The sequence below is a fragment of the Taudactylus pleione genome, unplaced genomic scaffold (genome assembly GCF_031769625.1).
Source record: "Taudactylus pleione unplaced genomic scaffold, aTauple2 ptg001422l, whole genome shotgun sequence".
NCBI classification, from domain to species: domain Eukaryota; kingdom Metazoa; phylum Chordata; class Amphibia; order Anura; family Myobatrachidae; genus Taudactylus; species Taudactylus pleione.
In genome coordinates, this window is record NW_028285821.1 from 228,781 (window position 1) to 372,959 (window position 144,179).

The following is a 144,179-nucleotide window of genomic DNA, read 5'->3' on the forward strand; positions in this document are numbered from 1 at the left end:
ATAATCACAGTAGTGTCTCTGTGTCAGTGCCTCAGTGGTATTTATATAATCACAGTAGTGTCTCTGTGTCAGTGCCTCAGTGGTATTTATATAATCACAGTAGTGTCTCTCTGTCAGTGCCACAGTGGTATTTATTTAATAACAGTAGTGTATCTTTGTCAGTGCCTCTGTGGTATTTATATAATAACAGTAGTGTTTCTGTATCAGTGCCTCAGTGGTATTTATATAATCACAGTGGTGTATCTTTGTCAGTGCCTCAGTGGTATATTTATAATTACAGTAGTGTCTCTGTGTCAGTACCTCAGTGGTATTTATATAATCACAGTAGTGTCTCTGTGTCAGTGTCTCAGTGGTATTTATATAATCACAGTAGTGTATCTTTGTCAGTGCCTCAGTGGTATTTATATAATTACAGTAGTGTCTCTGTGTCTGTGCCTCAGTGGTATTTATATAATCACAGTAATGTATCTTTGTCAGTGCCTCAGTGGTGTTTATATAATTACAGTAGTGTCTCTGTGTCAGTGCCTCAGTGGTATTTATATAATTTCAGTAGTGTCTCTGTGTCAGTCCCTCAGTGGTATTTACATAATCACAGTAGTGTCAGAGACTCAGTGGTATTTATATAATCACAGAAGTGTCAGTGCCTCAGTGGTATTTATATAATCACAGCAGTGTATCATTGTCAGTGCCTCAGTGGTATTTATATAATCACAGTAGTGTCTCTGTGTCAGTGCCTCAGTGGTATTTATATAATCACAGTAGTGTCAGTGCCTCAGTGGTATTTATATAATTACAGTAGTGTCTCTGTGTCTGTGCCTCAGTGGTATTTATATAATCACAGTAGTGTCTCTGTGTCAGTGCCTCATTGGTATTTATATAATCACAGTAATGTCTCTGTGTCAGTGTCTCAGTGGAATTTATATAATCACAGTAGTTTATCTTTGTCAGTGCCTCAGTGGTATTTATATAATTACAGTAGTGTCAGTGCCTCAGTGGATTTTATATGATTACAGTAGTGTCTCTGTGTCAGTGCCTCAGTGGTATTTATATAATCACAGTAGTGTATCTTTGTCAGTGCCTCAGTGGTATTTATATAATTACAGTAGTGTCTCTGTGTCAGTGCCTCAGTGGTATTTATAAAATTACAGTAGTGTCTTTGTGTCAGTGCCTCAGTGGTATTTCTATAATTACAGTTGTGCCTCTGTGTCAGTGCCTCAGTGGTATTTATATAATCACAGTAGTGTATCTGTGTCAGTGTCTCAGTGGTATTTATATAATTACAGTAGTGTCTCTGTGTCAGTGCCTCAGTGGTATTTATATAATTACAGTAGTGTCTCTGTGTCAGTGCCTCAGTGGTATTTATATAATCACAGTAGTGTATCTTTGTCAGTGCCTCAGTGGTATTTTTATAATTACAGTAGTGTCTCTGTGTCAGTGCCTCGGTGGTAGTTATATAATCACAGTAGTGTCTCTGTGTCAGTGTCTCAGTGGTATTTATATAATCACAGTAGTGTATCTTTGTCAGTGCCTCAGTGGTATTTATATAATCACAGTAGTGTATCTGTGTCAGTGTCTCAGTGGTATTTATATAATTAAAGTAGTGTCTCTGTGTCAGTGCCTCAGTGGTATTTATATAATTACAGTAGTGTCTCTGTGTCAGTGCCTCAGTGGTATTTATATAATCACAGTAGTGTATCTTTGTCAGTGCCTCAGTGGTATTTTTATAATTACAGTAGTGTCTCTGTGTCAGTGCCTCAGTGGTAGTTATATAATCACAGTAGTGTCTCTGTGTCAGTGTCTCAGTGGTACTTATATAATCACAGTAGTGTATCTGTGTCAGTGCCTCAGTGGTATTTATATAATCACAGTAGTGTATCTGTGTCAGTGCCTCAGTGGTATTTATATAATTACAGTAGTGTCTCTGTGTCAGTGCCTCAGTGGTATTTATATAATTACAGTAGTGTCTCTGTGTCTGTGCCTCAGTGGTATTTATATAATCACAGTAATGTATCTTTGTCAGTGCCTCAGTGGTATTTATATAATTACAGTAGTGTCTCTGTGTCAGTGCCTCAGTGGTATTTATATAATTACAGTAGTGTCTCTGTGTCAGTGCCTCAGTGGTATTTATATAATCACAGTAGTGTATCATTGTCAGTGCCTCAGTGGTATTTATATAATCACAGTAGTGTCTCTGTGTCAGTGCCTCAGTGGTATTTATATAATCACAGTAGTGTCAGTGCCTCAGTGGTATTTATATAATCACAGTAGTGTATCATTGTCAGTGCCTCAGTGGTATTTATATAATCACAGTAGTGTCTCTGTGTCAGTGCCTCAGTGGTATTTATATAATCACAGTAGTGTATCTGTGTCAGTGCCTCAGTGGTATTTATATAATCACAGTAGTGTCTCTTTGTCAGTGCCACAGTGGTATTTATTTTATCACAGTAGTGTATCTTTGTCAGTGCCTCAGTGGTATTTATACAATAACAGTAGTCTTTCTGTGTCAGTGCCTCAGCGGTATTTATATAATCACAGTAGTGTCTCTGTGTCAGTGCCTCAGTGGTATTTATTTAATCACAGTAGTGTATCTTTGTCAGTGCCTCAGTGGTATTTATATAATAACAGTAGTGTTTCTGTGTCAGTGCCTCAGTGGTATTTATATAATCACAGTAGTGTATCATTGTCAGTGCCTCAGTGGTATTTATATAATCACAGTAGTGTCTCTGTGTCAGTGCCTCAGTGGTATTTATATAATCACAGTAGTGTCTCTGTGTCAGTGCCTCAGTGGTATTTATATAATCACAGTAGTGTCTCTGTGTCAGTGCCACAGTGGTATTTATTTAATCACAGTATTGTATCTTTGTCAGTGCCTCAGTGGTATTTATATAATAACAGTAGTGTTTCTGTGTCAGTGCCTCAGTGGTATTTATATAATCACAGTAATGTATCTTTGTCAGTGCCTCAGAGGTATTTATATAATTACAGTAGTGTCTCTGTGTCAGTGCCTCAGTGGTATTTATATAATTTCAGTAGTGTCTCTGTGTCAGTGCCTCAGTGTTATTTATATAATCACAGTAGTGTCAGTGACTCAGTGGTATTTATATAATCACAGAAGTGTCAGTGCCTCAGTGGTATTTATATAATCACAGCAGTGTATCATTTTCAGTGCCTCAGTGGTATTTATATAATCACAGTAGTGTCTCTGTGTCAGTGCCTCAGTGGTATTTATATAATCACAGTAGTGTCAGTGCCTCAGTGGTTTTTATATGATTTCAGTAGTGTCTCTGTGTCAGTGCCTCTGTGATATTTATATAATCACAGTAGTTTCTCTGTGTCAGTGCCTCAGTGGTATTTATATAATCACAGTAGTGTCAGTGCCTCAGTTGTATTTATATAATCACAGTAGTGTCAGTGCCTCAGTGGTATTTATATAATCACAGTAGTGTATCATTGTCAGTGCCTCAGTGGTATTTATATAATCACAGTAGTGTCTCTCTGTCAGTGCCACAGTGGTATTTATTTAATAACAGTAGTGTATCTTTGTCAGTGCCTCTGTGGTATTTATATAATAACAGTAGTGTTTCTGTATCAGTGCCTCATTTGTATTTATATAATCACAGTGGTGTATCTTTGTCAGTGCCTCAGTGGTATATTTATAATTACAGTAGTGTCTCTGTGTCAGTGCCTCAGTGGTATTTATATAATCACAGTAGTGTCTCTGTGTCAGTGTCTCAGTGGTATTTATATAATCACAGTAGTGTATCTTTGTCAGTGCCTCAGTGGTATTTATATAATTACAGTAGTGTCTCTGTGTCTGTGCCTCAGTGGTATTTATATAATCACAGTAATGTATCTTTGTCAGTGCCTCAGTGGTGTTTATATAATTACAGTAGTGTCTCTGTGTCAGTGCCTCAGTGGTATTTATATAATTTCAGTAGTGTCTCTGTGTCAGTCCCTCAGTGGTATTTACATAATCACAGTAGTGTCAGAGACTCAGTGGTATTTATATAATCACAGAAGTGTCAGTGCCTCAGTGGTATTTATATAATCACAGCAGTGTATCATTGTCAGTGCCTCAGTGGTATTTATATAATCACAGTAGTGTCTCTGTGTCAGTGCCTCAGTGGTATTTATATAATCACAGTAGTGTCAGTGCCTCAGTGGTTTTTATATGACTTCAGTAGTGTCTCTGTGTCAGTGCCTCTGTGATATTTATATAATCACAGTAATGTATCTTTGTCAGTGCCTCAGTGGTATTTATATAATTACAGTAGTGTCTCTGTGTCTGTGCCTCAGTGGTATTTATATAATCACAGTAGTGTCTCTGTGTCAGTGCCTCATTGGTATTTATATAATCACAGTAATGTCTCTGTGTCAGTGTCTCAGTGGAATTTATATAATCACAGTAGTTTATCTTTGTCAGTGCCTCAGTGGTATTTATATAATTACAGTAGTGTCAGTGCCTCAGTGGATTTTATATGATTACAGTAGTGTCTCTGTGTCAGTGCCTCAGTGGTATTTATATAATCACAGTAGTGTATCTTTGTCAGTGCCTCAGTGGTATTTATATAATTACAGTAGTGTCTCTGTGTCAGTGCCTCAGTGGTATTTATAAAATTACAGTAGTGTCTCTGTGTCAGTGCCTCAGTGGTATTTCTATAATTACAGTTGTGTCTCTGTGTCAGTGCCTCAGTGGTATTTATATAATCACAGTAGTGTATCTGTGTCAGTGTCTCAGTGGTATTTATATAATTACAGTAGTGTCTCTGTGTCAGTGCCTCAGTGGTATTTATATAATTACAGTAGTGTCTCTGTGTCAGTGCCTCAGTGGTATTTATATAATCACAGTAGTGTATCTTTGTCAGTGCCTCAGTGGTATTTTTATAATTACAGTAGTGTCTCTGTGTCAGTGCCTCAGTGGTAGTTATATAATCACAGTAGTGTCTCTGTGTCAGTGTCTCAGTGGTATTTATATAATCACAGTAGTGTATCTTTGTCAGTGCCTCAGTGCTATTTATATAATCACAGTAGTGTATCTGTGTCAGTGCCTCAGTGGTATTTATATAATTACAGTAGTGTCTCTGTGTCAGTGCCTCAGTGGTATTTATATAATTACAGTAGTGTCTCTGTGTCTGTGCCTCAGTGGTATTTATATAATCACAGTAATGTATCTTTGTCAGTGCCTCAGTGGTATTTATATAATTACAGTAGTGTCTCTGTGTCAGTGCCTCAGTGGTATTTATCTAATTACAGTAGTGTCTCTGTGTCAGTGCCTCAGTGGTATTTATATAATCACAGTAGTGTCAGTGCCTCAGTGGTATTTATATAATCACAGTAGTGTCAGTGCCTCAGTGGTATTTATATAATCACAGTAGTGTATCATTGTCAGTGTCTCAGTGGTATTTATATAATCACAGTAGTGTCTCTGTGTCAGTGCCTCAGTGGTATTTATATAATCACAGTAGTGTCAGTGCCTCAGTGGTATTTATATAATCACAGTAGTGTATCATTGTCAGTGCCTCAGTGGTATTTATATAATCACAGTAGTGTCTCTGTGTCAGTGCCTCAGTGGTATTTATATAATCACAGTAGTGTCTCTGTGTCAGTGCCTCAGTGGTATTTATATAATCACAGTAGTGTCTCTTTGTCAGTGCCACAGTGGTATTTATTTAATCACAGTAGTGTATCTTTGTCAGTGCCTCAGTGGTATTTATACAATAACAGTAGTCTTTCTGTGTCAGTGCCTCAGCGGTATTTATATAATCACAGTAGTGTATCTTTGTCAGTGCCTCAGTGGCATTTATATAATTACAGTAGTGTCTCTGTGTCTGTGACTCAGTGGTATTTATATAAATACGGTAGTGTCTCTGTGTCAGTGCCTCAGTGGTATTTAATATAATCACAGTAGTATCAGTGCCTCAGTGGTATTTATATAATCACAGTAGTGTCAGAGCCTCAGTGTTATTTATATAATCACAGTAGTGTATCATTGTCAGTGCCTCAGTGGTATTTATATAATCACAGTAGTGTCTCTGTGTCAGTGCCTCAGTGGTATTTATATAATCACAGTAGTGTCTCTGTGTTAGTGCCACAGTGGTATTTATTTAATCACAGTATTGTATCTTTGTCAGTGCCTCAGTGGTATTTATATAATAACAGTAGTGTTTCTGTGTCAGTGCCTCAGTGGTATTTATATAATCACAGTAGTGTCTCTGTGTCAGTGTCTCAGTGGTATTTATATAATCACAGTAGTGTATCTTTGTCAGTGCCTCAGTGGTATTTATATAATTACAGTAGTGTCTCTGTGTCAGTGCCTCAGTGGTATTTATATAATCACAGTAGTGTCTCTGTGTTAGTGCCTCAGTGGTATTTATATAATCACAGTAGTGTATCTGTGTCAATGCCTCAGTTGTATTTATATAATCACAGTAGTGTATCTGTGTCATTGCCTCAGTGGTATTTATATAATTACAGTAGTGTCTCTGGGTCAGTGCCTCAGTGGTATTTATATAATCACAGTAGTGTATCTATGTCAGTGCCTCAGTGGTATTTAATATAATCACAGTAGTGTCAGTGCCTCAGTGGTATTTATATAATCACAGTAGTGTCAGAGCCTCAGTGTTATTTATATAATCACAGTAGTGTATCATTGTCAGTGCCTCAGTGGTATTTATATAATCACAGTAGTGTCTCTGTGTCAGTGCCTCAATGGTAATTATTTAATCACAGTAGTGTCTCTGTGTCAGTGCCTCAGTGGTATTTATATAATCACAGTAGTGTATCTGTGTTAGTGCAACAGTGGTATTTATTTAATCACAGTATTGTATCTTTGTCAGTGCCTCAGTGGTATTTATATAATAACAGTAGTGTTTCTGTGTCAGTGCCTCAGTGGTATTTATATAATCACAGTAGTGTCTCTGTGTCAGTGTCTCAGTGGTATTTATATAATCACAGTAGTGTATCTTTGTCAGTGCCTCAGTGGTATTTATATAATTACAGTAGTGTCTCTGTGTCAGTGCCTCAGTGGTATTTATATAATTACAGTAGTGTCTCTGTGTCAGTGCCTCAGTGGTATTTATATAATCACAGTAGTGTCAGTGCCTCAGTGGTATTTATATAATCACAGTATTGTCAGTGCCTCAGTGGTATTTATATAATCACAGTAGTGTATCTTTGTCAGTGCCTCAGTGGTATTTATATAATCACAGTAGTGTCTCTGTGTCAGTGCCTCAGTGGTATTTATATAATCACAGTAGTGTCTCTGTGTCAGTGCCTCAGTGGTATTTATATAATCACAGTAGTGTCTCTCTGTCAGTGCCACAGTGGTATTTATTTAATAACAGTAGTGTATCTTTGTCAGTGCCTCTGTGGTATTTATATAATAACAGTAGTGTTTCTGTATCAGTGCCTCAGTGGCATTTATATAATCACAGTGGTGTATCTTTGTCAGTGCCTCAGTGGTATTTTTATAATTACAGTAGTGTCTCTGTGTCAGTGCCTCAGTGGTATTTATATAATCACAGTAGTGACTCTGTGTCAGTGTCTCAGTGGTATTTATATAATCACAGTAGTGTATCTCTGTCAGTGCCTCAGTGGTATTTATATAATTACAGTAGTGTCTCTGTGTCTGTGCCTCAGTGGTATTTAAATAATCACAGTAATGTATCTTTGTCAGTGCCTCAGTGGTGTTTATATAATTACAGTAGTGTCTCTGTGTCAGTGCCTCAGTGGTATTTATATAATTTCAGTAGTGTCTCTGTGTCAGTCCCTCAGTGGTATTTACATAATCACAGTAGTGTCAGAGACTCAGTGGTATTTATATAATCACAGAAGTGTCAGTGCCTCAGTGGTATTTATATAATCACAGCAGTGTATCATTGTCAGTGCCTCAGTGGTATTTATATAATCACAGTAGTGTCTCTGTGTCAGTGCCTCAGTGGTATTTATATAATCACAGTAGTGTCAGTGCCTCAGTGGTTTTTATATGATTTCAGTAGTGTCTCTGTGTCAGTGCCTCTGTGATATTTATATAATCACAGTAATGTATCTTTGTCAGTGCCTCAGTGGTATTTATATAATTACAGTTGTGTCTCTGTGTCTGTGCCTCAATGGTATTTATATAATCACAGTAGTGTCTCTGTGTCAGTGCCTCATTGGTATTTATATAATCACAGTAATGTCTCTGTGTCAGTGTCTCAGTGGAATTTATATAATCACAGTAGTTTATCTTTGTCAGTGCCTCAGTGGTATTTATATAATTACAGTAGTGTCCGTGCCTCAGTGGATTTTATGTGATTACAGTAGTGTCTCTGTGTCAGTGCCTCAGTGGTATTTATATAATCACAGTAGTGTATCTTTGTCAGTGCCTCAGTGGTATTTATATAATTACAGTAGTGTCTCTGTGTCAGTGCCTCAGTGGTATTTATAAAATTACAGTAGTGTCTCTGTGTCAGTGCCTCAGTGGTATTTCTATAATTACAGTTGTGCCTCTGTGTCAGTGCCTCAGTGGTATTTATATAATCACAGTAGTGTATCTGTGTCAGTGTCTCAGTGGTATTTATATAATTACAGTAGTGTCTCTGTGTCAGTGCCTCAGTGGTATTTATATAATTACAGTAGTGTCTCTGTGTCAGTGCCTCAGTGGTATTTATATAATCACAGTAGTGTATCTTTGTCAGTGCCTCAGTGGTATTTTTATAATTACAGTAGTGTCTCTGTGTCAGTGCCTCGGTGGTAGTTATATAATCACAGTAGTGTCTCTGTGTCAGTGTCTCAGTGGTATTTATATAATCACAGTAGTGTATCTTTGTCAGTGCCTCAGTGGTATTTATATAATCACAGTAGTGTATCTGTGTCAGTGTCTCAGTGGTATTTATATAATTACAGTAGTGTCTCTGTGTCAGTGCCTCAGTGGTATTTATATAATTACAGTAGTGTCTCTGTGTCAGTGCCTCAGTGGTATTTATATAATCACAGTAGTGTATCTTTGTCAGTGCCTCAGTGGTATTTTTATAATTACAGTAGTGTCTCTGTGTCAGTGCCTCAGTGGTAGTTATATAATCACAGTAGTGTCTCTGTGTCAGTGTCTCAGTGGTATTTATATAATCACAGTAGTGTATCTGTGTCAGTGCCTCAGTGGTATTTATATAATCACAGTAGTGTATCTGTGTCAGTGCCTCAGTGGTATTTATATAATTACAGTAGTGTCTCTGTGTCAGTGCCTCAGTGGTATTTATATAATTACAGTAGTGTCTCTGTGTCTGTGCCTCAGTGGTATTTATATAATCACAGTAATGTATCTTTGTCAGTGCCTCAGTGGTATTTATATAATTACAGTAGTGTCTCTGTGTCAGTGCCTCAGTGGTATTTATATAATTACAGTAGTGTCTCTGTGTCAGTGCCTCAGTGGTATTTATATAATCACAGTAGTGTCAGTGCCTCAGTGGTATTTATATAACCACAGTAGTGTCAGAGCCTCAGTGGTATTTATATAATCACAGTAGTGTATCATTGTCAGTGCCTCAGTGGTATTTATATAATCACAGTAGTGTCTCTGTGTCAGTGCCTCAGTGGCATTTATATAATCACAGTAGTGTCAGTGCCTCAGTGGTATTTATATAATCACAGTAGTGTATCATTGTCAGTGCCTCAGTGGTATTTATATAATCACAGTAGTGTCTCTGTGTCAGTGCCTCAGTGGTATTTATATAATCACAGTAGTGTCTCTGTGTCAGTGCCTCAGTGGTATTTATATAATCACAGTAGTGTCTCTTTGTCAGTGCCACAGTGGTATTTATTTTATCACAGTAGTGTATCTTTGTCAGTGCCTCAGTGGTATTTATACAATAACAGTAGTCTTTCTGTGTCAGTGCCTCAGCGGTATTTATATAATCACAGTAGTGTCTCTGTGTCAGTGCCTCAGTGGTATTTATTTAATCACAGTAGTGTATCTTTGTCAGTGCCTCAGTGGTATTTATATAATAACAGTAGTGTTTCTGTGTCAGTGCCTCAGTGGTATTTATATAATCACAGTAGTGTATCATTGTCAGTGCCTCAGTGGTATTTATATAATCACAGTAGTGTCTCTGTGTCAGTGCCTCAGTGGTATTTATATAATCACAGTAGTGTCTCTGTGTCAGTGCCTCAGTGGTATTTATATAATCACAGTAGTGTCTCTGTGTCAGTGCCACAGTGGTATTTATTTAATCACAGTATTGTATCTTTGTCAGTGCCTCAGTGGTATTTATATAATAACAGTAGTGTTTCTGTGTCAGTGCCTCAGTGGTATTTATATAATCACAGTAATGTATCTTTGTCAGTGCCTCAGAGGTATTTATATAATTACAGTAGTGTCTCTGTGTCAGTGCCTCAGTGGTATTTATATAATTTCAGTAGTGTCTCTGTGTCAGTGCCTCAGTGTTATTTATATAATCACAGTAGTGTCAGTGACTCAGTGGTATTTATATAATCACAGAAGTGTCAGTGCCTCAGTGGTATTTATATAATCACAGCAGTGTATCATTTTCAGTGCCTCAGTGATATTTATATAATCACAGTAGTGTCTCTGTGTCAGTGCCTCAGTGGTATTTATATAATCACAGTAGTGTCAGTGCCTCAGTGGTTTTTATATGATTTCAGTAGTGTCTCTGTGTCAGTGCCTCTGTGATATTTATATAATCACAGTAGTTTCTCTGTGTCAGTGCCTCAGTGGTATTTATATAATCACAGTAGTGTCAGTGCCTCAGTTGTATTTATATAATCACAGTAGTGTCAGTGCCTCAGTGGTATTTATATAATCACAGTAGTGTATCATTGTCAGTGCCTCAGTGGTATTTATATAATCACAGTAGTGTCTCTGTGTCAGTGCCTCAGTGGTATTTATATAATCACAGTAGTGTCTCTGTGTCAGTGCCTCAGTGGTATTTATATAATCACAGTAGTGTCTCTGTGTCAGTGCCTCAGTGGTATTTATATAAGCACAGTAGTGTCTCTCTGTCAGTGCCACAGTGGTATTTATTTAATAACAGTAGTGTATCTTTGTCAGTGCCTCTGTGGTATTTATATAATAACAGTAGTGTTTCTGTATCAGTGCCTCAGTGGTATTTATATAATCACAGTGGTGTATCTTTGTCAGTGCCTCAGTGGTATATTTATAATTACAGTAGTGTCTCTGTGTCAGTGCCTCAGTGGTATTTATATAATCACAGTAGTGTCTCTGTGTCAGTGTCTCAGTGGTATTTATATAATCACAGTAGTGTATCTTTGTCAGTGCCTCAGTGGTATTTATATAATTACAGTAGTGTCTCTGTGTCTGTGCCTCAGTGGTATTTATATAATCACAGTAATGTATCTTTGTCAGTGCCTCAGTGGTGTTTATATAATTACAGTAGTGTCTCTGTGTCAGTGCCTCAGTGGTATTTATATAATTTCAGTAGTGTCTCTGTGTCAGTCCCTCAGTGGTATTTACATAATCACAGTAGTGTCAGAGACTCAGTGGTATTTATATAATCACAGAAGTGTCAGTGCCTCAGTGGTATTTATATAATCACAGCAGTGTATCATTGTCAGTGCCTCAGTGGTATTTATATAATCACAGTAGTGTCTCTGTGTCAGTGCCTCAGTGGTATTTATATAATCACAGTAGTGTCAGTGCCTCAGTGGTTTTTATATGATTTCAGTAGTGTCTCTGTGTCAGTGCCTCTGTGATATTTATATAATCACAGTAATGTATCTTTGTCAGTGCCTCAGTGGTATTTATATAATTACAGTAGTGTCTCTGTGTCTGTGCCTCAGTGGTATTTATATAATCACAGTAGTGTCTCTGTGTCAGTGCCTCATTGGTATTTATATAATCACAGTAATGTCTCTGTGTCAGTGTCTCAGTGGAATTTATATAATCACAGTAGTTTATCTTTGTCAGTGCCTCAGTGGTATTTATATAATTACAGTAGTGTCAGTGCCTCAGTGGATTTTATATGATTACAGTAGTGTCTCTGTGTCAGTGCCTCAGTGGTATTTATATAATCACAGTAGTGTATCTTTGTCAGTGCCTCAGTGGTATTTATATAATTACAGTAGTGTCTCTGTGTCAGTGCCTCAGTGGTATTTATAAAATTACAGTAGTGTCTCTGGGTCAGTGCCTCAGTGGTATTTCTATAATTACAGTTGTGTCTCTGTGTCAGTGCCTCAGTGGTATTTATATAATCACAGTAGTGTATCTGTGTCAGTGTCTCAGTGGTATTTATATAATTACAGTAGTGTCTCTGTGTCAGTGCCTCAGTGGTATTTATATAATCACAGTAGTGTATCTTTGTCAGTGCCTCAGTGGTATTTTTATAATTACAGTAGTGTCTCTGTGTCAGTGCCTCAGTGGTAGTTATATAATCACAGTAGTGTCTCTGTGTCAGTGTCTCAGTGGTATTTATATAATCACAGTAGTGTATCTTTGTCAGTGCCTCAGTGCTATTTATATAATCACAGTAGTGTATCTGTGTCAGTGCCTCAGTGGTATTTATATAATTACAGTAGTGTCTCTGTGTCAGTGCCTCAGTGGTATTTATATAATTACAGTAGTGTCTCTGTGTCTGTGCCTCAGTGGTATTTATATAATCACAGTAATGTATCTTTGTCAGTGCCTCAGTGGTATTTATATAATTACAGTAGTGTCTCTGTGTCAGTGCCTCAGTGGTATTTATCTAATTACAGTAGTGTCTCTGTGTCAGTGCCTCAGTGGTATTTATATAATCACAGTAGTGTCAGTGCCTCAGTGGTATTTATATAATCACAGTAGTGTCAGTGCCTCAGTGGTATTTATATAATCACAGTAGTGTATCATTGTCAGTGTCTCAGTGGTATTTATATAATCACAGTAGTGTCTCTGTGTCAGTGCCTCAGTGGTATTTATATAATCACAGTAGTGTCAGTGCCTCAGTGGTATTTATATAATCACAGTAGTGTATCATTGTCAGTGCCTCAGTGGTATTTATATAATCACAGTAGTGTCTCTGTGTCAGTGCCTCAGTGGTATTTATATAATCACAGTAGTGTCTCTGTGTCAGTGCCTCAGTGGTATTTATATAATCACAGTAGTGTCTCTTTGTCAGTGCCACAGTGGTATTTATTTAATCACAGTAGTGTATCTTTGTCAGTGCCTCAGTGGTATTTATACAATAACAGTAGTCTTTCTGTGTCAGTGCCTCAGCGGTATTTATATAATCACAGTAGTGTATCTTTGTCAGTGCCTCAGTGGTATTTTTATAATTACAGTAGTGTCTCTGTGTCAATGCCTCAGTGGTATTTATATAATCACAGTAGTGTCTCTGTGTCAGTGCCTCAGTGGTATTTATATAATCACAGTAGTGTCTCTGTGTCAGTGCCACAGTGGTATTTATTTAATCACAGTATTGTATCTTTGTCAGTGCCTCAGTGGTATTTATATAATTACAGTAGTGTCTCTGTGTCAGTGCCTCAGTGGTATTTATATAATTACAGTAGTGTCTCTGTGTCAGTGCCTCAGTGGTATTTATATAATCACAGAAGTGTATCTTTGTCAGTGCCTCAGTGGTATTTTTATAATTACAGTAGTGTCTCTGTGTCAGTGCCTCAGTGGTAGTTATATAATCACAGTAGTGTCTCTGTGTCAGTGTCTCAGTGGTATTTATATAATCACAGTAGTGTATCTTTGTCAGTGCCTCAGTGGTATTTATATAATCACAGTAGTGTATCTGTGTCAGTGCCTCAGTGGTATTTATATAATTACAGTAGTGTCTCTGTGTCAGTGCCTCAGTGGTATTTATATAATTACAGTAGTGTCTCTGTGTCTGTGCCTCAGTGGTATTTATATAATCACAGTAATGTATCTTTGTCAGTGCCACAGTGGTATTTATATAATTACAGTAGTGTCTCTGTGTCAGTGCCTCAGTGGTATTTATATAATTACAGTAGTGTCTCTGTGTCAGTGCCTCAGTGGTATTTATATAATCACAGTAGTGTCAGTGCCTCAGTGGTATTTATATAATCACAGTAGTGTCAGTGCCTCAGTGGTATTTATATAATCACAGTAGTGTATCATTGTCAGTGCCTCAGTGGTATTTATATAATCACAGTAGTGTCTCTGTGTCAGTGCCTCAGTGGTATTTATATAATCACAGTAGTGTCAGTGCCTCAGTGGTATTTATATAATCACAGTAGTGTATCATTGTCAGTGCCTCAGTGGTATTTATATAATCACAGTAGTGTCTCTGTGTCAGTGCCTCAGTGGTATTTATATAATCACAGTAGTGTCTCTGTGTCAGTGCCTCAGTGGTATTTATATAATCACAGTAGTGTCTCTTTGTCAGTGCCACAGTGGTATTTATTTAATCACAGTAGTGTATCTTTGTCAGTGCCTCAGTGGTATTTATACAATAACAGTAGTCTTTCTGTGTCAGTGCCTCAGCGGTATTTATATAATCACAGTAATGTATCTTTGTCAGTGCCTCAGTGGTATTTATATAATTACAGTAGTGTCTCTGTGTCAGTGCCTCAGTGGTATTTATATAATTTCAGTAGTGTCTCTGTGTCAGTGCCTCAGTGGTATTTATATAATCACAGTAGTGTCAGTGACTCAGTGGTATTTATATAATCACAGAAGTGTCAGTGCCTCAGTGGTATTTATATAATCACAGCAGTGTATCATTGTCAGTGCCTCAGTGGTATTTATATAATCACAGTAGTGTCTCTGTGTCAGTGCCTCAGTGGTATTTATATAATCACAGTAGTGTCAGTGCCTCAGTTGTATTTATATAATCACAGTAGTGTCAGTGCCTCAGTGGTATTTATATAATCACAGTAGTGTATCATTGTCAGTGCCTCAGTGGTATTTATATAATCACAGTAGTGTCTCTGTGTCAGTGCCTCAGTGGTATTTATATAATCACAGTAGTGTATCTGTGTCAGTGCCTCAGTGGTATTTATATAATCACAGTAGTGTATCTTTGTCAGTGCCTCAGTGGTATTTATATAATCACAGTAGTGTATCTTTGTCAGTGCCTCAGTGGTATTTATATAATCACAGTAGTGAATCTTTGTCAGTGCCTCAGTGGTATTTATATAATTACAGTAGTGTCTCTGTGTCAGTGCCTCAGTGGTATTTATATAATCACAGTAGTGTCTCTGTGTCAGTGCCTCAGTGGTATTTATATAATCACAGTAGTGTCTCTGTGTCAATGCCTCAGTTGTATTTATATAATCACAGTAGTGTATCTGTGTCATTGCCTCAGTTGTATTTATATAATTACAGTAGTGTCTCTGGGTCAGTGCCTCAGTGGTATTTATATAATCACAGTAGTGTATCTATGTCAGTGCCTCAGTGGCATTTATATAATTACAGTAGTGTCTCTGTGTCTGTGCCTCAGTGGTATTTATATAAATATGGTAGTGTCTCTGTGTCAGTGCCTCAGTGGTATTTAATATAATCACAGTAGTGTCAATGCCTCAGTGGTATTTATATAATCACAGTAGTGTCTCTGTGTTAGTGCCACAGTGGTATTTATTTAATCACAGTATTGTATCTTTGTCAGTGCCTCAGTGGTATTTATATAATAACAGTAGTGTTTCTGTGTCAGTGCCTCAGTGGTATTTATATAATCACAGTAGTGTCTCTGTGTCAGTGTCTCAGTGGTATTTATATAATCACAGTAGTGTATCTTTGTCAGTGCCTCAGTGATATTTATATAATTACAGTAGTGTCTCTGTGTCAGTGCCTCCGTGGTATTTATATAATCACAGTAGTGTCTCTGTGTCAGTGCCTCAGTGGTATTTATATAATCACAGTAGTGTCTCTGTGTCAATGCCTCAGTTGTATTTATATAATCACAGTAGTGTATCTGCGTCATTGCCTCAGTGGTATTTATATAATTACAGTAGTGTCTCTGGGTCAGTGCCTCAGTGGTATTTATATAATCACAGTAGTGTATCTATGTCAGTGCCTCAGTGGTATTTAATATAATCACAGTAGTGTCAGTGCCTCAGTGGTATTTATATAATCACAGTAGTGTCAGAGCCTCAGTGTTATTTATATAATCACAGAAGTGTATCATTGTCATTGCCTCAGTGGTATTTATATAATCACAGTAGTGTCTCTGTGTCAGTGCCTCAGTGGTATTTATATAATCACAGTAGTGTCTCTGTGTTAGTGCCACAGTGGTATTTATTTAATCACAGTATTGTATCTTTGTCAGTGCCTCAGTGGTATTTATATAATAACAGTAGTGTTTCTGTGTCAGTGCCTCAGTGGTATTTATATAATCACAGTAGTGTCTCTGTGTCAGTGTCTCAGTGGTATTTATATAATCACAGTAGTGTATCTTTGTCAGTGCCTCAGTGATATTTATATAATTACAGTAGTGTCTCTGTGTCAGTGCCTCCGTGGTATTTATATAATCACAGTAGTGTCTCTGTGTCAGTGCCTCAGTGGTATTTATATAATCACAGTAGTGTCTCTGTGTCAATGCCTCAGTTGTATTTATATAATCACAGTAGTGTATCTGCGTCATTGCCTCAGTGGTATTTATATAATTACAGTAGTGTCTCTGGGTCAGTGCCTCAGTGGTATTTATATAATCACAGTAGTGTATCTATGTCAGTGCCTCAGTGGTATTTAATATAATCACAGTAGTGTCAGTGCCTCAGTGGTATTTATATAATCACAGTAGTGTCAGAGCCTCAGTGTTATTTATATAATCACAGTAGTGTATCATTGTCAGTGCCTCAGTGGTATTTATATAATCACAGTAGTGTCTCTGTGTCAGTGCCTCAATGGTAATTATTTAATCACAGTAGTGTCTCTGTGTTAGTGCCACAGTGGTATTTATTTAATCACAGTATTGTATCTTTGTCAGTGCCTCAGTGGTATTTATATAATAACAGTAGTGTTTCTGTGTCAGTGCCTCAGTGGTATTTATATAATCACAGTAGTGTCTCTGTGTCAGTGTCTCAGTGGTATTTATATAATCACAGTAGTGTATCTTTGTCAGTGCCTCAGTGGTATTTATATAATTACAGTAGTGTCTCTGTGTCAGTGCCTCAGTGGTATTTATATAATTACAGTAGTGTCTCTGTGTCAGTGCCTCAGTGGTATTTATATAATCACAGTAGTGTCAGTGCCTCAGTGGTATTTATATAATCACAGTATTGTCAGTGCCTCAGTGGTATTTATATAATCACAGTAGTGTATCTTTGTCAGTGCCTCAGTGGTATTTATATAATCACAGTAGTGTCTCTGTGTCAGTGCCTCAGTGGTATTTATATAATCACAGTAGTGTCTCTGTGTCAGTGCCTCAGTGGTATTTATATAATCACAGTAGTGTCTCTCTGTCAGTGCCACAGTGGTATTTATTTAATAACAGTAGTGTATCTTTGTCAGTGCCTCTGTGGTATTTATATAATAACAGTAGTGTTTCTGTATCAGTGCCTCAGTGGTATTTATATAATCACAGTGGTGTATCTTTGTCAGTGCCTCAGTGGTATTTTTATAATTACAGTAGTGTCTCTGTGTCAGTGCCTCAGTGGTATTTATATAATCACAGTAGTGTCTCTGTGTCAGTGACTCAGTGGTATTTATATAATCACAGTAGTGTATCTTTGTCAGTGCCTCAGTGGTATTTATATAATTACAGTAGTGTCTCTGTGTCTGTGCCTCAGTGGTATTTATATAATCACAGTAATGTATCTTTGTCAGTGCCTCAGTGGTGTTTATATAATTACAGTAGTGTCTCTGTGTCAGTGCCTCAGTGGTATTTATATAATTTCAGTAGTGTCTCTGTGTCAGTCCCTCAGTGGTATTTACATAATCACAGTAGTGTCAGAGACTCAGTGGTATTTATATAATCACAGAAGTGTCAGTGCCTCAGTGGTATTTATATAATCACAGCAGTGTATCATTGTCAGTGCCTCAGTGGTATTTATATAATCACAGTAGTGTCTCTGTGTCAGTGCCTCAGTTGTATTTATATAATCACAGTAGTGTATCTGTGTCATTGCCTCAGTTGTATTTATATAATTACAGTAGTGTCTCTGGGTCAGTGCCTCAGTGGAATTTATATAATCACAGTAGTGTATCTATGTCAGTGCCTCAGTGGCATTTATATAATTACAGTAGTGTCTCTGTGTCTGTGCCTCAGTGGTATTTATATAAATATGGTAGTGTCTCTGTGTCAGTGCCTCAGTGGTATTTAATATAATCACAGTAGTGTCAATGCCTCAGTGGTATTTATATAATCACAGTAGTGTCTCTGTGTTAGTGCCTCAGTGGTATTTATATAATCACAGTAGTGTCAGTGCCTCAGTGGTTTTTATATGATTTCAGTAGTGTCTCTGTGTCAGTGCCTCTGTGATATTTATATAATCACAGTAATGTATCTTTGTCAGTGCCTCAGTGTTATTTATATAATTACAGTAGTGTCTCTGTGTCTGTGCCTCAGTGGTATTTATATAATCACAGTAGTGTCTCTGTGTCAGTGCCTCATTGGTATTTATATAATCACAGTAATGTCTCTGTGTCAGTGTCTCAGTGGAATTTATATAATCACAGTAGTTTATCTTTGTCAGTGCCTCAGTGGTATTTATATAATTACAGTAGTGTCCGTGCCTCAGTGGATTTTATGTGATTACAGTAGTGTCTCTGTGTCAGTGCCTCAGTGGTATTTATATAATCACAGTAGTGTATCTTTGTCAGTGCCTCAGTGGTATTTATATAATTACAGTAGTGTCTCTGGGTCAGTGCCTCAGTGGTATTTATATAATCACAGTAGTGTATCTATGTCAGTGCCTCAGTGGCATTTATATAATTACAGTAGTGTCTCTGTGTCTGTGCCTCAGTGGTATTTATATAAATACGGTAGTGTCTCTGTGTCAGTGCCTCAGTGGTATTTAATATAATCACAGTAGTGTCAGTGCCTCAGTGGTATTTATATAATCACAGTAGTGTCAGAGCCTCAGTGTTATTTATATAATCACAGTAGTGTATCATTGTCAGTGCCTCAGTGGTATTTATATAATCACAGTAGTGTCTCTGTGTCAGTGCCTCAGTGGTATTTATATAATCACAGTAGTGTCTCTGTGTTAGTGCCACAGTGGTATTTATTTAATCACAGTATTGTATCTTTGTCAGTGCCTCAGTGGTATTTATATAATAACAGTAATGTATCTTTGTCAGTGCCTCAGTGGTGTTTATATAATTACAGTAGTGTCTCTGTGTCAGTGCCTCAGTGGTATTTATATAATTTCAGTAGTGTCTCTGTGTCAGTCCCTCAGTGGTATTTACATAATCACAGTAGTGTCAGAGACTCAGTGGTATTTATATAATCACAGAAGTGTCAGTGCCTCAGTGGTATTTATATAATCACAGCAGTGTATCATTGTCAGTGCCTCAGTGGTATTTATATAATCACAGTAGTGTCTCTGTGTCAGTGCCTCAGTTGTATTTATATAATCACAGTAGTGTATCTGTGTCATTGCCTCAGTTGTATTTATATAATTACAGTAGTGTCTCTGGGTCAGTGCCTCAGTGGTATTTATATAATCACAGTAGTGTATCTATGTCAGTGCCTCAGTGGCATTTATATAATTACAGTAGTGTCTCTGTGTCTGTGCCTCAGTGGTATTTATATAAATATGGTAGTGTCTCTGTGTCAGTGCCTCAGTGGTATTTAATATAATCACAGTAGTGTCAATGCCTCAGTGGTATTTATATAATCACAGTAGTGTCTCTGTGTTAGTGCCACAGTGGTATTTATTTAATCACAGTATTGTATCTTTGTCAGTGCCTCAGTGGTATTTATATAATAACAGTAGTGTTTCTGTGTCAGTGCCTCAGTGGTATTTATATAATCACAGTAGTGTCTCTGTGTCAGTGTCTCAGTGGTATTTATATAATCACAGTAGTGTATCTTTGTCAGTGCCTCAGTGGTATTTATATAATCACAGTAGTGTCAGAGCCTCAGTGTTATTTATATAATCACAGTAGTGTATCATTGTCAGTGCCTCAGTGGTATTTATATAATCACAGTAGTGTCTCTGTGTCAGTGCCTCAGTGGTATTTATATAATCACAGTAGTGTCTCTGTGTTAGTGCCACAGTGGTATTTATTTAATCACAGTATTGTATCTTTGTCAGTGCCTCAGTGGTATTTATATAATAACAGTAGTGTTTCTGTGTCAGTGCCTCAGTGGTATTTATATAATCACAGTAGTGTCTCTGTGTCAGTGCCTCAGTGGTATTTATATAATCACAGTAGTGTCTCTGTGTCAGTGCCTCAGTGGTATTTATATAATCACAGTAGTGTCTCTGTGTCAATGCCTCAGTTGTATTTATATAATCACAGTAGTGTATCTGTGTCATTGCCTCAGTTGTATTTATATAATTACAGTAGTGTCTCTGGGTCAGTGCCTCAGTGGTATTTATATAATCACAGTAGTGTATCTATGTCAGTGCCTCAGTGGCATTTATATAATTACAGTAGTGTCTCTGTGTCTGTGCCTCAGTGGTATTTATATAAATATGGTAGTGTCTCTGTGTCAGTGCCTCAGTGGTATTTAATATAATCACAGTAGTGTCAATGCCTCAGTGGTATTTATATAATCACAGTAGTGTCTCTGTGTTAGTGCCACAGTGGTATTTATTTAATCACAGTATTGTATCTTTGTCAGTGCCTCAGTGGTATTTATATAATAACAGTAGTGTTTCTGTGTCAGTGCCTCAGTGGTATTTATATAATCACAGTAGTGTCTCTGTGTCAGTGTCTCAGTGGTATTTATATAATCACAGTAGTGTATCTTTGTCAGTGCCTCAGTGGTATTTGTATAATCACAGTAGTGTCAGAGCCTCAGTGTTATTTATATAATCACAGAAGTGTATCATTGTCATTGCCTCAGTGGTATTTATATAATCACAGTAGTGTCTCTGTGTCAGTGCCTCAGTGGTATTTATATAATCACAGTAGTGTCTCTGTGTTAGTGCCACAGTGGTATTTATTTAATCACAGTATTGTATCTTTGTCAGTGCCTCAGTGGTATTTATATAATAACAGTAGTGTTTCTGTGTCAGTGCCTCAGTGGTATTTATATAATCACAGTAGTGTCTCTGTGTCAGTGTCTCAGTGGTATTTATATAATCACAGTAGTGTATCTTTGTCAGTGCCTCAGTGGTATTTATATAATTACAGTAGTGTCTCTGTGTCAGTGCCTCCGTGGTATTTATATAATCACAGTAGTGTCTCTGTGTCAGTGCCTCAGTGGTATTTATATAATCACAGTAGTGTCTCTGTGTCAATGCCTCAGTTGTATTTATATAATCACAGTAGTGTATCTGCGTCATTGCCTCAGTGGTATTTATATAATTACAGTAGTGTCTCTGGGTCAGTGCCTCAGTGGTATTTATATAATCACAGTAGTGTATCTATGTCAGTGCCTCAGTGGTATTTAATATAATCACAGTAGTGTCAGTGCCTCAGTGGTATTTATATAATCACAGTAGTGTCAGAGCCTCAGTGTTATTTATATAATCACAGTAGTGTATCATTGTCAGTGCCTCAGTGGTATTTATATAATCACAGTAGTGTCTCTGTGTCAGTGCCTCAATGGTAATTATTTAATCACAGTAGTGTCTCTGTGTTAGTGCCACAGTGGTATTTATTTAATCACAGTATTGTATCTTTGTCAGTGCCTCAGTGGTATTTATATAATAACAGTAGTGTTTCTGTGTCAGTGCCTCAGTGGTATTTATATAATCACAGTAGTGTCTCTGTGTCAGTGTCTCAGTGGTATTTATATAATCACAGTAGTGTATCTTTGTCAGTGCCTCAGTGGTATTTATATAATTACAGTAGTGTCTCTGTGTCAGTGCCTCAGTGGTATTTATATAATTACAGTATTGTCTCTGTGTCAGTGCCTCAGTGGTATTTATATAATCACAGTAGTGTCAGTGCCTCAGTGGTATTTATATAATCACAGTATTGTCAGTGCCTCAGTGGTATTTATATAATCACAGTAGTGTATCTTTGTCAGTGCCTCAGTGGTATTTATATAATCACAGTAGTGTCTCTGTGTCAGTGCCTCAGTGGTATTTATATAATCACAGTAGTGTCTCTGTGTCAGTGCCTCAGTGGTATTTATATAATCACAGTAGTGTCTCTCTGTCAGTGCCACAGTGGTATTTATTTAATAACAGTAGTGTATCTTTGTCAGTGCCTCTGTGGTATTTATATAATAACAGTAGTGTTTCTGTATCAGTGCCTCAGTGGTATTTATATAATCACAGTGGTGTATCTTTGTCAGTGCCTCAGTGGTATTTTTATAATTACAGTAGTGTCTCTGTGTCAGTGCCTCAGTGGTATTTATATAATCACAGTAGTGTCTCTGTGTCAGTGACTCAGAGGTATTTATATAATCACAGTAGTGTATCTTTGTCAGTGCCTCAGTGGTATTTATATAATTACAGTAGTGTCTCTGTGTCTGTGCCTCAGTGGTATTTATATAATCACAGTAATGTATCTTTGTCAGTGCCTCAGTGGTGTTTATATAATTACAGTAGTGTCTCTGTGTCAGTGCCTCAGTGGTATTTATATAATTTCAGTAGTGTCTCTGTGTCAGTCCCTCAGTGGTATTTACATAATCACAGTAGTGTCAGAGACTCAGTGGTATTTATATAATCACAGAAGTGTCAGTGCCTCAGTGGTATTTATATAATCACAGCAGTGTATCATTGTCAGTGCCTCAGTGGTATTTATATAATCACAGTAGTGTCTCTGTGTCAGTGCCTCAGTTGTATTTATATAATCACAGTAGTGTATCTGTGTCATTGCCTCAGTTGTATTTATATAATTACAGTAGTGTCTCTGGGTCAGTGCCTCAGTGGTATTTATATAATCACAGTAGTGTATCTATGTCAGTGCCTCAGTGGCATTTATATAATTACAGTAGTGTCTCTGTGTCTGTGCCTCAGTGGTATTTATATAAATATGGTAGTGTCTCTGTGTCAGTGCCTCAGTGGTATTTAATATAATCACAGTAGTGTCAATGCCTCAGTGGTATTTATATAATCACAGTAGTGTCTCTGTGTTAGTGCCTCAGTGGTATTTATATAATCACAGTAGTGTCAGTGCCTCAGTGGTTTTTATATGATTTCAGTAGTGTCTCTGTGTCAGTGCCTCTGTGATATTTATATAATCACAGTAATGTATCTTTGTCAGTGCCTCAGTGGTATTTATATAATTACAGTAGTGTCTCTGTGTCTGTGCCTCAGTGGTATTTATATAATCACAGTAGTGTCTCTGTGTCAGTGCCTCATTGGTATTTATATAATCACAGTAATGTCTCTGTGTCAGTGTCTCAGTGGAATTTATATAATCACAGTAGTTTATCTTTGTCAGTGCCTCAGTGGTATTTATATAATTACAGTAGTGTCCGTGCCTCAGTGGATTTTATGTGATTACAGTAGTGTCTCTGTGTCAGTGCCTCAGTGGTATTTATATAATCACAGTAGTGTATCTTTGTCAGTGCCTCAGTGGTATTTATATAATTACAGTAGTGTCTCTGGGTCAGTGCCTCAGTGGTATTTATATAATCACAGTAGTGTATCTATGTCAGTGCCTCAGTGGCATTTATATAATTACAGTAGTGTCTCTGTGTCTGTGGCTCAGTGGTATTTATATAAATACGGTAGTGTCTCTGTGTCAGTGCCTCAGTGGTATTTAATATAATCACAGTAGTGTCAGTGCCTCAGTGGTATTTATATAATCACAGTAGTGTCAGAGCCTCAGTGTTATTTATATAATCACAGTAGTGTATCATTGTCAGTGCCTCAGTGGTATTTATATAATCACAGTAGTGTCTCTGTGTCAGTGCCTCAGTGGTATTTATATAATCACAGTAGTGTCTCTGTGTTAGTGCCACAGTGGTATTTATTTAATCACAGTATTGTATCTTTGTCAGTGCCTCAGTGGTATTTATATAATAACAGTAATGTATCTTTGTCAGTGCCTCAGTGGTGTTTATATAATTACAGTAGTGTCTCTGTGTCAGTGCCTCAGTGGTATTTATATAATTTCAGTAGTGTCTCTGTGTCAGTCCCTCAGTGGTATTTACATAATCACAGTAGTGTCAGAGACTCAGTGGTATTTATATAATCACAGAAGTGTCAGTGCCTCAGTGGTATTTATATAATCACAGCAGTGTATCATTGTCAGTGCCTCAGTGGTATTTATATAATCACAGTAGTGTCTCTGTGTCAGTGCCTCAGTTGTATTTATATAATCACAGTAGTGTATCTGTGTCATTGCCTCAGTTGTATTTATATAATTACAGTAGTGTCTCTGGGTCAGTGCCTCAGTGGTATTTATATAATCACAGTAGTGTATCTATGTCAGTGCCTCAGTGGCATTTATATAATTACAGTAGTGTCTCTGTGTCTGTGCCTCAGTGGTATTTATATAAATATGGTAGTGTCTCTGTGTCAGTGCCTCAGTGGTATTTAATATAATCACAGTAGTGTCAATGCCTCAGTGGTATTTATATAATCACAGTAGTGTCTCTGTGTTAGTGCCTCAGTGGTATTTATATAATCACAGTAGTGTCAGTGCCTCAGTGGTTTTTATATGATTTCAGTAGTGTCTCTGTGTCAGTGCCTCTGTGATATTTATATAATCACAGTAATGTATCTTTGTCAGTGCCTCAGTGGTATTTATATAATTACAGTAGTGTCTCTGTGTCTGTGCCTCAGTGGTATTTATATAATCACAGTAGTGTCTCTGTGTCAGTGCCTCATTGGTATTTATATAATCACAGTAATGTCTCTGTGTCAGTGTCTCAGTGGAATTTATATAATCACAGTAGTTTATCTTTGTCAGTGCCTCAGTGGTATTTATATAATTACAGTAGTGTCCGTGCCTCAGTGGATTTTATGTGATTACAGTAGTGTCTCTGTGTCAGTGCCTCAGTGGTATTTATATAATCACAGTAGTGTATCTTTGTCAGTGCCTCAGTGGTATTTATATAATTACAGTAGTGTCTCTGGGTCAGTGCCTCAGTGGTATTTATATAATCACAGTAGTGTATCTATGTCAGTGCCTCAGTGGCATTTATATAATTACAGTAGTGTCTCTGTGTCTGTGCCTCAGTGGTATTTATATAAATACGGTAGTGTCTCTGTGTCAGTGCCTCAGTGGTATTTAATATAATCACAGTAGTGTCAGTGCCTCAGTGGTATTTATATAATCACAGTAGTGTCAGAGCCTCAGTGTTATTTATATAATCACAGTAGTGTATCATTGTCAGTGCCTCAGTGGTATTTATATAATCACAGTAGTGTCTCTGTGTCAGTGCCTCAGTGGTATTTATATAATCACAGTAGTGTCTCTGTGTTAGTGCCACAGTGGTATTTATTTAATCACAGTATTGTATCTTTGTCAGTGCCTCAGTGGTATTTATATAATAACAGTAGTGTTTCTGTGTCAGTGCCTCAGTGGTATTTATATAATCACAGTAGTGTCTCTGTGTCAGTGTCTCAGTGGTATTTATATAATCACAGTAGTGTATCTTTGTCAGTGCCTCAGTGGTATTTATATAATTACAGTAGTGTCTCTGTGTCAGTGCCTCAGTGGTATTTATATAATCACAGTAGTGTCTCTGTGTCAGTGCCTCAGTGGTATTTATATAATCACAGTAGTGTCTCTGTGTCAATGCCTCAGTTGTATTTATATAATCACAGTAGTGTATCTGTGTCATTGCCTCAGTGGTATTTATATAATTACAGTAGTGTCTCTGGGTCAGTGCCTCAGTGGTATTTATATAATCACAGTAGTGTATCTATGTCAGTGCCTCAGTGGTATTTGATATAATCACAGTAGTGTCAGTGCCTCAGTGGTATTTATATAATCACAGTAGTGTCAGAGCCTCAGTGTTATTTATATAATCACAGTAGTGTATCATTGTCAGTGCCTCAGTGGTATTTCTATAATCACAGTAGTGTCTCTGTGTCAGTGCCTCAATGGTAATTATTTAATCACAGTAGTGTCTCTGTGTCAGTGCCTCAGTGGTATTTATATAATCACAGTAGTGTCTCTGTGTCAGTGCCTCAATGGTAATTATTTAATCACAGTAGTGTCTCTGTGTCAGTGCCTCAGTGGTATTTATATAATCACAGTAGTGTCTCTGTGTTAGTGCCACAGTGGTATTTATTTAATCACAGTATTGTATCTTTGTCAGTGCCTCAGTGGTATTTATATAATAACAGTAGTGTTTCTGTGTCAGTGCCTCAGTGGTATTTATATAATCACAGTAGTGTCTCTGTGTCAGTGTCTCAGTGGTATTTATATAATCACAGTAGTGTATCTTTGTCAGTGCCTCAGTGGTATTTATATAATTACAGTAGTGTCTCTGTGTCAGTGCCTCAGTGGTATTTATATAATCAAAGTAGTGTCAGTGCCTCAATGGTATTTATATAATCACAGTATTGTCAGTGCCTCAGTGGTATTTATATAATCACAGTAGTGTATCTTTGTCAGTGCCTCAGTGGTATTTATATAATCACAGTAGTGTCTCTGTGTCAGTGCCTCAGTGGTATTTATATAATCACAGTAGTGTCTCTGTGTCAGTGCCTCAGTGGTATTTATATAATCACAGTAGTGTCTCTCTGTCAGTGCCACAGTGGTATTTATTTAATAACAGTAGTGTATCTTTGTCAGTGCCTCTGTGGTATTTATATAATAACAGTAGTGTTTCTGTATCAGTGCCTCAGTGGTATTTATATAATCACAGTGGTGTATCTTTGTCAGTGCCTCAGTGGTATTTTTATAATTACAGTAGTGTCTCTGTGTCAGTGCCTCAGTGGTATTTATATAATCACAGTAGTGTCAGTGCCTCAGTGGTTTTTATATGATTTCAGTAGTGTCTCTGTGTCAGTGCCTCTGTGATATTTATATAATCACAGTAATGTATCTTTGTCAGTGCCTCAGTGGTATTTATATAATTACAGTAGTGTCTCTGTGTCTGTGCCTCAGTGGTATTTATATAATCACAGTAGTGTCTCTGTGTCAGTGCCTCATTGGTATTTATATAATCACAGTAATGTCTCTGTGTCAGTGTCTCAGTGGAATTTATATAATCACAGTAGTGTATCTTTGTCAGTGCCTCAGTGGTATTTATATAATTACAGTAGTGTCTCTGTGTCTGTGCCTCAGTGGTATTTATATAAATATGGTAGTGTCTCTGTGTCAGTGCCTCAGTGGTATTTAATATAATCACAGTAGTGTCAGTGCCTCAGTGGTATTTATATAATCACAGTAGTGTCTCTGTGTCTGTGCCTCAGTGGTATTTATATAATCACAGTAATGTATATTTGTCAGTGCCTCAGTGGTGTTTATATAATTACAGTAGTGTCTCTGTGTCAGTGCCTCAGTGGTATTTATATAATTTCAGTAGTGTCTCTGTGTCAGTCCCTCAGTGGTATTTACATAATCACAGTAGTGTCAGAGACTCAGTGGTATTTATATAATCACAGAAGTGTCAGTGCCTCAGTGGTATTTATATAATCACAGCAGTGTATCATTGTCAGTGCCTCAGTGGTATTTATATAATCACAGTAGTGTCTCTGTGTCAGTGCCTCAGTGGTATTTATATAATCACAGTAGTGTCAGTGCCTCAGTGGTTTTTATATGATTTCAGTAGTGTCTCTGTGTCAGTGCCTCTGTGATATTTATATAATCACAGTAATGTATCTTTGTCAGTGCCTCAATGGTATTTATATAATTACAGTAGTGTCTCTGTGTCTGTGCCTCAGTGGTATTTATATAATCACAGTAGTGTCTCTGTGTCAGTGCCTCATTGGTATTTATATAATCACAGTAATGTCTCTGTGTCAGTGTCTCAGTGGAATTTATATAATCACAGTAGTTTATCTTTGTCAGTGCCTCAGTGGTATTTATATAATTACAGTAGTGTCAGTGCCTCAGTGTATTTTATATGATTACAGTAGTGTCTCTGTGTCAGTGCCTCAGTGGTATTTATATAATCACAGTAGTGTATCTTTGTCAGTGCCTCAGTGGTATTTATATAATTACAGTAGTGTCTCTGTGTCAGTGCCTCAGTGGTATTTATAAAATTACAGTAGTGTCTCTGTGTCAGTGCCTCAGTGGTATTTCTATAATTACAGTAGTGTCTCTGTGTCAGTGTCTCAGTGGTATTTATATAATCACAGTAGTGTATCTTTGTCAGTGCCTCAGTGGTATTTATATAATCACAGTAGTGTATCTGTGTCAGTGCCTCAGTGGTATTTATATAATTACAGTAGTGTCTCTGTGTCAGTGCCTCAGTGGTATTTATATAATTACAGTAGTGTCTCTGTGTCTGTGCCTCAGTGGTATTTATATAATCACAGTAATGTATCTTTGTCAGTGCCTCAGTGGTATTTATATAATTACAGTAGTGTCTCTGTGTCAGTGCCTCAGTGGTATTTATCTAATTACAGTAGTGTCTCTGTGTCAGTGCCTCAGTGGTATTTATATAATCACAGTAGTGTCAGTGCCTCAGTGGTATTTATATAATCACAGTAGTGTCAGTGCCTCAGTGGTATTTATATAATCACAGTAGTGTATCATTGTCAGTGCCTCAGTGGTATTTATATAATCACAGTAGTGTCTCTGTGTCAGTGCCTCAGTGGTATTTATATAATCACAGTAGTGTCAGTGCCTCAGTGGTATTTATATAATCACAGTAGTGTATCATTGTCAGTGCCTCAGTGGTATTTATATAATCACAGTAGTGTCTCTGTGTCAGTGCCTCAGTGGTATTTATATAATCACAGTAGTGTCTCTGTGTCAGTGCCTCAGTGGTATTTATATAATCACAGTAGTGTCTCTTTGTCAGTGCCACAGTGGTATTTATATAATCACAGTAGTGTCAGTGCCTCAGTGGTATTTATATAATCACAGTAGTGTCAGTGCCTCAGTGGTATTTATATAATCACAGTAGTGTATCATTGTCAGTGCCTCAGTGGTATTTATATAATCACAGTAGTGTCTCTGTGTCAGTGCCTCAGTGGTATTTATATAATCACAGTAGTGTCAGTGCCTCAGTGGTATTTATATAATCACAGTAGTGTATCATTGTCAGTGCCTCAGTGGTATTTATATAATCACAGTAGTGTCTCTGTGTCAGTGCCTCAGTGGTATTTATATAATCACAGTAGTGTCTCTGTGTCAGTGCCTCAGTGGTATTTATATAATCACAGTAGTGTCTCTTTGTCAGTGCCACAGTGGTATTTATTTAATCACAGTAGTGTATCTTTGTCAGTGCCTCAGTGGTATTTATACAATAACAGTAGTCTTTCTGTGTCAGTGCCTCAGCGGTATTTATATAATCACAGTAGTGTATCTTTGTCAGTGCCTCAGTGGTATTTTTATAATTACAGTAGTGTCTCTGTGTCAATGCCTCAGTGGTATTTATATAATCACAGTAGTGTCTCTGTGTCAGTGCCTCAGTGGTATTTATATAATCACAGTAGTGTCTCTGTGTCAGTGCCACAGTGGTATTTATATAATCACAGTATTGTATCTTTGTCAGTGCCTCAGTGGTATTTATATAATTACAGTAGTGTCTCTGTGTCAGTGCCTCAGTGGTATTTATATAATTACAGTAGTGTCTCTGTGTCAGTGCCTCAGTGGTATTTATATAATCACAGTAGTGTATCTTTGTCAGTGCCTCAGTGGTATTTTTATAATTACAGTAGTGTCTCTGTGTCAGTGCCTCAGTGGTAGTTATATAATCACAGTAGTGTCTCTGTGTCAGTGTCTCAGTGGTATTTATATAATCACAGTAGTGTATCTTTGTCAGTGCCTCAGTGGTATTTATATAATCACAGTAGTGTATCTGTGTCAGTGCCTCAGTGGTATTTATATAATTACAGTAGTGTCTCTGTGTCAGTGCCTCAGTGGTATTTATATAATTACAGTAGTGTCTCTGTGTCTGTGCCTCAGTGGTATTTATATAATCACAGTAATGTATCTTTGTCAGTGCCTCAGTGGTATTTATATAATTACAGTAGTGTCTCTGTGTCAGTGCCTCAGTGGTATTTATATAATTACAGTAGTGTCTCTGTGTCAGTGCCTCAGTGGTATTTATAGAATCACAGTAGTGTCAGTGCCTCAGTGGTATTTATATAATCACAGTAGTGTCAGTGCCTCAGTGGTATTTATATAATCACAGTAGTGTATCATTGTCAGTGCCTCAGTGGTATTTATATAATCACAGTAGTGTCTCTGTGTCAGTGCCTCAGTGGTATTTATATAATCACAGTAGTGTCAGTGCCTCAGTGGTATTTATATAATCACAGTAGTGTATCATTGTCAGTGCCTCAGTGGTATTTATATAATCACACTAGTGTCTCTGTGTCAGTGCCTCAGTGGTATTTATATAATCACAGTAGTGTCTCTGTGTCAGTGCCTCAGTTGTATTTATATAATCACAGTAGTGTCTCTTTGTCAGTGCCACAGTGGTATTTATTTAATCACAGTAGTGTATCTTTGTCAGTGCCTCAGTGGTATTTATACAATAACAGTAGTCTTTCTGTGTCAGTGCCTCAGCGGTATTTATATAATCACAGTAATGTATCTTTGTCAGTGCCTCAGTGGTATTTATATAATTACAGTAGTGTCTCTGTGTCAGTGCCTCAGTGGTATTTATATAATTTCAGTAGTGTATCTGTGTCAGTGCCTCAGTGGTATTTATATAATCACAGTAGTGTCAGTGACTCAGTGGTATTTATATAATCACAGAAGTGTCAGTGCCTCAGTGGTATTTATATAATCACAGCAGTGTATCATTGTCAGTGCCTCAGTGGTATTTATATAATCACAGTAGTGTCTCTGTGTCAGTGCCTCAGTGGTATTTATATAATCACAGTAGTGTCAGTGCCTCAGTGGTTTTTATATGATTTCAGTAGTGTCTCTGTGTCAGTGCCTCTGTGATATTTATATAATCACAGTAGTGTCTCTGTGTCAGTGCCTCAGTGGTATTTATATAATCACAGTAGTGTCAGTGCCTCAGTTGTATTTATATAATCACAGTAGTGTCAGTGCCTCAGTGGTATTTATATAATCACAGTAGTTTATCTGTGTCAGTGCCTCAGTGGTATTTATATAATCACAGTAGTGTATCTTTGTCAGTGCCTCAGTGGTATTTATATAATCACAGTAGTGTATCTTTGTCAGTGCCTCAGTGGTATTTATATAATCACAGTAGTGAATCTTTGTCAGTGCCTCAGTGGTATTTATATAATTACAGTAGTGTCTCTGTGTCAGTGCCTCAGTGGTATTTATATAATCACAGTAGTGTCTCTCTGTCAGTGCCTCAGTGGTATTTATATAATCACAGTAGTGTCTCTGTGTCAATGCCTCAGTTGTATTTATATAATCACAGTAGTGTATCTGTGTCATTGCCTCAGTTGTATTTATATAATTACAGTAGTGTCTCTGGGTCAGTGCCTCAGTGGTATTTATATAATCACAGTAGTGTATCTATGTCAGTGCCTCAGTGGCATTTATATAATTACAGTAGTGTCTCTGTGTCTGTGCCTCAGTGGTATTTATATAAATACGGTAGTGTCTCTGTGTCAGTGCCTCAGTGGTATTTAATATAATCACAGTAGTGTCAGTGCCTCAGTGGTATTTATATAATCACAGTAGTGTCAGAGCCTCAGTGTTATTTATATAATCACAGTAGTGTATCATTGTCAGTGCCTCAGTGGTATTTATATAATCACAGTAGTGTCTCTGTGTCAGTGCCTCAGTGGTATTTATATAATCACAGTAGTGTCTCTGTGTTAGTGCCACAGAGGTATTTATTTAATCACAGTATTGTATCTTTGTCAGTGCCTCAGTGGTATTTATATAATAACAGTAGTGTTTCTGTGTCAGTGCCTCAGTGGTATTTATATAATCACAGTAGTGTCTCTGTGTCAGTGTCTCAGTGGTATTTATATAATCACAGTAGTGTATCTTTGTCAGTGCCTCAGTGGTATTTATATAATTACAGTAGTGTCTCTGTGTCAGTGCCTCAGTGGTATTTATATAATCACAGTAGTGTCTCTGTGTCAGTGCCTCAGTGGTATTTATATAATCACAGTAGTGTCTCTGTGTCAATGCCTCAGTTGTATTTATATAATCACAGTAGTGTATCTGCGTCATTGCCTCAGTGGTATTTATATAATTACAGTAGTGTCTCTGGGTCAGTGCCTCAGTGGTATTTATATAATCACAGTAGTGTATCTATGTCAGTGCCTCAGTGGTATTTAATATATTCACAGTAGTGTCAGTGCCTCAGTGGTATTTATATAATCACAGTAGTGTCAGAGCCTCAGTGTTATTTATATAATCACAGTAGTGTATCATTGTCAGTGCCTCAGTGGTATTTATATAATCACAGTAGTGTCTCTGTGTCAGTGCCTCAATGGTAATTATTTAATCACAGTAGTGTCTCTGTGTCAGTGCCTCAGTGGTATTTATATAATCACAGTAGTGTCTCTGTGTTAGTGCCACAGTGGTATTTATTTAATCACAGTATTGTATCTTTGTCAGTGCCTCAGTGGTATTTATATAATAACAGTAGTGTTTCTGTGTCAGTGCCTCAGTGGTATTTATATAATCACAGTAGTGTCTCTGTGTCAGTGTCTCAGTGGTATTTATATAATCACAGTAGTGTATCCTTGTCAGTGCCTCAGTGGTATTTATATAATTACAGTAGTGTCTCTGTGTCAGTGCCTCCGTGGTATTTATATAATTACAGTAGTGTCTCTGTGTCAGTGCCTCAGTGGTATTTATATAATCACAGTAGTGTCAGTGCCTCAGTGGTATTTATATAATCACAGTATTGTCAGTGCCTCAGTGGTATTTATATAATCACAGTAGTGTATCTTTGTCAGTGCCTCAGTGGTATTTATATAATCACAGTAGTGTCTCTGTGTCAGTGCCTCAGTGGTATTTATATAATCACAGTAGTGTCTCTGTGTCAGTGCCTCAGTGGTATTTATATAATCACAGTAGTGTCTCTCTGTCAGTGCCACAGTGGTATTTATTTAATAACAGTAGTGTATCTTTGTCAGTGCCTCTGTGGTATTTATATAATAACAGTAGTGTTTCTGTATCAGTGCCTCAGTGGTATTTATATAATCACAGTGGTGTATCTTTGTCAGTGCCTCAGTGGTATTTTTATAATTACAGTAGTGTCTCTGTGTCAGTGCCTCAGTGGTATTTATATAATCACAGTAGTGTCAGTGCCTCAGTGGTTTTTATATGATTTCAGTAGTGTCTCTGTGTCAGTGCCTCTGTGATATTTATATAATCACAGTAATGTATCTTTGTCAGTGCCTCAGTGGTATTTATATAATTACAGTAGTGTCTCTGTGTCTGTGCCTCAGTGGTATTTATATAATCACAGTAGTGTCTCTGTGTCAGTGCCTCATTGGTATTTATATAATCACAGTAATGTCTCTGTGTCAGTGTCTCAGTGGAATTTATATAATCACAGTAGTTTATCTTTGTCAGTGCCTCAGTGGTATTTATATAATTACAGTAGTGTCCGTGCCTCAGTGGATTTTATGTGATTACAGTAGTGTCTCTGTGTCAGTGCCTCAGTGGTATTTATATAATCACAGTAGTGTATCTTTGTCAGTGCCTCAGTGGTATTTATATAATTACAGTAGTGTCTCTGGGTCAGTGCCTCAGTGGTATTTATATAATCACAGTAGTGTATCTATGTCAGTGCCTCAGTGGCATTTATATAATTACAGTAGTGTCTCTGTGTCTGTGCCTCAGTGGTATTTATATAAATACGGTAGTGTCTCTGTGTCAGTGCCTCAGTGGTATTTAATATAATCACAGTAGTGTCAGTGCCTCAGTGGTATTTATATAATCACAGTAGTGTCAGAGCCTCAGTGTTATTTATATAATCACAGTAGTGTATCATTGTCAGTGCCTCAGTGGTATTTATATAATCACAGTAGTGTCTCTGTGTCAGTGCCTCAGTGGTATTTATATAATCACAGTAGTGTCTCTGTGTTAGTGCCACAGTGGTATTTATTTAATCACAGTATTGTATCTTTGTCAGTGCCTCAGTGGTATTTATATAATAACAGTAGTGTTTCTGTGTCAGTGCCTCAGTGGTATTTATATAATCACAGTAGTGTCTCTGTGTCAGTGTCTCAGTGGTATTTATATAATCACAGTAGTGTATCTTTGTCAGTGCCTCAGTGGTATTTATATAATTACAGTAGTGTTTCTGTGTCAGTGCCTCAGTGGTATTTATATAATCACAGTAGTGTCTCTGTGTCAGTGCCTCAGTGGTATTTATATAATCACAGTAGTGTCTCTGTGTCAATGCCTCAGTTGTATTTATATAATCACAGTAGTGTATCTGTGTCATTGCCTCAGTGGTATTTATATAATTACAGTAGTGTCTCTGGGTCAGTGCCTCAGTGGTATTTATATAATCACAGTAGTGTATCTATGTCAGTGCCTCAGTGGTATTTAATATAATCACAGTAGTGTCAGTGCCTCAGTGGTATTTATATAATCACAGTAGTGTCAGAGCCTCAGTGTTATTTATATAATCACAGTAGTGTATCATTGTCAGTGCCTCAGTGGTATTTATATAATCACAGTAGTGTCAGTGCCTCAGTGGTATTTATATAATCACAGTAGTGTCAGTGCCTCAGTGGTATTTATATAATCACAGTAGTGTCTACGTGTCAGTGCCTCAGTGGTATTTATATAATTACGGTACTGTCTCTGTGTCAGTGCCTCAGTGGTATTTATATAATCACAGTAGTGTCTCTGTGTCAGTGCCTCAGTGGTATTTATATAATCACAGTAGTGTATCTTTGTCAGTGCCTCAGTGGTATTTATATAATCACAGTAGTGTCTCTGTGTCATTGTTTAATTGGTATTTATATAATCACAGTAGTGTATCATTGTCAGTGTCTCAGTGGTATTTATATAATCACAGTAGTGTCTCTGTGTCAGTGCCTCAGTGGTAATTATTTAATCACAGTAGTGTCTCTGTGTCAGTGCCTCAGTGGTATTTATATAATCACAGTAGTGTCTCTGTGTCAGTGCCACAGTGGTTTTAATTTAATCACAGTATTGTATCTTTGTCAGTGCCTCAGTGGTATTTATATACTAACAGTAGTGTTTCTGTGTCAGTGCCTCAGTGGTATTTATATAATCACAGTAGTGTCTCTGTGTCAGTGTCTCAGTGGTATTTATATAATCACAGTAGTGTATCTTTGTCAGTGCCTCAGTGGTATTTATATAATTACAGTAGTGTCTCTGTGTCAGTGCCTCAGTGGTATTTATATAATTACAGTAGTGTCTCTGTGTCAGTGCCTCAGTGGTATTTATATAATTACAGTAGTGTCTCTGTGTCAGTGCCTCAGTGGTATTTATATAATTACAGTAATGTCTCTGTGTCTGTGCCTCAGTGGTATTTATATAATCACAGTAATGTATCTTTGTCAGTGCCTCAGTGGTATTTATATAATTACAGTAGTGTCTCTGTGTCAGTGCCTCAGTGGTATTTATATAATTACAGTAGTGTCTCTGTGTCAGTGCCTCAGTGGTATTTATATAATCACAGTAGTGTCAGTGCTTCAGTGGTATTTATATAATCACAGTAGTGTCAGTGCCTCAGTGGTATTTATATAATCACAGTAGTGTATCATTGTCAGTGCCTCAGTGGTATTTATATAATCACAGTAGTGTCTACGTGTCAGTGCCTCAGTGGTATTTATATAATTATGGTAGTGTCTCTGTGTCAGTGCCTCAGTGGTATTTATATAATCACAGTAGTGTCTCTGTGTCAGTGCCTCGGTGGTATTTACATAATCACAGTAGTGTATCTTTGTCAGTGCCTCAGTGGTATTTATATAATCACAGTAGTGTATCTTTGTCAGTGCCTCAGTGGTATTTATATAATTACAGTAGTGTCTCTGTGTCAGTGTCTCAGTGGTATTTATATAATCACAGTAGTGTCTCTGTGTCAGTGTCTCAGTGGTATTTATATAATCACAGTAGTGTATCTTTGTCAGTGCCTCAGTGGTATTTATATAATTACAGTAGTGTCAGTGCCTCTGTGGTTTTTATATAATTACAGTAGAGTCTCTGTGTCAGTGCCTCAGTGGTATTTATATAATCACAGTAGTGTATCTTTGTCAGTGCCTCAGTGGTATTTATATAATTACAGTAGTGTCTCTGTGTCAGTGCCTCAGTGGTATTTAAATAATCACAGTAGTGTCTCTTTGTCAGTGCCACAGTGGTATTTATTTAATCACAGTAGTGTATCTTTGTCAGTGCCTCAGTGGTATTTATATAATAACAGTAGTGTTTCTGTGTCAGTGCCTCAGTGGTATTTATATAATCACAGTAGTGTATCTTTGTCAGTGCCTCAGTGGTATTTTTTAAATTACAGTAGTGTCTCTGTGTCAGTGCCTCAGTGGTATTTATATAATCACAGTAGTGTCTCTGTGTCAGTGCCTCAGTGGTATTTATATAATCACAGTAGTGTATCTTTGTCAGTGCCTCAGTGGTATTTATATAATTACAGTAGTGTCTCTGTGTCAGTGCCTCAGTGGTATTTATATAATTACAGTAGTGTCTCTGTGTCAATGCCTCAGTTGTATTTATCTAATCACAGTAGTGTATCTGTGTCATTGCCTCAGTGGTATTTATATAATTACAGTAGTGTCTCTGTGTCAGTGCCTCAGTGGTATTTATATAATCACAGTAGTGTATCTATGTAAGTGCCTCCGTGGCATTTATATAATTACAGTAGTGTCTCTGTGTCAGTGCCTCAGTGGTATTTATATAATTACAGTAGTGTCTCTGTGTCAGTGCCTCAGTGGTATTTATATAATTACAGTAGTGTCTCTGTGTCAGTGCCACAGTGGTTTTAATTTAATCACAGTATTGTATCTTTGTCAGTGCCTCAGTGGTATTTATATACTAACAGTAGTGTTTCTGTGTCAGTGCCTCAGTGGTATTTATATAATCACAGTAGTGTCTCTGTGTCAGTGTCTCAGTGGTATTTATATAATCACAGTAGTGTATCTTTGTCAGTGCCTCAGTGGTATTTATATAATTACAGTAGTGTCTCTGTGTCAGTGCCTCAGTGGTATTTATATAATTACAGTAGTGTCTCTGTGTCAGTGCCTCAGTGGTATTTATATAATTACAGTAGTGTCTCTGTGTCAGTGCCTCAGTGGTATTTATATAATTACAGTAATGTCTCTGTGTCTGTGCCTCAGTGGTATTTATATAATCACAGTAATGTATCTTTGTCAGTGCCTCAGTGGTATTTATATAATTACAGTAGTGTCTCTGTGTCAGTGCCTCAGTGGTATTTATATAATTACAGTAGTGTCTCTGTGTCAGTGCCTCAGTGGTATTTATATAATCACAGTAGTGTCAGTGCTTCAGTGGTATTTATATAATCACAGTAGTGTCAGTGCCTCAGTGGTATTTATATAATCACAGTAGTGTATCATTGTCAGTGCCTCAGTGGTATTTATATAATCACAGTAGTGTCTACGTGTCAGTGCCTCAGTGGTATTTATATAATTATGGTAGTGTCTCTGTGTCAGTGCCTCAGTGGTATTTATATAATCACAGTAGTGTCTCTGTGTCAGTGCCTCAGTGGTATTTACATAATCACAGTAGTGTATCTTTGTCAGTGCCTCAGTGGTATTTATATAATCACAGTAGTGTATCTTTGTCAGTGCCTCAGTGGTATTTATATAATTACAGTAGTGTCTCTGTGTCAGTGTCTCAGTGGTATTTATATAATCACAGTAGTGTCTCTGTGTCAGTGTCTCAGTGGTATTTATATAATCACAGTAGTGTATCTTTGTCAGTGCCTCAGTGGTATTTATATAATTACAGTAGTGTCAGTGCCTCTGTGGTTTTTATATAATTACAGTAGAGTCTCTGTGTCAGTGCCTCAGTGGTATTTATATAATCACAGTAGTGTATCTTTGTCAGTGCCTCAGTGGTATTTATATAATTACAGTAGTGTCTCTGTGTCAGTGCCTCAGTGGTATTTAAATAATCACAGTAGTGTCTCTTTGTCAGTGCCACAGTGGTATTTATTTAATCACAGTAGTGTATCTTTGTCAGTGCCTCAGTGGTATTTATATAATAACAGTAGTGTTTCTGTGTCAGTGCCTCAGTGGTATTTATATAATCACAGTAGTGTATCTTTGTCAGTGCCTCAGTGGTATTTTTTAAATTACAGTAGTGTCTCTGTGTCAGTGCCTCAGTGGTATTTATATAATCACAGTAGTGTCTCTGTGTCAGTGCCTCAGTGGTATTTATATAATCACAGTAGTGTATCTTTGTCAGTGCCTCAGTGGTATTTATATAATTACAGTAGTGTCTCTGTGTCAGTGCCTCAGTGGTATTTATATAATTACAGTAGTGTCTCTGTGTCAATGCCTCAGTTGTATTTATCTAATCACAGTAGTGTATCTGTGTCATTGCCTCAGTGGTATTTATATAATTACAGTAGTGTCTCTGTGTCAGTGCCTCAGTGGTATTTATATAATCACAGTAGTGTCTCTGTGTCAGTGCCTCAGTGGTATTTATATAATCACAGTAGTGTATCTTTGTCAGTGCCTCAGTGGTATTTATATAATTACAGTAGTGTCTCTGTGTCAGTGCCTCAGTGGTATTTATATAATTACAGTAGTGTCTCTGTGTCAGTGCCTCAGTGGTATTTATATAATTACAGTAATGTCTCTGTGTCTGTGCCTCAGTGGTATTTATATAATCATTTAATGTATCTTTGTCAGTGCCTCAGTGGTATTTATATAATTACAGTAGTGTCTCTGTGTCAGTGCCTCAGTGGTATTTATATAATTACAGTAGTGTCTCTGTGTCAGTGCCTCAGTGGTATTTATATAATCACAGTAGTGTCAGTGCCTCAGTGGTATTTATATAATCACAGTAGTGTCAGTGCCTCAGTGGTATTTATATAATCACAGTAGTGTCTACGTGTCAGTGCCTCAGTGGTATTTATATAATTACGGTACTGTCTCTGTGTCAGTGCCTCAGTGGTATTTATATAATCACAGTAGTGTATCTTTGTCAGTGCCTCAGTGGTATTTATATAATTACAGTAGTGTCTCTGTGTCAGTGCCTCAGTGGTATTTATATAATCACAGTAGAGTCAGTGCCTCAGTGGTATTTATATAATCACAGTAGTGTCAGTGCCTCAGTGGTATTTATATAATCACAGTAGTGTATCATTGTCAGTGCCTCAGTGGTATTTATATAATCACAGTAGTGTCTCTGTGTCAGTGCCTCAGTGGTATTTATATAATCACAGTAGTGTCTCTGTGTCAGTGCCTCAGTGGTATTTATATAATCACAGTAGTGTCTCTGTGTCATTGTTTAATTGGTATTTATATAATCACAGTAGTGTATCATTGTCAGTGTCTCAGTGGTATTTATATAATCACAGTAGTGTCTCTGTGTCAGTGCCTCAGTGGTAATTATTTAATCACAGTAGTGTCTCTGTGTCAGTGCCTCAGTGGTATTTATATAATCACAGTAGTGTATCTTTGTCAGTGCCTCAGTGGTATTTATATAATTACAGTAGTGTCTCTGTGTCAGTGCCTCAGTGGTATTTATATAATTACAGTAGTGTCTCTGTGTCAATGCCTCAGTTGTATTTATCTAATCACAGTAGTGTATCTGTGTCATTGCCTCAGTGGTATTTATATAATTACAGTAGTGTCTCTGTGTCAGTGCCTCAGTGGTATTTATATAATCACAGTAGTGTATCTATGTAAGTGCCTCCGTGGCATTTATATAATTACAGTAGTGTCTCTGTGTCAGTGCCTCAGTGGTATTTATATAATTACAGTAGTGTCTCTGTGTCAGTGCCTCAGTGGTATTTATATAATTACAGTAGTGTCTCTGTGTCAGTGCCTCAGTGGTATTTATATAATTACAGTAATGTCTCTGTGTCTGTGCCTCAGTGGTATTTATATAATCACAGTAATGTATCTTTGTCAGTGCCTCAGTGGTATTTATATAATTACAGTAGTGTCTCTGTGTCAGTGCCTCAGTGGTATTTATATAATTACAGTAGTGTCTCTGTGTCAGTGCCTCAGTGGTATTTATATAATCACAGTAGTGTCAGTGCCTCAGTGGTATTTATATAATCACAGTAGTGTCAGTGCCTCAGTGGTATTTATATAATCACAGTAGTGTCTACGTGTCAGTGCCTCAGTGGTATTTATATAATTACGGTACTGTCTCTGTGTCAGTGCCTCAGTGGTATTTATATAATCACAGTAGTGTCTCTGTGTCAGTGCCTCAGTGGTATTTATATAATCACAGTAGTGTATCTTTGTCAGTGCCTCAGTGGTATTTATATAATCACAGTAGTGTCTCTGTGTCATTGTTTAATTGGTATTTATATAATCACAGTAGTGTATCATTGTCAGTGTCTCAGTGGTATTTATATAATCACAGTAGTGTCTCTGTGTCAGTGTCTCAGTGGTATTTATATAATCACAGTAGTGTCTCTGTGTCAGTGCCTCAGTGGTAATTATTTAATCACAGTAGTGTCTCTGTGTCAGTGCCTCAGTGGTATTTATATAATAATTTAATCACAGTATTGTATCTTTGTCAGTGCCTCAGTGGTATTTATATACTAACAGTAGTGTTTCTGTGTCAGTGCCTCAGTGGTATTTATATAATCACAGTAGTGTCTCTGTGTCAGTGTCTCAGTGGTATTTATATAATCACAGTAGTGTATCTTTGTCAGTGCCTCAGTGGTATTTATATAATTACAGTAGTGTCTCTGTGTCAGTGCCTCAGTGGTATTTATATAATTACAGTAGTGTCTCTGTGTCAGTGCCTCAGTGGTATTTATATAATTACAGTAGTGTCTCTGTGTCAGTGCCTCAGTGGTATTTATATAATTACAGTAATGTCTCTGTGTCTGTGCCTCAGTGGTATTTATATAATCACAGTAATGTATCTTTGTCAGTGCCTCAGTGGTATTTATATAATTACAGTAGTGTCTCTGTGTCAGTGCCTCAGTGGTATTTATATAATTACAGTAGTGTCTCTGTGTCAGTGCCTCAGTGGTATTTATATAATCACAGTAGTGTCAGTGCTTCAGTGGTATTTATATAATCACAGTAGTGTCAGTGCCTCAGTGGTATTTATATAATCACAGTAGTGTATCATTGTCAGTGCCTCAGTGGTATTTATATAATCACAGTAGTGTCTACGTGTCAGTGCCTCAGTGGTATTTATATAATTATGGTAGTGTCTCTGTGTCAGTGCCTCAGTGGTATTTATATAATCACAGTAGTGTCTCTGTGTCAGTGCCTCAGTGGTATTTACATAATCACAGTAGTGTATCTTTGTCAGTGCCTCAGTGGTATTTATATAATCACAGTAGTGTATCTTTGTCAGTGCCTCAGTGGTATTTATATAATTACAGTAGTGTCTCTGTGTCAGTGTCTCAGTGGTATTTATATAATCACAGTAGTGTCTCTGTGTCAGTGTCTCAGTGGTATTTATATAATCACAGTAGTGTATCTTTGTCAGTGCCTCAGTGGTATTTATATAATTACAGTAGTGTCAGTGCCTCTGTGGTTTTTATATAATTACAGTAGAGTCTCTGTGTCAGTGCCTCAGTGGTATTTATATAATCACAGTAGTGTATCTTTGTCAGTGCCTCAGTGGTATTTATATAATTACAGTAGTGTCTCTGTGTCAGTGCCTCAGTGGTATTTAAATAATCACAGTAGTGTCTCTTTGTCAGTGCCACAGTGGTATTTATTTAATCACAGTAGTGTATCTTTGTCAGTGCCTCAGTGGTATTTATATAATAACAGTAGTGTTTCTGTGTCAGTGCCTCAGTGGTATTTATATAATCACAGTAGTGTATCTTTGTCAGTGCCTCAGTGGTATTTTTTAAATTACAGTAGTGTCTCTGTGTCAGTGCCTCAGTGGTATTTATATAATCACAGTAGTGTCTCTGTGTCAGTGCCTCAGTGGTATTTATATAATCACAGTAGTGTATCTTTGTCAGTGCCTCAGTGGTATTTATATAATTACAGTAGTGTCTCTGTGTCAGTGCCTCAGTGGTATTTATATAATTACAGTAGTGTCTCTGTGTCAATGCCTCAGTTGTATTTATCTAATCACAGTAGTGTATCTGTGTCATTGCCTCAGTGGTATTTATATAATTACAGTAGTGTCTCTGTGTCAGTGCCTCAGTGGTATTTATATAATCACAGTAGTGTATCTATGTAAGTGCCTCCGTGGCATTTATATAATTACAGTAGTGTCTCTGTGTCAGTGCCTCAGTGGTATTTATATAATTACAGTAGTGTCTCTGTGTCAGTGCCTCAGTGGTATTTATATAATTACAGTAGTGTCTCTGTGTCAGTGCCTCAGTGGTATTTATATAATTACAGTAGTGTCTCTGTGTCAGTGCCTCAGTGGTATTTATATAATCACAGTAGTGTCAGTGCCTCAGTGGTATTTATATAATCACAGTAGTGTCAGTGCCTCAGTGGTATTTATATAATCACAGTAGTGTCTACGTGTCAGTGCCTCAGTGGTATTTATATAATTACGGTACTGTCTCTGTGTCAGTTCCTCAGTGGTATTTATATAATCACAGTAGTGTCTCTGTGTCAGTGCCTCAGTGGTATTTATATAATCACAGTAGTGTATCTTTGTCAGTGCCTCAGTGGTATTTATATAATCACAGTAGTGTCTCTGTGTCATTGTTTAATTGGTATTTATATAATCACAGTAGTGTATCATTGTCAGTGTCTCAGTGGTATTTATATAATCACAGTAGTGTCTCTGTGTCAGTGCCTCAGTGGTAATTATTTAATCACAGTAGTGTCTCTGTGTCAGTGCCTCAGTGGTATTTATATAATCACAGTAGTGTCTCTGTGTCAGTGCCACAGTGGTTTTAATTTAATCACAGTATTGTATCTTTGTCAGTGCCTCAGTGGTATTTATATACTAACAGTAGTGTTTCTGTGTCAGTGCCTCAGTGGTATTTATATAATCACAGTAGTGTCTCTGTGTCAGTGTCTCAGTGGTATTTATATAATCACAGTAGTGTATCTTTGTCAGTGCCTCAGTGGTATTTATATAATTACAGTAGTGTCTCTGTGTCAGTGCCTCAGTGGTATTTATATAATTACAGTAGTGTCTCTGTGTCAGTGCCTCAGTGGTATTTATATAATTACAGTAGTGTCTCTGTGTCAGTGCCTCAGTGGTATTTATATAATTACAGTAATGTCTCTGTGTCTGTGCCTCAGTGGTATTTATATAATCACAGTAATGTATCTTTGTCAGTGCCTCAGTGGTATTTATATAATTACAGTAGTGTCTCTGTGTCAGTGCCTCAGTGGTATTTATATAATTACAGTAGTGTCTCTGTGTCAGTGCCTCAGTGGTATTTATATAATCACAGTAGTGTCAGTGCTTCAGTGGTATTTATATAATCACAGTAGTGTCAGTGCCTCAGTGGTATTTATATAATCACAGTAGTGTATCATTGTCAGTGCCTCAGTGGTATTTATATAATCACAGTAGTGTCTCTGTGTCAGTGTCTCAGTGGTATTTATATAATCACAGTAGTGTATCTTTGTCAGTGCCTCAGTGGTATTTATATAATTACAGTAGTGTCTCTGTGTCAGTGCCTCAGTGGTATTTATATAATTACAGTAGTGTCTCTGTGTCAGTGCCTCAGTGGTATTTATATAATTACAGTAGTGTCTCTGTGTCAGTGCCTCAGTGGTATTTATATAATTACAGTAATGTCTCTGTGTCTGTGCCTCAGTGGTATTTATATAATCACAGTAATGTATCTTTGTCAGTGCCTCAGTGGTATTTATATAATTACAGTAGTGTCTCTGTGTCAGTGCCTCAGTGGTATTTATATAATTACAGTAGTGTCTCTGTGTCAGTGCCTCAGTGGTATTTATATAATCACAGTAGTGTCAGTGCCTCAGTGGTATTTATATAATCACAGTAGTGTATCATTGTCAGTGCCTCAGTGGTATTTATATAATCACAGTAGTGTCTACGTGTCAGTGCCTCAGTGGTATTTATATAATTATGGTAGTGTCTCTGTGTCAGTGCCTCAGTGGTATTTATATAATCACAGTAGTGTCTCTGTGTCAGTGCCTCAGTGGTATTTACATAATCACAGTAGTGTATCTTTGTCAGTGCCTCAGTGGTATTTATATAATCACAGTAGTGTATCTTTGTCAGTGCCTCAGTGGTATTTATATAATTACAGTAGTGTCTCTGTGTCAGTGTCTCAGTGGTATTTATATAATCACAGTAGTGTCTCTGTGTCAGTGTCTCAGTGGTATTTATATAATCACAGTAGTGTATCTTTGTCAGTGCCTCAGTGGTATTTATATAATTACAGTAGTGTCAGTGCCTCTGTGGTTTTTATATAATTACAGTAGAGTCTCTGTGTCAGTGCCTCAGTGGTATTTATATAATCACAGTAGTGTATCTTTGTCAGTGCCTCAGTGGTATTTATATAATTACAGTAGTGTCTCTGTGTCAGTGCCTCAGTGGTATTTAAATAATCACAGTAGTGTCTCTTTGTCAGTGCCACAGTGGTATTTATTTAATCACAGTAGTGTATCTTTGTCAGTGCCTCAGTGGTATTTATATAATAACAGTAGTGTTTCTGTGTCAGTGCCTCAGTGGTATTTATATAATCACAGTAGTGTATCTTTGTCAGTGCCTCAGTGGTATTTTTTAAATTACAGTAGTGTCTCTGTGTCAGTGCCTCAGTGGTATTTATATAATCACAGTAGTGTCTCTGTGTCAGTGCCTCAGTGGTATTTATATAATCACAGTAGTGTATCTTTGTCAGTGCCTCAGTGGTATTTATATAATTACAGTAGTGTCTCTGTGTCAGTGCCTCAGTGGTATTTATATAATTACAGTAGTGTCTCTGTGTCAATGCCTCAGTTGTATTTATCTAATCACAGTAGTGTATCTGTGTCATTGCCTCAGTGGTATTTATATAATTACAGTAGTGTCTCTGTGTCAGTGCCTCAGTGGTATTTATATAATCACAGTAGTGTATCTATGTAAGTGCCTCCGTGGCATTTATATAATTACAGTAGTGTCTCTGTGTCAGTGCCTCAGTGGTATTTATATAATTACAGTAGTGTCTCTGTGTCAGTGCCTCAGTGGTATTTATATAATCACAGTAGTGTCAGTGCCTCAGTGGTATTTATATAATCACAGTAGTGTCAGTGCCTCAGTGGTATTTATATAATCACAGTAGTGTCTACGTGTCAGTGCCTCAGTGGTATTTATATAATTACGGTACTGTCTCTGTGTCAGTGCCTCAGTGGTATTTATATAATCACAGTAGTGTCTCTGTGTCAGTGCCTCAGTGGTATTTATATAATCACAGTAGTGTATCTTTGTCAGTGCCTCAGTGGTATTTATATAATCACAGTAGTGTCTCTGTGTCATTGTTTAATTGGTATTTATATAATCACAGTAGTGTATCATTGTCAGTGTCTCAGTGGTATTTATATAATCACAGTAGTGTCTCTGTGTCAGTGCCTCAGTGGTAATTATTTAATCACAGTAGTGTCTCTGTGTCAGTGCCTCAGTGGTATTTATATAATCACAGTAGTGTCTCTGTGTCAGTGCCACAGTGGTTTTAATTTAATCACAGTATTGTATCTTTGTCAGTGCCTCAGTGGTATTTATATACTAACAGTAGTGTTTCTGTGTCAGTGCCTCAGTGGTATTTATATAATCACAGTAGTGTCTCTGTGTCAGTGTCTCAGTGGTATTTATATAATCACAGTAGTGTATCTTTGTCAGTGCCTCAGTGGTATTTATATAATTACAGTAGTGTCTCTGTGTCAGTGCCTCAGTGGTATTTATATAATTACAGTAGTGTCTCTGTGTCAGTGCCTCAGTGGTATTTATATAATTACAGTAGTGTCTCTGTGTCAGTGCCTCAGTGGTATTTATATAATTACAGTAATGTCTCTGTGTCTGTGCCTCAGTGGTATTTATATAATCACAGTAATGTATCTTTGTCAGTGCCTCAGTGGTATTTATATAATTACAGTAGTGTCTCTGTGTCAGTGCCTCAGTGGTATTTATATAATTACAGTAGTGTCTCTGTGTCAGTGCCTCAGTGGTATTTATATAATCACAGTAGTGTCAGTGCTTCAGTGGTATTTATATAATCACAGTAGTGTCAGTGCCTCAGTGGTATTTATATAATCACAGTAGTGTATCATTGTCAGTGCCTCAGTGGTATTTATATAATCACAGTAGTGTCTACGTGTCAGTGCCTCAGTGGTATTTATATAATTATGGTAGTGTCTCTGTGTCAGTGCCTCAGTGGTATTTATATAATCACAGTAGTGTCTCTGTGTCAGTGCCTCAGTGGTATTTACATAATCACAGTAGTGTATCTTTGTCAGTGCCTCAGTGGTATTTATATAATCACAGTAGTGTATCTTTGTCAGTGCCTCAGTGGTATTTATATAATTACAGTAGTGTCTCTGTGTCAGTGTCTCAGTGGTATTTATATAATCACAGTAGTGTCTCTGTGTCAGTGTCTCAGTGGTATTTATATAATCACAGTAGTGTATCTTTGTCAGTGCCTCAGTGGTATTTATATAATTACAGTAGTGTCAGTGCCTCTGTGGTTTTTATATAATTACAGTAGAGTCTCTGTGTCAGTGCCTCAGTGGTATTTATATAATCACATTAGTGTATCTTTGTCAGTGCCTCAGTGGTATTTATATAATTACAGTAGTGTCTCTGTGTCAGTGCCTCAGTGGTATTTAAATAATCACAGTAGTGTCTCTTTGTCAGTGCCACAGTGGTATTTATTTAATCACAGTAGTGTATCTTTGTCAGTGCCTCAGTGGTATTTATATAATAACAGTAGTGTTTCTGTGTCAGTGCCTCAGTGGTATTTATATAATCACAGTAGTGTATCTTTGTCAGTGCCTCAGTGGTATTTTTTAAATTACAGTAGTGTCTCTGTGTCAGTGCCTCAGTGGTATTTATATAATTACAGTAGTGTCTCTGTGTCAGTGCCTCAGTGGTATTTATATAATCACAGTAGTGTCAGTGCCTCAGTGGTATTTATATAATCACAGTAGTGTCAGTGCCTCAGTGGTATTTATATAATCACAGTAGTGTCTACGTGTCAGTGCCTCAGTGGTATTTATATAATTACGGTACTGTCTCTGTGTCAGTGCCTCAGTGGTATTTATATAATCACAGTAGTGTCTCTGTGTCAGTGCCTCAGTGGAATTTATATAATCACAGTAGTGTATCTTTGTCAGTGCCTCAGTGGTATTTATATAATCACAGTAGTGTCTCTGTGTCATTGTTTAATTGGTATTTATATAATCACAGTAGTGTATCATTGTCAGTGTCTCAGTGGTATTTATATAATCACAGTAGTGTCTCTGTGTCAGTGCCTCAGTGGTAATTATTTAATCACAGTAGTGTCTCTGTGTCAGTGCCTCAGTGGTATTTATATAATCACAGTAGTGTCTCTGTGTCAGTGCCACAGTGGTTTTAATTTAATCACAGTATTGTATCTTTGTCAGTGCCTCAGTGGTATTTAAATACTAACAGTAGTGTTTCTGTGTCAGTGCCTCAGTGGTATTTATATAATCACAGTAGTGTCTCTGTGTCAGTGTCTCAGTGGTATTTATATAATCACAGTAGTGTATCTTTGTCAGTGCCTCAGTGGTATTTATATAATTACAGTAGTGTCTCTGTGTCAGTGCCTCAGTGGTATTTATATAATTACAGTAGTGTCTCTGTGTCAGTGCCTCAGTGGTATTTATATAATTACAGTAGTGTCTCTGTGTCAGTGCCTCAGTGGTATTTATATAATTACAGTAATGTCTCTGTGTCTGTGCCTCAGTGGTATTTATATAATCACAGTAATGTATCTTTGTCAGTGCCTCAGTGGTATTTATATAATTACAGTAGTGTCTCTGTGTCAGTGCCTCAGTGGTATTTATATAATTACAGTAGTGTCTCTGTGTCAGTGCCTCAGTGGTATTTATATAATCACAGTAGTGTCAGTGCTTCAGTGGTATTTATATAATCACAGTAGTGTCAGTGGTGTATCTGTGTCTGTGCCTCAGTGGTATTTATATAATCACAGTAATGTATCTTTGTCAGTGCCTCAGTGGTATTTATATAATTACAGTAGTGTCTCTGTGTCAGTGCCTCAGTGGTATTTATATAATTACAGTAGTGTCTCTGTGTCAGTGCCTCATTGGTATTATATAATCACAGTAGTGTCAGTGCCTCAGTGATATTTATATAATCACAGTAGTGTCAGTGCCTCAGTGGTATTTATATAATCACAGTAGTCTATCATTGTCAGTGCCTCAGTGGTATTTATATAATCACAGTAGTGTCTCTGTGTCAGTGTCTCAGTGGTATTTATATAATCACAGTAGTGTCTCTGTGTCAGTGTCTCAGTGGTATTTATATAATCACAGTAGTGTATCTTTGTCAGTGCCTCAGTGGTATTTATATAATTACAGTAGTGTCAGTGCCTCTGTGGTTTTTATATAATTACAGTAGAGTCTCTGTGTCAGTGCCTCAGTGGTATTTATATAATCACAGTAGTGTATCTTTGTCAGTGCCTCAGTGGTATTTATATAATTACAGTAGTGTCTCTGTGTCAGTGCCTCAGTGGTATTTAAATAATCACAGTAGTGTCTCTTTGTCAGTGCCACAGTGGTATTTATTTAATCACAGTAGTGTATCTTTGTCAGTGCCTCAGTGGTATTTATATAATAACAGTAGTGTTTCTGTGTCAGTGCCTCAGTGGTATTTATATAATCACAGTAGTGTATCTTTGTCAGTGCCTCAGTGGTATTTTTTAAATTACAGTAGTGTCTCTGTGTCAGTGCCTCAGTGGTATTTATATAATCACAGTAGTGTCTCTGTGTCAGTGCCTCAGTGGTATTTATATAATCACAGTAGTGTATCTTTGTCAGTGCCTCAGTGGTATTTATATAATTACAGTAGTGTCTCTGTGTCAGTGCCTCAGTGGTATTTATATAATTACAGTAGTGTCTCTGTGTCAATGCCTCAGTTGTATTTATCTAATCACAGTAGTGTATCTGTGTCATTGCCTCAGTGGTATTTATATAATTACAGTAGTGTCTCTGTGTCAGTGCCTCAGTGGTATTTATATAATCACAGTAGTGTATCTATGTAAGTGCCTCCGTGGCATTTATATAATTACAGTAGTGTCTCTGTGTCAGTGCCTCAGTGGTATTTATATAATTACAGTAGTGTCTCTGTGTCAGTGCCTCAGTGGTATTTATATAATTACAGTAGTGTCTCTGTGTCAGTGCCACAGTGGTTTTAATTTAATCACAGTATTGTATCTTTGTCAGTGCCTCAGTGGTATTTATATACTAACAGTAGTGTTTCTGTGTCAGTGCCTCAGTGGTATTTATATAATCACAGTAGTGTCTCTGTGTCAGTGTCTCAGTGGTATTTATATAATCACAGTAGTGTATCTTTGTCAGTGCCTCAGTGGTATTTATATAATTACAGTAGTGTCTCTGTGTCAGTGCCTCAGTGGTATTTATATAATTACAGTAGTGTCTCTGTGTCAGTGCCTCAGTGGTATTTATATAATTACAGTAGTGTCTCTGTGTCAGTGCCTCAGTGGTATTTATATAATTACAGTAATGTCTCTGTGTCTGTGCCTCAGTGGTATTTATATAATCACAGTAATGTATCTTTGTCAGTGCCTCAGTGGTATTTATATAATTACAGTAGTGTCTCTGTGTCAGTGCCTCAGTGGTATTTATATAATTACAGTAGTGTCTCTGTGTCAGTGCCTCAGTGGTATTTATATAATCACAGTAGTGTCAGTGCTTCAGTGGTATTTATATAATCACAGTAGTGTCAGTGCCTCAGTGGTATTTATATAATCACAGTAGTGTATCATTGTCAGTGCCTCAGTGGTATTTATATAATCACAGTAGTGTCTACGTGTCAGTGCCTCAGTGGTATTTATATAATTATGGTAGTGTCTCTGTGTCAGTGCCTCAGTGGTATTTATATAATCACAGTAGTGTCTCTGTGTCAGTGCCTCAGTGGTATTTACATAATCACAGTAGTGTATCTTTGTCAGTGCCTCAGTGGTATTTATATAATCACAGTAGTGTATCTTTGTCAGTGCCTCAGTGGTATTTATATAATTACAGTAGTGTCTCTGTGTCAGTGTCTCAGTGGTATTTATATAATCACAGTAGTGTCTCTGTGTCAGTGTCTCAGTGGTATTTATATAATCACAGTAGTGTATCTTTGTCAGTGCCTCAGTGGTATTTATATAATTACAGTAGTGTCAGTGCCTCTGTGGTTTTTATATAATTACAGTAGAGTCTCTGTGTCAGTGCCTCAGTGGTATTTATATAATCACAGTAGTGTATCTTTGTCAGTGCCTCAGTGGTATTTATATAATTACAGTAGTGTCTCTGTGTCAGTGCCTCAGTGGTATTTATATAATCACAGTAGTGTCTCTGTGTCAGTGTCTCAGTGGTATTTATATAATCACAGTAGTGTATCTTTGTCAGTGCCTCAGTGGTATTTATATAATTACAGTAGTGTCTCTGTGTCAGTGCCTCAGTGGTATTTATATAATCACAGTAGTGTCTCTGTGTCAGTGCCTCAGTGGTATTTATATAATCACAGTAGTGTCTCTGTGTCAATGCCTCAGTTGTATTTATATAATCACAGTAGTGTATCTGCGTCATTGCCTCAGTGGTATTTATATAATTACAGTAGTGTCTCTGGGTCAGTGCCTCAGTGGTATTTATATAATCACAGTAGTGTATCTATGTCAGTGCCTCAGTGGTATTTAATATAATCACAGTAGTGTCAGAGCCTCAGTGTTATTTATATAATCACAGTAGTGTATCATTGTCAGTGCCTCAGTGGTATTTATATAATCACAGTAGTGTCTCTGTGTCAGTGCCTCAATGGTAATTATTTAATCACAGTAGTGTCTCTGTGTCAGTGCCTCAGTGGTATTTATATAATCACAGTAGTGTCAGTGCTTCAGTGGTATTTATATAATCACAGTAGTGTCAGTGCCTCAGTGGTATTTATATAATCACAGTAGTGTATCATTGTCAGTGCCTCAGTGGTATTTATATAATTACAGTAGTGTCTCTGTGTCAGTGCCTCAGTGGTATTTATATAATCACAGTAGTGTCAGTGCTTCAGTGGTATTTATATAATCACAGTAGTGTCAGTGCCTCAGTGGTATTTATATAATCACAGTAGTGTATCATTGTCAGTGCCTCAGTGGTATTTATATAATCACAGTAGTGTCTACGTGTCAGTGCCTCAGTGGTATTTATATAATTATGGTAGTCTCTCTGTGTCAGTGCCTCAGTGGTATTTATATAATCACAGTAGTGTCTCTGTGTCAGTGCCTCAGTGGTATTTACATAATCACAGTAGTGTATCTTTGTCAGTGCCTCAGTGGTATTTATATAATCACAGTAGTGTATCTTTGTCAGTGCCTCAGTGGTATTTATATAATTACAGTAGTGTCTCTGTGTCAGTGTCTCAGTGGTATTTATATAATCACAGTAGTGTCTCTGTGTCAGTGTCTCAGTGGTATTTATATAATCACAGTAGTGTATCTTTGTCAGTGCCTCAGTGGTATTTATATAATTACAGTAGTGTCAGTGCCTCTGTGGTTTTTATATAATTACAGTAGAGTCTCTGTGTCAGTGCCTCAGTGGTATTTATATAATCACAGTAGTGTATCTTTGTCAGTGCCTCAGTGGTATTTATATAATTACAGTAGTGTCTCTGTGTCAGTGCCTCAGTGGTATTTAAATAATCACAGTAGTGTCTCTTTGTCAGTGCCACAGTGGTATTTATTTAATCACAGTAGTGTATCTTTGTCAGTGCCTCAGTGGTATTTATATAATAACAGTAGTGTTTCTGTGTCAGTGCCTCAGTGGTATTTATATAATCACAGTAGTGTATCTTTGTCAGTGCCTCAGTGGTATTTTTTAAATTACAGTAGTGTCTCTGTGTCAGTGCCTCAGTGGTATTTATATAATCACAGTAGTGTCTCTGTGTCAGTGCCTCAGTGGTATTTATATAATCACAGTAGTGTATCTTTGTCAGTGCCTCAGTGGTATTTATATAATTACAGTAGTGTCTCTGTGTCAGTGCCTCAGTGGTATTTATATAATTACAGTAGTGTCTCTGTGTCAATGCCTCAGTTGTATTTATCTAATCACAGTAGTGTATCTGTGTCATTGCCTCAGTGGTATTTATATAATTACAGTAGTGTCTCTGTGTCAGTGCCTCAGTGGTATTTATATAATCACAGTAGTGTATCTATGTAAGTGCCTCCGTGGCATTTATATAATTACAGTAGTGTCTCTGTGTCTGTGCCTCAGTGGTATTTATATAATTACGGTAGTGTCTCTGTGTCAGTGCCTCAGTGGTATTTATATAATCACAGTAGTGTCAGTGCCTCAGTGGTATTTATATAATCACAGTAGTGTCAGTGCCTCAGTGGTATTTATATAATCACAGTAGTGTATCATTGTCAGTGCCTCAGTGGTATTTATATAATCACAGTAGTGTCTCTGTGTCAGTGCCTCAGTGGTAATTATTTAATCACAGTAGTGTCTCTGTGTGAGTACCTCAGTGGTATTTATATAATCACAGTAGTGTCTCTGTGTCAGTGCCACAGTGGTATATATTTAATCACAGTATTGTATCTTTGTCAGTGCCTCAGTGGTATTTATATAATAACAGTAGTGTTTCTGTGTCAGTGCCTCAGTGGTATTTATATAATCACAGTAGTGTCTCTATGTCAGTGTCTCAGTGGTATTTATATAATCACAGTAGTGTATCTTTGTCAGTGCCACAGTGGTATTTATATAATTACAGTAGTGTCTCTGTGTCAGTGCCTCAGTGGTATTTATATAATTACAGTAGTGTCTCTGTGTCAGTGCTCAGTGGTATTTATATAATCACAGTAGTGTCAGTGCCTCAGTGGTATTTATATAATCACAGTATTGTCAGTGCCTCAGTGGTATTTATATAATCACAGTAGTGTATCTTTGTAAGTGCCTCAGTGGTATTTTTATAATTACAGTAGTGTCTCTGTGTCAGTGCCTCAGTGGTATTTATATAATCACAGTAGTGTCTCTGTGTCAGTGTCTCAGTGGTATTTATATAATCACAGTAATGTATCTTTGTCAGTGCCTCAGTGGTATTTATATAATTACAGTAGTGTCTCTGTTTCTGTGCCTCAGGGGTATTTATATAATTACAGTAGTGTCTCTGTGTCAGTGCCTCAGTGGTATTTCTATAATTACAGTAGTGTCTCTGTGTCAGTGCCTCAGTGGTATTTATATAATCACAGTAGTGTATCTGTGTCAGTGCCTCAGTGGTATTTATATAATTACAGTAGTGTCTCTGTGTCAGTGCCTCAGTGGTATTTATATAATCACAGTAGTGTCTCTGTGTCAGTGTCTCCATGGTATTTATATAATCACAGTAGTGTATCTTTGTCAGTGCCTCAGTGGTATTTACATAATTACAGTAGTGTCTCTGTGTCAGTGCCTCAGTGATATTTATATAATTACAGTAGTGTCTCTTTGTCAGTGCCTCAGTGGTATTTATATAATCACAGTAGTGTATATGTGTCTGTGCCTCAGTGGTATTTATATAATCACAGTAATGTATCTTTGTCAGTGCCTCAGTGGTATTTATATAATTACAGTAGTGTCTCTGTGTCAGTGCCTCAGTGGTATTTATATAATTACAGTAGTGTCTCTGTGTCAGTGCCTCATTGGTATTATATAATCACAGTAGTGTCAGTGCCTCAGTGATATTTATATAATCACAGTAGTGTCAGTGCCTCAGTGGTATTTATATAATCACAGTAGTCTATCATTGTCAGTGCCTCAGTGGTATTTATATAATCACAGTAGTGTCTCTGTGTCAGTGCCTCAGTGGTATTTATATAATCACAGTAGTGACTCTGTGTCAGTGCCTCAGTGGGATTTATATAATCACAGTAGTGTCTCTTTGTCAGTGCCACAGTGGTATTTATTTAATCACAGTAGTGTATCTTTGTCAGTGCCTCAGTGGTATTTATATAATAACAGTAGTATTTCTGTGTCAGTGCCTCAGTGGTATTTATATAATCACAGTAGTGTATCTTTGTCAGTGCCTCAGTGGTATTTTTATAATTACAGTAGTGTCTCTGTGTCAGTGCCTCAGTGGTATTTATATAATCACAGTAGTGTATCTGTGTCAGTGCCTCAGTGGTATTTATATAATTACAGTAGTGTCTCTGTGTCAGTGCCTCAGTGGTATTTATATAATCACAGTAGTGTCTCTGTGTCAGTGCCTCTGTGGTATTTATATAATCACAGTAGTGTATCTTTGTCAGTGCCTCAGTGGTATTTATATAATCACAGTAGTGTATCTTTGTCAGTGCCTCAGTGGTATTTATATAATTACAGTAGTGTCTCTGTGTCAGTGCCTCAGTGGTATTTATATAATCACAGTAGAGTCAGTGCCTCAGTGGTATTTATATAATCACAGTAGTGTCAGTGCCTCAGTGGTATTTATATAATCACAGTAGTGTATCATTGTCAGTGCCTCAGTGGTATTTATATAATCACAGTAGTGTCTCTGTGTCAGTGCCTCAGTGGTATTTATATAATCACAGTAGTGTCTCTGTGTCAGTGCCTCAGTGGTATTTATATAATCACAGTAGTGTCTCTGTGTCAGTGCCACAGTGGTATTTATTTAATCACAGTATTGTATCTTTGACAGTGCCTCAGTGGTATTTATATAATAACAGTAGTGTTTCTGTGTCAGTGCCTCAGTGGTATTTAAATAATCACAGAAGTGTCTCTGTGTCAGTGTCTCAGTGGTATTTATATAATCACAGTAGTGTATCTTTGTCAGTGCCTCAGTGGTATTTATATAATTACAGTAGTGTCTCTGTGTCAGTGCCTCAGTGGTATTTATATAATTACAGTAGTGTCTCTGTGTCAGTGCCTCAGTGGTATTTATATAATCACAGTAGTGTCAGTGCCTCAGTGGTATTTATATAATCACAGTAGTGTCAGTGCCTCAGTGGTATTTATATAATCACAGTAGTGTATCTTTGTCAGTGCCTCAGTGGTATTTATATTATCACAGTAGTGTCTCTGTGTCAGTGCCTCAGTGGTATTTATATAATTACAGTAGTGTCTCTGTGTCAGTGCCTCAGTGGTATTTATATAATTACAGTAGTGTCTCTGTGTCAGTGCCTCAGTGGTATTTATATAATCACAGTAGTGTATCTGTGTCAGTGCCTCAGTGGTATTTATATAATTACAGTAGTGTCTCTGTGTCAGTGCCTCAGTGGTATTTATATAATTACAGTAGTGTCTCTGTGTCTGTTTCTCAGTGGTATTTATATAATCACAGTAATGTATCTTTGTCAGTGCCTCAGTGGTATTTATATAATTACAGTAGTGTCTCTGTGTCAGTGCCTTAGTGGTATTTATATAATTACAGTAGTGTCTCTGTGTCAGTGCCTCAGTGGTATTTCTATAATCACAGTAGTGTCAGTGCGTCAGTGGTTTTTATATAATCACAGAAGTGTCAGTGCCTCAGTGGTATTTATATAATCACAGTAGTGTATCAGTGTCAGTGCCTCAGTGGTATTTATATAATCACAGTAGTGTCAGTGCCTCAGTGGTTTTTATATGATTACAGCAGTGTCTCTGTGTCAGTGTCTCAGTGGAATTTATATAATCACAGTATTGTATCTTTGTCAGTGCCTCAGTGGTATTTATATAATCACAGTAGTGTCAGTGCCTCAGTGGTTTTTATATGATTACAGTAGTGTCTCTGTGTCAGTGCCTCAGTGGTATTTATATAATCACAGTAGTGTATCTTTGTCAGTGCCTCAGTGGTATTTATATAATTACAGTAGTGTCTCTGTGTCAGTGCCTCAGTGGTATTTCTATAATTACAGTAGTGTCTCTGTGTCAGTGCCTCAGTGGTATTTATATAATCACAGTAGTGTATCTGTGTCAGTGCCTCAGTGGTATTTATATAATTACAGTAGTGTCTCTGTGTCAGTGCCTCAGTGGTATTTATATAATCACAGTAGTGTCTCTGTGTCAGTGCCTCAGTGGTATTTATATAATCACAGTAATATCTCTGTGTCAGTGTCTCAGTGGTATTTATATAATCACAGTAGTGTATCTGTGTCAGTGCCTCAGTGGTATTTATATAATTACAGTAGTGTCTCTGTGTCAGTGCCACAGTGGTATTTATATAATCACAGTAGTGTCTCTGTGTCAGTGCCTCAGTGGTATTTATATAATCACAGTAATGTATCTTTGTCAGTGCCTCAGTGGTATTTATATAATTACAGTAGTGTCTCTGTGTCAGTGCCTCAGTGGTATTTGTATAATCACAGTAGTGTCTCAGTGTCAGTGCCTCAGTGGTATTTATATAATCACAGTAATGTCTCTGTGTCAGTGTCTCAGTGGTATTTATATAATGACAGTAGTGTATCTTTGTCAGTGCCTCAGTGGTATTTATATAATTACAGTAGTGTCAGTGCCTCAGTGGTTTTTATATGATTACAGTAGTGTCTCTGTGTCAGTGCCTCAAGGGTATTTATATAATCACAGTAGTGTATCTTTGTCAGTGCCTCAGTGGTATTTATATAATTACAGCAGTGTCTCTGTGTCAGTTCCTCAGTGGTATTTATATAATCACAGTAGTGTCTCTGTGTCAGTGCCTCAGTGGTATTTATATAATCACAGTAGCGTATCTTTGTCAGTGCCTCAGTGGTATTTATATAATCACAGTAGTGTATCTATGTCAGTGCCTCAGTGGCATTTATATTATCACAGTAGTGTCTCTGTGTCAGTACGTCAGTGGTATTTATATAATTACAGTAGTGTCTCTGTGTCAGTGCCTCAGTGGTATTTATATAATCACAGAAGTGTATCTGTGTCAGTGCCTCAGTGGTATTTATATAATTACAGTAGTGTCTCTGTGTCAGTACCTCAGTGGTACTTATATAATTACAGTTGTGTCTCTGTGTCAGTGCCTCAGTGGTATTTCTATAATTACAGTAGTGTCTCTGTGTCAGTGCCTCAGTGGTATTTATATAATTACAGTACTGTCTCTGTGTCAGTGCCTCAGAGGTATTTCTATAATCACAGTAGTATCTCTGTGTCAGTGCCTCAGTGGTATTTATATAATCACAGTAGTGTCTGTGTCAGTGCCTCAGTGGTATTTATATAATTACAGTAGTGTCTCTGTGTCAGTGCCTCTGTGTTATTTATATAATCACAGTAGTTTATCTTTGTCAGTGCCTCAGTGGTATTTATATAATTACAGTAGTGTCTCCGTGTCAGTGCCTCAGTGGTATTTATATAATTACAGTAGTGTCTACGTGTCAGTGCCTTAGTGGTATTTATATAATTACGGTAGTGTCTCTGTGTCAGTGCCTCAGTGGTATTTATATAATCACAGTAGTGTCTTTGTGTCAGTGCCTCAGTGGTATTTATATAATCACAGTAGTGTATCTTTGTCAGTGCCTCAGTGGTATTTATATAATCACAGTAGTGTATCTTTGTCAGTGCCTCAGTGGTATTTATATAATTACAGTAGTGTCTCTGTGTCAGTGCCTCAGTGGTATTTATATAATCACAGTAGAGTCAGTGCCTCAGTGGTATTTATATAATCACAGTAGTGTCAGTGCCTCAGTGGTATTTATATAATCACAGTAGTGTATCATTGTCAGTGCCTCAGTGGTATTTATATAATCACAGTAGTGTCTCTGTGTCAGTGCCTCAGTGGTATTTATATAATCACATTAGTGTCTCTGTGTCAGTGCCTCAGTGGTATTTATATAATCACAGTAGTGTCTCTCTGTCAGTGCCACAGTAGTATTAATTTAATCACAGTAGTGTATCTTTGTCAGTGCCTCAGTGGTATTTATATAATAACAGTAGTGTTTCTGTATCAGTGCCTCAGTGGTATTTATATAATCACAGTAGTGTCTCTGTGTCAGTGCCTCAGTGGCATTTATGTAATCACAGTAGTGTATCTATGTCAGTGCCTCTGTGGAATTTATATACTTACAGTAGTGTCTCTGTGTCAGTGCCTCAGTGGTATTTATATAATCACAGTAGTGTCTCTGTGTCAGTGCCTCAGTGGTATTTATGTAATCACAGTAGTGTATCTATGTCAGTGCCTCTGTGGAATTTATATAATTACAGTAGTGTCTCTGTGTCAGTGCCTCAGTGGTATTTATATAATTACAGTAGTGTATCTTTGTCAGTGCCTCAGTGGTATTTATATAATAACAGTAGTGTTTCTGTATCAGTGCCTCAGTGGTATTTATATAATCACAGTAGTGTCTCTGTGTCAGTGCCTCAGTGGTATTTATGTAATCACAGTAGTGTATCTATGTCAGTGCCTCAGTGGTATTTATATAATCACAGTAGTGTATCATTGTCAGTGCCTCAGTGGTATTTATATAATCACAGTAGTGTCTCTCTGTCAGTGCCACAGTGGTATTTATTTAATAACAGTAGTGTATCTTTGTCAGTGCCTCTGTGGTATTTATATAATAACAGTAGTGTTTCTTTATCAGTGCCTCAGTGGTATTTATATAATCACAGTGGTGTATCTTTGTCAGTGCCTCAGTGGTATTTTTATAATTACAGTAGTGTCTCTGTGTCAGTGCCTCAGTGGTATTTATATAATCACAGTAGTGTCTCTGTGTCAGTGTCTCAGTGGTATTTATATAATCACAGTAGTGTATCTTTGTCAGTGCCTCAGTGGTATTTATATAATTACAGTAGTGTCTCTGTGTCTGTGCCTCAGTGGTATTTATATAATCACAGTAATGTATCTTTGTCAGTGCCTCAGTGGTGTTTATATAATTACAGTAGTGTCTCTGTGTCAGTGCCTCAGTGGTATTTATATAATTTCAGTAGTGTCTCTGTGTCAGTCCATCAGTGGTATTTACATAATCACAGTAGTGTCAGAGACTCAGTGGTATTTATATAATCACAGAAGTGTCAGTGCCTCAGTGGTATTTATATAATCACAGCAGTGTATCATTGTCAGTGCCTCAGTGGTATTTATATAATCACAGTAGTGTCTCTGTGTCAGTGCCTCAGTGGTATTTATATAATCACAGTAGTGTCAGTGCCTCAGTGGTTTTTATATGATTTCAGTAGTGTCTCTGTGTCAGTGCCTCTGTGATATTTATATAATCACAGTAATGTATCTTTGTCAGTGCCTCAGTGGTATTTATATAATTACAGTAGTGTCTCTGTGTCTGTGCCTCAGTGGTATTTATATAATCACAGTAGTGTCTCTGTGTCAGTGCCTCATTGGTATTTATATAATCACAGTAATGTCTCTGTGTCAGTGTCTCAGTGGAATTTATATAATCACAGTAGTTTATCTTTGTCAGTGCCTCAGTGGTATTTATATAATTACAGTAGTGTCAGTGCCTCAGTGGATTTTATATGATTACAGTAGTGTCTCTGTGTCAGTGTCTCAGTGGTATTTATATAATCACAGTAGTGTCTCTGTGTCAGTGCCTCAGTGGTATTTATATAATCACAGTAGTGTCTCTGTGTCAGTGCCACAGTGGTATTTATTTAATCACAGTAGTGTATCTTTGTCAGTGCCTCAGTGGTATTTATATAATAACAGTAGTGTTTCTGTGTCAGTGCCTCAGTGGTATTTATATAATCACAGTAGTGTATCTTTTTCCGTGCCTCAGTGGTATTTATATAATCACAGTAGTGTCTCTGTGTCAGTGCTTAATTGGTATTTATATAATCACAGTAGTGTATCATTGTCAGTGTCTCAGTGGTATTTATATAATCACAGTAGTGTCTCTGTGTCAGTGCCTCAGTGGTAATTATTTAATCACAGTAGTGTCTCTGTGTCAGTGCCTCAGTGGTATTTATATAATCACAGTAGTGTCTCTGTGTCAGTGCCACAGTGGTTTTAATTTAATCACAGTATTGTATCTTTGTCAGTGCCTCAGTGGTATTTATATACTAACAGTAGTGTTTCTGTGTCAGTGCCTCAGTGGTATTTATATAATCACAGTAGTGTCTCTGTGTCAGTGCCTCAGTGGTATTTATATAATCACAGTAGTGTCAGTGCCTCAGTGGTATTTATATAATCACAGTAGTGTCAGTGCCTCAGTGGTATTTATATAATCACAGTAGTGTATCATTGTCAGTGCCTCAGTGGTATTTATATAATCACAGTAGTGTCTACGTGTCAGTGCCTCAGTGGTATTTATATAATTACGGTAGTGTCTCTGTGTCAGTGCCTCAGTGGTATTTATATAATCACAGTAGTGTCTCTGTGTCAGTGCCTCAGTGGTATTTATATAATCACAGTAGTGTATCTTTGTCAGTGCCTCAGTGGTATTTATATAATCACAGTAGTGTATCTTTGTCAGTGCCTCAGTGGTATTTATATAATTACAGTAGTGTCTCTGTGTCAGTGCCTCAGTGGTATTTATATAATTACAGTAGTGTCTACGTGTCAGTGCCTCAGTGGTATTTATATAATTATGGTAGTGTCTCTGTGTCAGTGCCTCAGTGGTATTTATATAATCACAGTAGTGTCTCTGTGTCAGTGCCTCAGTGGTATTTATATAATCACAGTAGTGTATCTTTGTCAGTGCCTCAGTGGTATTTATATAATCACAGTAGTGTATCTTTGTCAGTGCCTCAGTGGTATTTATATAATTACAGTAGTGTTTCTGTGTCAGTGCCTCAGTGGTATTTATATAATCACAGTAGTGTCTCTGTGTCAGTGTCTCAGTGGTATTTATATAATCACAGTAGTGTATCTTTGTCAGTGCCTCAGTGGTATTTATATAATTACAGTAGTGTCAGTGCCTCAGTGGTTTTTATATAATCACAGTAGTGTATCTTTGTCAGTGCCTCAGTGGTATTTTTAAAATTACAGTAGTGTCTCTGTGTCAGTGCCTCAGTGGTATTTATATAATCACAGTAGTGTCTCTGTGTCAGTGCCTCAGTGGTATTTATATAATCACAGTAGTGTATCTTTGTCAGTGCCTCAGTGGTATTTATATAATTACAGTAGTGTCTCTGTGTCAGTGCCTCAGTGGTATTTATATAATTACAGTAGTGTCTCTGTGTCAATGCCTCAGTTGTATTTATCTAATCACAGTAGTGTATCTGTGTCATTGCCTCAGTGGTATTTATATAATTACAGTAGTGTCTCTGTGTCAGTGCCTCAGTGGTATTTATATAATCACAGTAGTGTCAGTGCCTCAGTGGTATTTATATAATCACAGTAGTGTCAGTGCCTCAGTGGTATTTATATAATCACAGTAGTGTATCTATGTAAGTGCCTCAGTGGCATTTATATAATTACAGTAGTGTCTCTGTGTCTGTGCCTCCGTGGTATTTATATAATTATGGTAGTGTCTCTGTGTCAGTGCCTCAGTGGTATTTATATAATCACAGTAGTGTCAGTGCCTCAGTGGTATTTATATAATCACAGTAGTGTCAGTGCCTCAGTGGTATTTATATAATCACAGTAGTGTATCATTGTCAGTGCCTCAGTGGTATTTATATAATCACAGTAGTGTCTCTGTGTCAGTGCCTCAGTGGTAATTATTTAATCACAGTAGTGTCTCTGTGTGAGTACCTCAGTGGTATTTATATAATCACAGTAGTGTCTCTGTGTCAGTGCCACAGTGGTATTTATTTAATCACAGTATTGTATCTTTGTCAGTGCCTCAGTGGTATTTATATAATAACAGTAGTGTTTCTGTGTCAGTGCCTCAGTGGTATTTATATAATCACAGTAGTGTCTCTGTGTCAGTGTCTCAGTGGTATTTATATAATCACAGTAGTGTATCTTTGTCAGTGCCACAGTGGTATTTATATATAATTACAGTAGTGTCTCTGTGTCAGTGCCTCAGTGGTATTTATATAATTACAGTAGTGTCTCTGTGTCAGTGCTCAGTGGTATTTATATAATCACAGTAGTGTCAGTGCCTCAGTGGTATTTATATAATCACAGTATTGTCAGTGCCTCAGTGGTATTTATATAATCACAGTAGTGTATCTTTGTCAGTGCCTCAGTGGTATTTTTATAATTACAGTAGTGTCTCTGTGTCAGTGCCTCAGTGGTATTTATATAATCACAGTAGTGTCTCTGTGTCAGTGTCTCAGTGGTATTTATATAATCACAGTAGTGTATCTTTGTCAGTGCCTCAGTGGTATTTATATAATTACAGTAGTGTCTCTGTGTCAGTGCCTCAGTGGTATTTATATAAATACAGTAGTGTCTCTGTGTCAGTGCCTCAGTGGTATTTATATAATCACAGTACTGTCAGTGCCTCAGTGTTATTTATATTATCACAGTAGTGTCAGTGCCTCAGTGGTATTTATATAATCACAGTAGTGTATCTTTGTCAGTGCCTCAGTGGTATTTATATAATCACAGTAGTGTCTCTGTGTCAGTGCTTAATTGGTATTTATATAATCACAGTAGTGTATCATTGTCAGTGTCTCAGTGGTATTTATATAATCACAGTAGTGTCTCTGTGTCAGTGCCTCAGTGGTAATTATTTAATCACAGTAGTGTCTCTGTGTCAGTGCCTCAGTGGTATTTATATAATCACAGTAGTGTCTCTGTGTCAGTGCCACAGTGGTTTTAATTTAATCACAGTATTGTATCTTTGTCAGTGCCTCAGTGGTATTTATATACTAACAGTAGTGTTTCTGTGTCAGTGCCTCAGTGGTATTTATATAATCACAGTAGTGTCTCTGTGTCAGTGTCTCAGTGGTATTTATATAATCACAGTAGTGTATCTTTGTCAGTGCCTCAGTGGTATTTATATAATTACAGTAGTGTCTCTGTGTCAGTGCCTCAGTGGTATTTATATAATTACAGTAGTGTCTCTGTGTCAGTGCCTCAGTGGTATTTATATAATTACAGTAGTGTCTCTGTGTCAGTGCCTCAGTGGTATTTATATAATTACAGTAGTGTCTCTGTGTCTGTGCCTCAGTGGTATTTATATAATCACAGTAATGTATCTTTGTCAGTGCCTCAGTGGTATTTATATAATTACAGTAGTGTCTCTGTGTCAGTGCCTCAGTGGTATTTATATAATTACAGTAGTGTCTCTGTGTCAGTGCCTCAGTGGTATTTATATAATCACAGTAGTGTCAGTGCCTCAGTGGTATTTATATAATCACAGTAGTGTCAGTGCCACAGTGGTATTTATATAATCACAGTAGTGTATCATTGTAAGTGCCTCAGTGGTATTTATATAATCACAGTAGTGTCTACGTGTCAGTGCCTCAGTGGTATTTATATAATTACGGTAGTGTCTCTGTGTCAGTGCCTCAGTGGTATTTATATAATCACAGTAGTGTCTCTGTGTCAGTGCCTCAGTGGTATTTATATAATCACAGTAGTGTATCTTTGTCAGTGCCTCAGTGGTATTTATATAATCACAGTAGTGTATCTTTGTCAGTGCCTCAGTGGTATTTATATAATTACAGTAGTGTCTCTGTGTCAGTGCCTCAGTGGTATTTATATAATTACAGTAGTGTCTACGTGTCAGTGCCTCAGTGGTATTTATATAATTATGGTAGTGTCTCTGTGTCAGTGCCTCAGTGGTATTTATATAATCACAGTAGTGTCTCTGTGTCAGTGCCTCAGTGGTATTTATATAATCACAGTAGTGTATCTTTGTCAGTGCCTCAGTGGTATTTATATAATCACAGTAGTGTATCTTTGTCAGTGCCTCAGTGGTATTTATATAATTACAGTAGTGTCTCTGTGTCAGTGTCTCAGTGGTATTTATATAATCACAGTAGTGTCTCTGTGTCAGTGTCTCAGTGGTATTTATATAATCACAGTAGTGTATCTTTGTCAGTGCCTCAGTGGTATTTATATAATTACAGTAGTGTCAGTGCCTCTGTGGTTTTTATATAATTACAGTAGTGTCTCTGTGTCAGTGCCTCAGTGGTATTTATATAATCACAGTAGTGTATCTTTGTCAGTGCCTCAGTGGTATTTATATAATTACAGTAGTGTCTCTGTGTCAGTGCCTCAGTGGTATTTAAATAATCACAGTAGTGTCTCTTTGTCAGTGTCACAGTGGTATTTATTTAATCACAGTAGTGTATCTTTGTCAGTGCCTCAGTGGTATTTATATAATAACAGTAGTGTTTCTGTGTCAGTGCCTCAGTGGTATTTATATAATCACAGTAGTGTATCTTTGTCAGTGCCTCAGTGGTATTTTTAAAATTACAGTAGTGTCTCTGTGTCAGTGCCTCAGTGGTATTTATATAATCACAGTAGTGTCTCTGTGTCAGTGCCTCAGTGGTATTTATATAATCACAGTAGTGTATCTTTGTCAGTGCCTCAGTGGTATTTATATAATTACAGTAGTGTCTCTGTGTCAGTGCCTCAGTGGTATTTATATAATTACAGTAGTGTCTCTGTGTCAATGCCTCAGTTGTATTTATCTAATCACAGTAGTGTATCTGTGTCATTGCCTCAGTGGTATTTATATAATTACAGTAGTGTCTCTGTGTCAGTGCCTCAGTGGTATTTATATAATCACAGTAGTGTATCTATGTAAGTGCCTCAGTGGCATTTATATAATTACAGTAGTGTCTCTGTGTCTGTGCCTCAGTGGTATTTATATAATTACGGTAGTGTCTCTGTGTCAGTGCCTCAGTGGTATTTATATAATCACAGTAGTGTCAGTGCCTCAGTGGTATTTATATAATCACAGTAGTGTCAGTGCCTCAGTGGTATTTATATAATCACAGTAGTGTAAGTGCCTCAGTGGTATTTATATAATCACAGTAGTGTCTCTGTGTGAGTACCTCAGTGGTATTTATATAATCACAGTAGTGTCTCTGTGTCAGTGCCACAGTGGTATTTATTTAATCACAGTATTGTATCTTTGTCAGTGCCTCAGTGGTATTTATATAATAACAGTAGTGTTTCTGTGTCAGTGCCTCAGTGGTATTTATATAATCACAGTAGTGTCTCTATGTCAGTGTCTCAGTGGTATTTATATAATCACAGTAGTGTATCTTTGTCAGTGCCACAGTGGTATTTATATAATTACAGTAGTGTCTCTGTGTCAGTGCCTCAGTGGTATTTATATAATTACAGTAGTGTCTCTGTGTCAGTGCTCAGTGGTATTTATATAATCACAGTAGTGTCAGTGCCTCAGTGGTATTTATATAATCACAGTATTGTCAGTGCCTCAGTGGTATTTATATAATCACAGTAGTGTATCTTTGTCAGTGCCTCAGTGGTATTTTTATAATTACAGTAGTGTCTCTGTGTCAGTGCCTCAGTGGTATTTATATAATCACAGTAGTGTCTCTGTGTCAGTGTCTCAGTGGTATTTATATAATCACAGTAATGTATCTTTGTCAGTGCCTCAGTGGTATTTATATAATTACAGTAGTGTCTCTGTGTCTGTGCCTCAGTGGTATTTATATAATTACAGTAGTGTCTCTGTGTCAGTGCCTCAGTGGTATTTCTATAATTACAGTAGTGTCTCTGTGTCAGTGCCTCAGTGGTATTTATATAATCACAGTAGTGTATCTGTGTCAGTGTCTCAGTGGTATTTATATAATTACAGTAGTGTCTCTGTGTCAGTGCCTCAGTGGTATTTATATAATCACAGTAGTGTCTCTGTGTCAGTGTCTCCATGGTATTTATATAATCACAGTAGTGTATCTTTGTCAGTGCCTCAGTGGTATTTACATAATTACAGTAGTGTCTCTGTGTCAGTGCCTCAGTGGTATTTATATAATTACAGTAGTGTCTCTGTGTCAGTGCCTCAGTGGTATTTATATAATCACAGTAGTGTATCTGTGTCTGTGCCTCAGTGGTATTTATATAATCACAGTAATGTATCTTTGTCAGTGCCTCAGTGGTATTTATATAATTACAGTAGTGTCTCTGTGTCAGTGCCTCAGTGGTATTTATATAATTACAGTAGTGTCTCTGTGTCAGTGCCTCATTGGTATTTATATAATCACAGTAGTGTCAGTGCCTCAGTGGTATTTATATAATCACAGTAGTGTCAGTGCCTCAGTGGTATTTATATAATCACAGTAGTCTATCATTGTCAGTGCCTCAGTGGTATTTATATAATCACAGTAGTGTCTCTGTGTCAGTGCCTCAGTGGGATTTATATAATCACAGTAGTGTCTCTTTGTCAGTGCCACAGTGGTATTTATTTAATCACAGTAGTGTATCTTTGTCAGTGCCTCAGTGGTATTTATATAATAACAGTAGTATTTCTGTGTCAGTGCCTCAGTGGTATTTATATAATCACAGTAGTGTATCTTTGTCAGTGCCTCAGTGGTATTTTTATAATTACAGTAGTGTCTCTGTGTCAGTGCCTCAGTGGTATTTATATAATTACAGTAGTGTATCTGTGTCAGTGCCTCAGTGGTATTTATATAATCACAGTAGTGTATCTGTGTCAGTGCCTCAGTGGTATTTATATAATTACGGTAGTGTCTCTGTGTCAGTGCCTCAGTGGTATTTATATAATCACAGTAGTGTCTCTGTGTCAGTGCCTGTGTGGTATTTATATAATCACAGTAGTGTATCTTTGTCAGTGCCTCAGTGGTATTTATATAATCACAGTAGTGTATCTTTGTCAGTGCCTCAGTGGTATTTATATAATTACAGTAGTGTCTCTGTGTCAGTGCCTCAGTGGTATTTATATAATCACAGTAGAGTCAGTGCCTCAGTGGTATTTATATAATCACAGTAGTGTCAGTGCCTCAGTGGTATTTATATAATCACAGTAGTGTATCATTGTCAGTGCCTCAGTGGTATTTATATAATCACAGTAGTGTCTCTGTGTCAGTGCCTCAGTGGTATTTATATAATCACAGTAGTGTCTCTGTGTCAGTGCCTCAGTGGTATTTATATAATCACAGTAGTGTCTCTGTGTCAGTGCCACAGTGGTATTTATTTAATCACAGTATTGTATCTTTGACAGTGCCTCAGTGGTATTTATATAATAACAGTAGTGTTTCTGTGTCAGTGCCTCAGTGGTATTTAAATAATCACAGAAGTGTCTCTGTGTCAGTGTCTCAGTGGTATTTATATAATCACAGTAGTGTATCTTTGTCAGTGCCTCAGTGGTATTTATATAATTACAGTAGTGTCTCTGTGTCAGTGCCTCAGTGGTATTTATATAATTACAGTAGTGTCTCTGTGTCAGTGCCTCAGTGGTATTTATATAATCACAGTAGTGTCAGTGCCTCAGTGGTATTTATATAAGCACAGTAGTGTCAGTGCCTCAGTGGTATTTATATAATCACAGTAGTGTATCTTTGTCAGTGCCTCAGTGGTATTAATATTATCACAGTAGTGTCTCTGTGTCAGTGCCTCAGTGGTATTTATATAATTACAGTAGTGTCTCTGTGTCAGTGCCTCAGTGGTATTTATATAATTACAGTAGTGTCTCTGTTTCAGTGCCTCAGTGGTATTTATATAATTACAGTAGTGTCTCTGTGTCAGTGCCTCAGTGGTATTTATATAATTACAGTAGTGTCTCTGTGTCTGTGCCTCAGTGGTATTTATATAATCACAGTAATGTATCTTTGTCAGTGCCTCAGTGGTATTTATATAATTACAGTAGTGTCTCTGTGTCAGTGCCTCAGTGGTATTTATATAATTACAGTAGTGTCTCTGTGTCAGTGCCTCAGTGGTATTTCTATAATCACAGTAGTGTCAGTGCGTCAGTGGTATTTATATAATCACAGAAGTGTCAGTGCCTCAGTGGTATTTATATAATCACAGCAGTGTATCATTGTCAGTGCCTCAGTGGTATTTATATAATCACAGTAGTGTCTCTGTGTCAGTGCCTCAGTGGTATTTATATAATCACAGTAGTGTCAGTGCCTCAGTGGTTTTTATATGATTTCAGTAGTGTCTCTGTGTCAGTGCCTCTGTGATATTTATATAATCACAGTAATGTATCTTTGTCAGTGCCTCAGTGGTATTTATATAATTACAGTAGTGTCTCTGTGTCTGTGCCTCAGTGGTATTTATATAATCACAGTAGTGTCTCTGTGTCAGTGCCTCATTGGTATTTATATAATCACAGTAATGTCTCTGTGTCAGTGTCTCAGTGGAATTTATATAATCACAGTAGTTTATCTTTGTCAGTGCCTCAGTGGTATTTATATAATTACATAAGTGTCAGTGCCTCAGTGGATTTTATATGATTACAGTAGTGTCTCTGTGTCAGTGTCTCAGTGGTATTTATATAATCACAGTAGTGTCTCTGTGTCAGTGCCTCAGTGGTATTTATATAATCACAGTAGTGTCTCTGTGTCAGTGCCACAGTGGTATTTATTTAATCACAGTAGTGTATCTTTGTCAGTGCCTCAGTGGTATTTATATAATAACAGTAGTGTTTCTGTGTCAGTGCCTCAGTGGTATTTATATAATCACAGTAGTGTATCTTTTTCCGTGCCTCAGTGGTATTTATATAATCACAGTAGTGTCTCTGTGTCAGTGCTTAATTGGTATTTATATAATCACAGTAGTGTATCATTGTCAGTGTCTCAGTGGTATTTATATAATCACAGTAGTGTCTCTGTGTCAGTGCCTCAGTGGTAATTATTTAATCACAGTAGTGTCTCTGTGTCAGTGCCTCAGTGGTATTTATATAATCACAGTAGTGTCTCTGTGTCAGTGCCACAGTGGTTTTAATTTAATCACAGTATTGTATCTTTGTCAGTGCCTCAGTGGTATTTATATACTAACAGTAGTGTTTCTGTGTCAGTGCCTCAGTGGTATTTATATAATCACAGTAGTGTCTCTGTGTCAGTGCCTCAGTGGTATTTATATAATCACAGTAGTGTCAGTGCCTCAGTGGTATTTATATAATCACAGTAGTGTCAGTGCCTCAGTGGTATTTATATAATCACAGTAGTGTATCATTGTCAGTGCCTCAGTGGTATTTATATAATCACAGTAGTGTCTACGTGTCAGTGCCTCAGTGGTATTTATATAATTACGGTAGTGTCTCTGTGTCAGTGCCTCAGTGGTATTTATATAATCACAGTAGTGTCTCTGTGTCAGTGCCTCAGTGGTATTTATATAATCACAGTAGTGTATCTTTGTCAGTGCCTCAGTGGTATTTATATAATCACAGTAGTGTATCTTTGTCAGTGCCTCAGTGGTATTTATATAATTACAGTAGTGTCTCTGTGTCAGTGCCTCAGTGGTATTTATATAATTACAGTAGTGTCTACGTGTCAGTGCCTCAGTGGTATTTATATAATTATGGTAGTGTCTCTGTGTCAGTGCCTCAGTGGTATTTATATAATCACAGTAGTGTCTCTGTGTCAGTGCCTCAGTGGTATTTATATAATCACAGTAGTGTATCTTTGTCAGTGCCTCAGTGGTATTTATATAATCACAGTAGTGTATCTTTGTCAGTGCCTCAGTGGTATTTATATAATTACAGTAGTGTTTCTGTGTCAGTGCCTCAGTGGTATTTATATAATCACAGTAGTGTCTCTGTGTCAGTGTCTCAGTGGTATTTATATAATCACAGTAGTGTATCTTTGTCAGTGCCTCAGTGGTATTTATATAATTACAGTAGTGTCAGTGCCTCAGTGGTTTTTATATAATCACAGTAGTGTATCTTTGTCAGTGCCTCAGTGGTATTTTTAAAATTACAGTAGTGTCTCTGTGTCAGTGCCTCAGTGGTATTTATATAATCACAGTAGTGTCTCTGTGTCAGTGCCTCAGTGGTATTTATATAATCACAGTAGTGTATCTTTGTCAGTGCCTCAGTGGTATTTATATAATTACAGTAGTGTCTCTGTGTCAGTGCCTCAGTGGTATTTATATAATTACAGTAGTGTCTCTGTGTCAATGCCTCAGTTGTATTTATCTAATCACAGTAGTGTATCTGTGTCATTGCCTCAGTGGTATTTATATAATTACAGTAGTGTCTCTGTGTCAGTGCCTCAGTGGTATTTATATAATCACAGTAGTGTCAGTGCCTCAGTGGTATTTATATAATCACAGTAGTGTCAGTGCCTCAGTGGTATTTATATAATCACAGTAGTGTATCTATGTAAGTGCCTCAGTGGCATTTATATAATTACAGTAGTGTCTCTGTGTCTGTGCCTCCGTGGTATTTATATAATTATGGTAGTGTCTCTGTGTCAGTGCCTCAGTGGTATTTATATAATCACAGTAGTGTCAGTGCCTCAGTGGTATTTATATAATCACAGTAGTGTCAGTGCCTCAGTGGTATTTATATAATCACAGTAGTGTATCATTGTCAGTGCCTCAGTGGTATTTATATAATCACAGTAGTGTCTCTGTGTCAGTGCCTCAGTGGTAATTATTTAATCACAGTAGTGTCTCTGTGTGAGTACCTCAGTGGTATTTATATAATCACAGTAGTGTCTCTGTGTCAGTGCCACAGTGGTATTTATTTAATCACAGTATTGTATCTTTGTCAGTGCCTCAGTGGTATTTATATAATAACAGTAGTGTTTCTGTGTCAGTGCCTCAGTGGTATTTATATAATCACAGTAGTGTCTCTGTGTCAGTGTCTCAGTGGTATTTATATAATCACAGTAGTGTATCTTTGTCAGTGCCACAGTGGTATTTATATATAATTACAGTAGTGTCTCTGTGTCAGTGCCTCAGTGGTATTTATATAATTACAGTAGTGTCTCTGTGTCAGTGCTCAGTGGTATTTATATAATCACAGTAGTGTCAGTGCCTCAGTGGTATTTATATAATCACAGTATTGTCAGTGCCTCAGTGGTATTTATATAATCACAGTAGTGTATCTTTGTCAGTGCCTCAGTGGTATTTTTATAATTACAGTAGTGTCTCTGTGTCAGTGCCTCAGTGGTATTTATATAATCACAGTAGTGTCTCTGTGTCAGTGTCTCAGTGGTATTTATATAATCACAGTAGTGTATCTTTGTCAGTGCCTCAGTGGTATTTATATAATTACAGTAGTGTCTCTGTGTCAGTGCCTCAGTGGTATTTATATAAATACAGTAGTGTCTCTGTGTCAGTGCCTCAGTGGTATTTATATAATCACAGTACTGTCAGTGCCTCAGTGTTATTTATATTATCACAGTAGTGTCAGTGCCTCAGTGGTATTTATATAATCACAGTAGTGTATCTTTGTCAGTGCCTCAGTGGTATTTATATAATCACAGTAGTGTCTCTGTGTCAGTGCTTAATTGGTATTTATATAATCACAGTAGTGTATCATTGTCAGTGTCTCAGTGGTATTTATATAATCACAGTAGTGTCTCTGTGTCAGTGCCTCAGTGGTAATTATTTAATCACAGTAGTGTCTCTGTGTCAGTGCCTCAGTGGTATTTATATAATCACAGTAGTGTCTCTGTGTCAGTGCCACAGTGGTTTTAATTTAATCACAGTATTGTATCTTTGTCAGTGCCTCAGTGGTATTTATATACTAACAGTAGTGTTTCTGTGTCAGTGCCTCAGTGGTATTTATATAATCACAGTAGTGTCTCTGTGTCAGTGTCTCAGTGGTATTTATATAATCACAGTAGTGTATCTTTGTCAGTGCCTCAGTGGTATTTATATAATTACAGTAGTGTCTCTGTGTCAGTGCCTCAGTGGTATTTATATAATTACAGTAGTGTCTCTGTGTCAGTGCCTCAGTGGTATTTATATAATTACAGTAGTGTCTCTGTGTCAGTGCCTCAGTGGTATTTATATAATTACAGTAGTGTCTCTGTGTCTGTGCCTCAGTGGTATTTATATAATCACAGTAATGTATCTTTGTCAGTGCCTCAGTGGTATTTATATAATTACAGTAGTGTCTCTGTGTCAGTGCCTCAGTGGTATTTATATAATTACAGTAGTGTCTCTGTGTCAGTGCCTCAGTGGTATTTATATAATTACAGTAGTGTCTCTGTGTCAGTGCCTCAGTGGTATTTATATAATTACAGTAGTGTCTACGTGTCAGTGCCTCAGTGGTATTTATATAATTATGGTAGTGTCTCTGTGTCAGTGCCTCAGTGGTATTTATATAATCACAGTAGTGTCTCTGTGTCAGTGCCTCAGTGGTATTTATATAATCACAGTAGTGTATCTTTGTCAGTGCCTCAGTGGTATTTATATAATCACAGTAGTGTATCTTTGTCAGTGCCTCAGTGGTATTTATATAATTACAGTAGTGTCTCTGTGTCAGTGTCTCAGTGGTATTTATATAATCACAGTAGTGTCTCTGTGTCAGTGTCTCAGTGGTATTTATATAATCACAGTAGTGTATCTTTGTCAGTGCCTCAGTGGTATTTATATAATTACAGTAGTGTCAGTGCCTCTGTGGTTTTTATATAATTACAGTAGTGTCTCTGTGTCAGTGCCTCAGTGGTATTTATATAATCACAGTAGTGTATCTTTGTCAGTGCCTCAGTGGTATTTATATAATTACAGTAGTGTCTCTGTGTCAGTGCCTCAGTGGTATTTAAATAATCACAGTAGTGTCTCTTTGTCAGTGTCACAGTGGTATTTATTTAATCACAGTAGTGTATCTTTGTCAGTGCCTCAGTGGTATTTATATAATAACAGTAGTGTTTCTGTGTCAGTGCCTCAGTGGTATTTATATAATCACAGTAGTGTATCTTTGTCAGTGCCTCAGTGGTATTTTTAAAATTACAGTAGTGTCTCTGTGTCAGTGCCTCAGTGGTATTTATATAATCACAGTAGTGTCTCTGTGTCAGTGCCTCAGTGGTATTTATATAATCACAGTAGTGTATCTTTGTCAGTGCCTCAGTGGTATTTATATAATTACAGTAGTGTCTCTGTGTCAGTGCCTCAGTGGTATTTATATAATTACAGTAGTGTCTCTGTGTCAATGCCTCAGTTGTATTTATCTAATCACAGTAGTGTATCTGTGTCATTGCCTCAGTGGTATTTATATAATTACAGTAGTGTCTCTGTGTCAGTGTCTCAGTGGTATTTATATAATCACAGTAGTGTCTCTGTGTCAGTGCCTCAGTGGTATTTATATAATCACAGTAGTGTCTCTGTGTCAGTGCCACAGTGGTATTTATTTAATCACAGTAGTGTATCTTTGTCAGTGCCTCAGTGGTATTTATATAATAACAGTAGTGTTTCTGTGTCAGTGCCTCAGTGGTATTTATATAATCACAGTAGTGTATCTTTTTCCGTGCCTCAGTGGTATTTATATAATCACAGTAGTGTCTCTGTGTCAGTGCTTAATTGGTATTTATATAATCACAGTAGTGTATCATTGTCAGTGTCTCAGTGGTATTTATATAATCACAGTAGTGTCTCTGTGTCAGTGCCTCAGTGGTAATTATTTAATCACAGTAGTGTCTCTGTGTCAGTGCCTCAGTGGTATTTATATAATCACAGTAGTGTCTCTGTGTCAGTGCCACAGTGGTTTTAATTTAATCACAGTATTGTATCTTTGTCAGTGCCTCAGTGGTATTTATATACTAACAGTAGTGTTTCTGTGTCAGTGCCTCAGTGGTATTTATATAATCACAGTAGTGTCTCTGTGTCAGTGCCTCAGTGGTATTTATATAATCACAGTAGTGTCAGTGCCTCAGTGGTATTTATATAATCACAGTAGTGTCAGTGCCTCAGTGGTATTTATATAATCACAGTAGTGTATCATTGTCAGTGCCTCAGTGGTATTTATATAATCACAGTAGTGTCTACGTGTCAGTGCCTCAGTGGTATTTATATAATTACGGTAGTGTCTCTGTGTCAGTGCCTCAGTGGTATTTATATAATCACAGTAGTGTCTCTGTGTCAGTGCCTCAGTGGTATTTATATAATCACAGTAGTGTATCTTTGTCAGTGCCTCAGTGGTATTTATATAATCACAGTAGTGTATCTTTGTCAGTGCCTCAGTGGTATTTATATAATTACAGTAGTGTCTCTGTGTCAGTGCCTCAGTGGTATTTATATAATTACAGTAGTGTCTACGTGTCAGTGCCTCAGTGGTATTTATATAATTATGGTAGTGTCTCTGTGTCAGTGCCTCAGTGGTATTTATATAATCACAGTAGTGTCTCTGTGTCAGTGCCTCAGTGGTATTTATATAATCACAGTAGTGTATCTTTGTCAGTGCCTCAGTGGTATTTATATAATCACAGTAGTGTATCTTTGTCAGTGCCTCAGTGGTATTTATATAATTACAGTAGTGTTTCTGTGTCAGTGCCTCAGTGGTATTTATATAATCACAGTAGTGTCTCTGTGTCAGTGTCTCAGTGGTATTTATATAATCACAGTAGTGTATCTTTGTCAGTGCCTCAGTGGTATTTATATAATTACAGTAGTGTCAGTGCCTCAGTGGTTTTTATATAATCACAGTAGTGTATCTTTGTCAGTGCCTCAGTGGTATTTTTAAAATTACAGTAGTGTCTCTGTGTCAGTGCCTCAGTGGTATTTATATAATCACAGTAGTGTCTCTGTGTCAGTGCCTCAGTGGTATTTATATAATCACAGTAGTGTATCTTTGTCAGTGCCTCAGTGGTATTTATATAATTACAGTAGTGTCTCTGTGTCAGTGCCTCAGTGGTATTTATATAATTACAGTAGTGTCTCTGTGTCAATGCCTCAGTTGTATTTATCTAATCACAGTAGTGTATCTGTGTCATTGCCTCAGTGGTATTTATATAATTACAGTAGTGTCTCTGTGTCAGTGCCTCAGTGGTATTTATATAATCACAGTAGTGTCAGTGCCTCAGTGGTATTTATATAATCACAGTAGTGTCAGTGCCTCAGTGGTATTTATATAATCACAGTAGTGTATCTATGTAAGTGCCTCAGTGGCATTTATATAATTACAGTAGTGTCTCTGTGTCTGTGCCTCCGTGGTATTTATATAATTATGGTAGTGTCTCTGTGTCAGTGCCTCAGTGGTATTTATATAATCACAGTAGTGTCAGTGCCTCAGTGGTATTTATATAATCACAGTAGTGTCAGTGCCTCAGTGGTATTTATATAATCACAGTAGTGTATCATTGTCAGTGCCTCAGTGGTATTTATATAATCACAGTAGTGTCTCTGTGTCAGTGCCTCAGTGGTAATTATTTAATCACAGTAGTGTCTCTGTGTGAGTACCTCAGTGGTATTTATATAATCACAGTAGTGTCTCTGTGTCAGTGCCACAGTGGTATTTATTTAATCACAGTATTGTATCTTTGTCAGTGCCTCAGTGGTATTTATATAATAACAGTAGTGTTTCTGTGTCAGTGCCTCAGTGGTATTTATATAATCACAGTAGTGTCTCTGTGTCAGTGTCTCAGTGGTATTTATATAATCACAGTAGTGTATCTTTGTCAGTGCCACAGTGGTATTTATATATAATTACAGTAGTGTCTCTGTGTCAGTGCCTCAGTGGTATTTATATAATTACAGTAGTGTCTCTGTGTCAGTGCTCAGTGGTATTTATATAATCACAGTAGTGTCAGTGCCTCAGTGGTATTTATATAATCACAGTATTGTCAGTGCCTCAGTGGTATTTATATAATCACAGTAGTGTATCTTTGTCAGTGCCTCAGTGGTATTTTTATAATTACAGTAGTGTCTCTGTGTCAGTGCCTCAGTGGTATTTATATAATCACAGTAGTGTCTCTGTGTCAGTGTCTCAGTGGTATTTATATAATCACAGTAGTGTATCTTTGTCAGTGCCTCAGTGGTATTTATATAATTACAGTAGTGTCTCTGTGTCAGTGCCTCAGTGGTATTTATATAAATACAGTAGTGTCTCTGTGTCAGTGCCTCAGTGGTATTTATATAATCACAGTACTGTCAGTGCCTCAGTGTTATTTATATTATCACAGTAGTGTCAGTGCCTCAGTGGTATTTATATAATCACAGTAGTGTATCTTTGTCAGTGCCTCAGTGGTATTTATATAATCACAGTAGTGTCTCTGTGTCAGTGCTTAATTGGTATTTATATAATCACAGTAGTGTATCATTGTCAGTGTCTCAGTGGTATTTATATAATCACAGTAGTGTCTCTGTGTCAGTGCCTCAGTGGTAATTATTTAATCACAGTAGTGTCTCTGTGTCAGTGCCTCAGTGGTATTTATATAATCACAGTAGTGTCTCTGTGTCAGTGCCACAGTGGTTTTAATTTAATCACAGTATTGTATCTTTGTCAGTGCCTCAGTGGTATTTATATACTAACAGTAGTGTTTCTGTGTCAGTGCCTCAGTGGTATTTATATAATCACAGTAGTGTCTCTGTGTCAGTGTCTCAGTGGTATTTATATAATCACAGTAGTGTATCTTTGTCAGTGCCTCAGTGGTATTTATATAATTACAGTAGTGTCTCTGTGTCAGTGCCTCAGTGGTATTTATATAATTACAGTAGTGTCTCTGTGTCAGTGCCTCAGTGGTATTTATATAATTACAGTAGTGTCTCTGTGTCAGTGCCTCAGTGGTATTTATATAATTACAGTAGTGTCTCTGTGTCTGTGCCTCAGTGGTATTTATATAATCACAGTAATGTATCTTTGTCAGTGCCTCAGTGGTATTTATATAATTACAGTAGTGTCTCTGTGTCAGTGCCTCAGTGGTATTTATATAATTACAGTAGTGTCTCTGTGTCAGTGCCTCAGTGGTATTTATATAATCACAGTAGTGTCAGTGCCTCAGTGGTATTTATATAATCACAGTAGTGTCAGTGCCACAGTGGTATTTATATAATCACAGTAGTGTATCATTGTAAGTGCCTCAGTGGTATTTATATAATCACAGTAGTGTCTACGTGTCAGTGCCTCAGTGGTATTTATATAATTACGGTAGTGTCTCTGTGTCAGTGCCTCAGTGGTATTTATATAATCACAGTAGTGTCTCTGTGTCAGTGCCTCAGTGGTATTTATATAATCACAGTAGTGTATCTTTGTCAGTGCCTCAGTGGTATTTATATAATCACAGTAGTGTATCTTTGTCAGTGCCTCAGTGGTATTTATATAATTACAGTAGTGTATCTGTGTCAGTGCCTCAGTGGTATTTATATAATTACAGTAGTGTCTACGTGTCAGTGCCTCAGTGGTATTTATATAATTATGGTAGTGTCTCTGTGTCAGTGCCTCAGTGGTATTTATATAATCACAGTAGTGTCTCTGTGTCAGTGCCTCAGTGGTATTTATATAATCACAGTAGTGTATCTTTGTCAGTGCCTCAGTGGTATTTATATAATCACAGTAGTGTATCTTTGTCAGTGCCTCAGTGGTATTTATATAATTACAGTAGTGTCTCTGTGTCAGTGTCTCAGTGGTATTTATATAATCACAGTAGTGTCTCTGTGTCAGTGTCTCAGTGGTATTTATATAATCACAGTAGTGTATCTTTGTCAGTGCCTCAGTGGTATTTATATAATTACAGTAGTGTCAGTGCCTCTGTGGTTTTTATATAATTACAGTAGTGTCTCTGTGTCAGTGCCTCAGTGGTATTTATATAATCACAGTAGTGTATCTTTGTCAGTGCCTCAGTGGTATTTATATAATTACAGTAGTGTCTCTGTGTCAGTGCCTCAGTGGTATTTAAATAATCACAGTAGTGTCTCTTTGTCAGTGTCACAGTGGTATTTATTTAATCACAGTAGTGTATCTTTGTCAGTGCCTCAGTGGTATTTATATAATAACAGTAGTGTTTCTGTGTCAGTGCCTCAGTGGTATTTATATAATCACAGTAGTGTATCTTTGTCAGTGCCTCAGTGGTATTTTTAAAATTACAGTAGTGTCTCTGTGTCAGTGCCTCAGTGGTATTTATATAATCACAGTAGTGTCTCTGTGTCAGTGCCTCAGTGGTATTTATATAATCACAGTAGTGTATCTTTGTCAGTGCCTCAGTGGTATTTATATAATTACAGTAGTGTCTCTGTGTCAGTGCCTCAGTGGTATTTATATAATTACAGTAGTGTCTCTGTGTCAATGCCTCAGTTGTATTTATCTAATCACAGTAGTGTATCTGTGTCATTGCCTCAGTGGTATTTATATAATTACAGTAGTGTCTCTGTGTCAGTGCCTCAGTGGTATTTATATAATCACAGTAGTGTATCTATGTAAGTGCCTCAGTGGTATTTATATAATTACAGTAGTGTCTCTGTGTCAGTGCCTCAGTGGTATTTATATAATCACAGTAGTGTCAGTGCCTCAGTGGTATTTATATAAGCACAGTAGTGTCAGTGCCTCAGTGGTATTTATATAATCACAGTAGTGTATCTTTGTCAGTGCCTCAGTGGTATTAATATTATCACAGTAGTGTCTCTGTGTCAGTGCCTCAGTGGTATTTATATAATTACAGTAGTGTCTCTGTGTCAGTGCCTCAGTGGTATTTATATAATTACAGTAGTGTCTCTGTTTCAGTGCCTCAGTGGTATTTATATAATTACAGTAGTGTCTCTGTGTCAGTGCCTCAGTGGTATTTATATAATTACAGTAGTGTCTCTGTGTCTGTGCCTCAGTGGTATTTATATAATCACAGTAATGTATCTTTGTCAGTGCCTCAGTGGTATTTATATAATTACAGTAGTGTCTCTGTGTCAGTGCCTCAGTGGTATTTATATAATTACAGTAGTGTCTCTGTGTCAGTGCCTCAGTGGTATTTCTATAATCACAGTAGTGTCAGTGCGTCAGTGGTATTTATATAATCACAGAAGTGTCAGTGCCTCAGTGGTATTTATATAATCACAGTAGTGTATCATTGTCAGTGCTTCAGTGGTATTTATATAATCACAGTAGTGTCTCTGTGTCAGTGCCTCAGTGGTATTTATATAATCACAGTAGTGTCAGTGCCTCAGTGGTTTTTATATGATTACAGCAGTGTCTCTGTGTCAGTGTCTCAGTGGAATTTATATAATCACAGTATTGTATCTTTGTCAGTGCCTCAGTGGTATTTATATAATCACAGTAGTGTCAGTGCCTCAGTGGTTTTTATATGATTACAGTAGTGTCTCTGTGTCAGTGCCTCAGTGGTATTTATATAATCACAGTAGTGTCTCAGTGTCAGTGCCTCAGTGGTATTTATATAATCACAGTAGTGTATCTTTGTCAGTGCCTCAGTGGTATTTATATAATTACAGTAGTGTCTCTGTGTCAGTGCCTCAGTGGTATTTCTATAATTACAGTAGTGTCTCTGTGTCAGTGCCTCAGTGGTATTTATATAATCACAGTAGTGTATCTGTGTCAGTGCCTCAGTGGTATTTATATAATTACAGTAGTGTCTCTGTGTCAGTGCCTCAGTGGTATTTATATAATCACAGTAGTGTCTCTGTGTCAGTGCCTCAGTGGTATTTATATAATCACAGTAATATCTCTGTGTCAGTGTCTCAGTGGTATTTATATAATCACAGTAGTGTATCTGTGTCAGTGCCTCAGTGGTATTTATATAATTACAGTAGTGTCTCTGTGTCAGTGCCACAGTGGTATTTATATAATTACAGTAGTGTCTCTGTGTCAGTGCCTCAGTGGTATTTATATAATCACAGTAATGTATCTTTGTCAGTGCCTCAGTGGTATTTATATAATTACAGTAGTGTCTCTGTGTCAGTGCCTCAGTGGTATTTATATAATCACAGTAGTGTCTCAGTGTCAGTGCCTCAGTGGTATTTATATAATCACAGTAATGTCTCTGTGTCAGTGTCTCAGTGGTATTTATATAATGACAGTAGTGTATCTTTGTCAGTGCCTCAGTGGTATTTATATAATTACAGTAGTGTCAGTGCCTCAGTGGTTTTTATATGATTACAGTAGTGTCTCTGTGTCAGTGCCTCAAGGGTATTTATATAATCACAGTAGTGTATTTTTGTCAGTGCCTCAGTGGTATTTATATAATTACAGCAGTGTCTCTGTGTCAGTTCCTCAGTGGTATTTATATAATCACAGTAGTGTCTCTGTGTCAGTGCCTCAGTGGTATTTATATAATCACAGTAGTGTATCTTTGTCAGTGCCTCAGTGGTATTTATATAATCACAGTAGTGTATCTATGTCAGTGCCTCAGTGGCATTTATATTATCACAGTAGTGTCTCTGTGTCAGTACATCAGTGGTATTTATATAATTACAGTAGTGTCTCTGTGTCAGTGCCTCAGTGGTATTTATATAATCACAGAAGTGTATCTGTGTCAGTACCTCAGTGGTATTTATATAATTACAGTAGTGTCTCTGTGTCAGTACCTCAGTGGTACTTATATAATTACAGTTGTGTCTCTGTGTCAGTGCCTCAGTGGTATTTCTATAATTACAGTAGTGTCTCTGTGTCAGTGCCTCAGTGGTATTTATATAATTACAGTAGTGTCTCTGTGTCAGTGCATCAGTGGTATTTATATAATTACAGTAGTGTCTCTGTGTCAGTGCCTCAGAGGTATTTCTATAATCACAGTAGTATCTCTGTGTCAGTGCCTCAGTGGTATTTATATAATCACAGTAGTGTCTGTGTCAGTGCCTCAGTGGTATTTATATAATTACAGTAGTGTCTCTGTGTCAGTGCCTCTGTGTTATTTATATAATCACAGTAGTTTATCTTTGTCAGTGCCTCAGTGGTATTTATATAATTACAGTAGTGTCTCCGTGTCAGTGCCTCAGTGGTATTTATATAATTACAGTAGTGTCTACGTGTCAGTGCCTTAGTGGTATTTATATAATTACGGTAGTGTCTCTGTGTCAGTGCCTCAGTGGTATTTATATAATCACAGTAGTGTCTCTGTGTCAGTGCCTCAGTGGTATTTATATAATCACAGTAGTGTATCTTTGTCAGTGCCTCAGTGGTATTTATATAATCACAGTAGTGTATCTTTGTCAGTGCCTCAGTGGTATTTATATAATTACAGTAGTGTCTCTGTGTCAGTGCCTCAGTGGTATTTATATAATCACAGTAGAGTCAGTGCCTCAGTGGTATTTATATAATCACAGTAGTGTCAGTGCCTCAGTGGTATTTATATAATCACAGTAGTGTATCATTGTCAGTGCCTCAGTGGTATTTATATAATCACAGTAGTGTCAGTGCCTCAGTGGTATTTATATAATCACAGTAGTGTATCATTGTCAGTGCATCAGTGGTATTTATATAATCACAGTAGTGTCTCTGTGTCAGTGCCTCAGTGGTATTTATATAATCACATTAGTGTCTCTGTGTCAGTGCCTCAGTGGTATTTATATAATCACAGTAGTGTCTCTGTGTCTGTGCCTCAGTGGTATTTATATAATCACAGTATTGTATCTTTGACAGTGCCTCAGTGGTATTTATATAATAACAGTAGTGTTTCTGTGTAAGTGCCTCAGTGGTATTTAAAAAATCACAGAAGTGTCTCTGTGTCAGTGTCTCAGTGGTATTTATATAATCACAGTAGTGTATCTTTGTCAGTGCCTCAGTGGTATTTATATAATTACAGTAGTGTCTCTGTGTCAGTGCCTCAGTGGTATTTATATAATTACAGTAGTGTCTCTGTGTCAGTGCCTCGGTGGTATTTATATAATCACAGTAGTGTCAGTGCCTCAGTGGTATTTATATAATCACAGTAGTGTCAGTGCCTCAGTGGTATTTATATAATCACAGTAGTGTATCTTTGTCAGTGCCTCAGTGGTATTTATATTATCACAGTAGTGTCTCTGTGTCAGTGCCTCAGTGGTATTTATATAATCACAGTAGTGTCTCTGTGTCAGTGCCTCAGTGGTATTTATATAATCACATTAGTGTCTCTCTGTCAGTGCCACAGTGGTATTTATTTAATCACAGTAGTGTATCTTTGTCAGTGCCTCAGTGGTATTTATATAATAACAGTAGTGTTTCTGTATCAGTGCCTCAGTGGTATTTATATAATCACAGTAGTGTATCTTTGTCAGTGCCTCAGTGGTATTTTTATAATTACAGTAGTGTCTCTGTGTCAGTGCCTCAGTGGTATTTATATAATCACAGTAGTGTCTCTGTGTCAGTGTCTCAGTGGTATTTATATAATCACAGTAGTGTATCTTTGTCAGTGCCTCAGTGGTATTTATATAATTACAGTAGTGTCTCTGTGTCAGTGCCTCAGTGGTATTTATATAATTACAGTAGTGTCTCTGTGTCAGTGCCTCAGTGGTATTTATATAATCACAGTAGTGTATCTGTGTCAGTGCCTCAGTGGTATTTATATAATTACAGTAGTGTCTCTGTGTCAGTGCCTCAGTGGTATTTATATAATTACAGTAGTGTCTCTGTGTCTGTGCCTCAGTGGTATTTATATAATCACAGTAATGTATCTTTGTCGGTGCCTCAGTGGTATTTATATAATTACAGTAGTGTCTCTGTGTCAGTGCCTCAGTGGTATTTATATAATTACAGTAGTGTCTCTGTGTCAGTGCCTCAGTGGTATTTATATAATCACAGTAGTGTATCTATGTAAGTGCCTCAGTGGCATTTATACAATTACAGTAGTGTCTCTGTGTCTGTGCCTCAGTGGTATTTATATAATTACGGTAGTGTCTCTGTGTCAGTGCCTCAGTGGTATTTATATAATCACAGTAGTGTCAGTGCCTCAGTGGTATTTATATAATCACAGTAGTGTCAGTGCCTCAGTGGTATTTATATAATCACAGTAGTGTATCATTGTCAGTGCCTCAGTGGTATTTATATAATTACAGTAGTGTCTCTGTGTCAGTGCCTCAGTGGTAATTATTTAATCACAGTAGTGTCTCTGTGTGAGTACCTCAGTGGTATTTATATAATCACAGTAGTGTCTCTGTGTCAGTGCCACAGTGGTATTTATTTAATCACAGTATTGTATCTTTGTCAGTGCCTCAGTGGTATTTATATAATAACAGTAGTGTTTCTGTGTCAGTGCCTCAGTGGTATTTATATAATCACAGTAGTGTCTCTGTGTCAGTGTCTCAGTGGTATTTATATAATCACAGTAGTGTATCTTTGTCAGTGCCACAGTGGTATTTATATATAATTACAGTAGTGTCTCTGTGTCAGTGCCTCAGTGGTATTTATATAATTACAGTAGTGTCTCTGTGTCAGTGCTCAGTGGTATTTATATAATCACAGTAGTGTCAGTGCCTCAGTGGTATTTATATAATCACAGTATTGTCAGTGCCTCAGTGGTATTTATATAATCACAGTAGTGTATCTTTGTCAGTGCCTCAGTGGTATTTTTATAATTACAGTAGTGTCTCTGTGTCAGTGCCTCAGTGGTATTTATATAATCACAGTAGTGTCTCTGTGTCAGTGTCTCAGTGGTATTTATATAATCACAGTAGTGTATCTTTGTCAGTGCCTCAGTGGTATTTATATAATTACAGTAGTGTCTCTGTGTCAGTGCCTCAGTGGTATTTATATAAATACAGTAGTGTCTCTGTGTCAGTGCCTCAGTGGTATTTATATAATCACAGTACTGTCAGTGCCTCAGTGTTATTTATATTATCACAGTAGTGTCAGTGCCTCAGTGGTATTTATATAATCACAGTAGTGTATCTTTGTCAGTGCCTCAGTGGTATTTATATAATCACAGTAGTGTCTCTGTGTCAGTGCTTAATTGGTATTTATATAATCACAGTAGTGTATCATTGTCAGTGTCTCAGTGGTATTTATATAATCACAGTAGTGTCTCTGTGTCAGTGCCTCAGTGGTAATTATTTAATCACAGTCGTGTCTCTGTGTCAGTGCCTCAGTGGTATTTATATAATCACAGTAGTGTCTCTGTGTCAGTGCCACAGTGGTTTTAATTTAATCACAGTATTGTATCTTTGTCAGTGCCTCAGTGGTATTTATATACTAACAGTAGTGTTTCTGTGTCAGTGCCTCAGTGGTATTTATATAATCACAGTAGTGTCTCTGTGTCAGTGTCTCAGTGGTATTTATATAATCACAGTAGTGTATCTTTGTCAGTGCCTCAGTGGTATTTATATAATTACAGTAGTGTCTCTGTGTCAGTGCCTCAGTGGTATTTATATAATTACAGTAGTGTCTCTGTGTCAGTGCCTCAGTGGTATTTATATAATTACAGTAGTGTCTCTGTGTCAGTGCCTCAGTGGTATTTATATAATTACAGTAGTGTCTCTGTGTCTGTGCCTCAGTGGTATTTATATAATCACAGTAATGTATCTTTGTCAGTGCCTCAGTGGTATTTATATAATTACAGTAGTGTCTCTATGTCAGTGCCTCAGTGGTATTTATATAATTACAGTAGTGTCTCTGTGTCAGTGCCTCAGTGGTATTTATATAATCACAGTAGTGTCAGTGCCTCAGTGGTATTTATATAATCACAGTAGTGTCAGTGCCACAGTGGTATTTATATAATCACAGTAGTGTATCATTGTCAGTGCCTCAGTGGTATTTATATAATCACGGTAGTGTCTACGTGTCAGTGCCTCAGTGGTATTTATATAATTACGGTAGTGTCTCTGTGTCAGTGCCTCAGTGGTATTTATATAATCACAGTAGTGTCTCTGTGTCAGTGCCTCAGTGGTATTTATATAATCACAGTAGTGTATCTTTGTCAGTGCCTCAGTGGTATTTATATAATCACAGTGGTGTATCTTTGTCAGTGCCTCAGTGGTATTTATATAATTACAGTAGAGTCTCTGTGTCAGTGTCTCAGTGGTATTTATATAATCACAGTAGTGTCTCTGTGTCAGTGTCTCAGTGGAATTTATATAATCACAGTAGTGTATCTTTGTCAGTGCCTCAGTGGTATTTATATAATTACAGTAGTGTCAGTGCCTCTGTGGTTTTTATATAATTACAGTAGTGTCTCTGTGTCAGTGCCTCAGTGGTATTTATATAATCACAGTAGTGTATCTTTGTCAGTGCCTCAGTGGTATTTATATAATTACAGTAGTGTCTCTGTGTCAGTGCCTCAGTGGTATTTAAATAATCACAGTAGTGTCTCTTTGTCAGTGCCTCAGTGGTATTTATTTAATCACAGTAGTGTATCTTTGTCAGTGCCTCAGTGGTATTTATATAATAACAGTAGTGTTTCTGTGTCAGTGCCTCAGTGGTATTTATTTAATCACAGTAGTGTATCTTTGTCAGTGCCTCAGTGGTATTTTTAAAATTACAGTAGTGTCTCTGTGTCAGTGCCTCAGTGGTATTTATATAATCACAGTAGTGTCTCTGTGTCAGTGCCTCAGTGGTATTTATATAATCACAGTAGTGTATCTTTGTCAGTGCCTCAGTGGTATTTATATAATTACAGTAGTGTCTCTGTGTCAGTGCCTCAGTGGTATTTATATAATTACAGTAGTGTCTCTGTGTCAATGCCTCAGTTGTATTTATCTAATCACAGTAGTGTATCTGTGTCATTGCCTCAGTGGTATTTATATAATTACAGTAGTGTCTCTGTGTCAGTGCCTCAGTGGTATTTATATAATCACAGTAGTGTATCTATGTAAGTGCCTCAGTGGCATTTATATAATTACAGTAGTGTCTCTGTGTCTGTGCCTCAGTGGTATTTATATAATTACGGTAGTGTCTCTGTGTCAGTGCCTCAGTGGTATTTATATAATCACAGTAGTGTCAGTGCCTCAGTGGTATTTATATAATCACAGTAGTGTCAGTGCCTCAGTGGTATTTATATAATCACAGTAGTGTATCATTGTCAGTGCCTCAGTGGTATTTATATAATCACAGTAGTGTCTCTGTGTCAGTGCCTCAGTGGTAATTATTTAATCACAGTAGTGTCTCTGTGTGAGTACCTCAGTGGTATTTATATAATCACAGTATTTTCTCTGTGTCAGTGCCACAGTGGTATTTATTTAATCACAGTATTGTATCTTTGTCAGTGCCTCAGTGGTATTTATATAATAACAGTAGTGTTTCTGTGTCAGTGCCTCAGTGGTATTTATATAATCACAGTAGTGTCTCTATGTCAGTGTCTCAGTGGTATTTATATAATCACAGTAGTGTATCTTTGTCAGTGCCACAGTGGTATTTATATAATTACAGTAGTGTCTCTGTGTCAGTGCCTCAGTGGTATTTATATAATTACAGTAGTGTCACTGTGTCAGTGCTCAGTGGTATTTATATAATCACAGTAGTGTCAGTGCCTCAGTGGTATTTATATAATCACAGTATTGTCAGTGCCTCAGTGGTATTTATATAATCACAGTAGTGTATCTTTGTCAGTGCCTCAGTGGTATTTTTATAATTACAGTAGTGTCTCTGTGTCAGTGCCTCAGTGGTATTTATATAATCACAGTAGTGTCTCTGTGTCAGTGTCTCAGTGGTATTTATATAATCACAGTAATGTATCTTTGTCAGTGCCTCAGTGGTATTTATATAATTACAGTAGTGTCTCTGTGTCTGTGCCTCAGTGGTATTTATATAATTACAGTAGTGTCTCTGTGTCAGTGCCTCAGTGGTATTTCTATAATTACAGTAGTGTCTCTGTGTCAGTGCCTCAGTGGTATTTATATAATCACAGTAGTGTATCTGTGTCAGTGCCTCAGTGGTATTTATATAATTACAGTAGTGTCTCTGTGTCAGTGCCTCAGTGGTATTTATATAATCACAGTAGTGTCTCTGTGTCAGTGTCTCCATGGTATTTATATAATCACAGTAGTGTATCTTTGTCAGTGCCTCAGTGGTATTTACATAATTACAGTAGTGTCTCTGTGTCAGTGCCTCAGTGGTATTTATATAATTACAGTAGTGTCTCTGTGTCTGTGCCTCAGTGGTATTTATATAATCACAGTAATGTATCTTTGTCAGTGCCTCAGTGGTATTTATATAATTACAGTAGTGTCTCTGTGTCAGTGCCTCAGTGGTATTTATATAATTACAGTAGTGTCTCTGTGTCAGTGCCTCAGTGGTATTTCTATAATCACAGTAGTGTCAGTGCGTCAGTGGTATTTATATAATCACAGAAGTGTCAGTGCCTCAGTGGTATTTATATAATCACAGTAGTGTATCATTGTCAGTGCTTCAGTGGTATTTATATAATCACAGTAGTGTCTCTGTGTCAGTGCCTCAGTGGTATTTATATAATCACAGTAGTGTCAGTGCCTCAGTGGTTTTTATATGATTACAGCAGTGTCTCTGTGTCAGTGTCTCAGTGGAATTTATATAATCACAGTATTGTATCTTTGTCAGTGCCTCAGTGGTATTTATATAATCACAGTAGTGTCAGTGCCTCAGTGGTTTTTATATGATTACAGTAGTGTCTCTGTGTCAGTGCCTCAGTGGTATTTATATAATCACAGTAGTGTATCTTTGTCAGTGCCTCAGTGGTATTTATATAATTACAGTAGTGTCTCTGTGTCAGTGCCTCAGTGGTATTTCTATAATTACAGTAGTGTCTCTGTGTCAGTGCCTCAGTGGTATTTATATAATCACAGTAGTGTATCTGTGTCAGTGCCTCAGTGGTATTTATATAATTACAGTAGTGTCTCTGTGTCAGTGCCTCAGTGGTATTTATATAATCACAGTAGTGTCTCTGTGTCAGTGCCTCAGTGGTATTTATATAATCACAGTAATATCTCTGTGTCAGTGTCTCAGTGGTATTTATATAATCACAGTAGTGTATCTGTGTCAGTGCCTCAGTGGTATTTATATAATTACAGTAGTGTCTCTGTGTCAGTGCCACAGTGGTATTTATATAATTACAGTAGTGTCTCTGTGTCAGTGCCTCAGTGGTATTTATATAATCACAGTAATGTATCTTTGTCAGTGCCTCAGTGGTATTTATATAATTACAGTAGTGTCTCTGTGTCAGTGCCTCAGTGGTATTTATATAATCACAGTAGTGTCTCAGTGTCAGTGCCTCAGTGGTATTTATATAATCACAGTAATGTCTCTGTGTCAGTGTCTCAGTGGTATTTATATAATGACAGTAGTGTATCTTTGTCAGTGCCTCAGTGGTATTTATATAATTACAGTAGTGTCAGTGCCTCAGTGGTTTTTATATGATTACAGTAGTGTCTCTGTGTCAGTGCCTCAAGGGTATTTATATAATCACAGTAGTGTATCTTTGTCAGTGCCTCAGTGGTATTTATATAATTACAGCAGTGTCTCTGTGTCAGTTCCTCAGTGGTATTTATATAATCACAGTAGTGTCTCTGTGTCAGTGCCTCAGTGGTATTTATATAATCACAGTAGTGTATCTTTGTCAGTGCCTCAGTAGTATTTATATAATCACAGTAGTGTATCTATGTCAGTGCCTCAGTGGCATTTATATTATCACAGTAGTGTCTCTGTGTCAGTACGTCAGTGGTATTTATATAATTACAGTAGTGTCTCTGTGTCAGTGCCTCAGTGGTATTTATATAATCACAGAAGTGTATCTGTGTCAGTGCCTCAGTGGTATTTATATAATTACAGTAGTGTCTCTGTGTCAGTACCTCAGTGGTACTTATATAATTACAATTGTGTCTCTGTGTCAGTGCCTCAGTGGTATTTCTATAATTACAGTTGTGTCTCTGTGTCAGTGCCTCAGTGGTATTTATATAATTACAGTAGTGTCTCTGTGTCAGTGCATCAGTGGTATTTATATAATTACAGTAGTGTCTCTGTGTCAGTGCCTCAGAGGTATTTCTATAATCACAGTAGTATCTCTGTGTCAGTGCCTCAGTGGTATTTATATAATCACAGTAGTGTCTGTGTCAGTGCCTCAGTGGTATTTATATAATTACAGTAGTGTCTCTGTGTCAGTGCCTCTGTGTTATTTATATAATCACAGTAGTTTATCTTTGTCAGTGCCTCAGTGGTATTTATATAATTACAGTAGTGTCTCCGTGTCAGTGCCTCAGTGGTATTTATATAATTACAGTAGTGTCTACGTGTCAGTGCCTTAGTGGTATTTATATAATTACGGTAGTGTCTCTGTGTCAGTGCCTCAGTGGTATTTATATAATCACAGTAGTGTCTCTGTGTCAGTGCCTCAGTGGTATTTATATAATCACAGTAGTGTATCTTTGTCAGTGCCTCAGTGCTATTTATATAATCACAGTAGTGTATCTTTGTCAGTGCCTCAGTGGTATTTATATAATTACAGTAGTGTCTCTGTGTCAGTGCCTCAGTGGTATTTATATAATCACAGTAGAGTCAGTGCCTCAGTGGTATTTATATAATCACAGTAGTGTCAGTGCCTCAGTGGTATTTATATAATCACAGTAGTGTATCATTGTCAGTGCCTCAGTGGTATTTATATAATCACAGTAGTGTCAGTGCCTCAGTGGTATTTTTATAATCACAGTAGTGTATCATTGTCAGTGCCTCAGTGGTATTTATATAATCACAGTAGTGTCTCTGTGTCAGTGCCTCAGTGGTATTTATATAATCACATTAGTGTCTCTGTGTCAGTGCCTCAGTGGTATTTATATAATCACAGTAGTGTCTCTGTGTCAGTGCCTCAGTGGTATTTATATAATTACAGTAGTGTCTCTGTGTCAGTGCCTCAGTGGTATTTATATAATCACAGTAGTGTCAGTGCCTCAGTGGTATTTATATAATCACAGTAGTGTCAGTGCCTCAGTGGTATTTATATAATCACAGTAGTGTATCTTTGTCAGTGCCTCAGTGGTATTTATATAATCACAGTAGTGTTTCTGTGTCAGTGCCTCAGTGGTATTTAAATAATCACAGAAGTGTCTCTGTGTCAGTGTCTCAGTGGTATTTATATAATCACAGTAGTGTATCTTTGTCAGTGCCTCAGTGGTATTTATATAATTACAGTAGTGTCTCTGTGTCAGTGCCTCAGTGGTATTTATATAATTACAGTAGTGTTTCTGTGTCAGTGCCTCGGTGGTATTTATATAATCACAGTGGTGTCAGTGCCTCAGTGGTATTTATATAATCACAGTAGTGTCAGTGCCTCAGTGGTATTTATATAATCACAGTAGTGTATCTTTGTCAGTGCCTCAGTGGTATTTATATTATCACAGTAGTGTCTCTGTGTCAGTGCCTCAGTGGTATTTATATAATCACAGTAGTGTCTCTGTGTCAGTGCCTCTGTGGTATTTATATAATCACATTAGTGTCTCTCTGTCAGTGCCACAGTGGTATTTATTTAATCACAGTAGTGTATCTTTGTCAGTGCCTCAGTGGTATTTATATAATAACAGTAGTGTTTCTGTATCAGTGCCTCAGTGGTATTTATATAATCACAGTAGTGTCTCTGTGTCAGTGCCTCAGTGGTATTTATATAATCACAGTAGTGTCTCTGTGTCAGTGCCTCAGTGGTATTTATATAATTACAGTAGTGTCTCTGTGTCAGTGCCTCGGTGGTATTTATATAATCACAGTAGTGTCAGTGCCTCAGTGGTATTTATATAATCACAGTAGTGTCAGTGCCTCAGTGGTATTTATATAATCACAGTAGTGTATCTTTGTCAGTGCCTCAGTGGTATTTATATAATCACAGTAGTGTTTCTGTGTCAGTGCCTCAGTGGTATTTAAATAATCACAGAAGTGTATCTGTGTCAGTGTCTCAGTGGTATTTATATTTTCACAGTAGTGTATCTTTGTCAGTGCCTCAGTGGTATTTATATAATTACAGTAGTGTCTCTGTGTCAGTGCCTCAGTGATATTTATATAATTACAGTAGTGTTTCTGTGTCAGTGCCTCGGTGGTATTTATATAATCACAGTGGTGTCAGTGCCTCAGTGGTATTTATATAATCACAGTAGTGTCAGTGCCTCAGTGGTATTTATATAATCACAGTAGTGTATCTTTGTCAGTGCCTCAGTGGTATTTATATTATCACAGTAGTGTCTCTGTGTCAGTGCCTCAGTGGTATTTATATAATCACAGTAGTGTCTCTGTGTCAGTGCCTCAGTGGTATTTATATAATCACATTAGTGTCTCTCTGTCAGTGCCACAGTGGTATTTATTTAATCACAGTAGTGTATCTTTGTCAGTGCCTCAGTGGTATTTATATAATAACAGTAGTGTTTCTGTATCAGTGCCTCAGTGGTATTTATATAATCACAGTAGTGTATCTTTGTCAGTGCCTCAGTGGTATTTTTATAATTACAGTAGTGTCTCTGTGTCAGTGCCTCAGTGGTATTTATATAATCACAGTAGTGTCTCTGTGTCAGTGTCTCAGTGGTATTTATATAATCACAGTAGTGTATCTTTGTCAATGCCTCAGTGGTATTTATATAATTACAGTAGTGTCTCTGTGTCAGTGCCTCAGTGGTATTTATATAATTACAGTAGTGTCTCTGTGTCAGTGCCTCAGTGGTATTTATATAATCACAGTAGTGTATCTGTGTCAGTGCCTCAGTGGTATTTATATAATTACAGTAGTGTCTCTGTGTCAGTGCCTCAGTGGTATTTATATAATTACAGTAGTGTCTCTGTGTCTGTGCCTCAGTGGTATTTATATAATCACAGTAATGTATCTTTGTCAGTGCCTCAGTGGTATTTATATAATTACAGTAGTGTCTCTGTGTCAGTGCCTCAGTGGTATTTATATAATTACAGTAGTGTCTCTGTGTCAGTGCCTCAGTGGTATTTATATAATCACAGTAGTGTATCTATGTAAGTGCCTCAGTGGCATTTATATAATTACAGTAGTGTCTCTGTGTCTGTGCCTCAGTGGTATTTATATAATTACGGTAGTGTCTCTGTGTCAGTGCCTCAGTGGTATTTATATAATCACAGTAGTGTCAGTGCCTCAGTGGTATTTATATAATCACAGTAGTGTCAGTGCCTCAGTGGTATTTATATAATCACAGTAGTGTATCATTGTCAGTGCCTCAGTGGTATTTATATAATCACAGTAGTGTCTCTGTGTCAGTGCCTCAGTGGTAATTATTTAATCACAGTAGTGTCTCTGTGTGAGTACCTCAGTGGTATTTATATAATCACAGTAGTGTCTCTGTGTCAGTGCCACAGTGGTATTTATTTAATCACAGTATTGTATCTTTGTCAGTGCCTCAGTGGTATTTATATAATAACAGTAGTGTTTCTGTGTCAGTGCCTCAGTGGTATTTATATAATCACAGTAGTGTCTCTGTGTCAGTGTCTCAGTGGTATTTATATAATCACAGTAGTGTATCTTTGTCAGTGCCACAGTGGTATTTATATATAATTACAGTAGTGTCTCTGTGTCAGTGCCTCAGTGGTATTTATATAATTACAGTAGTGTCTCTGTGTCAGTGCTCAGTGGTATTTATATAATCACAGTAGTGTCAGTGCCTCAGTGGTATTTATATAATCACAGTATTGTCAGTGCCTCAGTGGTATTTATATAATCACAGTAGTGTATCTTTGTCAGTGCCTCAGTGGTATTTTTATAATTACAGTAGTGTCTCTGTGTCAGTGCCTCAGTGGTATTTATATAATCACAGTAGTGTCTCTGTGTCAGTGTCTCAGTGGTATTTATATAATCACAGTAGTGTATCTTTGTCAGTGCCTCAGTGGTATTTATATAATTACAGTAGTGTCTCTGTGTCAGTGCCTCAGTGGTATTTATATAAATACAGTAGTGTCTCTGTGTCAGTGCCTCAGTGGTATTTATATAATCACAGTACTGTCAGTGCCTCAGTGTTATTTATATTATCACAGTAGTGTCAGTGCCTCAGTGGTATTTATATAATCACAGTAGTGTATCTTTGTCAGTGCCTCAGTGGTATTTATATAATCACAGTAGTGTCTCTGTGTCAGTGCTTAATTGGTATTTATATAATCACAGTAGTGTATCATTGTCAGTGTCTCAGTGGTATTTATATAATCACAGTAGTGTCTCTGTGTCAGTGCCTCAGTGGTAATTATTTAATCACAGTAGTGTCTCTGTGTCAGTGCCTCAGTGGTATTTATATAATCACAGTAGTGTCTCTGTGTCAGTGCCACAGTGGTTTTAATTTAATCACAGTATTGTATCTTTGTCAGTGCCTCAGTGGTATTTATATACTAACAGTAGTGTTTCTGTGTCAGTGCCTCAGTGGTATTTATATAATCACAGTAGTGTCTCTGTGTCAGTGTCTCAGTGGTATTTATATAATCACAGTAGTGTATCTTTGTCAGTGCCTCAGTGCTATTTATATAATTACAGTAGTGTCTCTGTGTCAGTGCCTCAGTGGTATTTATATAATTACAGTAGTGTCTCTGTGTCAGTGCCTCAGTGGTATTTATATAATTACAGTAGTGTCTCTGTGTCAGTGCCTCAGTGGTATTTATATAATTACAGTAGTGTCTCTGTGTCTGTGCCTCAGTGGTATTTATATAATCACAGTAATGTATCTTTGTCAGTGCCTCAGTGGTATTTATATAATTACAGTAGTGTCTCTGTGTCAGTGCCTCAGTGGTATTTATATAATTACAGTAGTGTCTCTGTGTCAGTGCCTCAGTGGTATTTATATAATCACAGTAGTGTCAGTGCCTCAGTGGTATTTATATAATCACAGTAGTGTCAGTGCCACAGTGGTATTTATATAATCACAGTAGTGTATCATTGTCAGTGCCTCAGTGGTATTTATATAATCACAGTAGTGTCTACGTGTCAGTGCCTCAGTGGTATTTATATAATTATGGTAGTGTCTCTGTGTCAGTGCCTCAGTGGTATTTATATAATCACAGTAGTGTCTCTGTGTCAGTGCCTCAGTGGTATTTATATAATCACAGTAGTGTATCTTTGTCAGTGCCTCAGTGGTATTTATATAATCACAGTAGTGTATCTTTGTCAGTGCCTCAGTGGTATTTATATAATTACAGTAGTGTCTCTGTGTCAGTGCCTCAGTGGTATTTATATAATTACAGTAGTGTCTACGTGTCAGTGCCTCAGTGGTATTTATATAATTATGGTAGTGTCTCTGTGTCAGTGCCTCAGTGGTATTTATATAATCACAGTAGTGTCTCTGTGTCAGTGCCTCAGTGGTATTTATATAATCACAGTAGTGTATCTTTGTCAGTGCCTCAGTGGTATTTATATAATCACAGTAGTGTATCTTTGTCAGTGCCTCAGTGGTATTTATATAATTACAGTAGTGTCTCTGTGTCAGTGTCTCAGTGGTATTTATATAATCACAGTAGTGTCTCTGTGTCAGTGTCTCAGTGGTATTTATATAATCACAGTAGCGTATCTTTGTCAGTGCCTCAGTGGTATTTATATACTTACAGTAGTGTCAGTGCCTCTGTGGTTTTTATATAATTACAGTAGTGTCTCTGTGTCAGTGCCTCAGTGGTATTTATATAATCACAGTAGTGTATCTTTGTCAGTGCCTCAGTGGTATTTATATAATTACAGTAGTGTCTCTGTGTCAGTGCCTCAGTGGTATTTAAATAATCACAGTAGTGTCTCTTTGTCAGTGCCACAGTGGTATTTATTTAATCACAGTAGTGTATCTTTGTCAGTGCCTCAGTGGTATTTATATAATAACAGTAGTGTTTCTGTGTCAGTGCCTCAGTGGTATTTATATAATCACAGTAGTGTATCTTTGTCAGTGCCTCAGTGGTATTTTTAAAATTACAGTAGTGTCTCTGTGTCAGTGCCTCAGTGGTATTTATATAATCACAGTAGTGTCTCTGTGTCAGTGCCTCAGTGGTATTTATATAATCACAGTAGTGTATCTTTGTCAGTGCCTCAGTGGTATTTATATAATTACAGTAGTGTCTCTGTGTCAGTGCCTCAGTGGTATTTATATAATTACAGTAGTGTCTCTGTGTCAATGCCTCAGTTGTATTTATCTAATCACAGTAGTGTATCTGTGTCATTGCCTCAGTGGTATTTATATAATTACAGTAGTGTCTCTGTGTCAGTGCTTAATTGGTATTTATATAATCACAGTAGTGTATCATTGTCAGTGTCTCAGTGGTATTTATATAATCACAGTAGTGTCTCTGTGTCAGTGCCTCAGTGGTAATTATTTAATCACAGTAGTGTCTCTGTGTCAGTGCCTCAGTGGTATTTATATAATCACAGTAGTGTCTCTGTGTCAGTGCCACAGTGGTTTTAATTTAATCACAGTATTGTATCTTTGTCAGTGCCTCAGTAGTATTTATATACTAACAGTAGTGTTTCTGTGTCAGTGCCTCAGTGGTATTTATATAATCACAGTAGTGTCTCTGTGTCAGTGTCTCAGTGGTATTTATATAATCACAGTAGTGTATCTTTGTCAGTGCCTCAGTGGTATTTATATAATTACAGTAGTGTCTCTGTGTCAGTGCCTCAGTGGTATTTATATAATTACAGTAGTGTCTCTGTGTCAGTGCCTCAGTGGTATTTATATAATTACAGTAGTGTCTCTGTGTCAGTGCCTCAGTGGTATTTATATAATTACAGTAGTGTCTCTGTGTCTGTGCCTCAGTGGTATTTATATAATCACAGTAATGTATCTTTGTCAGTGCCTCAGTGGTATTTATATAATTACAGTAGTGTCTCTGTGTCAGTGCCTCAGTGGTATTTATATAATTACAGTAGTGTCTCTGTGTCAGTGCCTCAGTGGTATTTATATAATCACAGTAGTGTCAGTGCCTCAGTGGTATTTATATAATCACAGTAGTGTCAGTGCCACAGTGGTATTTATATAATCACAGTAGTGTATCATTGTCAGTGCCTCAGTGGTATTTATATAATCACAGTAGTGTCTACGTGTCAGTGCCTCAGTGGTATTTATATAATTACGGTAGTGTCTCTGTGTCAGTGCCTCAGTGGTATTTATATAATCACAGTAGTGTCTCTGTGTCAGTGCCTCAGTGGTATTTATATAATCACAGTAGTGTATCTTTGTCAGTGCCTCAGTGGTATTTATATAATCACAGTAGTGTATCTTTGTCAGTGCCTCAGTGGTATTTATATAATTACAGCAGTGTCTCTGTGTCAGTGCCTCAGTGGTATTTATATAATTACAGTAGTGTCTACGTGTCAGTGCCTCAGTGGTATTTATATAATTATGGTAGTGTCTCTGTGTCAGTGCCTCAGTGGTATTTATATAATCACAGTAGTGTCTCTGTGTCAGTGCCTCAGTGGTATTTATATAATCACAGTAGTGTATCTTTGTCAGTGCCTCAGTGGTATTTATATAATCACAGTAGTGTATCTTTGTCAGTGCCTCAGTGGTATTTATATAATTACAGTAGTGTCTCTGTGTCAGTGTCTCAGTGGTATTTATATAATCACAGTAGTGTCTCTGTGTCAGTGTCTCAGTGGTATTTATATAATCACAGTAGCGTATCTTTGTCAGTGCCTCAGTGGTATTTATATAATTACAGTAGTGTCAGTGCCTCTGTGGTTTTTATATAATTACAGTAGTGTCTCTGTGTCAGTGCCTCAGTGGTATTTATATAATCACAGTAGTGTATCTTTGTCAGTGCCTCAGTGGTATTTATATAATTACAGTAGTGTCTCTGTGTCAGTGCCTCAGTGGTATTTAAATAATCACAGTAGTGTCTCTTTGTCAGTGCCACAGTGGTATTTATTTAATCACAGTAGTGTATCTTTGTCAGTGCCTCAGTGGTATTTATATAATAACAGTAGTGTTTCTGTGTCAGTGCCTCAGTGGTATTTATATAATCACAGTAGTGTATCTTTGTCAGTGCCTCAGTGGTATTTTTAAAATTACAGTAGTGTCTCTGTGTCAGTGCCTCAGTGGTATTTATATAATCACAGTAGTGTCTCTGTGTCAGTGCCTCAGTGGTATTTATATAATCACAGTAGTGTATCTTTGTCAGTGCCTCAGTGGTATTTATATAATTACAGTAGTGTCTCTGTGTCAGTGCCTCAGTGGTATTTATATAATTACAGTAGTGTCTCTGTGTCAATGCCTCAGTTGTATTTATCTAATCACAGTAGTGTATCTGTGTCATTGCCTCAGTGGTATTTATATAATTACAGTAGTGTCTCTGTGTCAGTGCCTCAGTGGTATTTATATAATCACAGTAGTGTATCTATGTAAGTGCCTCAGTGGCATTTATATAATTACAGTAGTGTCTCTGTGTCTGTGCCTCAGTGGTATTTATATAATTACGGTAGTGTCTCTGTGTCAGTGCCTCAGTGGTATTTATATAATCACAGTAGTGTCAGTGCCTCAGTGGTATTTATATAATCACAGTAGTGTCAGTGCCTCAGTGGTATTTATATAATCACAGTAGTGTATCATTGTCAGTGCCTCAGTGGTATTTATATAATCACAGTAGTGTCTCTGTGTCAGTGCCTCAGTGGTAATTATTTAATCACAGTAGTGTCTCTGTGTGAGTACCTCAGTGGTATTTATATAATCACAGTAGTGTCTCTGTGTCAGTGCCACAGTGGTATTTATTTAATCACAGTATTGTATCTTTGTCAGTGCCTCAGTGGTATTTATATAATAACAGTAGTGTTTCTGTGTCAGTGCCTCAGTGGTATTTATATAATCACAGTAGTGTCTCTATGTCAGTGTCTCAGTGGTATTTATATAATCACAGTAGTGTATCTTTGTCAGTGCCACAGTGGTATTTATATAATTACAGTAGTGTCTCTGTGTCAGTGCCTCAGTGGTATTTATATAATTACAGTAGTGTCTCTGTGTCAGTGCTCAGTGGTATTTATATAATCACAGTAGTGTCAGTGCCTCAGTGGTATTTATATAATCACAGTATTGTCAGTGCCTCAGTGGTATTTATATAATCACAGTAGTGTATCTTTGTCAGTGCCTCAGTGGTATTTTTATAATTACAGTAGTGTCTCTGTGTCAGTGCCTCAGTGGTATTTATATAATCACAGTAGTGTCTCTGTGTCAGTGTCTCAGTGGTATTTATATAATCACAGTAATGTATCTTTGTCAGTGCCTCAGTGGTATTTATATAATTACAGTAGTGTCTCTGTGTCTGTGCCTCAGTGGTATTTATATAATTACAGTAGTGTCTCTGTGTCAGTGCCTCAGTGGTATTTCTATAATTACAGTAGTGTCTCTGTGTCAGTGCCTCAGTGGTATTTATATAATCACAGTAGTGTATCTGTGTCAGTGCCTCAGTGGTATTTATATAATTACAGTAGTGTCTCTGTGTCAGTGCCTCAGTGGTATTTATATAATCACAGTAGTGTCTCTGTGTCAGTGTCTCCATGGTATTTATATAATCACAGTAGTGTATCTTTGTCAGTGCCTCAGTGGTATTTACATAATTACAGTAGTGTCTCTGTGTCAGTGCCTCAGTGGTATTTATATAATTACAGTAGTGTCTCTGTGTCAGTGCCTCAGTGGTATTTATATAATCACAGTAGTGTATCTGTGTCTGTGCCTCAGTGGTATTTATATAATCACAGTAATGTATCTTTGTCAGTGCCTCAGTGGTATTTATATAATTACAGTAGTGTCTCTGTGTCAGTGCCTCAGTGGTATTTATATAATTACAGTAGTGTCTCTGTGTCAGTGCCTCATTGGTATTTATATAATCACATTAGTGTCAGTGCCTCAGTGGTATTTATATAATCACAGTAGTGTCAGTGCCTCAGTGGTATTTATATAATCACAGTAGTCTATCATTGTCAGTGCCTCAGTGGTATTTATATAATCACAGTAGTGTCTCTGTGTCAGTGCCTCAGTGGTATTTATATAATCACAGTAGTGACTCTGTGTCAGTGCCTCAGTGGGATTTATATAATCACAGTAGTGTCTCTTTGTCAGTGCCACAGTGGTATTTATTTAATCACCGTAGTGTATCTTTGTCAGTGCCTCAGTGGTATTTATATAATAACAGTAGTATTTCTGTGTCAGTGCCTCAGTGGTATTTATATAATCACAGTAGTGTATCTTTGTCAGTGCCTCAGTGGTATTTTTATAATTACAGTAGTGTCTCTGTGTCAGTGCCTCAGTGGTATTTATATAATTACAGTAGTGTATCTGTGTCAGTGCCTCAGTGGTATTTATTTAATCACAGTATTGTATCTTTGACAGTGCCTCAGTGGTATTTATATAATTACAGTAGTGTCTCTGTGTCAGTGCCTCAGTGGTATTTATATAATTACAGTAGTGTCTCTGTGTCAGTGCCTCAGTGGTATTTATATAATCACAGTAGTGTCAGTGCCTCAGTGGTATTTATATAAGCACAGTAGTGTCAGTGCCTCAGTGGTATTTATATAATCACAGTAGTGTATCTTTGTCAGTGCCTCAGTGGTATTTATATTATCACAGTAGTGTCTCTGTGTCAGTGCCTCAGTGGTATTTATATAATTACAGTAGTGTCTCTGTGTCAGTGCCTCAGTGGTATTTATATAATTACAGTAGTGTCTCTGTTTCAGTGCCTCAGTGGTATTTATATAATCACAGTAGTGTATCTGTGTCAGTGCCTCAGTGGTATTTATATAATTACAGTAGTGTCTCTGTGTCAGTGCCTCAGTGGTATTTATATAATTACAGTAGTGTCTCTGTGTCTGTGCCTCAGTGGTATTTATATTATCACAGTAATGTATCTTTGTCAGTGCCTCAGTGGTATTTATATAATTACAGTAGTGTCTCTGTGTCAGTGCCTCAGTGGTATTTATATAATTACAGTAGTGTCTCTGTGTCAGTGCCTCAGTGGTATTTCTATAATCACAGTAGTGTCAGTGCGTCAGTGGTATTTATATAATCACAGAAGTGTCAGTGCCTCAGTGGTATTTATATAATCACAGTAGTGTATCATTGTCAGTGCTTCAGTGGTATTTATATAATCACAGTAGTGTCTCTGTGTCAGTGCCTCAGTGGTATTTATATAATCACAGTAGTGTCAGTGCCTCAGTGGTTTTTATATGATTACAGCAGTGTCTCTGTGTCAGTGTCTCAGTGGAATTTATATAATCACAGTATTGTATCTTTGTCAGTGCCTCAGTGGTATTTATATAATCACAGTAGTGTCAATGCCTCAGTGGTTTTTATATGATTACAGTAGTGTCTCTGTGTCAGTGCCTCAGTGGTATTTATATAATCACAGTAGTGTATCTTTGTCAGTGCCTCAGTGGTATTTATATAATTACAGTAGTGTCTCTGTGTCAGTGCCTCAGTGGTATTTCTATAATTACAGTAGTGTCTCTGTGTCAGTGCCTCAGTGGTATTTATATAATCACAGTAGTGTATCTGTGTCAGTGCCTCAGTGGTATTTATATAATTACAGTAGTGTCTCTGTGTCAGTGCCTCAGTGGTATTTATATAATCACAGTAGTGTCTCTGTGTCAGTGCCTCAGTGGTATTTATATAATCACAGTAATATCTCTGTGTCAGTGTCTCAGTGGTATTTATATAATCACAGTAGTGTATCTGTGTCAGTGCCTCAGTGGTATTTATATAATTACAGTAGTGTCTCTGTGTCAGTGCCACAGTGGTATTTATATAATTACAGTAGTGTCTCTGTGTCAGTGCCTCAGTGGTATTTATATAATCACAGTAATGTATCTTTGTCAGTGCCTCAGTGGTATTTATATAATTACAGTAGTGTCTCTGTGTCAGTGCCTCAGTGGTATTTATATAATCACAGTAGTGTCTCAGTGTCAGTGCCTCAGTGGTATTTATATAATCACAGTAATGTCTCTGTGTCAGTGTCTCAGTGGTATTTATATAATGACAGTAGTGTATCTTTGTCAGTGCCTCAGTGGTATTTATATAATTACAGTAGTGTCAGTGCCTTAGTGGTTTTTATATGATTACAGTAGTGTCTCTGTGTCAGTGCCTCAGTGGTATTTCTATAATTACAGTAGTGTCTCTGTGTCAGTGCCTCAGTGGTATTTATATTATCACAGTAGTGTCTCTGTGTCAGTACGTCAGTGGTACTTATATAATTACAGTAGTGTCTCTGTGTCAGTGCCTCAGTGGTATTTCTATAATTACAGTAGTGTCTCTGTGTCAGTGCCTCAGTGGTATTTCTATAATTACAGTAGTGTCTCTGTGTCAGTACCTCAGTGGTACTTATATAATTACAGTTGTGTCTCTGTGTCAGTGCCTCAGTGGTATTTCTATAATTACAGTAGTGTCTCTGTGTCAGTGCCTCAGTGGTATTTCTATAATTACAGTAGTGTCTCTGTGTCAGTGCCTCAGTGGTATTTATATAATTACAGTAGTGTCTCTGTGTCAGTGCATCAGTGGTATTTATATAATTACAGTAGTGTCTCTGTGTCAGTGCCTCAGAGGTATTTCTATAATCACAGTAGTATCTCTGTGTCAGTGCCTCAGTGGTATTTATATAATCACAGTAGTGTCTGTGTCAGTGCCTCAGTGGTATTTAAATAATTACAGTAGTGTCTCTGTGTCAGTGCCTCTGTGTTATTTATATAATCACAGTAGTTTATATTTGTCAGTGCCTCAGTGGTATTTATATAATTACAGTAGTGTCTCCGTGTCAGTGCCTCAGTGGTATTTATATAATTACAGTAGTGTCAGTGCCTCAGTGGTATTTATATAATCACAGTAGTGTATCTTTGTCAGTGCCTCAGTGGTATTTTTATAATTACAGTAGTGTCTCTGTGTCAGTGCCTCAGTGGTATTTATATAATCACAGTAGTGTCTCTGTGTCAGTGTCTCAGTGGTATTTATATAATCACAGTAATGTATCTTTGTCAGTGCCTCAGTGGTATTTATATAATTACAGTAGTGTCTCTGTGTCTGTGCCTCAGTGGTATTTATATAATTACAGTAGCGTCTCTGTGTCAGTGCCTCAGTGGTATTTCTATAATTACAGTAGTGTCTCTGTGTCAGTGCCTCAGTGGTATTTATATAATCACAGTAGTGTATCTGTGTCAGTGCCTCAGTGGTATTTATATAATTACAGTAGTGTCTCTGTGTCAGTGCCTCAGTGGTATTTATATAATCACAGTAGTGTCTCTGTGTCAGTGTCTCCATGGTATTTATATAATCACAGTAGTGTATCTTTGTCAGTGCCTCAGTGGTATTTACATAATTACAGTAGTGTCTCTGTGTCAGTGCCTCAGTGGTATTTATATAATTACAGTAGTGTCTCTGTGTCAGTGCCTCAGTGTTATTTATATAATCACAGTAGTGTATCTGTGTCTGTGCCTCAGTGGTATTTATATAATCACAGTAATGTATCTTTGTCAGTACCTCAGTGGTATTTATATAATTACAGTAGTGTCTCTGTGTCAGTGCCTCAGTGGTATTTATATAATTACAGTAGTGTCTCTGTGTCAGTGCCTCATTGGTATTTATATAATCACATTAGTGTCAGTGCCTCAGTGGTATTTATATAATCACAGTAGTGTCAGTGCCTCAGTGGTATTTATATAATCACAGTAGTCTATCATTGTCAGTGCCTCAGTGGTATTTATATAATCACAGTAGTGTCTCTGTGTCAGTGCCTCAGTGGTATTTATATAATCACAGTAGTGACTCTGTGTCAGTGCCTCAGTGGGATTTATATAATCACAGTAGTGTCTCTTTGTCAGTGCCACAGTGGTATTTATTTAATCACCGTAGTGTATCTTTGTCAGTGCCTCAGTGGTATTTATATAATAACAGTAGTATTTCTGTGTCAGTGCCTCAGTGGTATTTATATAATCACAGTAGTGTATCTTTGTCAGTGCCTCAGTGGTATTTTTATAATTACAGTAGTGTCTCTGTGTCAGTGCCTCAGTGGTATTTATATAATTACAGTAGTGTATCTGTGTCAGTGCCTCAGTGGTATTTATTTAATCACAGTATTGTATCTTTGACAGTGCCTCAGTGGTATTTATATAATTACAGTAGTGTATCTGTGTCAGTGCCTCAGTGGTATTTATATAATTACAGTAGTGTCTCTGTGTCAGTGCCTCAGTGGTATTTATATAATCACTGTAGTGTCAGTGCCTCAGTGGTATTTATATAATCACAGTAGTGTCAGTGCCTCAGTGGTATTTATATAATCACAGTAGTGTATCTTTGTCAGTGCCTCAGTGGTATTTATATTATCACAGTAGTGTCTCTGTGTCAGTGCCTCAGTGGTATTTATATAATTACAGTAGTGTCTCTGTGTCAGTGCCTCAGTGGTATTTATATAATTACAGTAGTGTCTCTGTTTCAGTGCCTCAGTGGTATTTATATAATCACAGTAGTGTATCTGTGTCAGTGCCTCAGTGGTATTTATATAATTACAGTAGTGTCTCTGTGTCAGTGCCTCAGTGGTATTTATATAATTACAGTAGTGTCTCTGTGTCTGTGCCTCAGTGGTATTTATATAATCACAGTAATGTATCTTTGTCAGTGCCTCAGTGGTATTTATATAATTACAGTAGTGTCTCTGTGTCAGTGCCTCAGTGGTATTTATATAATTACAGTAGTGTCTCTGTGTCAGTGCCTCAGTGGTATTTCTATAATCACAGTAGTGTCAGTGCGTCAGTGGTATTTATATAATCACAGATGTGTCAGTGCCTCAGTGGTATTTATATAATCACAGTAGTGTATCATTGTCAGTGCTTCAGTGGTATTTATATAATCACAGTAGTGTCTCTGTGTCAGTGCCTCAGTGGTATTTATATAATCACAGTAGTGTCAGTGCCTCAGAGGTTTTTATATGATTACAGCAGTGTCTCTGTGTCAGTGTCTCAGTGGAATTTATATAATCACAGTATTGTATCTTTGTCAGTGCCTCAGTGGTATTTATATAATCACAGTAGTGTCAGTGCCTCAGTGGTTTTTATATGATTACAGTAGTGTCTCTGTGTCAGTGCCTCAGTGGTATTTATATAATCACAGTAGTGTATCTTTGTCAGTGCCTCAGTGGTATTTATATAATTACAGTAGTGTCTCTGTGTCAGTGCCTCAGTGGTATTTCTATAATTACAGTAGTGTCTCTGTGTCAGTGCCTCAGTGGTATTTATATAATCACAGTAGTGTATCTGTGTCAGTGCCTCAGTGGTATTTATATAATTACAGTAGTGTCTCTGTGTCAGTGCCTCAGTGGTATTTATATAATCACAGTAGTGTCTCTGTGTCAGTGCCTCAGTGGTATTTATATAATCACAGTAATATCTCTGTGTCAGTGTCTCAGTGGTATTTATATAATCACAGTAGTGTATCTGTGTCAGTGCCTCAGTGGTATTTATATAATTACAGTAGTGTCTCTGTGTCAGTGCCACAGTGGTATTTATATAATTACAGTAGTGTCTCTGTGTCAGTGCCTCAGTGGTATTTATATAATCACAGTAATGTATCTTTGTCAGTGCCTCAGTGGTATTTATATAATTACAGTAGTGTCTCTGTGTCAGTGCCTCAGTGGTATTTATATAATCACAGTAGTGTCTCAGTGTCAGTGCCTCAGTGGTATTTATATAATCACAGTAATGTCTCTGTGTCAGTGTCTCAGTGGTATTTATATAATGACAGTAGTGTATCTTTGTCAGTGCCTCAGTGGTATTTATATAATCACAGTAGTGTCAGTGCCTCAGTGGTATTTATATAATCACAGTAGTGTATCTTTGTCAGTGCCTCAGTGGTATTTATATTATCACAGTAGTGTCTCTGTGTCAGTGCCTCAGTGGTATTTATATAATCACAGTAGTGTCTCTGTGTCAGTGCCTCAGTGGTATTTATATAATCACATTAGTGTCTCTCTGTCAGTGCCACAGTGGTATTTATTTAATCACAGTAGTGTATCTTTGTCAGTGCCTCAGTGGTATTTATATAATAACAGTAGTGTTTCTGTATCAGTGCCTCAGTGGTATTTATATAATCACAGTAGTGTATCTTTGTCAGTGCCTCAGTGGTATTTTTATAATTACAGTAGTGTCTCTGTGCAAGTGCCTCAGTGGTATTTATATAATCACAGTAGTGTCTCTGTGTCAGTGTCTCAGTGGTATTTATATAATCACAGTAGTGTATCTTTGTCAGTGCCTCAGTGGTATTTATATAATTACAGTAGTGTCTCTGTGTCAGTGCCTCAGTGGTATTTATATAATTACAGTAGTGTCTCTGTGTCAGTGCCTCAGTGGTATTTATATAATTACAGTAGTGTCTCTGTGTCAGTGCCTCAGTGGTATTTATATAATTACAGTAGTGTCTCTGTGTCTGTGCCTCAGTGGTATTTATATAATCACAGTAATGTATCTTTGTCAGTGCCTCAGTGGTATTTATATAATTACAGTAGTGTCTCTGTGTCAGTGCCTCAGTGGTATTTATATAATTACAGTAGTGTCTCTGTGTCAGTGCCTCAGTGGTATTTATATAATCACAGTAGTGTATCTATGTAAGTGCCTCAGTGGCATTTATATAATTACAGTAGTGTCTCTGTGTCTGTGCCTCAGTGGTATTTATATAATTACGGTAGTGTCTCTGTGTCAGTGCCTCAGTGGTATTTATATAATCACAGTAGTGTCAGTGCCTCAGTGGTATTTATATAATCACAGTAGTGTCAGTGCCTCAGTGGTATTTATATAATCACAGTAGTGTATCATTGTCAGTGCCTCAGTGGTATTTATATAATCACAGTAGTGTCTCTGTGTCAGTGCCTCAGTGGTAATTATTTAATCACAGTAGTGTCTCTGTGTGAGTACCTCAGTGGTATTTATATAATCACAGTAGTGTCTCTGTGTCAGTGCCACAGTGGTATTTATTTAATCACAGTATTGTATCTTTGTCAGTGCCTCAGTGGTATTTATATAATAACAGTAGTGTTTCTGTGTCAGTGCCTCAGTGGTATTTATATAATCACAGTAGTGTCTCTGTGTCAGTGTCTCAGTGGTATTTATATAATCACAGTAGTGTATCTTTGTCAGTGCCACAGTGGTATTTATATATAATTACAGTAGTGTCTCTGTGTCAGTGCCTCAGTGGTATTTATATAATTACAGTAGTGTCTCTGTGTCAGTGCTCAGTGGTATTTATATAATCACAGTAGTGTCAGTGCCTCAGTGGTATTTATATAATCACAGTATTGTCAGTGCCTCAGTGGTATTTATATAATCACAGTAGTGTATCTTTGTCAGTGCCTCAGTGGTATTTTTATAATTACAGTAGTGTCTCTGTGTCAGTGCCTCAGTGGTATTTATATAATCACAGTAGTGTCTCTGTGTCAGTGTCTCAGTGGTATTTATATAATCACAGTAGTGTATCTTTGTCAGTGCCTCAGTGGTATTAATATAATTACAGTAGTGTCTCTGTGTCAGTGCCTCAGTGGTATTTATATAAATACAGTAGTGTCTCTGTGTCAGTGCCTCAGTGGTATTTATATAATCACAGTACTGTCAGTGCCTCAGTGTTATTTATATTATCACAGTAGTGTCAGTGCCTCAGTGGTATTTATATAATCACAGTAGTGTATCTTTGTCAGTGCCTCAGTGGTATTTATATAATCACAGTAGTGTCTCTGTGTCAGTGCTTAATTGGTATTTATATAATCACAGTAGTGTATCATTGTCAGTGTCTCAGTGGTATTTATATAATCACAGTAGTGTCTCTGTGTCAGTGCCTCAGTGGTAATTATTTAATCACAGTAGTGTCTCTGTGTCAGTGCCTCAGTGGTATTTATATAATCACAGTAGTGTCTCTGTGTCAGTGCCACAGTGGTTTTAATTTAATCACAGTATTGTATCTTTGTCAGTGCCTCAGTGGTATTTATATACTAACAGTAGTGTTTCTGTGTCAGTGCCTCAGTGGTATTTATATAATCACAGTAGTGTCTCTGTGTCAGTGTCTCAGTGGTATTTATATAATCACAGTAGTGTATCTTTGTCAGTGCCTCAGTGGTATTTATATAATTACAGTAGTGTCTCTGTGTCAGTGCCTCAGTGGTATTTATATAATTACAGTAGTGTCTCTGTGTCAGTGCCTCAGTGGTATTTATATAATTACAGTAGTGTCTCTGTGTCAGTGCCTCAGTGGTATTTATATAATTACAGTAGTGTCTCTGTGTCTGTGCCTCAGTGGTATTTATATAATCACAGTAATGTATCTTTGTCAGTGCCTCAGTGGTATTTATATAATTACAGTAGTGTCTCTGTGTCAGTGCCTCAGTGGTATTTATATAATTACAGTAGTGTCTCTGTGTCAGTGCCTCAGTGGTATTTATATAATCACAGTAGTGTCAGTGCCTCAGTGGTATTTATATAATCACAGTAGTGTCAGTGCCACAGTGGTATTTATATAATCACAGTAGTGTATCATTGTCAGTGCCTCAGTGGTATTTATATAATCACAGTAGTGTCTACGTGTCAGTGCCTCAGTGGTATTTATATAAATACGGTAGTGTCTCTGTGTCAGTGCCTCAGTGGTATTTATATAATCACAGTAGTGTCTCTGTGTCAGTGCCTCAGTGGTATTTATATAATCACAGTAGTGTATCTTTGTCAGTGCCTCAGTGGTATTTATATAATCACAGTAGTGTATCTTTGTCAGTGCCTCAGTGGTATTTATATAATTACAGTAGTGTCTCTGTGTCAGTGCCTCAGTGGTATTTATATAATTACAGTAGTGTCTACGTGTCAGTGCCTCAGTGGTATTTATATAATTATGGTAGTGTCTCTGTGTCAGTGCCTCAGTGGTATTTATATAATCACAGTAGTGTCTCTGTGTCAGTGCCTCAGTGGTATTTATATAATCACAGTAGTGTATCTTTGTCAGTGCCTCAGTGGTATTTATATAATCACAGTAGTGTATCTTTGTCAGTGCCTCAGTGGTATTTATATAATTACAGTAGTGTCTCTGTGTCAGTGTCTCAGTGGTATTTATATAATCACAGTAGTGTCTCTGTGTCAGTGTCTCAGTGGTATTTATATAATCACAGTAGCGTATCTTTGTCAGTGCCTCAGTGGTATTTATATAATTACAGTAGTGTCAGTGCCTCTGTGGTTTTTATATAATTACAGTAGTGTCTCTGTGTCAGTGCCTCAGTGGTATTTATATAATCACAGTAGTGTATCTTTGTCAGTGCCTCAGTGGTATTTATATAATTACAGTAGTGTCTCTGTGTCAGTGCCTCAGTGGTATTTAAATAATCACAGTAGTGTCTCTTTGTCAGTGCCACAGTGGTATTTATTTAATCACAGTAGTGTATCTTTGTCAGTGCCTCAGTGGTATTTATATAATTACAGTAGTGTCTCTGTGTCAGTGCCTCAGTGGTATTTATATAATCACAGTAGTGTCTCTGTGTCAGTGCCTCAGTGGTATTTATATAATCACAGTAGTGTATCTTTGTCAGTGCCTCAGTGGTATTTATATAATTACAGTAGTGTCTCTGTGTCAGTGCCTCAGTGGTATTTATATAATTACAGTAGTGTCTCTGTGTCAATGCCTCAGTTGTATTTATCTAATCACAGTAGTGTATCTGTGTCATTGCCTCAGTGGTATTTATATAATTACAGTAGTGTCTCTGTGTCAGTGCCTCAGTAGTATTTATATAATCACAGTAGTGTATCTATGTAAGTGCCTCAGTGGCATTTATATAATTACAGTAGTGTCTCTGTGTCTGTGCCTCAGTGGTATTTATATAATTACGGTAGTGTCTCTGTGTCAGTGCCTCAGTGGTATTTATATAATCACAGTAGTGTCAGTGCCTCAGTGGTATTTATATAATCACAGTAGTGTCAGTGCCTCAGTGGTATTTATATAATCACAGTAGTGTATCATTGTCAGTGCCTCAGTGGTATTTATATAATCACAGTAGTGTCTCTGTGTCAGTGCCTCAGTGGTAATTATTTAATCACAGTAGTGTCTCTGTGTGAGTACCTCAGTGGTATTTATATAATCACAGTAGTGTCTCTGTGTCAGTGCCACAGTGGTATTTATTTAATCACAGTATTGTATCTTTGTCAGTGCCTCAGTGGTATTTATATAATAACAGTAGTGTTTCTGTGTCAGTGCCTCAGTGGTATTTATATAATCACAGTAGTGTCTCTATGTCAGTGTCTCAGTGGTATTTATATAATCACAGTAGTGTATCTTTGTCAGTGCCACAGTGGTATTTATATAATTACAGTAGTGTCTCTGTGTCAGTGCCTCAGTGGTATTTATATAATTACAGTAGTGTCTCTGTGTCAGTGCTCAGTGGTATTTATATAATCACAGTAGTGTCAGTGCCTCAGTGGTATTTATATAATCACAGTATTGTCAGTGCCTCAGTGGTATTTATATAATCACAGTAGTGTATCTTTGTCAGTGCCTCAGTGGTATTTTTATAATTACAGTAGTGTCTCTGTGTCAGTGCCTCAGTGGTATTTATATAATCACAGTAGTGTCTCTGTGTCAGTGTCTCAGTGGTATTTATATAATCACAGTAATGTATCTTTGTCAGTGCCTCAGTGGTATTTATATAATTACAGTAGTGTCTCTGTGTCTGTGCCTCAGTGGTAATTATATAATTACAGTAGTGCCTCTGTGTCAGTGCCTCAGTGGTATTTCTATAATTACAGAAGTGTCTCTGTGTCAGTGCCTCAGTGGTATTTATATAATCACAGTAGTGTATCTGTGTCAGTGCCTCAGTGGTATTTATATAATTACAGAAGTGTCTCTGTATCAGTGCCTCAGTGGTATTTATATAATCACAGTAGTGTCTCTGTGTCAGTGTCTCCATGGTATTTATATAATCACAGTAGTGTATCTTTGTCAGTGCCTCAGTGGTATTTACATAATTACAGTAGTGTCTCTGTGTCAGTGCCTCAGTGGTATTTATATAATTACAGTAGTGTCTCTGTGTCAGTGCCTCAGTGGTATTTATATAATCACAGTAGTGTATCTGTGTCTGTGCCTCAGTGGTATTTATATAATCACAGTAATGTATCTTTGTCAGTGCCTCAGTGGTATTTATATAATTACAGTAGTGTCTCTGTGTCAGTGCCTCAGTGGTATTTATATAATTACAGTAGTGTCTCTGTGTCAGTGCCTCATTGGTATTTATATAATCACATTAGTGTCAGTGCCTCAGTGGTATTTATATAATCACAGTAGTGTCAGTGCCTCAGTGGTATTTATATAATCACAGTAGTCTATCATTGTCAGTGCCTCAGTGGTATTTATATAATCACAGTAGTGTCTCTGTGTCAGTGCCTCAGTGGTATTTATATAATCACAGTAGTGACTCTGTGTCAGTGCCTCAGTGGGATTTATATAATCACAGTAGTGTCTCTTTGTCAGTGCCACAGTGGTATTTATTTAATCACCGTAGTGTATCTTTGTCAGTGCCTCAGTGGTATTTATATAATAACAGTAGTATTTCTGTGTCAGTGCCTCAGTGGTATTTATATAATCACAGTAGTGTATCTTTGTCAGTGCCTCAGTGGTATTTTTATAATTACAGTAGTGTCTCTGTGTCAGTGCCTCAGTGGTATTTATATAATTACAGTAGTGTATCTGTGTCAGTGCCTCAGTGGTATTTATTTAATCACAGTATTGTATCTTTGACAGTGCCTCAGTGGTATTTATATAATTACAGTAGTGTCTCTGTGTCAGTGCCTCAGTGGTATTTATATAATTACAGTAGTGTCTCTGTGTCAGTGCCTCAGTGGTATTTATATAATCACAGTAGTGTCAGTGCCTCAGTGGTATTTATATAAGCACAGTAGTGTCAGTGCCTCAGTGGTATTTATATAATCACAGTAGTGTATCTTTGTCAGTGCCTCAGTGGTATTTATATTATCACAGTAGTGTCTCTGTGTCAGTGCCTCAGTGGTATTTATATAATTACAGTAGTGTCTCTGTGTCAGTGCCTCAGTGGTATTTATATAATTACAGTAGTGTCTCTGTTTCAGTGCCTCAGTGGTATTTATATAATCACAGTAGTGTATCTGTGTCAGTGCCTCAGTGGTATTTATATAATTACAGTAGTGTCTCTGTGTCAGTGCCTCAGTGGTATTTATATAATTACAGTAGTGTCTCTGTGTCTGTGCCTCAGTGGTATTTATATAATCACAGTAATGTATCTTTGTCAGTGCCTCAGTGGTATTTATATAATTACAGTAGTGTCTCTGTGTCAGTGCCTCAGTGGTATGTATATAATTACAGTAGTGTCTCTGTGTCAGTGCCTCAGTGGTATTTCTATAATCACAGTAGTGTCAGTGCGTCAGTGGTATTTATATAATCACAGAAGTGTCAGTGCCTCAGTGGTATTTATATAATCACAGTAGTGTATCATTGTCAGTGCTTCAGTGGTATTTATATAATCACAGTAGTGTCTCTGTGTCAGTGCCTCAGTGGTATTTATATAATCACAGTAGTGTCAGTGCCTCAGTGGTTTTTATATGATTACAGCAGTGTCTCTGTGTCAGTGTCTCAGTGGAATTTATATAATCACAGTATTGTATCTTTGTCAGTGCCTCAGTGGTATTTATATAATCACAGTAGTGTCAGTGCCTCAGTGGTTTTTATATGATTACAGTAGTGTCTCTGTGTCAGTGCCTCAGTGGTATTTATATAATCACAGTAGTGTATCTTTGTCAGTGCCTCAGTGGTATTTATATAATTACAGTAGTGTCTCTGTGTCAGTGCCTCAGTGGTATTTCTATAATTACAGTAGTGTCTCTGTGTCAGTGCCTCAGTGGTATTTATATAATCACAGTAGTGTATCTGTGTCAGTGCCTCAGTGGTATTTATATAATTACAGTAGTGTCTCTGTGTCAGTGCCTCAGTGGTATTTATATAATCACAGTAGTGTCTCTGTGTCAGTGCCTCAGTGGTATTTATATAATCACAGTAATATCTCTGTGTCAGTGTCTCAGTGGTATTTATATAATCACAGTAGTGTATCTGTGTCAGTGCCTCAGTGGTATTTATATAATTACAGTAGTGTCTCTGTGTCAGTGCCACAGTGGTATTTATATAATTACAGTAGTGTCTCTGTGTCAGTGCCTCAGTGGTATTTATATAATCACAGTAATGTATCTTTGTCAGTGCCTCAGTGGTATTTATATAATTACAGTAGTGTCTCTGTGTCAGTGCCTCAGTGGTATTTATATAATCACAGTAGTGTCTCAGTGTCAGTGCCTCAGAGGTATTTATATAATCACAGTAATGTCTCTGTGTCAGTGTCTCAGTGGTATTTATATAATGACAGTAGTGTATCTTTGTCAGTGCCTCAGTGGTATTTATATAATTACAGTAGTGTCAGTGCCTCAGTGGTTTTTATATGATTACAGTAGTGTCTCTGTGTCAGTGCCTCAAGGGTATTTATATAATCACAGTAGTGTATCTTTGTCAGTGCCTCAGTGGTATTTATATAATTACAGCAGTGTCTCTGTGTCAGTTCCTCAGTGGTATTTATATAATCACAGTAGTGTCTCTGTGTCAGTGCCTCAGTGGTATTTATATAATCACAGTAGTGTATCTTTGTCAGTGCCTCAGTGGTATTTATATAATCACAGTAGTGTATCTATGTCAGTGCCTCAGTGGCATTTATATTATCACAGTAGTGTCTCTGTGTCAGTACGTCAGTGGTACTTATATAATTACAGTAGTGTCTCTGTGTCAGTGCCTCAGTGGTATTTATATAATCACAGAAGTGTATCTGTGTCAGTGCCTCAGTGGTATTTATATAATTACAGTAGTGTCTCTGTGTCAGTACCTCAGTGGTACTTATATAATTACAGTTGTGTCTCTGTGTCAGTGCCTCAGTGGTATTTCTATAATTACAGTAGTGTCTCTGTGTCAGTGCCTCAGTGGTATATATATAATTACAGTAGTGTCTCTGTGTCAGTGCATCAGTGGTATTTATATAATTACAGTAGTGTCTCTGTGTCAGTGCCTCAGAGGTATTTCTATAATCACAGTAGTATCTCTGTGTCAGTGCCTCAGTGGTATTTATATAATCACAGTAGTGTCTGTGTCAGTGCCTCAGTGGTATTTATATAATTACAGTAGTGTCTCTGTGTCAGTGCCTCTGTGTTATTTATATAATCACAGTAGTTTACCTTTGTCAGTGCCTCAGTGGTATTTATATAATTACAGTAGTGTCTCCGTGTCAGTGCCTCAGTGGTATTTATATAATTACAGTAGTGTCAGTGCCTCAGTGGTATTTATATAATCACAGTAGTGTATCTTTGTCAGTGCCTCAGTGGTATTTTTATAATTACAGTAGTGTCTCTGTGTCAGTGCCTCAGTGGTATTTATATAATCACAGTAGTGTCTCTGTGTCAGTGTCTCAGTGGTATTTATATAATCACAGTAATGTATCTTTGTCAGTGCCTCAGTGGTATTTATATAATTACAGTAGTGTCTCTGTGTCTGTGCCTCAGTGGTATTTATATAATTACAGTAGTGTCTCTGTGTCAGTGCCTCAGTGGTATTTCTATAATTACAGTAGTGTCTCTGTGTCAGTGCCTCAGTGGTATTTATATAATCACAGTAGTGTATCTGTGTCAGTGCCTCAGTGGTATTTATATAATTACAGTAGTGTCTCTGTGTCAGTGCCTCAGTGGTATTTATATAATCACAGTAGTGTCTCTGTGTCAGTGTCTCCATGGTATTTATATAATCACAGTAGTGTATCTTTGTCAGTGCCTCAGTGGTATTTACATAATTAGAGTAGTGTCTCTGTGTCAGTGCCTCAGTGGTATTTATATAATTACAGTAGTGTCTCTGTGTCAGTGCCTCAGTGGTATTTATATAAACACAGTAGTGTATCTGTGTCTGTGCCTCAGTGGTATTTATATAATCACAGTAATGTATCTTTGTCAGTGCCTCAGTGGTATTTATATAATTACAGTAGTGTCTCTGTGTCAGTGCCTCAGTGGTATTTATATAATTACAGTAGTGTCTCTGTGTCAGTGCCTCATTGGTATTTATATAATCACATTAGTGTCAGTGCCTCAGTGGTATTTATATAATCACAGTAGTGTCAGTGCCTCAGTGGTATTTATATAATCACAGTAGTCTATCATTGTCAGTGCCTCAGTGGTATTTATATAATCACAGTAGTGTCTCTGTGTCAGTGCCTCAGTGGTATTTATATAATCACAGTAGTGACTCTGTGTCAGTGCCTCAGTGGGATTTATATAATCACAGTAGTGTCTCTTTGTCAGTGCCACAGTGGTATTTATTTAATCACCGTAGTGTATCTTTGTCAGTGCCTCAGTGGTATTTATATAATAACAGTAGTATTTCTGTGTCAGTGCCTCAGTGGTATTTATATAATCACAGTAGTGTATCTTTGTCAGTGCCTCAGTGGTATTTTTATAATTACAGTAGTGTCTCTGTGTCAGTGCCTCAGTGGTATTTATATAATTACAGTAGTGTATCTGAGTCAGTGCCTCAGTGGTATTTATTTAATCACAGTATTGTATCTTTGACAGTGCCTCAGTGGTATTTATATAATTACAGTAGTGTCTCTGTGTCAGTGCCTCAGTGGTATTTATATAATTACAGTAGTGTCTCTGTGTCAGTGCCTCAGTGGTATTTATATAATCACAGTAGTGTCAGTGCCTCAGTGGTATTTATATAATCACAGTAGTGTCAGTGTCTGAGTGGTATTTATATAATCACAGTAGTGTATCTTTGTCAGTGCCTCAGTGGTATTTATATTATCACAGTAGTGTATCTGTGTCAGTGCCTCAGTGGTATTTATATAATTACAGTAGTGTCTCTGTGTCAGTGCCTCAGTGGTATTTATATAATTACAGTAGTGTCTCTGTTTCAGTGCCTCAGTGGTATTTATATAATCACAGTAGTGTATCTGTGTCAGTGCCTCAGTGGTATTTATATAATTACAGTAGTGTCTCTGTGTCAGTGCCTCAGTGGTATTTATATAATTACAGTAGTGTCTCTGTGTCTGTGCCTCAGTGGTATTTATATAATCACAGTAATGTATCTTTGTCAGTGCCTCAGTGGTATTTATATAATTACAGTAGTGTCTCTGTGTCAGTGCCTCAGTGGTATTTATATAATTACAGTAGTGTCTCTGTGTCAGTGCCTCAGTGGTATTTCTATAATCACAGTAGTGTCAGTGCGTCAGTGGTATTTATATAATCACAGAAGTGTCAGTGCCTCAGTGGTATTTATATAATCACAGTAGTGTATCATTGTCAGTGCTTCAGTGGTATTTATATAATCACAGTAGTGTCTCTGTGTCAGTGCCTCAGTGGTATTTATATAATCACAGTAGTGTCAGTGCCTCAGTGGTTTTTATATGATTACAGCAGTGTCTCTGTGTCAGTGTCTCAGTGGAATTTATATAATCACAGTATTGTATCTTTGTCAGTGCCTCAGTGGTATTTATATAATCACAGTAGTGTCAGTGCCTCAGTGGTTTTTATATGATTACAGTAGTGTCTCTGTGTCAGTGCCTCAGTGGTATTTATATAATCACAGTAGTGTATCTTTGTCAGTGCCTCAGTGGTATTTATATAATTACAGTAGTGTCTCTGTGTCAGTGCCTCAGTGGTATTTCTATAATTACAGTAGTGTCTCTGTGTCAGTGCCTCAGTGGTATTTATATAATCACAGTAGTGTATCTGTGTCAGTGCCTCAGTGGTATTTATATAATTACAGTAGTGTCTCTGTGTCAGTGCCTCAGTGGTATTTATATAATCACAGTAGTGTCTCTGTGTCAGTGCCTCAGTGGTATTTATATAATCACAGTAATATCTCTGTGTCAGTGTCTCAGTGGTATTTATATAATCACAGTAGTGTATCTGTGTCAGTGCCTCAGTGGTATTTATATAATTACAGTAGTGTCTCTGTGTCAGTGCCACAGTGGTATTTATATAATTACAGTAGTGTCTCTGTGTCAGTGCCTCAGTGGTATTTATATAATCACAGTAATGTATCTTTGTCAGTGCCTCAGTGGTATTTATATAATTACAGTAGTGTCTCTGTGTCAGTGCCTCAGTGGTATTTATATAATCACAGTAGTGTCTCAGTGTCAGTACCTCAGTGGTATTTATATAATCACAGTAATGTCTCTGTGTCAGTATCTCAGTGGTATTTATATAATGACAGTAGTGTATCTTTGTCAGTGCCTCAGTGGTATTTATATAATTACAGTAGTGTCAGTGCCTCAGTGGTTTTTATATGATTACAGTAGTGTCTCTGTGTCAGTGCCTCAAGGGTATTTATATAATCACAGTAGTGTATCTTTGTCAGTGCCTCAGTGGTATTTATATAATTACAGCAGTGTCTCTGTGTCAGTTCCTCAGTGGTATTTATATAATCACAGTAGTGTCTCTGTGTCAGTGCCTCAGTGGTATTTATATAATCACAGTAGTGTATCTTTGTCAGTGCCTCAGTGGTATTTATATAATCACAGTAGTGTATCTATGTCAGTGCCTCAGTGGCATTTATATTATCACAGTAGTGTCTCTGTGTCAGTACGTCAGTGGTACTTATATAATTACAGTAGTGTCTCTGTGTCAGTGCCTCAGTGGTATTTATATAATCACAGAAGTGTATCTGTGTCAGTGCCTCAGTGGTATTTATATAATTACAGTAGTGTCTCTGTGTCAGTACCTCAGTGGTACTTATATAATTACAGTTGTGTCTCTGTGTCAGTGCCTCAGTGGTATTTCTATAATTACAGTAGTGTCTCTGTGTCAGTGCCTCAGTGGTATTTATATAATTACAGTAGTGTATCTGTGTCAGTGCCTCAGTGGTATTTATATAATTACAGTAGTGTCTCTGTGTCAGTACCTCAGTGGTACTTATATAATTACAGTTGTGTCTCTGTGTCAGTGCCTCAGTGGTATTTCTATAATCACAGTAGTGTCTGTGTCAGTGCCTCAGTGGTATTTATATAATTACAGTAGTGTCTCTGTGTCAGTGCCTCTGTGTTATTTATATAATCACAGTAGTTTATCTTTGTCAGTGCCTCAGTGGTATTTATATAATTACAGTAGTGTCTCCGTGTCAGTGCCTCAGTGGTATTTATATAATTACAGTAGTGTCTACGTGTCAGTGCCTTAGTGGTATTTATATAATTACGGTAGTGTCTCTGTGTCAGTGCCTCAGTGGTATTTATATAATCACAGTAGTGTATCTGTGTCAGTGCCTCAGTGGTATTTATATAATCACAGTAGTGTATCTGTGTCAGTGCCTCAGTGGTATTTATATAATCACAGTAGTGTATCTTTGTCAGTGCCTCAGTGGTATTTATATAATTACAGTAGTGTCTCTGTGTCAGTGCCTCAGTGGTATTTATATAATCACAGTAGAGTCAGTGCCTCAGTGGTATTTATATAATCACAGTAGTGTCAATGCCTCAGTGGTATTTATATAATCACAGTAGTGTATCATTGTCAGTGCCTCAGTGGTATTTATATAATCACAGTAGTGTCAGTGCCTCAGTGGTATTTATATAATCACAGTAGTGTATCATTGTCAGTGCCTCAGTGGTATTTATATAATCACAGTAGTGTCTCTGTGTCAGTGCCTCAGTGGTATTTATATAATCACATTAGTGTCTCTGTGTCAGTGCCTCAGTGGTATTTATATAATCACAGTAGTGTCTCTGTATCAGTGCCACAGTGGTATTTATATAATCACAGTAGTGTCAGTGCCTCAGTGGTATTTATATAATCACAGTAGTGTCAGTGCCTCAGTGGTATTTATATAATCACAGTAGTGTATCTTTGTCAGTGCCTCAGTGGTATTTATATTATCACAGTAGTGTCTCTGTGTCAGTGCCTCAGTGGTATTTATATAATCACAGTAGTGTATCTGTGTCAGTGCCTCAGTGGTATTTATATAATCACAGTAGTGTCAGTGCCTCAGTGGTATTTATATAATCACAGTAGTGTCAGTGCCTCAGTGGTATTTATATAATCACAGTAGTGTATCTTTGTCAGTGCCTCAGTGGTATTTATATTATCACAGTAGTGTCTCTGTGTCAGTGCCTCAGTGGTATTTATATAATCACAGTAGTGTCTCTGTGTCAGTGCCTCAGTGGTATTTATATAATCACATTAGTGTCTCTCTGTCAGTGCCACAGTGGTATTTATTTAATCACAGTAGTGTATCTTTGTCAGTGCCTCAGTGGTATTTATATAATAACAGTAGTGTTTCTGTATCAGTGCCTCAGTGGTATTTATATAATCACAGTAGTGTATCTTTGTCAGTGCCTCAGTGGTATTTTTATAATTACAGTAGTGTCTCTGTGTCAGTGCCTCAGTGGTATTTATATAATCACAGTAGTGTCTCTGTGTCAGTGTCTCAGTGGTATTTATATAATCACAGTAGTGTATCTTTGTCAGTGCCTCAGTGGTATTTATATAATTACAGTAGTGTCTCTGTGTCAGTGCCTCAGTGGTATTTATATAATTACAGTAGTGTCTCTATGTCAGTGCCTCAGTGGTATTTATATAATCACAGTAGTGTATCTGTGTCAGTGCCTCAGTGGTATTTATATAATTACAGTAGTGTCTCTGTGTCAGTGCCTCAGTGGTATTTATATAATTACAGTAGTGTCTCTGTGTCTGTGCCTCAGTGGTATTTATATAATCACAGTAATGTATCTTTGTCAGTGCCTCAGTGGTATTTATATAATTACAGTAGTGTCTCTGTGTCAGTGCCTCAGTGGTATTTATATAATTACAGTAGTGTCTCTGTGTCAGTGCCTCAGTGGTATTTCTATAATCACAGTAGTGTCAGTGCTTCAGTGGTATTTATATAATCACAGAAGTGTCAGTGCGTCAGTGGTATTTATATAATCACAGTAGTGTATCATTGTCAGTGCCTCAGTGGTATTTATATAATCACAGTAGTGTCTCTGTGTCAGTGCCTCAGTGGTATTTATATAATCACAGTAGTGTCAGTGCCTCAGTGGTTTTAATATTATTACAGCAGTGTCTCTGTGTCAGTGCCTCATTGGTATTTATATAATCACAGTAATGTCTCTGTGTCAGTGTCTCAGTGGTATTTATATAATCACAGTATTGTATCTTTGTCAGTGCCTCAGTGGTATTTATATAATTACAGTAGTGTCAGTGCCTCAGTGGTTTTTATATGATTACAGTAGTGTCTCTGTGTCAGTGCCTCAGTGGTATTTATATAATCACAGTAGTGTATCTTTGTCAGTGCCTCAGTGGTATTTATATAATTACAGTAGTGTCTCTGTGTCAGTGCCTCAGTGGTATTTCTATAATTACAGTAGTGTCTCTGTGTCAGTGCCTCAGTGGTATTTATATAATCACAGTAGTGTATCTGTGTCAGTGCCTCAGTGGTATTTATATAATTACAGTAGTGTCTCTGTGTCAGTGCCTCAGTGGTATTTATATAATTACAGTAGTGTCTCTGTGTCAGTGCCTCAGTGGTATTTATATAATCACAGTAATGTATCTTTGTCAGTGCCTCAGTGGTATTTATATAATTACAGTAGTGTCTCTGTGTCAGTGCCTCAGTGGTATTTATATAATCACAGTAGTGTCTCTGTGTCAGTGCCTCAGTGGTATTTATATAATCACAGTAATGTCTCTGTGTCAGTGTCTCAGTGGTATTTATATAATCACAGTAGTGTATCTGTGTCAGTGCCTCAGTGGTATTTATATAATTACAGTAGTGTCTCTGTGTCAGTGCCACAGTGGTATTTATATAATTACAGTAGTGTCTCTGTGTCAGTGCCTCAGTGGTATTTATATAATCACAGTAATGTATCTTTGTCAGTGCCTCAGTGGTATTTATATAATTACAGTAGTGTCTCTGTGTCAGTGCCTCAGTGGTATTTATATAATCACAGTAGTGTCTCAGTGTCAGTGCCTCAGTGGTATTTACATAATCACAGTAATGTCTCTGTGTCAGTGCCTCAATGGTATTTATATAATCACAGTAGTGTATCTTTGTCAGTGCCTCAGTGGTATTTATATAATTACAGTAGTGTCAGTGCCTCAGTGGTTTTTATATGATTACAGTAGTGTCTCTGTGTCAGTGCCTCAAGGGTATTTATATAATCACAGTAGTGTATCTTTGTCAGTGCCTCAGTGGTATTTATATAATTACAGCAGTGTCTCTGTGTCAGTTCCTCAGTGGTATTTATATAATCACAGTAGTGTCTCTGTGTCAGTGCCTCAGTGGTATTTATATAATCACAGTAGTGTATCTTTGTCAGTGCCTCAGTGGTATTTATATAATCACAGTAGTGTATCTATGTCAGTGCCTCAGTGGCATTTATATTATTACAGTAGTGTCTCTGTGTCAGTACATCAGTGGTATTTATATAATTACAGTAGTGTCTCTGTGTCAGTGCCTCAGTGGTATTTATATAATCACAGAAGTGTATCTGTGTCAGTGCCTCAGTGGTATTTATATAATTACAGTAGTGTCTCTGTGTCAGTACCTCAGTGGTACTTTAATAATTACAGTTGTGTCTCTGTGTCAGTGCCTCAGTGGTATTTCTATAATTACAGTAGTGTCTCTGTGTCAGTGCCTCAGTGGTATTTATATAATTACAGTAGTGTCTCTGTGTCAGTGCATCAGTGGTATTTATATAATTACAGTAGTGTCTCTGTGTCAGTGCCTCAGAGGTATTTCTATAATCACAGTAGTATCTCTGTGTCAGTGCCTCAGTGGTATTTATATAATCACAGTAGTGTCTGTGTCAGTGCCTCAGTGGTATTTATATAATTACAGTAGTGTCTCTGTGTCAGTGCCTCTGTGTTATTTATATAATCACAGTAGTTTATCTTTGTCAGTGCCTCAGTGGTATTTATATAATTACAGTAGTGTCTCCGTGTCAGTGCCTCAGTGGTATTTATATAATTACAGTAGTGTCTACGTGTCAGTGCCTTAGTGGTATTTATATAATTACAGTAGTGTCTCTGTGTCAGTGCCTCAGTGGTATTTATATAATCACAGTAGTGTCTCTGTGTCAGTGCCTCAGTGGTATTTATATAATCACAGTAGTGTATCTTTGTCAGTGCCTCAGTGGTATTTATATAATCACAGTAGTGTATCTTTGTCAGTGCCTCAGTGGTATTTATATAATTACAATAGTGTCTCTGTGTCAGTGCCTCAGTGGTATTTATATAATCACAGTAGAGTCTCTGTGTCAGTGTCTCAGTGGTATTTATATAATCACAGTAGTGTCTCTGTGTCAGTGTCTCAGTGGTATTTATATAATCACAGTAGTGTATCTTTGTCAGTGCCTCAGTGGTATTTATATAATTACAGTAGTGTCTCTGTGTCTGTGCCTCAGTGGTATTTATATAATTACAGTAGTGTCTCTGTGTCAGTGCCTCAGTGGTATTTATATAATTACAGTAGTGTCTCTGTGTCAGTGCCTCAGTGGTATTTATATAATTACAGTAGTGTCTCTGTGTCTGTGCCTCAGTGGTATTTATATAATCACAGTAATGTATCTTTGTCAGTGCCTCAGTGGTATTTATATAATTACAGTAGTGTCTCTGTGTCAGTGCCTCAGTGGTATTTATATAATTACAGTAGTGTCTCTGTGTCAGTGCCTCAGTGGTATTTATATAATCACAGTAGTGTCAGTGCCTCAGTGGTATTTATATAATCACAGTAGTGTCAGTGCCACAGTGGTATTTATATAATCACAGTAGTGTATCATTGTCAGTGCCTCAGTGGTATTTATATAATCACAGTAGTGTCTACGTGTCAGTGCCTCAGTGGTATTTATATAATTACGGTAGTGTCTCTGTGTCAGTGCCTCAGTGGTATTTATATAATCACAGTAGTGTCTCTGTGTCAGTGTCTCCATGGTATTTATATAATCACAGTAGTGTATCTTTGTCAGTGCCTCAGTGGTATTTACATAATTACAGTAGTGTCTCTGTGTCAGTGCCTCAGTGGTATTTATATAATTACAGTAGTGTCTCTGTGTCAGTGCCTCAGTGGTATTTATATAATCACAGTAGTGTATCTGTGTCTGTGCCTCAGTGGTATTTATATAATCACAGTAATGTATCTTTGTCAGTGCCTCAGTGGTATTTATATAATTACAGTAGTGTCTCTGTGTCAGTGCCTCAGTGGTATTTATATAATTACAGTAGTGTCTCTGTGTCAGTGCCTCATTGGTATTTATATAATCACAGTAGTGTCAGTGCCTCAGTGGTATTTATATAATCACAGTAGTGTCAGTGCCTCAGTGGTATTTATATAATCACAGTAGTCTATCATTGTCAGTGCCTCAGTGGTATTTATATAATCACAGTAGTGTCTCTGTGTCAGTGCCTCAGTGGTATTTATATAATCACAGTAGTGACTCTGTGTCAGTGCCTCAGTGGGATTTATATAATCACAGTAGTGTCTCTTTGTCAGTGCCACAGTGGTATTTATTTAATCACCGTAGTGTATCTTTGTCAGTGCCTCAGTGGTATTTATATAATAACAGTAGTATTTCTGTGTCAGTGCCTCAGTGGTATTTATATAATCACAGTAGTGTATCTTTGTCAGTGCCTCAGTGGTATTTTTATAATTACAGTAGTGTCTCTGTGTCAGTGCCTCAGTGGTATTTATATAATTACAGTAGTGTATCTGTGTCAGTGCCTCAGTGGTATTTATTTAATCACAGTATTGTATCTTTGACAGTGCCTCAGTGGTATTTATATAATTACAGTAGTGTCTCTGTGTCAGTGCCTCAGTGGTATTTATATAATTACAGTAGTGTCTCTGTGTCAGTGTCTCAGTGGTATTTATATACTCACAGTAGTGTATCTTTGTCAGTGCCTCAGTGGTATTTATATAATTACAGTAGTTTCTCTGTGTCAGTGCCTCAGTGGTATTTATATAATCACAGTAGTGTATCTATGTCAGTGCCTCAGTGGCATTTATATAATTACAGTAGTGTCTCTGTGTCAGTGCCTCAGTGGTATTTATATAATTACAGTAGTGTCTCTGTGTCAGTGCCTCAGTGGTATTTATATAATCACAGTAGTGTATCTTTGTCAGTGCCTCAGTGGTATTTATATAATCACAGTAGTGTATCTGTGTCAGTGCCTCAGTGGTATTTATATAATTACAGTAGTGTCTCTGTGTCAGTGCCTCAGTGGTATTTATATAATTACAGTAGTGTCTCTGTGTCTGTGCCTCAGTGGTATTTATATAATCACAGTAATGTATCTTTGTCAGTGCCTCAGTGGTATTTATATAATTACAGTAGTGTCTCTGTGTCAGTGCCTCAGTGGTATTTATATAATTACAGTAATGTCTCTGTGTCAGTGCCTCAGTGGTATTTCTATAATCACAGTAGTGTCAGTGCTTCAGTGGTATTTATATAATCACAGAAGTGTCAGTGCCTCAGTGGTATTTATATAATCACAGTAGTGTATCATTGTCAGTGCCTCAGTGGTATTTATATAATCACAGTAGTGTCTCTGTGTCAGTGCCTCAGTGGTATTTATATAATCACAGTAGTGTCAGTGCCTCAGTGGTTTTAATATTATTACAGCAGTGTCTCTGTGTCAGTGCCTCATTGGTATTTATATAATCACAGTAATGTCTCTGTGTCAGTGTCTCAGTGGTATTTATATAATCACAGTATTGTATCTTTGTCAGTGCCTCAGTGGTATTTATATAATTACAGTAGTGTCAGTGCCTCAGTGGTTTTTATATGATTACAGTAGTGTCTCTGTGTCAGTGCCTCAGTGGTATTTATATAATCACAGTAGTGTATCTTTGTCAGTGCCTCAGTGGTATTTATATAATTACAGTAGTGTCTCTGTGTCAGTGCCTCAGTGGTATTTCTATAATTACAGTAGTGTCTCTGTGTCAGTGCCTCAGTGGTATTTATATAATCACAGTAGTGTATCTGTGTCAGTGCCTCAGTGGTATTTATATAATTACAGTAGTGTCTCTGTGTCAGTGCCTCAGTGGTATTTATATAATTACAGTAGTGTCTCTGTGTCAGTGCCTCAGTGGTATTTATATAATCACAGTAATGTATCTTTGTCAGTGCCTCAGTGGTATTTATATAATTACAGTAGTGTCTCTGTGTCAGTGCCTCAGTGGTATTTATATAATCACAGTAGTGTCTCTGTGTCAGTGCCTCAGTGGTATTTATATAATCACAGTAATGTCTCTGTGTCAGTGTCTCAGTGGTATTTATATAATCACAGTAGTGTATCTGTGTCAGTGCCTCAGTGGTATTTATATAATTACAGTAGTGTCTCTGTGTCAGTGCCACAGTGGTATTTATATAATTACAGTAGTGTCTCTGTGTCAGTGCCTCAGTGGTATTTATATAATCACAGTAATGTATCTTTGTCAGTGCCTCAGTGGTATTTATATAATTACAGTAGTGTCTCTGTGTCAGTGCCTCAGTGGTATTTATATAATCACAGTAGTGTCTCAGTGTCAGTGCCTCAGTGGTATTTACATAATCACAGTAATGTCTCTGTGTCAGTGCCTCAATGGTATTTATATAATCACAGTAGTGTATCTTTGTCAGTGCCTCAGTGGTATTTATATAATTACAGTAGTGTCAGTGCCTCAGTGGTTTTTATATGATTACAGTAGTGTCTCTGTGTCAGTGCCTCAATGGTATTTATATAATCACAGTAGTGTATCTTTGTCAGTGCCTCAGTGGTATTTATATAATTACAGCAGTGTCTCTGTGTCAGTTCCTCAGTGGTATTTATATAATCACAGTAGTGTCTCTGTGTCAGTGCCTCAGTGGTATTTATATAATCACAGTAGTGTATCTTTGTCAGTGCCTCAGTGGTATTTATATAATCACAGTAGTGTATCTATGTCAGTGCCTCAGTGGCATTTATATTATTACAGTAGTGTCTCTGTGTCAGTACGTCAGTGGTATTTATATAATTACAGTAGTGTCTCTGTGTCAGTGCCTCAGTGGTATTTATATAATCACAGAAGTGTATCTGTGTCAGTGCCTCAGTGGTATTTATATAATTACAGTAGTGTCTCTGTGTCAGTACCTCAGTGGTACTTTAATAATTACAGTTGTGTCTCTGTGTCAGTGCCTCAGTGGTATTTCTATAATTACAGTAGTGTCTCTGTGTCAGTGCCTCAGTGGTATTTATATAATTACAGTAGTGTCTCTGTGTCAGTGCATCAGTGGTATTTATATAATTACAGTAGTGTCTCTGTGTCAGTGCCTCAGAGGTATTTCTATAATCACAGTAGTATCTCTGTGTCAGTGCCTCAGTGGTATTTATATAATCACAGTAGTGTCTGTGTCAGTGCCTCAGTGGTATTTATATAATTACAGTAGTGTCTCTGTGTCAGTGCCTCTGTGTTATTTATATAATCACAGTAGTTTATCTTTGTCAGTGCCTCAGTGGTATTTATATAATTACAGTAGTGTCTCCGTGTCAGTGCCTCAGTGGTATTTATATAATTACAGTAGTGTCTACGTGTCAGTGCCTTAGTGGTATTTATATAATTACAGTAGTGTCTCTGTGTCAGTGCCTCAGTGGTATTTATATAATCACAGTAGTGTCTCTGTGTCAGTGCCTCAGTGGTATTTATATAATCACAGTAGTGTATCTTTGTCAGTGCCTCAGTGGTATTTATATAATCACAGTAGTGTATCTTTGTCAGTGCCTCAGTGGTATTTATATAATTACAATAGTGTCTCTGTGTCAGTGCCTCAGTGGTATTTATATAATCACAGTAGAGTCTCTGTGTCAGTGTCTCAGTGGTATTTATATAATCACAGTAGTGTATCTTTGTCAGTGCCTCAGTGGTATTTATATAATTACAGTAGTGTCAGTGCCTCAGTGGTTTTTATATAATTACAGTAGTGTCTCTGTGTCAGTGCCTCAGTGGTATTTATATAATCACAGTAGTGTATCTTTGTCAGTGCCTCAGTGGTATTTATATAATTACAGTAGTGTCTCTGTGTCAGTGCCTCAGTGGTATTTATATAATCACAGTAGTGTATCTATGTCAGTGCCTCTGTGGCATTTATATAATTACAGTAGTGTCTCTGTGTCAGTGCCTCAGTGGTATTTATATACTCACAGTAGTGTCTCTGTGTCAGTGCCTCAGTGGTATTTATATAATCACAGTAGTGTATCTTTGTCAGTGCCTCAGTGGTATTTATATAATCACAGTAGTGTATCTTTGTCAGTGCCTCAGTGGTATTTATATAATTACAGTAGTGTCTCTGTGTCAGTGCCTCAGCTGTATTTATTTAATCACAGTAGAGTCTCTGTGTCAGTGTCTCAGTGGTATTTATATACTCACAGTGGTGTATCTTTGTCAGTGCCTCAGTGGTATTTATATAATTACAGTAGTTTCTCTGTGTCAGTGCCTCAGTGGTATTTATATAATCACAGTAGTGTATCTATGTCAGTGCCTCAGTGGCATTTATATAATTACAGTAGTGTCTCTGTGTCAGTGCCTCAGTGGTATTTATATAATTACAGTAGTGTCTCTGTGTCAGTGCCTCAGTGGTATTTATATAATCACAGTAGTGTATCTTTGTCAGTGCCTCAGTGGTATTTATATAATCACAGTAGTGTATCTGTGTCAGTGCCTCAGTGGTATTTATATAATTACAGTAGTGTCGACGTGTCAGTGCCTTAGTGGTATTTATATAATTACGGTAGTGTCTCTGTGTCAGTGCCTCAGTGGTATTTATATAATCACAGTAGTGTCTCTGTGTCAGTGCCTCAGTGGTATTTATATAATCACAGTAGTGTATCTTTGTCAGTGCCTCAGTGGTATTTATATAATCACAGTAGTGTATCTTTGTCAGTGCCTCAGTGGTATTTATATAATCACAGTAGAGTCAGTGCCTCAGTGGTATTTATATAATCACAGTAGTGTCAGTGCCTCAGTGGTATTTATATAATCACAGTAGTGTATCACTGTCAGTGCCTCAGTGGTATTTATATAATCACAGTAGTGTCAGTGCCTCAGTGGTATTTATATAATCACAGTACTGTCAGTGCCTCAGTGTTATTTATATTATCACAGTAGTGTCAGTGCCTCAGTGGTATTTATATAATCACAGTAGTGTATCTTTGTCAGTGCCTCAGTGGTATTTATATAATCACAGTAGTGTCTCTGTGTCAGTGCTTAATTGGTATTTATATAATCACAGTAGTGTATCATTGTCAGTGTCTCAGTGGTATTTATATAATCACAGTAGTGTCTCTGTGTCAGTGCCTCAGTGGTAATTATTTAATCACAGTAGTGTCTCTGTGTCAGTGCCTCAGTGGTATTTATATAATCACAGTAGTGTCTCTGTGTCAGTGCCACAGTGGTTTTAATTTAATCACAGTATTGTATCTTTGTCAGTACCTCAGTGGTATTTATATACTAACAGTAGTGTTTCTGTGTCAGTGCCTCAGTGGTATTTATATAATCACAGTAGTGTCTCTGTGTCAGTGTCTCAGTGGTATTTATATAATCACAGTAGTGTATCTTTGTCAGTGCCTCAGTGGTATTTATATAATTACAGTAGTGTCTCTGTGTCTGTGCCTCAGTGGTATTTATATAATTACAGTAGTGTCTCTGTGTCAGTGCCTCAGTGGTATTTATATAATTACAGTAGTGTCTCTGTGTCTGTGCCTCAGTGGTATTTATATAATCACAGTAATGTATCTTTGTCAGTGCCTCAGTGGTATTTATATAATTACAGTAGTGTCTCTGTGTCAGTGCCTCAGTGGTATTTATATAATTACAGTAGTGTCTCTGTGTCAGTGCCTCAGTGGTATTTATATAATCACAGTAGTGTCAGTGCCTCAGTGGTATTTATATAATCACAGTAGTGTCAGTGCCACAGTGGTATTTATATAATCACAGTAGTGTATCATTGTCAGTGCCTCAGTGGTATTTATATAATCACAGTAGTGTCTACGTGTCAGTGCCTCAGTGGTATTTATATAATTACGGTAGTGTCTCTGTGTCAGTGCCTCAGTGGTATTTATATAATCACAGTAGTGTCTCTGTGTCAGTGTCTCCATGGTATTTATATAATCACAGTAGTGTATCTTTGTCAGTGCCTCAGTGGTATTTACATAATTACAGTAGTGTCTCTGTGTCAGTGCCTCAGTGGTATTTATATAATTACAGTAGTGTCTCTGTGTCAGTGCCTCAGTGGTATTTATATAATCACAGTAGTGTATCTGTGTCTGTGCCTCAGTGGTATTTATATAATCACAGTAATGTATCTTTGTCAGTGCCTCAGTGGTATTTATATAATTACAGTAGTGTCTCTGTGTCAGTGCCTCAGTGGTATTTATATAATTACAGTAGTGTCTCTGTGTCAGTGCCTCATTGGTATTTATATAATCACAGTAGTGTCAGTGCCTCAGTGGTATTTATATAATCACAGTAGTGTCAGTGCCTCAGTGGTATTTATATAATCACAGTAGTCTATCATTGTCAGTGCCTCAGTGGTATTTATATAATCACAGTAGTGTCTCTGTGTCAGTGCCTCAGTGGTATTTATATAATCACAGTAATGACTCTGTGTCAGTGCCTCAGTGGGATTTATATAATCACAGTAGTGTCTCTTTGTCAGTGCCACAGTGGTATTTATTTAATCACCGTAGTGTATCTTTGTCAGTGCCTCAGTGGTATTTATATAATAACAGTAGTATTTCTGTGTCAGTGCCTCAGTGGTATTTATATAATCACAGTAGTGTATCTTTGTCAGTGCCTCAGTGGTATTTTTATAATTACAGTAGTGTCTCTGTGTCAGTGCCTCAGTGGTATTTATATAATTACAGTAGTGTATCTGTGTCAGTGCCTCAGTGGTATTTATTTAATCACAGTATTGTATCTTTGACAGTGCCTCAGTGGTATTTATATAATTACAGTAGTGTCTCTGTGTCAGTGCCTCAGTGGTATTTATATAATTACAGTAGTGTCTCTGTGTCAGTGCCTCAGTGGTATTTATATAATCACAGTAGTGTCAGTGCCTCAGTGGTATTTATATAAGCACAGTAGTGTCAGTGCCTCAGTGGTATTTATATAATCACAGTAGTGTATCTTTGTCAGTGCCTCAGTGGTATTTATATTATCACAGTAGTGTCTCTGTGTCAGTGCCTCAGTAGTATTTATATAATTACAGTAGTGTCTCTGTGTCAGTGCCTCAGTGGTATTTATATAATTACAGTAGTGTCTCTGTTTCAGTGCCTCAGTGGTATTTATATAATCACAGTAGTGTATCTGTGTCAGTGCCTCAGTGGTATTTATATAATTACAGTAGTGTCTCTGTGTCAGTGCCTCAGTGGTATTTATATAATTACAGTAGTGTCTCTGTGTCTGTGCCTCAGTGGTATTTATATAATCACAGTAATGTATCTTTGTCAGTGCCTCAGTGGTATTTATATAATTACAGTAGTATCTCTGTGTCAGTGCCTCAGTGGTATTTATATAATTACAGTAGTGTCTCTGTGTCAGTGCCTCAGTGGTATTTCTATAATCACAGTAGTGTCAGTGCGTCAATGGTATTTATATAATCACAGAAGTGTCAGTGCCTCAGTGGTATTTATATAATCACAGTAGTGTATCATTGTCAGTGCTTCAGTGGTATTTATATAATCACAGTAGTGTCTCTGTGTCAGTGCCTCAGTGGTATTTATATAATCACAGTAGTGTCAGTGCCTCAGTGGTTTTTATATGATTACAGCAGTGTCTCTGTGTCAGTGTCTCAGTGGAATTTATATAATCACAGTATTGTATCTTTGTCAGTGCCTCAGTGGTATTTATATAATCACAGTAGTGTCAGTGCCTCAGTGGTTTTTATATGATTACAGTAGTGTCTCTGTGTCAGTGCCTCAGTGGTATTTATATAATCACAGTAGTGTATCTTTGTCAGTGCCTCAGTGGTATTTATATAATTACAGTAGTGTCTCTGTGTCAGTGCCTCAGTGGTATTTCTATAATTACAGTAGTGTCTCTGTGTCAGTGCCTCAGTGGTATTTATATAATCACAGTAGTGTATCTGTGTCAGTGCCTCAGTGGTATTTATATAATTACAGTAGTGTCTCTGTGTCAGTGCCTCAGTGGTATTTATATAATCACAGTAGTGTCTCTGTGTCAGTGCCTCAGTGGTATTTATATAATCACAGTAATATCTCTGTGTCAGTGTCTCAGTGGTATTTATATAATTACAGTAGTGTATCTGTGTCAGTGCCTCAGTGGTATTTATATAATTACAGTAGTGTCTCTGTGTCAGTGCCACAGTGGTATTTATATAATTACAGTAGTGTCTCTGTGTCAGTGCCTCAGTGTTATTTATATAATCACAGTAATGTATCTTTGTCAGTGCCTCAGTGGAATTTATATAATTACAGTAGTGTCTCTGTGTCAGTGCCTCAGTGGTATTTATATAATCACAGTAGTGTCTCAGTGTCAGTGCCTCAGTGGTATTTATATAATCACAGTAATGTCTCTGTGTCAGTGTCTCAGTGGTATTTATATAATGACAGTAGTGTATCTTTGTCAGTGCCTCAGTGGTATTTATATAATTACAGTAGTGTCAGTGCCTCAGTGGTTTTTATATGATTACAGTAGTGTCTCTGTGTCAGTGCCTCAAGGGTATTTATATAATCACAGTAGTGTATCTTTGTCAGTGCCTCAGTGGTATTTATATAATTACAGCAGTGTCTCTGTGTCAGTTCCTCAGTGGTATTTATATAATCACAGTAGTGTCTCTGTGTCAGTGCCTCAGTGGTATTTATATAATCACAGTAGTGTATCTTTGTCAGTGCCTCAGTGGTATTTATATAATCACAGTAGTGTATCTATGTCAGTGCCTCAGTGGCATTTATATTATCACAGTAGTGTCTCTGTGTCAGTACGTCAGTGGTACTTATATAATTACAGTAGTGTCTCTGTGTCAGTGCCTCAGTGGTATTTATATAATCACAGAAGTGTATCTGTGTCAGTGCCTCAGTGGTATTTATATAATTACAGTAGTGTCTCTGTGTCAGTACCTCAGTGGAACTTATATAATTACAGTTGTGTCTCTGTGTCAGTGCCTCAGTGGTATTTCTATAATTACAGTAGTGTCTCTGTGTCAGTGCCTCAGTGGTATTTATATAATTACAGTAGTGTCTCTGTGTCAGTGCATCAGTGGTATTTATATAATTACAGTAGTGTCTCTGTGTCAGTGCCTCAGAGGTATTTCTATAATCACAGTAGTATCTCTGTGTCAGTGCCTCAGTGGTATTTATATAATCACAGTAGTGTCTGTGTCAGTGCCTCAGTGGTATTTATATAATTACAGTAGTGTCTCTGTGTCAGTGCCTCTGTGTTATTTATATAATCACAGTAGTTTATCTTTGTCAGTGCCTCAGTGGTATTTATATAATTACAGTAGTGTCTCCGTGTCAGTGCCTCAGTGGTATTTATATATTTACAGTAGTGTCTACGTGTCAGTGCCTTAGTGGTATTTATATAATTACGGTAGTGTCTCTGTGTCAGTGCCTCAGTGGTATTTATATAATCACAGTAGTGTCTCTGTGTCAGTGCCTCAGTGGTATTTATATAATCACAGTAGTGTATCTTTGTCAGTGCCTCAGTGGTATTTACATAATCACAGTAGTGTATCTTTGTCAGTGCCTCAGTGGTATTTATATAATTACAGTAGTGTCTCTGTGTCAGTGCCTCAGTGGTATTTATATAATCACAGTAGAGTCAGTGCCTCAGTGGTATTTATATAATCACAGTAGTGTCAGTGCCTCAGTGGTATTTATATAATCACAGTAGTGTATCATTGTCAGTGCCTCAGTGGTATTTATATAATCACAGTAGTGTCAGTGCCTCAGTGGTATTTATATAATCACAGTAGTGTATCATTGTCAGTGCCTCAGTGGTATTTATATAATCACAGTAGTGTCTCTTTGTCAGTGCCTCAGTGGTATTTATATAATCACATTAGTGTCTCTGTGTCAGTGCTTCAGTGGTATTTATATAATCACAGTAGTGTCTCTGTGTCAGTGCCACAGTGGTATTTATTTAATCACAGTATTGTATCTTTGACAGTGCCTCAGTGGTATTTATATAATAACAGTAGTGTTTCTGTGTCAGTGCCTCAGTGGTATTTAAATAATCACAGAAGTGTCTCTGTGTCAGTGTCTCAGTGGTATTTATATAATCACAGTAGTGTATCTTTGTCAGTGCCTCAGTGGTATTTATATAATTACAGTAGTGTCTCTGTGTCAGTGCCTCAGTGGTATTTATATAATTACAGTAGTGTCTCTGTGTCAGTGCCTCAGTGGTATTTATATAATCACAGTAGTGTCAGTGCCTCAGTGGTATTTATATAATCACAGTAGTGTCAGTGCCTCAGTGGTATTTATATAATCACAGTAGTGTATCTTTGTCAGTGCCTCAGTGGTATTTATATTATCACAGTAGTGTCTCTGTGTCAGTGCCTCAGTGGTATTTATATAATCACAGTAGTGTCTCTGTGTCAGTGCCTCAGTGGTATTTATATAATCACATTAGTGTCTCTCTGTCAGTGCCACAGTGGTATTTATTTAATCACAGTAGTGTATCTTTGTCAGTGCCTCAGTGGTATTTATATAATAACAGTAGTGTTTCTGTATCAGTGCCTCAGTGGTATTTATATAATCACAGTAGTGTATCTTTGTCAGTGCCTCAGTGGTATTTTTATAATTACAGTAGTGTCTCTGTGTCAGTGCCTCAGTGGTATTTATATAATCACAGTAGTGTCTCTGTGTCAGTGTCTCAGTGGTATTTATATAATCACAGTAGTGTATCTTTGTCAGTGCCTCAGTGGTATTTATATAATTACAGTAGTGTCTCTGTGTCAGTGCCTCAGTGGTATTTATATAATTACAGTAGTGTCTCTGTGTCAGTGCCTCAGTGGTATTTATATAATCACAGTAGTGTATCTGTGTCAGTGCCTCAGTGGTATTTATATAATTACAGTAGTGTCTCTGTGTCAGTGCCTCAGTGGTATTTATATAATTACAGTAGTGTCTCTGTGTCTGTGCCTCAGTGGTATTTATATAATCACAGTAATGTATCTTTGTCAGTGCCTCAGTGGTATTTATATAATTACAGTAGTGTCTCTGTGTCAGTGCCTCAGTGGTATTTATATAATTACAGTAGTGTCTCTGTGTCAGTGCCTCAGTGGTATTTCTATAATCACAGTAGTGTCAGTGCTTCAGTGGTATTTATATAATCACAGAAGTGTCAGTGCCTCAGTGGTATTTATATAATCACAGTAGTGTATCATTGTCAGTGCCTCAGTGGTATTTATATAATCACAGTAGTGTCTCTGTGTCAGTGCCTCAGTGGTATTTATATAATCACAGTAGTGTCAGTGCCTCAGTGGTTTTTATATTATTACAGCAGTGTCTCTGTGTCAGTGCCTCTGTGGTATTTATATAATTACAGTAGTGTCTCTGTGTCTGTGCCTCAGTGGTATTTATATAATCACACTAATGAATCTTTTTCAGTGCCTCAGTGGTATTTATATAATTACAGTAGTGTCTCTGTGTCTGTGCCTCAGTGGTATTTATATAATCACAGTAGTGTCTCTGTGTCAGTGCCTCATTGGTATTTATATAATCACAGTAATGTCTCTGTGTCAGTGTCTCAGTGGAATTTATATAATCACAGTATTGTATCTTTGTCAGTGCCTCAGTGGTATTTATATAATTACAGTAGTGTCAGTGCCTCAGTGGTTTTTATATGATTACAGTAGTGTCTCTGTGTCAGTGCCTCAGTGGTATTTATATAATCACAGTAGTGTATCTTTGTCAGTGCCTCAGTGGTATTTATATAATTACAGTAGTGTCTCTGTGTCAGTGCCTCAGTGGTATTTCTATAATTACAGTAGTGTCTCTGTGTCAGTGCCTCAGTGGTATTTATATAATCACAGTAGTGTATCTGTGTCAGTGCCTCAGTGGTATTTATATAATTACAGTAGTGTCTCTGTGTCAGTGCCTCAGTGGTATTTATATAATTACAGTAGTGTCTCTGTGTCAGTGCCTCAGTGGTATTTATATAATCACAGTAATGTATCTTTGTCAGTGCCTCAGTGGTATTTATATAATTACAGTAGTGTCTCTGTGTCAGTGCCTCAGTGGTATTTATATAATCACAGTAGTGTCTCTGTGTCAGTGCCTCAGTGGTATTTATATAATCACAGTAATGTCTCTGTGTCAGTGTCTCAGTGGTATTTATATAATCACAGTAGTGTATCTGTGTCAGTGCCTCAGTGGTATTTATATAATTACAGTAGTGTCTCTGTGTCAGTGCCACAGTGGTATTTATATAATTACAGTAGTGTCTCTGTGTCAGTGCCTCAGTGATATGTATATAATCACAGTAATGTATCTTTGTCAGTGCCTCAGTGGTATTTATATAATTACAGTAGTGTCTCTCTGTCAGTGCCTCAGTGGTATTTATATAATCACAGTAGTGTCTCAGTGTCAGTGCCTCAGTGTTATTTATATAATCACAGTAATGTCTCTGTGTCAGTGTCTCAGTGGTATTTATATAATGACAGTAGTGTATCTTTGTCAGTGCCTCAGTGGTATTTATATAATTACAGTAGTGTCAGTGCCTCAGTGGTTTTTATATGATTACAGTAGTGTCTCTGTGTCAGTGCCTCAATGGTATTTATATAATCACAGTAGTGTATCTTTGTCAGTGCCTCAGTGGTATTTATATAATTACAGCAGTGTCTCTGTGTCAGTTCCTCAGTGGTATTTATATAATCACAGTAGTGTCTCTGTGTCAGTGCCTCAGTGGTATTTATATAATCACAGTAGTGTATCTTTGTCAGTGCCTCAGTGGTATTTATATAATCACAGTAGTGTATCTATGTCAGTGCCTCAGTGGCATTTATATTATTACAGTAGTGTCTCTGTTTCAGTACATCAGTGGTATTTATATAATTACAGTAGTGTCTCTGTGTCAGTGCCTCACTGGTATTTATATAATCACAGAAGTGTATCTGTGTCAGTGCCTCAGTGGTATTTATATAATTACAGTAGTGTCTCTGTGTCAGTACCTCAGTGGTACTTTAATAATTACAGTTGTGTCTCTGTGTCAGTGCCTCAGTGGTATTTCTATAATTACAGTAGTGTCTCTGTGTCAGTGCCTCAGTGGTATTTATATAATTACAGTAGTGTCTCTGTGTCAGTGCATTAGTGGTATTTATATAATTACAGTAGTGTCTCTGTGTCAGTGCCTCAGAGGTATTTCTATAATCACAGTAGTATCTCTGTGTCAGTGCCTCAGTGGTATTTATATAATCACAGTAGTGTCTGTGTCAGTGCCTCAGTGGTATTTATATAATTACAGTAGTGTCTCTGTGTCAGTGCCTCTGTGTTATTTATATAATCACAGTAGTTTATCTTTGTCAGTGCCTCAGTGGTATTTATATAATTACAGTAGTGTCTCAGTGTCAGTGCCTCAGTGGTATTTATATAATTACAGTAGTGTCTACGTGTCAGTGCCTTAGTGGTATTTATATAATTACAGTAGTGTCTCTGTGTCAGTGCCTCAGTGGTATTTATATAATCACAGTAGTGTCTCTGTGTCAGTGCCTCTGTGGTATTTATATAATCACAGTAGTGTATCTTTGTCAGTGCCTCAGTGGTATTTATATAATCACAGTAGTGTATCTTTGTCAGTGCCTCAGTGGTATTTATATAATTACAATAGTGTCTCTGTGTCAGTGCCTCAGTGGTATTTATATAATCACAGTAGTGTCTCTGTGTCAGTGTCTCAGTGGTATTTATATAATCACAGTAGTGTATCTTTGTCAGTGCCTCAGTGGTATTTATATAATTACAGTAATGTCAGTGCCTCAGTGGTTTTTATATAATTACAGTAGTGTCTCTGTGTCAGTGCCTCAGTGGTATTTATATAATCACAGTAGTGTATCTTTGTCAGTGCCTCAGTGGTATTTATATAATTACAGTAGTGTCTCTGTGTCAGTGCCTCAGTGGTATTTATATAATCACAGTAGTGTATCTATGTCAGTGCCTCTGTGGCATTTATATAATTACAGTAGTGTCTCTGTGTCTGTGCCTCAGTGGTATTTATATAATTACGGTAGTGTCTCTGTGTCAGTGCCTCAGTGGTATTTATATACTCACAGTAGTGTCTCTGTGTCAGTGCCTCAGTGGTATTTATATAATCACAGTAGTGTATCTTTGTCAGTGCCTCAGTGGTATTTATATAATCACAGTAGTGTATCTTTGTCAGTGCCTCAGTGGTATTTATATAATTACAGTAGTGTCTCTGTGTCAGTGCCTCAGCTGTATTTATTTAATCACAGTAGAGTCTCTGTGTCAGTGTCTCAGTGGTATTTATATACTCACAGTAGTGTATCTTTGTCAGTGCCTCAGTGGTATTTATATAATTACAGTAGTTTCTATGTGTCAGTGCCTCAGTGGTATTTATAAAATCACAGTAGTGTATCTATGTCAGTGCCTCAGTGGCATTTATATAATTACAGTAGTGTCTCTGTGTCAGTGCCTCAGTGGTATTTATATAATTACAGTAGTGTCTCTGTGTCAGTGCCTCAGTGGTATTTATATAATCACAGTAGTGTATCTTTGTCAGTGCCTCAGTGGTATTTATATAATCACAGTAGTGTATCTGTGTCAGTGCCTCAGTGGTATTTATATAATTACAGTAGTGTCTCTGTGTCAGTGCCTCAGTGGTATTTATATAATTACCATTGTGTCTCTGTGTCAGTGCCTCTGTGTTATTTATATAATCACAGTAGTTTATCTTTGTCAGTGCCTCAGTGGTATTTATATAATTACAGTAGTGTCTCCGTGTCAGTGCCTCAGTGGTATTTATATAATTACAGTAGTGTCTACGTGTCAGTGCCTTAGTGGTATTTATATAATTACGGTAGTGTCTCTGTGTCAGTGCCTCAGTGGTATTTATATAATCACAGTAGTGTCTCAGTGTCAGTGCCTCAGTGGTATTTATATAATCACAGTAGTGTATCTTTGTCAGTGCCTCAGTGGTATTTATATAATCACAGTAGTGTATCTTTGTCAGTGCCTCAGTGGTATTTATATAATTACAGTAGTGTCTCTGTGTCAGTGCCTCAGTGGTATTTATATAATCACAGTAGAGTCAGTGCCTCAGTGGTATTTATATAATCACAGTAGTGTCAGTGCCTCAGTGGTATTTATATAATCACAGTAGTGTATCATTGTCAGTGCCTCAGTGGTATTTATATAATCACAGTAGTGTCAGTGCCTCAGTGGTATTTATATAATCACAGTAGTGTATCATTGTCAGTGCCTCAGTGGTATTTATATAATCACAGTAGTGTCTCTGTGTCAGTGCCTCAGTGGTATTTATATAATCACATTAGTGTCTCTGTGTCAGTGCCTCAGTGGTATTTATATAATCACAGTAGTGTCTCTGTGTCAGTGCCACAGTGGTATTTATTTAATCACAGTATTGTATCTTTGACAGTGCCTCAGTGGTATTTATATAATAACAGTAGTGTTTCTGTGTCAGTGCCTCAGTGGTATTTAAATAATCACAGAAGTGTCTCTGTGTCAGTGTCTCAGTGGTATTTATATAATCACAGTAGTGTATCTTTGTCAGTGCCTCACTGGTATTTATATAATTACAGTAGTGTCTCTGTGTCAGTGCCTCAGTGGTATTTATATAATTACAGTAGTGTCTCTGTGTCAGTGCCTCAGTGATATTTATATAATCACAGTAGTGTCAGTGCCTCAGTGGTATTTATATAATCACAGTAGTGTCAGTGCCTCAGTGGTATTTATATAATCACAGTAGTGTATCTTTGTCAGTGCCTCAGTGGTATTTATATTATCACAGTAGTGTCTCTGTGTCAGTGCCTCAGTGGTATTTATATAATCACAGTAGTGTCTCTGTGTCAGTGCGTCAGTGGTATTTATATAATCACATTAGTGTCTCTCTGTCAGTGCCACAGTGGTATTTATTTAATCACAGTAGTGTATCTTTGTCAGTGCCTCAGTGGTATTTATATAATAACAGTAGTGTTTCTGTATCAGTGCCTCAGTGGTATTTATATAATCACAGTAGTGTATCTTTGTCAGTGCCTCAGTGGTATTTTTATAATTACAGTAGTGTCTCTGTGTCAGTGCCTCAGTGGTATTTATATAATCACAGTAGTGTCTCTGTGTCAGTGTCTCAGTGGTATTTATATAATCACAGTAGTGTATCTTTGTCAGTGCCTCAGTGGTATTTATATAATTACAGTAGTGTCTCTGTGTCAGTGCCTCAGTTGTATTTATATAATTACAGTAGTGTCTCTGTGTCAGTGCCTCAGTGGTATTTATATAATCACAGTAGTGTATCTGTGTCAGTTCCTCAGTGGTATTTATATATTTACAGTAGTGTCTCTGTGTCAGTGCCTCAGTGGTATTTATATAATCACAGAAGTGTCAGTGCCTCAGTGGTATTTATATAATCACAGTAGTGTATCATTGTCAGTGCCTCAGTGGTATTTATATAATCACAGTAGTGTCTCTGTGTCAGTGCCTCAGTGGTATTTATATAATCACAGTAGTGTCAGTGCCTCAGTGGTATTTATATAATCACAGTAGTGTCTCTGTGTCAGTGCCTCAGTGGTATTTATATAATCACAGTAATGTCTCTGTGTCAGTGTCTCAGTGGTATTTATAAAATCACAGTAGTGTATCTGTGTCAGTGCCTCAGTGGTATTTATATAATTACAGTAGTGTCTCTGTGTCAGTGCCACAGTGGTATTTATATAATTACAGTAGTGTCTCTGTGTCAGTGCCTCAGTGGTATTTATATAATCACAGTAATGTATCTTTGTCAGTGCCTCAGTGGTATTTATATAATTACAGTAGTGTCTCTGTGTCAGTGCCTCAGTGGTATTTATATAATCACAGTAGTGTCTCAGTGTCAGTGCCTCAGTGGTATTTATATAATCACAGTAATGTCTCTGTGTCAGTGTCTCAGTGGTATTTATATAATGACAGTAGTGTATCTTTGTCAGTGCCTCAGTGGTATTTATATAATTACAGTAGTGTCAGTGCCTCAGTGGTTTTTATATGATTACAGTAGTGTCTCTGTGTCAGTGCCTCAATGGTATTTATATAATCACAGTAGTGTATCTTTGTCAGTGCCTCAGTGGTATTTATATAATTACAGCAGTGTCTCTGTGTCAGTTCCTCAGTGGTATTTATATAATCACAGTAGTGTCTCTGTGTCAGTGCCTCAGTGGTATTTATATAATCACAGTAGTGTATCTTTGTCAGTGCCTCAGTGGTATTTATATAATCACAGTAGTGTATCTATGTCAGTGCCTCAGTGGCATTTATATTATTACAGTAGTGTCTCTGTGTCAGTACGTCAGTGGTATTTATATAATTACAGTAGTGTCTCTGTGTCAGTGCCTCAGTGGTATTTATATAATCACAGAAGTGTATCTGTGTCAGTGCCTCAGTGGTATTTATATAATTACAGTAGTGTCTCTGTGTCAGTGCCTCAGTGGTATTTATATAATTACAGTAGTGTCTCTGTGTCAGTGCATCAGTGGTATTTATATAATTACAGTAGTGTCTCTGTGTCAGTGCCTCAGAGGTATTTCTATAATCACAGTAGTATCTCTGTGTCAGTGCCTCAGTGGTATTTATATAATCACAGTAGTGTCTGTGTCAGTGCCTCAGTGGTATTTATATAATTACAGTAGTGTCTCTGTGTCAGTGCCTCTGTGTTATTTATATAATCACAGTAGTTTATCTTTGTCAGTGCCTCAGTGGTATTTATATAATTACAGTAGTGTCTCCGTGTCAGTGCCTCAGTGGTATTTATATAATTACAGTAGTGTCTACGTGTCAGTGCCTTAGTGGTATTTATATAATTACAGTAGTGTCTCTGTGTCAGTGCCTCAGTGGTATTTATATAATCACAGTAGTGTCTCTGTGTCAGTGCCTCAGTGGTATTTATATAATCACAGTAGTGTATCTTTGTCAGTGCCTCAGTGGTATTTATATAATCACAGTAGTGTATCTTTGTCAGTGCCTCAGTGGTATTTATATAATTACAATAGTGTCTCTGTGTCAGTGCCTCAGTGATATTTATATAATCACAGTAGAGTCTCTGTGTCAGTGTCTCAGTGGTATTTATATAATCACAGTAGTGTATCTTTGTCAGTGCCTCAGTGGTATTTATATAATTACAGTAGTGTCAGTGCCTCAGTGGTTTTTATATAATTACAGTAGTGTCTCAGTGTCAGTGCCTCAGTGGTATTTATATAATCACAGTAGTGTATCTTTGTCAGTGCCTCAGTGGTATTTATATAATCACAGTAATGTATCTTTGTCAGTGCCTCAGTGGTATTTATATAATTACAGTAGTGTCTCTGTGTCAGTGCCTCAGTGGTATTTATATAATCACAGTAGAGTCAGTGCCTCAGTGGTATTTATATAATCACAGTAGTGTCAGTGCCTCAGTGGTATTTATATAATCACAGTAGTGTATCATTGTCAGTGCCTCAGTGGTATTTATATAATCACAGTAGTGTCAGTGCCTCAGTGGTATTTATATAATCACAGTAGTGTATCATTGTCAGTGCCTCAGTGGTATTTATATAATCACAGTAGTGTCTCTGTGTCAGTGCCTCAGTGGTATTTATATAATCACATTAGTGTCTCTGTGTCAGTGCCTCAGTGGTATTTATATAATCACAGTAGTGTCTCTGTGTCAGTGCCACAGTGGTATTTATTTAATCACAGTATTGTATCTTTGACAGTGCCTCAGTGGTATTTATATAATAACAGTAGTGTTTCTGTGTCAGTGCCTCAGTGGTATTTAAATAATCACAGAAGTGTCTCTGTGTCAGTGTCTCAGTGGTATTTATATAATCACAGTAGTGTATCTTTGTCAGTGCCTCAGTGGTATTTATATAATTACAGTAGTGTCTCTGTGTCAGTGCCTCAGTGGTATTTATATAATTACAGTAGTGTCTCTGTGTCAGTGCCTCAGTGATATTTATATAATCACAGTAGTGTCAGTGCCTCAGTGGTATTTATATAATCACAGTAGTGTCAGTGCCTCAGTGGTATTTATATAATCACAGTAGTGTATCTTTGTCAGTGCCTCAGTGGTATTTATATTATCACAGTAGTGTCTCTGTGTCAGTGCCTCAGTGGTATTTATATAATCACAGTAGTGTCTCTGTGTCAGTGCGTCAGTGGTATTTATATAATCACATTAGTGTCTCTTTGTCAGTGCCACAGTGGTATTTATTTAATCACAGTAGTGTATCTTTGTCAGTGCCTCAGTGGTATTTATATAATAACAGTAGTGTTTCTGTATCAGTGCCTCAGTGGTATTTATATAATCACAGTAGTGTATCTTTGTCAGTGCCTCAGTGGTATTTTTATAATTACAGTAGTGTCTCTGTGTCAGTGCCTCAGTGGTATTTATATAATCACAGTAGTGTCTCTGTGTCAGTGTCTCAGTGGTATTTATATAATCACAGTAGTGTATCTTTGTCAGTGCCTCAGTGGTATTTATATAATTACAGTAGTGTCTCTGTGTCAGTGCCTCAGTTGTATTTATATAATTACAGTAGTGTCTCTGTGTCAGTGCCTCAGTGGTATTTATATAATCACAGTAGTGTATCTGTGTCAGTTCCTCAGTGGTATTTATATATTTACAGTAGTGTCTCTGTGTCAGTGCCTCAGTGGTATTTATATAATCACAGAAGTGTCAGTGCCTCAGTGGTATTTATATAATCACAGTAGTGTATCATTGTCAGTGCCTCAGTGGTATTTATATAATCACAGTAGTGTCTCTGTGTCAGTGCCTCAGTGGTATTTATATAATCACAGTAGTGTCAGTGCCTCAGTGGTATTTATATAATCACAGTAGTGTCTCTGTGTCAGTGCCTCAGTGGTATTTATATAATCACAGTAATGTCTCTGTGTCAGTGTCTCAGTGGTATTTATAAAATCACAGTAGTGTATCTGTGTCAGTGCCTCAGTGGTATTTATATAATTACAGTAGTGTCTCTGTGTCAGTGCCACAGTGGTATTTATATAATTACAGTAGTGTCTCTGTGTCAGTGCCTCAGTGGTATTTATATAATCACAGTAATGTATCTTTGTCAGTGCCTCAGTGGTATTTATATAATTACAGTAGTGTCTCTGTGTCAGTGCCTCAGTGGTATTTATATAATCACAGTAGTGTCTCAGTGTCAGTGCCTCAGTGGTATTTATATAATCACAGTAATGTCTCTGTGTCAGTGTCTCAGTGGTATTTATATAATGACAGTAGTGTATCTTTGTCAGTGCCTCAGTGGTATTTATATAATTACAGTAGTGTCAGTGCCTCAGTGGTTTTTATATGATTACAGTAGTGTCTCTGTGTCAGTGCCTCAATGGTATTTATATAATCACAGTAGTGTATCTTTGTCAGTGCCTCAGTGGTATTTATATAATTACAGCAGTGTCTCTGTGTCAGTTCCTCAGTGGTATTTATATAATCACAGTAGTGTCTCTGTGTCAGTGCCTCAGTGGTATTTATATAATCACAGTAGTGTATCTTTGTCAGTGCCTCAGTGGTATTTATATAATCACAGTAGTGTATCTATGTCAGTGCCTCAGTGGCATTTATATTATTACAGTAGTGTCTCTGTGTCAGTACGTCAGTGGTATTTATATAATTACAGTAGTGTCTCTGTGTCAGTGCCTCAGTGGTATTTATATAATCACAGAAGTGTATCTGTGTCAGTGCCTCAGTGGTATTTATATAATTACAGTAGTGTCTCTGTGTCAGTGCCTCAGTGGTATTTATATAATTACAGTAGTGTCTCTGTGTCAGTGCATCAGTGGTATTTATATAATTACAGTAGTGTCTCTGTGTCAGTGCCTCAGAGGTATTTCTATAATCACAGTAGTATCTCTGTGTCAGTGCCTCAGTGGTATTTATATAATCACAGTAGTGTCTGTGTCAGTGCCTCAGTGGTATTTATATAATTACAGTAGTGTCTCTGTGTCAGTGCCTCTGTGTTATTTATATAATCACAGTAGTTTATCTTTGTCAGTGCCTCAGTGGTATTTATATAATTACAGTAGTGTCTCCGTGTCAGTGCCTCAGTGGTATTTATATAATTACAGTAGTGTCTACGTGTCAGTGCCTTAGTGGTATTTATATAATTACAGTAGTGTCTCTGTGTCAGTGCCTCAGTGGTATTTATATAATCACAGTAGTGTCTCTGTGTCAGTGCCTCAGTGGTATTTATATAATCACAGTAGTGTATCTTTGTCAGTGCCTCAGTGGTATTTATATAATCACAGTAGTGTATCTTTGTCAGTGCCTCAGTGGTATTTATATAATTACAATAGTGTCTCTGTGTCAGTGCCTCAGTGATATTTATATAATCACAGTAGAGTCTCTGTGTCAGTGTCTCAGTGGTATTTATATAATCACAGTAGTGTATCTTTGTCAGTGCCTCAGTGGTATTTATATAATTACAGTAGTGTCAGTGCCTCAGTGGTTTTTATATAATTACAGTAGTGTCTCTGTGTCAGTGCCTCAGTGGTATTTATATAATCACAGTAGTGTATCTTTGTCAGTGCCTCAGTGGTATTTATATAATTACAGTAGTGTCTCTGTGTCAGTGCCTCAGTGGTATTTATATAATCACAGTAGTGTATCTATGTCAGTGCCTCTGTGGCATTTATATAATTACAGTAGTGTCTCTGTGTCTGTGCCTCAGTGGTATATATATAATTACGGTAGTGTCTCTGTGTCAGTGCCTCAGTGGTATTTATATAATCACAGTAGTGTCTCTGTGTCAGTGCCTCAGTGGTATTTATATAATCACAGTAGTGTATCTTTGTCAGTGCCTCAGTGGTATTTATATAATCACAGTAGTGTATCTTTGTCAGTGCCTCAGTGGTATTTATATAATTACAGTAGTGTCTCTGTGTCAGTGCCTCAGCTGTATTTATTTAATCACAGTAGAGTCTCTGTGTCAGTGTCTCAGTGGTATTTATATACTCACAGTAGTGTATCTTTGTCAGTGCCTCAGTGGTATTTATATAATTACAGTAGTTTCTCTGTGTCAGTGCCTCAGTGGTATTTATATAATCACAGTAGTGTATCTATGTCAGTGCCTCAGTGGCATTTATATAATTACAGTAGTGTCTCTGTGTCAGTGCCTCAGTGGTATTTATATAATTACAGTAGTGTCTCTGTGTCAGTGCCTCAGTGGTATTTATATAATCACAGTAGTGTATCTTTGTCAGTGCCTCAGTGGTATTTATATAATCACAGTAGTGTATCTGTGTCAGTGCCTCAGTGG